The following is a 125,137-nucleotide window of genomic DNA, read 5'->3' as shown; positions in this document are numbered from 1 at the left end:
ACTATTTTTGTTGTTGTCGGAATTCATGACTCATGGCAACCACAGTGCCATTACTAATAACTAGACATCCCTTCCAGATTTATGAAAAAACGAGAACAAAACTAGTCAGGGAGTCCTATCTTTTAAATGTGTCTGTGGTATGGTGGCAAGACCATTTAAAAAAAAAAAACATTTAAAATCTGCCAAGTGCACATGAGAAAGTGTGTCACAGTCTGATAAAGACCAAGGATGAATTTTCAGCCGTAATTCCAAAAGGTATGTTTGTAGGTGGGTCGCGGGTCATCACCTAGACTTATTTTGAATGTTTGTTTTGGTTTTTTTAATCTTACAGTAATTTGGCATTGCTTTGCATTTGAATTTTCTTTGAAGTTTCTTGGACTAGTAATAGATACAAAACTATCCTGGAAGCCACACATAGATAACATAATAAAAAAAATATCCAAAACTATCGGGATACTCCACAAAACGAAGGATGTGTTGAGTAAGAGTTCCTTGTATACATTATATTACTCATTATTACTCCCATATATGACCTACTGTGTAGAAATATGGGGAAAAGCTTGTAAAACAAACACACTCCCTGTTTTAAAACTACCAAAAAAAACCAATCAGAATAATCAATAGGTCTAAATATATAGAACCCACAAATCCAATATTCATCAAATTAAACACAATGAAATTCTACGACTTGGTTGACTTCAAGATTACCCAATTAATGTATAAAGTACATAACAATCTCCTCTGCCAAAATATCCAGCAGCTTTTTGAAATTAGAGAGAGCTGTTATCATCTAAGGGGTACAAATCAATACAAAAAATCCAGAACAAGAACAAACATCAAACAAAGGTGTGTATCAGTAATAGGTGTCAACCTGTGGAACAAGCTTGAAACGGACCTGAAAATGAGCAAATCGTTGGAGGAGTTCAAAAACCAATTCAAAAGATTAGTACAAAAAAACTACATGAATCAGAATTAAAAAGATAAATTTGATATACTTATAAAATATAGTAAGACAACCGTTTGTTCTTGTTTTGGATTTGATCAACTTATCAATTGTATTCAAGAAATGAAAATTATAATGAATATCAGAAAATTGAAATACAAAAGGAGAAAGAATAACTATATATATACAAACCAAAAGGTGTATAAATAGAATAGTATAGTATACATAAGGGTAAAAGCATTTGATGATATGTAGATTTTTCTTTTCTTCTTTGTTTTGAAAAATTATCAAATCAAATTGCCACAAAATAAGGGGTAGGACTAGATAAGTTACTTACTTCTTCCTACTCCCTTGAGCATACAACCGTGATGATGTGTGTTTTCTTCTTTTATCTACTTTCTAATTTTCCTTACATAATTTTTGTCTGACTTTTGTCAACCTGTTATTGTGTATACTATCCATCCATCCATCCATCCATTTTCCGAACCGCTTAATCTTCACTAGGGTCGCGGGGATGCTGGAGCCTATCCCAGCTGTCTTCGGGCAGTAGGCGGGGGACACCCTGAATCGGTTGCCAGCCAATCGCAGGGCACACAGAGACAAACAACCATCCACGCTCACATTCACACCTAGGGACAATTTAGAGCGTCCAATCAGCCTGCCATGCATGTTTTTGGAATGTGGGAGGAAACCGGAGTACCCGGAGAAAACCCACGCAGGCCCGGGGAGAACATGCAAACTCCACACAGGGAGGCCGGAGCTGGAATTGAACCCGGTACCTCTGCACTGTGAAGTCGACGTGCTAACCACCGGACTACCGGGCCGCCCTTGTGTATACTATATATGCTCAATAAACAATAAACAATTCAAAGGCCAATTATCTATTCCATTTTAAGAGTTAATAGAAAGTAATGAATATTCATGCCCAGTGGTTAGCACTTTATTCGAGAACAAAAAAATAAATTAAAAAAATAAAAAAGCATGTTCCCCGAGGTCAAACGCGCCCCCTTGACGGGGGCAGGGGGGGGGGGTGTCGCCCCACTATTTGAGAACCATTCTCCCATTAGGGCCTAATGGGAGAGATGGCTCTGAGCGCGAGAACATAACCTTCAGGCTTCTGCTGGAAATAATAATAAAAAAATTATGGACCCACTTGTGAGTGGGTGTGCACACTTGTGCAACCACATTACCTCAGGAGTTGATTTGTACTTCCCCTTTTAAAAAGATTTATTTTTCCCTAATTGCGTTTTGTGTGTTCCAGGTGAAATTAACAGTGAAAGAAAGATCGGCATGCTTGACCTTGATCTAAAAATGTTTTCTTTGTATCACAACAAATCTAGCATTTGAACAGCGGACTTTATATCCCCTGCACCTTGGTTTTAAATTCACAGTTCAGTTTACATTCTCTACAGCAACTGAACAAAATGCAAAAAAATAAAACTGGCACATTCATCGATATTCCAAATATTGCATGAATACCTTAAAAATACTGGTATACAGTATATTTTTTTCAGAGCAGTTTGAACAGAAATCAATGAAAGATTGTGGCAAGCCTTAGCAGGCTACATGAAATGACATGTGGGGTTCGGAGCTGGCCCTTTGACCGCAGATGAGACCCCATCATGTAGGCAAAGGAACCTTGAAATATGGTAACGGCTGAGTTCATTACCTAATATATTTTGCGCGCTTGCAGTGTCACTTTATATTCAGCAGATGGCGACAAGGTACGATCGAGTACAACCGATGGGGATGTGATGCAAATGTCTACAGTTCTATAAATGGATAATATGGGCACATACTGTATGTAAACCATATCCATCTGCCATATGCCTTCAAGTGAAGCCGGCAATTATGAATTATCCGAAGCACCCATATTTGATTTATCTGGATGAACATCTTCAAAGTTATTACACGAGCTATGGTGCTCATATGGGTCATTATGAGGCACTATGCCTCTGGGTTTCAGAGAGAATTAGCCAATCTTTTTATTGCATCCTAAGCACCACTGAAATTGTCTTTCCTTTTAAAGCTCATCAATGTTTGCTCTGAGGCATTTAAATATTTTATTAAGCTGGGCGCCGACAGGAATGGCAGCCTCGGTCACACGCTCCCTAGTATTATCCCTGTTTTTGTCATTTTCGTTAGTTTTTGGCGACCCTGAGCGGCTTACTTACACGAGGGAAAAGTTGCTGCGCATTGGGGAGTCTACGCTCGGTCTTTTTTCACCAGCACGCGAAAACCCACAAGGTTTTTCGGAGCTAATCGCGAGCGGAGCGGCTGCGCTGTACGGAGCATGGAAACGCCGCCGGAGGAGGGGGAAGAGAGCCGGCGTGCTCGTCAAGCTCCGGCAGCGCGGATTTCGAACCCCGCTCCCATCGATCCATCTTGCTAATCTACGATCTCTGCCAAACAAGATGGATGAACTTCTTCTCCTCACAAAGACCAACAAAAACTTTGCACGTTCTGCTGCGCTCTGCTTCACTGAAACCTGGCTCAGTGACCGCCACCCGGATTCCGCGCTACATCTACCCGGCTTCCGCCTTCTCCGAGCCGACCGCGACACGGAGCTATCAGGGAAATCGAAAGGTGGCGGGATTTGCTTCTATATCAACGAAGAATGGTGCACTGATGTCACGAAGCTCGACGCACACTGCAGCCCGGACCTGGAGTCGCTGTCTTTAAACTGCAAGCCATTCTACTCGCCACGTGAGTTCACCTCCTTTTTACTAATCGGTGTTTACATTGCGCCACAAGCTAACGCTAACACGGCGATACAAACGCTAGCCGAACAAGTAAACAACCTCGAACTAAAATACCCAGAGTCACCCCTGATAATTTTGGGCGATTTTAATAGAGCACATCTTAACCGTGAACTTCCCAGATATAAGCAGCACATCGACTGTTTCACCAGAGAAGGCAACATTCTAGACCACTGCTATACAACAATCAAAAATTCATACCGATCGGTCGCCCGTGCAGCATTGGGTCTTTCTGACCACAATTTAATCCACTTAATACCTACATACAGACAGAAACTCAAATGTGCTAAACCGGTTGTTAAGACTGTGAAAAAATGGACAGATGAAGCAAAGCTAGCTCTACAAGAATGCTTAGACTGCACTGATTGGGGCGTCTTTGAAACTTCAACGGGCACACTGGATGAATACACAGACACTGTAACATCATACATCAGTTTCTGTGAGGACATGTGTGTACCAATGAAGTCCTTCCGCTCCTTCAACAATAACAAACCATGGTTTACTCCCAAACTCAGGCAACTCAGGAAAGAGAAAGAGGCCGCATTTAGAAGTGGAGATCGGGCACTGTACAAACACGCCCGAAACCAATTGACAAAGGAAATTAACATCGCTAAGAGAAGCTATGCAGAGAGGCTGAAAAACCAGTTCTCTGCTAACGACTCTGCATCTGTATGGAATGGCCTGAAAGCAATCACTAACTATAGAATGCCATCCCCCCAAACAGTGAACAATAAGGGTCTTGCTAATGAACTAAACATGTTTTTCTGCCGATTTGAAAAGGACACCCCCATTTCCCACACACACCCACCTCTGCCAGAAACTACTCTATCTACCCCCCCCACCCTCTTTTTCTCCACTACAGATCCACGAACAGGACGTGAGACGGCTCTTCAAGCAGCAGAAGATCAAGAAAGCTGCGGGGCCCGACAAAGTGTCCCCCTCCTGCCTGAAAGTCTGCGCTGACCAGCTGGCTCCGGTCTTCACACAAATCTTCAACAGATCCCTGGAGCTGTGTGAGGTCCCATCCTGCTTCAAACAGTCTACCATCATCCCAGTTCCCAAGAAATCGGCAACATCGGAACTGAACGACTATAGGCCTGTCGCCCTGACGTCTGTGGTCATGAAGTCCTTTGAACGCCTTGTGCTGAACCACCTAAAGAACGTCACCGGACCCCTGCTGGACCCTCTCCAGTTTGCCTACCGGGCAAACAGGTCTGTGGAAGACGCGGTCAACATAGGTCTGCACTACATCCTCGAGCACCTCGACAGCACAGGGACCTATGCAAGGATTCTGTTTGTGGATTTCAGCTCTGCGTTCAACACCATCATCCCGGAACTCCTCACCCCCAAACTTCTCCACCTCGGTGTGTCCCCTACGATCTGCCAGTGGATCCTCAGCTTCCTGACGGGACGGACACAACAGGTGAGACTGGGAGCAACAACATCATCAATACGCACCACCAGCACTGGAGCCCCACAGGGATGTGTCCTCTCTCCACTGCTCTTCTCTCTCTACACAAACGATTGCACCTCAACAGATCCAGCTGTCAAACTCATAAAGTTCGCTGACGACACCACGGTCATCGGTCTCATCAAAGACGGCGACGAGTCTGCGTACCGCCAACAAGTGGAGCAGCTGGAGCTCTGGTGCAGCCGACACAACCTCGGGCTGAACACGCTCAAGACTGTAGAGATGATCGTGGACTTCAGGAAACATTCTTCTCCACAGTTGCCCCTCACACTATCCAACTGCCCCGTGTCAACCGTCGAGACCTTCAAGTTCCTGGGAATCACAGTCTCCCAGGACATGAAGTGGGAAGTCAACACCATCTCCATCCTGAAAAGGGCGCGGCAGAGGATGTACTTCCTGAGGCTGCTGAGGAAGCATGGCCTGCCACAGGAGGTGCTACGACAGTTCTACACGGCAGTCATCGAATCAATCCTGTGTTCTTCCATCACGGTTTGGTTTGGGGCCGCCACAAAAAAGGACAAAATCCGACTTCAACGGACAGTTAGGACGGCGGAAAAAATCGTTGGCACCGCCCTACCCACTCTTGAGGACTTGCACACTGCAAGAATCAAGACAAGGGCACGGAAAATCCTCCTGGATCCCCCGCACCCTGCCCACCACCTTTTCCAGCTACTCCCCTCAGGCAGACGCTACAGATCCATGCGCACCAAATCCAGTAGACACTTAAACAGCTTCTTCCCTCTAGCCATTAACTCCTTAAACAGTCACTGACCTAGTCACTCTTCTTGTACTACAAATACTGCTACTGGTTACTCTAAAATGGTTCAATGATTTGTTGTTTACGATGATACTAATGCAGCGTGTTATACCGGAGACAAATTCCTTGTGTGTTCTACATACTTGGCCAATAAAGATGATTCTGATTCTGATTCTGATTCTGATGACTCCACCCTCTCATCCCTTCATTGTAATCCTCAACTGCAGACGAGAGGAGAAGAGCCCTCTGGCCAGATGTGCGCAGATTATTAAATTAGATCAAGCCTTCCTGTGACCGCAGGTCAAATTATAATGTTTGTATACATCAGACAAGGTGTTTTAATACAATACAAAAAACAGCACATGCTGACCACAATTTGTATGAACAATGTCTTAAAATAAATTGGAATGTTTATTCTGCTGAGGACATTTGTCAGCCCATGTGTGTGAGGTTTCAGAAGATTTTATTTTGGACATTGTCACTTAATACTGTAACAGGTCTAACTGTTTCAATTCACGATTCATGCAAATAATAGGCCAGGGGAAGGGTCAAATGGTTGAAAGGTCTTTTATCCGACCTTGAAATTGCAGGGGGGAAATGCTGGTGTTGAAAAAGTGGTTTAAAAAAATATTTATACAATTGGCCACATAGCACAATTGCCTAAAAAACACTACAAAAATGATCATAATTCAACTAGCAAACAAGTTCAAGTTCTGACGGATGTGATGAATCATCTTCACACAGACAATAACCTTCACTTTGGCTTGCGGCCATTTTAAATGGCTTCACAACAACATCACTGTATTATTCAAATTGGATCTTGTAACTTGAAGTCCACCACTAGTTTTTCATCAACACTGGGCTCCACTGTGTTCATCATGTCAATATACAGTTCCAAAATTATTGATCATAGTTGATGTATACCGAATAGTATCCTGGGCATCAATGTTTCATGATCAATCTGCCCAACAAACGTTTGTTGGAGCGGTGGCAGCTCACATTCACAAGTCCTTGAGTCATGCAGTGTCCTTCACTCCGACATCTCTTCTGAATGCATTTCTATTGCGCGCGGATGTCCGAAGCTGAACGTGCACATACAGACACAATGGTTGGCAATGTTGCTTAAAACCACAAGATTATGAATTTTGCCACATATATGAGTTATAGTGAGGATAAAAAGCATACGAGTACACAGACCTCGAGAAAAATACGAAAAATATGGAATTTATGCTCAAAAGGCTTTCAGTACTGTTAGGGCACATTGAGTGTTTGTGCATGTGTGTAAACAGAAGTCATTTATAATGCTGAAACGTCTTTGACAAAACATGTTTTCTGAAAGAATTTAATATATGTCACTTGTGGAACCCACCGATGCTGGGACTAAAAATAAGATCCCTGCAGCTCTGAGACATGTTTGGAGTGTACATTTACCATTTTCCCACGCACACCCACTGTACCTATCTGTGGCCCAGCTTTGCTGTCATCCTCCACCGCTGCTTCCTGTGTGTCGTGACAGCTCCGCGGTTGATCCTCAGCTGTGTCGCCACCCTCTGCTCACCAGGAATTTCAATACTTCATTCTCCTGCTCCATTTATCCCTCCGCCTCCCACATCCCCAGCATTCAGCTATGCGCAGGAGAACTGCTCACTGGTGTGCCACCTCAGTTTTGTGGATGGATGCTTTGGATAAAAGCCCATGTTTGACTTAATCTCCTTCACAACAATACACTGAGCTGTAGTCCAGTGTGGATGTTGTTTTGGTAAGTGTGAACGGAACAGACAAAATACCAGTGGTGTGCCTTCTCTGCTGGCCTTGACATCATCAAAAGGACTGACCTGTATATATATTTTTTAAATAATAAATAACCTGTACATGAATAAAATGAGGCGGCCCGGTAGTCCAGTGGTTAGCACGTCGACTTCACAGTGCAGAGGTACCGGGTTCAATTCCAGCTCCGGCCTCCCTGTGTGGAGTTTGCATGTTCTCCCCGGGCCTGCGTGGGTTTTCTCCGGGTACTCTGGTTTCCTCCCACATTCCAAAAACATGCGTGGCAGGCTGATTGAACACTCTAAATTGTCCCTAGGTGTGAATGTGAGCGTGGATGGTTGTTCGTCTCTGTGTGCCCTGCGATTGGCTGGCAACCGGTTCAGGGTGTCCCCCGCCTACTGCCCGGAGACGGCTGGGATAGGCTCCGGCACCCCCCGCGACCTTAATGAGGATCAAGCGGTTTGGAAAATGGATGGATGGATGAATAAAATCAGTTCAGATTGTCTTGCGTCTTTGGCACATTACATTTACAAATTTGTAGTTGTAATAAGCCCAATGGAATGCTGACAGTAGACTTGGCAGTCCTCGTGCCTGCCTTGTTTTCGCCATTGCAACAAGATGGAGCGCAAATTGTAAAAATCCTATTTCAACAAAACCTCTAGAGAATTTCACTTCCAGCCGACTTGGGAAATTTGGTATTTTGTATTTCAAGATTTGCCTCTCAGAATATACCTTTGTCTTACCTAGTTGATGTATCAGTGGTGAAAAGCATGGATTTGAAAACAATATGAGATGTGCTTTTATGTATGTACACATTTATCTTTTACATACACTGTATAATAAATAAGAAAAAGAAACAATCAGTGAGTATTTGACGTTGAACACCTTACAGATGCCGAAGACAGATAGTGATACCCAAATAATCCTGCCCACACTGGAAATGTCATTGTAATTTATACAGTGTGTACATTAGATAGTGCTGGATAACCTCTCTTTCACTTAAACAGTCTTTGTGTTGTAAATTCGATGATAGTGTCGAGAACAAAAAAGTCATTCGTACCTTATTTTTTGAAGAAAAGAATACACCAAACCCTGACGGTTATCGAACAAGAATTCGTAGCTGCATTAATTAAGGTGACTTGCCGCATGCCTTTGGAATGTAATTCTCTGCCATCAGTATCACAGATAACGTACGCCTTGTTTATCACACATGGCCATCAGCATAAACAAACAACTACGTTGGAGGTTATTTCAGGATGACGTGATGCGCTCCGGGGACCTTGTTGTGTTGCAGAGAGGCGATGACTGTCCTGTCTCACCTTTCCTCTTTCTTCTGGCTCTTGCAGCATGCGTGCATATGGTGAGCAGCAAAGCATGGTGGGATCTGGACGTGGAGCGTGTTGTGCCAGATAGCATGTGTGCATGGGGGGGGGGGGGTTGCAATGCCAGCACTGGTGTGGTTAGTTGTTTTGGTCGAAACCTAAAATCTGTCATTGTTTTCTTTGTAAGATTAAGCTTCCAGCTGCCATCCAAATGATATGAAAATAACCCTGTAATGTGTTGTTATGAAAGGTTTGTTCCAGCATTGCCATCTTCAAGTGCAGACATAAAAGAATACAACTCAAAACATGAAAACCAAAAACACTGTCTTTTAAACCTGTCTCATATTGCACACAAACTTAATGAACAGTGTTGTTAATTAAATAGTCTTGTATGCACTCACACACACACACACACACGCACACGCACACGCACACACGCACACACACACACACACACACACACACACACACACACACGCACACACGAATATTAGACCTTGCTTTATTCCTTCACAAAGTACAATGAAAAGTATTTTCTCATTCTTGAACCAATGAAACAAATAACCGGAAGACAAAACTCCAGAATGGACCAAACTTAATCTGCTGCTGGCAAAGAGTTCGACTTTGCAGCTGAAAAGAAGGCAGAAGTTAACCTCGATGGATTTCTTATGAATCACCTGACAAAAAGCTGTGTTATTTTGAACAATCATGTCATAATACAATTGCCAACGGTGATCCCCCGAGACCACCGCCTAATGAAAATAGTGACGCTGAAATAGCATGTGTTTTCTTTGGAACTAATTCAAATGCCTCATTTTATTAATGTAAAATTAATCATCTGTCATAGAGGCCTACCAAGGCCAAAATGCTCTCTCATTCATCCATTGATACACACAAATACATCACAACCACCACATCGTGAAGCTGGCTTTTGCTTATTTTCTCTGTCTGGAGGAACAACTTGATTCTTCATTATTTTTTGTCAACAAAAGATAACAATCACTTCTACTCTTTTTTTTCTGTTCGAAAAGACAGAGCAGGGTTTTAACACTGTAACTTTGCGGCCTAGTACAGGAGATTTTGTCATTGAATCCTCCTCTTTTTTAAGAACTTCATTTGGGGGTCACAGCACATCACCCACAGCACGCACAGACAACAAGGGGTTCCAGTCAAGGTGAATAATTACACAGCTGCCGGAGCAAAAAAGAAAAAGTCCACTTTACATCCACTCCATTTTAAATGGAGCCTATTGCATTCATCAACTTCCTGACGTTTGGGGCAGAATCAGGATAGAGACTGGCAGTGACAGCAACAGCAGAGTCGAGCAAGTGAGAGGGCTGCTCCCTGACACCAACATCAGATGGGCCAGTGTCATTGGCACGCACGGCTGCGTCTGATCTCTATGGTTATCACCACAGTGGAGCTTCGATCCACGTTTCATCCGTTTTTGGTTAACAGTTTGTATTCTTGTGTGGCAAGAGATACTGCTATCGCGTTTAACACTAGGAGTGGATGACAAGAAAGACACAGTGGTATCGTGACCCAAAAAAAGAAAAAATCTCATAAAAAGACAGTACAAGGAGGAAGTGGGTGGACATCAAATACATTTAAGGGTCAGAGGAATGAGAGCGGGTCAAGTGGGCATCACTGTTTGACAAGGGGTGAAATTTAGGAGTACAGGATTTCAAAGAGGCCTGAGAACAAAGAGGTGACACACACTGTCTGCAGTCCGCGACTGCAGCTCGAGAGCAGGGGATGTGTGCTGAGGGCACGGGGAGCAGAGCCGGCTCGCTCCCTCAGGCCTTGAGTGCATGCCACTGGGCCACGGCAGTGCGTGGATGACCCATCATGTCTTTCCAATGTTTTACCTCCGCGGGGCCACTCTTCCATGAGAGATAAATCTGCGAGGAGAAGAGACAATGTTAGCTCACGTACTGTGTTATCAAAAGAGAATTGGCTTTTTAAGAAGAGCCTGGCAAAGCAGTAAATACAGACAGTATAAAAGTCACGCTGAGTCTTCCGCTGCGCCCGGCTTTTAACACAAATCCAAATCAGACATCAACGAATCTGCTGATGGATGAAACAACTTGTGTCGACAAACCACAATAAAAGTGCACTCTATTAACCACGATAATAAAGTTGGATCTTACGTTTTTTGGGCCTATCTATGATGTGGGTTTTTTTGGGCAAATGTACAAGTGGTAATCCACTGGATTCAGTGGTTAGACGGTGAACAAACAGCAATCGCCGATTTGAGGTACAAGTTTATCCCCGAGTGAACAACCATCATTTTTTGCAACATTGCATGATGATTTGTCTTCTTTAAGACGTTTTCATAATTCTCTATTTTGTTTTAAATGACATCCTTGCTGTTGGAACCATGATCCATGTCAGTCCACTTGGTGCAACAGCTCTCCAAGGTTTTACAACAGGATAATGAGCAGGTCTAATCTGATGAAGGTGTTCATTTTGAGAATGGAAATTTACAGGGTGATCCCATATTTGTTTCCCCACAATACAGTGATTCCATCGCTTTTTCACTCTGCTTGGTCTAAAAATATTTTTGTTACTGACGACCATGTTTTTTTCTTTCACTCTTTGTGTTTCTTAAAGCCACAAATGACACAGGCCACCAGAGCCGGCCTGTGACAAAATTGAACTAAGCTGCTTAGGGCGTCGTGTTTCTGAGAGGCAACACAAATATCAAAACCCTAGAAACAAGTTTAATACAGTACACTTGTATGGATATCAGTCAAGCAAAGGTCCCACCATGGTTTGAGAGTGGGGCCCCCAAATGAAATTCTGCTTAGGACCTCTTACAGGCTCGGGCCAGCACTCGCAAAATGAGTTGAAGCAATATTGTCACTAAGCTAATGGACACATACGGTGTGAACATGACTGGAGGAATAATTTACATATTTTAGAATGCACATTTTTAAGTCCTTTATGCTGAGCGAGGGTGGAAAATGGTTAGCACGTGGGCCTCACAGTGCAGAGGTGCAGGGTTCGATTCCGGCTTCCTTTGTGGAGTTTGCATGTTCTCCCCGTGCTTGCGTGGGTTTTCTACGGGTACTCTGGTTTCCTCCCACATTCCAAAAACATGCATGGCAGGTTGATTGGGCACTCCAAATTCTCCCTCGGTGTGATTGTGAGGGCGGATGGTTGGTTGTCTATGTGTATCCTGAGATTGGCTGTCAATTAGTTCAGGGTGTACCCTGGCTACTGCCCCAAGACAGCGGGGATAGGCTCCAGCACGCCCGCGACCCGAGTGAGGATAAGTGGATGAGAAAATGGATGGATGGATCAGCTGAGAGGTTGCATGACATCAACCAGCAGGGGTCAGTAGAGACTAGCTGGGTAATTAAATGAAGCTGGCCTGTCATGGAGTCAAAAATACACACAGGAAGAGGAAGAGGCAGGAAGATGCAAAGAAGAGGCAAGGAGATACCTTTCCAATGACATCATTGCGACTAAGCCTGTCCTTGTCCATGACAGTGATAATTATGGTGGTCTCCCTCAGCACGTGGGCAGGCACGTCGAAGGGAAAGGACTCGTTGAAAACAGGGTTTAGACAACGCTTCATTACCACCGTCTTTTTCTTCTCCACACGTTTGTCCTTGTTCATCAACCACACCTTCACATAGGGGTCTGGGAAGAGGAGTATGAACTGTTAGCCTTGTACTCCGCTGGATGTGTGTGATGTAATGGATTTAATTCCTCTCTAGAGTCGTTAATATTTCAATGTATTCCAAGTGCACACAACAAGGACGCGCAAAGGAACCAATTAAAGGAGCGTGTGTACCAGAAGTGCCTCCAATGTCCATGGCTTTGAGGTTGCGGGCTTTGACAATGCTCACAGTGATAGTGTTGGCCGTGGGGTTGTAGCACAGAGACACCAACAGATCCCCTCGACTTCCCTGGAGAAATGACACACAACAGCGACTCGTTTTTTCTTAATGCTCTTTCCCATCGTCCTCCCTTTTTCTTACTGTATTTTCCTCCAGCGGTCTGTGATCAACCCACCAACCTGTCAGACACTCAGTATCCACTTCTATCCTCTCCCACCGGCCCACTCCCACTTCTCCCCCGGGACTGTCACAGCAGCCAGCAATGACATCACCCATTCCATTCTGTGCCATCTCCCCTCCTCCCATTTTATCCCTTCTGCCACCTCTTTTTTCCCCTTTACTCACACTGCCATCGCTACATGGCTTCAATTCCTTCCAGAAAGTCTGCATGTTGGCCAGATCCAATTTGTTGAGGGGGATGGACACCTCTCCGATGGGGTCATTCCTGCTGAAGCGGTCATAATCGAGAACCTGCAGGTATAGAGTTCTCTGGACCACTTTCTCAAATGGGAACCCTGAAATAGAAATGCACACAAGTACAGTATAATCCATACTCCGATGTCCAAATGATCAGCGGGAAATAGAAAAACTCATCGCAAAATGTCCTCACCGATAGAAACGGCAACAATATCTATTCTAATCAAGGTAATTTTAGTCAATGGAAACGAAAGAAATGACAAAAACCTGAAAAATGTAAACATTTTCAGTCATGCAATTCAGAAAACAACCAGGGAGTGATGGATGGAGAATTAATTGAAACTACTTACTTTTTTTACTTATGTAACTGTAATTACTGCAAAGCAAATTGTTTTCATCTTTGTCAATTCATTTCATAAACGAGCTTTTGGTTTTATTTGAAATGTCTTGACTTGAGCATTACTGTTTGACCGTAGAGCAAAAAGAAAGTTGAAGTGTAGTTTGAGATTTGTACTTTGTTACACAATATTAACTGACCTTTTTTTATTCATCTTGCACTCCACAAATACTCCATATATTAATAAAAATAACAACTAACAGTCATATTAAAACTAACAAACTCACTCTTAAAAATGAATTCAAACTTTCTGAATTTAAAAAAAAAACCAATAGTCAAACTGAAATAAAAATGAGCTAGAATGAAATATTCAAAACTAGGATAATTCCGACTGTAATGAGAGAACTGTTCATTTTTTATAGCACTCATTTGGGTGAGGTGTGAGCTGGAGCCTATTGCTTCAGACTTCGGGACAGATGGGCGGGGTGATAGTATCGAAAATTTTGCATCTTAAAAGAAATTAACACGGTAATAGAGCTAGTATTTGAAACAGGAACCTCAGAATTGTGAGGCCTACACACCATGCTGTGCTGTAAGAAATTCATCCATGCAAAAGAAAAACAAATCTCTGGCGGTATTACTGAAAGGAATCTATACAATGGCCATTATCAATTAAATAAGTTTGTCATTCAAACCTTCAAACAGAAATGTTTCATTCCAGTGTGGATTAAGATTCTTCCTCTTCACTTTGGTCTCCAGTTTGTGCTTCTTGTCAGGCAGCAGGTAAAGTTTGACAAAGGGGTCAGAAGTGCCGGAAAAATCCTTGGCTGGCAATTCCTGGCCCTTGAGGATTTTTACAGTGAGGGTGGAGTCCTGGAAGCTGTATCCCACGCTGAACTGAATGCGACCCAACTTCTCACACACGGGACCCTCATGTTCGTCTTCTTCCGAGCCTGGAGACAACTGGGAAAGGCGATGACAATTAATTTTCTAGCCTGAGTACATGAAAGGAAATACATGATGTTTGACATGTTTTCTGATTTGATAAATTATCCTTGTTCAAAAAGATTATCTTGGGCAGAGTAAAAGAGACAATACCAGAAAATTGTAAAGTAATGCTTAATTATACATTTGGAAACGGCACCTGAACAAACCTCCCTTTTTTTGTGGGGAACCATTAAGAATTAGAATAGCTTTGTCATTGAATGCAACAAATTGGAACAGACAAACCCCGTATAAGAGACACAGAAAAAATGACCAACAGGGAGATACAAAACAGAAGTCCGCATGGTCGCCTTTTACAGTGCCCTGTTTTTGCAGATGAAATGAAAAGACATAAGGGGGAGCAAGGGGGAAAAACAGCGATAGACTAAGCTCATTTAAGAGTAGAGCAGTATGGAGTTGAAAAATAGCTTCAGGAAACTGGCACACATTAATACATGTCACACAGACTAGCGCGTGTGGAGGTGGGGTGCGGAAGTGTCAAGGAGGGTTGGGCATTACAGCCCAGATGCAGTGAGCAGGCTTCACAAGCCATTAAGGAGCCTCCACGTCCCATATGCAGCTGCGCCATAATAGAGGAGAGGAGAATGTCTATCTACCTACCTACCTACCTACCTACCTACATGTACTGTATATGGTGTTCAGCCTGTTTTGGGATCATTTATGTACACTTCCCCTTTACATATCATACCACCACCACTATGTCAGGCACATTGGTCATGACCAATTTGTCAGTTTGGATCTGGAAGTCCCACAAGATCTTGGCCTGGTTGATCGCAACCACTTTTGGTGATGTCTGCCATCTTGACTCTGAGGACATCCAGTCGTCAATAATTTGGTACAGATATTTTAGTACACTGTTCCTGCAAATTGGTTATGCCGCTTTATATACCCTATGTCTTGTCTGCCAGATGTATACCTTGCTATATACAGGGCATACACACTTTTTCAAATTTGAACCGTACTGTTTAAAGCGAAGATTACTGTACACAAACTGAAGGCATGTCTTAACTCATATTCAAGGCAACAAGGGACAGTAATGATTGGAATTGAGTGTCCAATAAGCTTAGGGTAAAGGCCCAGCTCTTTAAAATGTCTCTATTGATTCAAAATGCAAAATAGCTTCGTGTTTTGTCACATGGCCACTGTGCTGAAGGGCAAGTGTGCATGGCTGCCGCGGGATGACAGACCGATTATCTGTTGGTTGACTGACCCTATGACTGACAGAGGTGCAGCCTGGAGGGAGAAATCCAGTTAAAATGTGCAATCTGTTGGGAAAAGAGCTAGGAGCATCACTCAACGAACAGTCCCACGTATTTAATATCTGATTCCATACTTTGCACACACACCTCATCCGTTGCTGCTCGATCTCTCTTCTGTGTCGAATGTGATCACTTATCATGATTCACTTTGACAATCTAAAAGTACTGTACCCCCAAATGCGTGAACGCAGATATTTTAGCATTACCTCTGCTCTTTTCCTCAGCATCAGTGCTTACTTTCTTTTCCCTAAGAAAGCCTGCCAAATGACAGAAAATTATTGTTCAACTATATGCAGTATCCCGTCAATTTCACCGGGTGACTGAAGTGAACTGTCACATTTTACATTTTTGTAACAATAACAAGAAAGCACCCCCCCCCTCCCAAAAGGAGTCTACAACCAAAGCAAAAATCGAAAAAATGTGTTTCGTTAAATCTTAATTCCATGCAAAGAGCAAGAGATGTTGTGACACAGCGTGGGACTGGGAGCTGTACACAAACATATCTATCTGTGTGCAGAAATCAAGGTCCAGGTTAGAGAATACATTTATACACTTTAAAAGCATTTGTCAGGAGACACAAGCCTCTACAAGATAACATGGGTTTGATTTTCCCCCGTGGCATCAGCACTATGCTAGCAAATTACTGTGAAACACATGTATGTGGCAGCAGACACATCACCAAAAACTGTGTCGACAACTTCACCGAGCAATAACATTCCGCTTATCAGAAATAAGAAATCTAAAACTATTTGTGCCTTCCATGTCATGCCGTGACGAGGCATTCCATCTTTGCACCCTCATATCACATAATGAATGGGTTCATTGACAGTGTGTTGCTCATTGATTTCTAAGTGCAGTGTGAAAAGGTTTCAAGACCTGAAATGTAGCATTCGCCTGGGGAATTGGACCATGCCCTGCTGCCAAGAGCGAAAATCCACAACTCATAACCCCCTAAATAGGTTGAGAAATGCCATAAAATGGTGACAAAGGACTTTCAATGAAATTCTTCAATTCACTTTGGCACCAAGATATCACAAGATAGCAACAAAGTCATGCAATAAAGTGTTTTTGCCTGAGTGCAAAAATAGCACGTTATTTAATGGAACAACAGAAGATAGGGGCCAAATTTGCAAGTGAATTTGCTAAGGGCTAATCACAAATATGTGGTGGTTCACTCATCCATTCATCCATTTTCGACTCCGCTTATCCTCACGAGGGTTGCAGGTGTGCTGGAGCCTATCCCAGCTGTCTCCGGGCAGTGGGCAGGGGACACCTTGAAGTGGTTGCCAGCCAATCGCAAGGCACACTTGGACAAAACAACCATCCGTGCTCACACCTAGGGACAATTTCGAGTATTCCATCAACCTGCCATGCATGTTTTTGGAATGTGGGAGGAAACCGGAGTACCCAGAAAAAGCCCACTCCACTCCAACTCCACACAGGAAGGCCGGAACCGGAGCCAAACCCTGCACCTCTGTACTGTGAGGTCGACGCGCTAACCAGTCGACCATTGGGTCACCTCCAACAAACTCAGTCACCAGATTTTGCACATTTGGATTCACATACTGCCTAAATGTCTTCATGAATACTGTGACAAATCTATCAAAACAACAACAACAGGAACAACAAAATTGCCTTCATTTAAAGACAAGAATTAGCATAAGAGAAATATTTTCATCGCAGTGGGGAAACAGTGTATCCTCTATACGTTGTTGTAATTGAAAAAGTTCAAGGAACACCTTATTTGGCAAACCGAGAAACCTTGCACGGCTACACGCGTCATCAAAATGGAAAGCATGACGGCAGCTTGGATTGGAAGAAAAGGCACACGGACCCCTCGCCGCTTGTTCAAAGTCTCTGTGTATGTTACAGATGGTTAATTTATAATACACTAACAAAGTGTAGTTGCGCAAAGGAATCCACCTGACCAGCAAATGGGAAAGGCGGAGCTCACTACTAATATGGTCGGCCGCATGTGATTGTGGGATATGTTACTATTTTCAGCGCAAAGGTCGGGGCTCTCTAAATTACGTCTCTCCGTGCAAAACGTGGCCATTACTGCTTTACTTTTAACCTTTCACCGTGAAACCACCCCAGGCCATGTGTTTGTGCACGCTGTGCTGGCTCGCTTCAGATTTGAAAGGGGGTGTGTCACTCTGTGTTCGTGGCTGAGGAGGAGGCGGAGGAGACAGGATTTGACAAAATCATAGAATTTCGTCTCGTCTATGTTCTATGTACACTAAAACGTCCATAGATTTTAGCCCTGTGTTTATATAGTGAATTACATTTTCGTTTCGTCTTCATTGGTCCACGAAAATGCACACAGTTTTAGTCCCAATTATGGTTTATTAATGGGTGGGTGGGTGGGGGGGGTGTATCATCCAGTCTTCTTTTCATCTGGTGAAAAATGTGCAATCACGAAAATATTTTCATTTAGTTTTCGTTGACAAAATACGCAGGTGACTTTAATGCATCGTTTGAAATGACATATATACCAAATTTTAAAGTAGTAATAATTTGATGTATGTACTTGAAAAGCCTTTTTTTTCAGCACAGGCACAGGAATTCCACCAAACATCGCCATGTTTGCACTATTTTGGGGAAATCCGCAATGACAAGTGGGTAAGAGACTTTGACTGAGGGGTCAAGGATGAGAGCTCGGTCGAAGTGTGGAACAAGGGCGCAAGGGGGCGGGGCATCATAGCACTTTGGAGAATTGGGACACCCTGCACACTTGCACCCTCAACACACAATTGAGGCACACAAGAGTGAGAGTGTGGGCCTTCATTAGATTGTGTGTGACAGCTCATTTCCTACCTCAGCCTGGTTCCTACTTCAAATTAGATTTGTGCTTGCACATTTAAGACTGCGGTCCTTAATTCCTTCATTTAAAAAAGTGCATTCCAGCAGCAAGTTTTTCCACATGAGATTGTACTTTGAAACTTGCAGCTATCTTTTAGTGTGGACGGAATAGGTGGCATCGATGGGGAAATGCCAATAATTTGAGAGTAATGGCTTGTTGTACTGAGCAAGTTCATTTCGAAAAGTTATGAAATGAATTTAGAACTCGTTAGCAGACGAAATGAACTATCCCAACACTCCCTGGATATGTGTACACATGCGCTCACTTAATGACAAAAACAAGTACTATATCATAATTAAGCAACACCAATTTGAATTCCTCAGGCACATCACGTAATGCATATTACAATATAAACAGCAGCCAATAGTTGCTACATTCCCATCGCAGCCACAGCACTGTGTGTTCTCTCACAACTAATTAGGGAACTCGGCTGAGTGCGGCACACTTCCCCTAATCTTCTCTGTGTCTCACTCGTGGGTGATTATACTCTAAATCCCGGTTTAGCCACAACTACCTGTGGTGCTCCACATCAGGATCAAAATGGGAAACTTCGAAGGAAAAAAAAACATGCTTTAAAAAAGCTTGTTTGTTTGGGATGAAAGTTATTACACTTTATGTCCCCATTAGATGTAAGAATGATAGATTTATGATTCACAAATATGTCTGATAAACAAACGCCGAAATAAATGTAAATACAAAGTGTGATACTCATCGTAAGACTTCAATAATATAAATCTTCAAAGAAATGTGATGCAACCTCCAAGAAGCCAAAGCACATATGCAATTTCACGAAACAATGACTGGACTGCCCTCAATTATTTAAAGTGCTTTTAATTTGGCCACTTGGGGGCAGTAGATAAAAGGTTGTAAGCGTAATACTGAAGTTAATAAATTGGAAAAAAAATAAAAACATGACTATTTATAGGTAATGCATGTTGAGCTGAAAACAAAGTGAATTGTGAGAATTTCCTTTCTTAAACCATTTGATGCCATTAGCGCCATTTTACCAGGAAATCACTCTCCTTGTATACATTCTTATGCTAACAAGTCCCAGGATTGAATGCCATAAACATTGACCAACCAAACAAGTGTCGCTAACCAAACAGATATCATTTTAAAGAGATATAGGAGATTTGTTCATGCAAGTGTGATGTGCAAGTATCCAAGACCGTATCAAACAAATGAATAGAAAATTGACCTTTTCTCGTGAATACATTTGTACGGCACCAAGAGCCTCACTACGCCTGCATAAGCTCTTTATGAGTGACTGCACTTGCAATTGATCGGGAGTGAATTAAGACAACAACAACAATAATAATATCCATCCATCCATCCATTTTCCGATCCGCTTATCCTCACAAGGGTCGCGGGGGGTGCTAGAGCCTATGCCAGCCGTCTTCGGGCAGTAGGCAGGGGACACCCTGAACTGGTTGCCAGCCAATCGCAGGGCACACACAGACGAACAACCACCCACGCTCACACTCACACCTCGGGACAATTTAGAGTGTTTAAACAGCTTGCCATGCATGTTTTTGGAATGTGGGAGGAAGCCGGAGTACCCGCAGAAAACCCATGCAGGCACGGGGAGAACATGCAAACTCCACACAGGAAGGCCGGAGCCGGGATCGAACCCCCGACCTCTGCATTGTGAGGTCGACGTGATTACCACTGGACCACCAGGCCGCCCAACAAGAATAATTTAAAAAAAATAATAATAATAATAATGAAAAGGAAAAGCGTGCAGAGGAAAATGCAGTAGAAGCAATTGTAAAAACAAAATTAATGAATAAAGCAGAATACAATAAGATGAGATGTTTTTCACTTTTAAACATGATTATAATATTGCCCATGTTTGTTAGAATAATATTGTTCTTGCATGTTGTTCATATTATAAATACAGTACTGCATTTTGGAGTTATTATACGTGGATAATGTATGGGAGAGTTATTATTGGGTTTCGTTCTGTTTTTGGATATTATGATGGCTCTGGAAAAAGCACATTTATATTTATGCTTTGTATTTACATTTGTGTTGCATGTGTGGCTTGATCGTAGTAATTAATTAGCTTGGAAAAATGTATAAGCTGAAAAATACAGCTCTATATTGATATATTACATTTTGTGGCAATTTACTGCTGGAAAACAGACATCCATTGGACAACGAGGAGAACAGAAATTTAAAAACAATGCAATAAAGCATAACAAAAATTTGCATGGGGTTGACCAGAAACAGCAAAAAAGGGGCACAGCGGCAAGTTATTCCGCAACTTTTTAAAAAAGTTGACTGAGACAAGTTTTGTCGACACCCCGGTGTGCACAACGACAGGCAGGAACACGCGTGTGCAGTGAACATTTGCAGGACAAGGAGGACTTTACAGTTAAGAGATGGGACATGCCACGCAGGTGACATTAAAAGACAATGCCATGTAGAGTATTTTTAACGAGTCAGAGATGGGGCTACGCTTATTTCTCTAAAGTGTATTTTGTACCATCAAGAGACCATCTGGTGTTGCATTATTTACATTAAAAGTGGAATCTCACTCGGTGGACCTATTTTATAGTATTGGCAGGAAATGAAATGGCTTTATAGTTTCAGGATTATCGATAGAGATGCATTCCATTCGGCATAGCTCTATGTTATATCATTGTGCCGTCAAATTCCAAGTTGGCACACGAGACGGTTATAGAATGATGTTTTTAATGAACTTGAAGGCCAGCTATTATATTCTTTTTGAAAATAGTTTTTAAGGTTATTGCGTCATTTTCCAGATCTGAATGTCGGTCATCGTCAGTTGTCATTATTTCAGGCTGGACCACTCAGTCACTCAGTCATTGTTATTTTTAATGCGCTTCCTTCATCACTAAATTACTTTCGTCACCGCTATTTCAGGACCATCAGTAAAAAAACAAAAGCACCCTAAAAAACTGTTTACAGGGGTAACAGCACACAATTTTATTCATTTGTAAACACTTTGGAACAATTTACACACAAAAATAGTATAAATTCTTCTCTACCTTTACTGCCTCTCCTACTTCTCGTCCCTACAAGGCCCCTCATATATATATATATATATATATATATATATATATTTTGCTCCTGTCAGCGCTTTTTCCATCTAAGGTTATCTTAGAAATGAACACGGCGTCTCCATCTTTCCTCATCATTCCTTCATGAGAACAATAATTGCCAGAAGTGTATCTTAATCGCCGCCATAATTACTTTTAGATTAGGTTTAGCTGCAATAGTGGCCAGCTGAAGCTCGTTGCTAGCTAGCTGGTGCGGCATAAATAGCACCAAGCTTTCCTCCACCTTCAACTATGTGACTTGCGTGTGTCCAACCCAGCGAAGCTTTTTGAGACTGTCTCGGTCGTTCACTTATCTGAATAACTTGAAACTGCTTTATTTCGAGCCTTGGGGAACAACAATCCTGCCATTTTGTCAAAGTCAAAAGGTAAGCAGAGCTGCATTGAGTCACTTTAAATGTACACAGTAGTGTTAGGTAAGAGTTAGCTGCAGATAACTTGCATTTACTTGAGTACTCGGTGAGGTAGTGTGCTTGAATTTATATCTGAGCTCAATTTATTTTATTGTCTTTATGGGTGCTCACTTTTCTACACATGATGACAAGCAGCCTGCAATGCAACATGGAAGAGATGGCAAACATCAGCTGACACATGCACACTCACAAGTGAGCTCCAGCCCATTGTTATGCTGACACTTTTTGCCAAGATAACGAATGACAGCTCATGAAGACTCTGTAATCGCAAAGTTCAGGCTTCTGCCCCCAGTTGTAATGGAAATTAAAGTTTGACTTGCCATTGGCCCAGCAGTATACGGGTTGAGAGGGACTGATATCAGCAAGTCAAAAAATAGGGCATGTGAGGGGTTCCTATATATACAGTATATATATTTTTTTTTAACCTTTGGGGAATTTTAACAAATGCATGTCACAGGCATATTATTCAGACACACGGAAAATGCAGAAGATGTCTTGTTTATATTGACTTTAATTTTATGTTATGTTCTCCCTGTAAAAGGTTGACAGCTGTTGTGCATTATTTTGACTGGCTGTAATATTTCTATATTCTTGTCAACCCACTTGCCCCACTTTTTGTCTCAAGGCTTGCATGTCACTTTCATACTGGATTAGAGGAGATGATGTAGAAGTGCCCTCTAATAGTATCACCAAAGCCATCTCATTCACTTCAATTTGCGAAGGCTTTGCTAACAACGGCCATCATGGGTGACTTGAGTTACAGTGAAACAAGAGAGCAGTGTATCAATCAATGTGTATAGCGTGTTACCATGAGCATTTCACTGGTGACCGAGTTGGCTAAATCGGAGACGGATGAGTTGGCATCGTGGCCCGAGCCCTGGCGGCGTCCACTCTCATCTGGGGTGTGGCCTCTGGGACTGCTGCCTGGTTTGTTACCCGGAGTCCTGGATGCAACAGATAGGAAAACACACATTGGGCATATGCACTTAACATGCAACATTAATGGAACACAACCGCTGCTTTCTGACGAGCTATAGCACTCAGCCAACAAATTTAATAATTTAGACCTGACCTCAGCATACTCAAGGACTGCGAACAACAAATGATTAACTCAAAAGGTGTGTTAAGCTCTTTCCTTGTCTTTTTGTGGCTTTATTGGTAAACCCTTTCCTAAAAGAAAGACTAACCTCAATAGGTAGTCTCGAATCAGAATCGAGAATCAGAATCATCTTTATTGGCCAAGTATGTAGAACAAACAAGTAATTTGTCTCCGGTAGTACAGGCTACACTAGTATCATCATAAACAAGGACATGGCAAATAAGTATGGAGAGACATTCCATCGAGAATAGGCAAACAAAAGAATAATAATCTGATTGATTAAGTACTTGAGACTCCACACAGGAATCGAACCCTGCACCTCTGCGGCGGATGTGCTACTCAGTCACCCACCGTGCCGCCTGCTTCTGAACCTTTGTGTGACCATTGGGCAGACCTCAACTGACCTAAAAAGAAACCATGACTAGTTTGCGCATAAAAATGAACACAAGCTAAAAGTTCTCAACTCCTAAGGTGGTAGCCACTGAGTGTGCCAAGCTGACAGATACTGTAACACTGTCGCACCATTTCAAGATGTGGGCGGCCGTGCCCGTGAGAGGAGCAAAGTGACCTGGCCCAATAGGTGACAGAGAGTGAGCCGCAGGACTTGAACAAGCACAGAGGATACTTCTCTGACATTCTTTTTGCTAAAATCTTCTTGAAATTCATTGCAATAAACATACTGAGGCCCAGTCCTCCATCAACATTACAGTCCAGGAAAACTGTAGGATAATAGTCTTAAGATTCATTCATCCTCCGAACCACTTGATCCTCACTAGGGTCGCGGGGGGTGCTGGAGCCAATCCCAGCTGTCTCCGGGCAGCAGGCGAGGGAAACCCTGAATCACACTCACACCTAGGGACAATTTAGAGCGTCCAATCAGCCTGCCACGCATGTTTTTGGAATGTGGGAGGAAACTGGAGCACCCGGAGAAAACCCACGCAGGCCCAGGGAGAACATGCAAACTCCACACAGGGAGGCCGGAGCTGGAATCGAACCCAGTACCTCAGCACTGTGAAGCCGACGTGCTAACCACTGGACTACCGGGCCGCCCTAGTCTGAAGATATTGAGTCGAAAGGCTTTGTGAATAGTAGAAGAGAGACCTAGGAGGGTTTCATTCTAAACCTGACAAGAGATGACACTACCCATGCATGATGAGTTTGCATTTCTGGATAAGAATGACCAAGGGGGAAAGTAAAGGAAAGTGCGTGTGCTTCATGGCCAACTCTGGTCACCATGGTATCAGAGTGCGTGCCCTGAATGCTAAGCTCTACCATAGCCCTACGAGTCAAAGTAAAGTGCATTATTTGGTAAATAGCAGTTGAGTTCTCGGATTTATTTTCTGACTGACTTATTATGTATTAATACCATAGAAGAAGAAATTATTTTATTTCAGTTGCTCACTTCATAAAGTGAAATTCATATTGCTGGCATTATGCTGAATCCTTGTAACCTCCAAAATCATATCTTTTCAGGAGATCCCAAATACAATATATATACAGTATATATATATATATATATATATATATATATATATATAGAATTAGAGAGTGCCAAATACACAGCCGCACAAGTAAATCACAATACGCACCTAAGAGGGAAAGAAATTTAGCGGTGATAGGATTCAGCATGAAAGCCCAGGGAACAAAACAGTCCAGATTTGCTTCAGCTGAAAAGTTAAACAGTGGGAAAAAAAGAAGCAAATTGCCATGTTATATTAGGCATGACAAATAGGAGAAAGCTGGAGAGCCCGTGGTGCGAGATGGACGGGGTTGTACCACAAGGAGACAAGTAAAAGCGAGTGCGGGCAAATCAGAGAAACAGAGAGGAGAGACGATGCTGACCCAGTGTCGAGGAGAAACAATTGATTTGTCACGCTGTGTTTCTTCACTGTGATCTCCAGGTCAGAGCAGCTACAATTCAGCTCAAAGTGAATCCAAAATGTATTACTGTCTCTTTGAGATACATGTCCAACACACAAATATACCAGCCAGCTGACACACTGGTCCACTGACTGCCTCCAGACCTTTGGCATATGCGTTGACAGACCACTTGTGCTTTATTATATGCATGGGGTAGCTTTGCGATAATTGAGTGGCACTTTTGAATACGGTGGGGATCAAATGCAGGTGTAAAATATGCATTCATGATCCACTACTAAAGGTAGATACAAGAATCTGCTTCCGGAAAGATGAGTACCCTGAAGATCCAAACACCCCAACATGTCCATCTGTTGTAAGCTCGTCCTTTAACTGTAATTGGGCGCCAACTGTCAGTTACATCAAACTTTTTTTTCACTACAGCCTCATATGCTTGGCCTGGTGGATTGCTGTCCCACTTTAGTGAAAATAATAAAGGCATTTATTGAAGGAAACAAAACAAAAATGCAGTAACCAACAAATGATAATCAAAGTAATTCTTGAATTATGTGATTTGCTGCCAAGTTAAAAATCTACACTTTTTTGAATTACACTGTCAGGATTAATTAATACAAAAACATCAAAAACAATGATTATTAATGTTATTGTGGTTTACGGTACTATATTATGCCTTTTTCATTCAGTGGTTCCCAACAATGGACCAGTGGGGTGTGAGTTTTGTATGGCACCCCCCTGCATCAGCAAAATAAGCAAACTGCAATGCTTTCAAAAGAAAGTGAGTAGCATGTTTTGACCATTGTCTTTCATTAACAAGAAAACCGCTTAAAAATGTGAAACATTCAAAATAGTGTACCGGTAATTAGTATTATTCAAAACACAAAAAATGAAAAAGCCTGAATATGCCTGAAAAACATAGGCTACTGCGCAATGTGGGTTTTTTTTCTGATCTGCAAATTTGAGTAGAAGTTTAAACCATTTAAAACTGTAACGAAACACACAAGACATAAAGTGCTTCACGTAGCACCCCCTAACGTGAAAACACCTTCCTGTCGAAACACTTTTGCTTAAGTCTAAGGGCTGGAAGGACCATTCACATCGAGGACATAGTATATGCCTGACAACTGGATCTGTAGTCCAAGAGTCAATAATTTCCTACTTGTAGGAGGGCTAAGATCAATGAGAAGTCACAAAACCCCATTAAATCAGCACCCAGCACACACACCAGAGACCACAAGGACAATCAAGCTTACATACACACACACACACACATTTTTTTCTTGTTTCAGTGGAGAGGTATATTTTCTTTTTTTTCCATTTGCCCATTCAGATGGGCACGTGCCTTCATGAAGGCAATCCTCCATTCAACTCTCTACTGTACCAGACCAGCTTTTCCCAACCTTTATTGAAAAATCTCACGGCACAACAGCACCAAACAAAAATGTCATGTATGAATATTGAAATAATAATGATCTCAACTCAATTAACTCATAAATTGTCTGGGAATTTCAAAAAACACCAAGCTGATATACAGTACTTGCAGCAAGCCAGGAGATGTGGTTTACCGTAAACACCTTCTGCCATATGAATTAATTCATTGTTCTGCATCTCACTATACAGTATGTGCTGTCATAAATAGATGAAGAAAGAGAAATACTGGACCTGGATCAGATTTTGAGAAATTTTCTTATGACGACCCTCATGATCTCTCAGGACACGTTAGGGACGACGATGTAAAGTGTTGACAAATTCACTCCATATCATTTTATGGAATGGAAGTCATCCCATTGACAATGTGAGGCCATCCATCCATCCATTTTCTGTTCCACTTTATCCTCACAAGGGTCGCGGGGGGTGCTGTAGCCTATCCCAGCCGTCTTCAGGCAGTAGGCGGGGGACACCCTGAACCGGTTGCCAGTCAATCGCAGGGCACACATAGACGAACAACCATCCGCACTCCCACTCACACCCAGGGACAATTTAGAATGTTCAAGAAGCCTGCCATGCATGTTTTTGGGAATGTGGGAGGAAACCGGAGTACCCGGAGAAAACCCACGCAGTACCCACATGTAAACTCCACATGCACTAACCACTGGACCACCGGGCCCCGCCCTCAATTTGAGGCCCCAACTGGCAAATGTAAATTACAATACAGCACATGGACAAACTATTAAACCACCTGTCCATTGTGCCTGCATCTCCGGCAAATGAAGAACAGTAAGATAAAAAAATATGAAATTGGTTCCTGGCGGAGGGCGGCCCGGTGGTCGACTGGTTAGCGCTTATCCTCACAGTGCAGAGGTGCAGGGTTCGATTCCGGATCCTGTCTGGGTTCTCTCCGGGTACTCCAATTTCCTCCCACATTCCAAAAACATGCATGGCAGGTTAATGGAACACTCTAAAGTGTGGATGTGAGCGCGGATAATTCCATGTCCATGTGTGCCCTGGCAACCCAGTTCAGGGTGCACCCTGCCTACTTCCTGGAGACAGCTGGAATAGGCTCCAGCACGCCTTGTGACGATAAGCGGAATGGACGGATGGATAGAAGTTGGTTCCTGTTGTAGCAGTTAGACTACATCCATAAGAAATGCGATCTTACAAAATGGCATACTGTATCACACTTTTTGGATTATTTTAATTAATTGTGCGTAGTTATTTCAATTTGCAGTGAAAAAGACACTGTACATATACAGTAGAAAAGTGACAAAAGTAAAACCCTCAAAGTCTCAAATCAGGTCGTTTAGTAAGTGTTGCCGGAAATATTTAAATAGCTATTGTTGGGGGAAGAGTGGCCTCCTCTTCCCCGCGTGTTCGTTGAATTTCGGACGAGGAGAATGTTGGTAAACCAAATAAAGGCTGGAGGCGATGAACAGTTCTTTCGAAGGGTTTACTTTATTTTTCTGCAGTTTACGAATCGATTCGGGCTCCTGAGGGGTCCAGATTTGAATCAGGAAGCGTAAAAGAAACACATTCATGAGATTATATAGAGACAATATGATAATGAGAGGCGGGGAGGTACGCCTCTCAACCAAATGCCAGAAACAAAGAAAGTAACATGTCATCTGACCTGGTGTGGCTGGAAGAAGTTGGGAGTGGTGAGGGGAGACTAGACCCCCACTACCCACCATTTGGTGTGATGGCAGGAACACTGATACTTGAGATAACAGTCCCTCTTTTGATGTTAAACATGTCCTATGGAGGGGGGCCCTAAAAGTGGTGGGGGTCGAGGGGCACTAAGGTGATTGTAAAAACAGTGAGCAGGAAATACCTTCAACAGCATTCTACATTGTTTCTTTCAAGTGTCTGAACAAACCCAACTAACAGAGAGGAATAACACCTCAACCATCAAATCTAACTAAGAAGAGAGGAATAATACAAGAGTATTCCAATTCTAGGTCATGATTTTTACAAGGACGCCAAGCTACGCTGTGGGCATGGGAAGGTTATACAGCATGACTAAATATGAGCAGAATACAGACTTCACTATCAAGAGGACAAACATTACCAAACCTAAACGTAGCTGCATAATGAGCAAAAAATATTCAAACAGAAGTAATCAACTCACAATGAAGTCACTAAGTGGCGTGGGATTTTGAGTCAGAGGTAGAGTCCATGTCACCCACAATGACACCGATAATAATAAAACATATTTCGGCATTCATTATAATTTTGTAAGGTAAGCCAAGGACAAGCGCGTTCGTTGATGTGGAAAAATCCATGTGGATTCTCACTCAACTCATCTTTATTTTCACTGTCGTGCTTTCACAACAGCTACAGTTGTCACAGTCATTCTGTGGGAGTAGAAGCTACCTATCCAAATACTCATTTTTTTCACCGCCCAACACATAATAGCACACTGCCTGCAAAATTACAATCAACTATTGGCCAATAAAGACAAATTTGATTGAATTAAGCATATATGTTTCATCACTGCGAATGTCAAATTGAAGAATTTGGTTACATTCAGTCAATCAACTGCACCTGATGTAATATTTGCTGTAAAAGAAAGAAGCGTCGTCGTACTTCAAACAGGATGTCACACATCTGCAGCTGTGTGTTGGCCCCTTTCTGCTTGCTTGTGACTATCTTGGTAAGGAAAAAAAACACTAGTTACATAATTCATCCTTAGAGGTTGTTGTAACCATGACAACTGAAATGTGCGCAGCAACTTATAGTTGTACCCACTACCATCATACATTTTACACAAGGTTGGCATAACCAGGGCGACCAGACCCATTAAAGGAAGGCAGGAAGAGACAAGTATGCTCAGCAGAGAGGCACAAGTCCACAGAGGAGACACCAAAAAAAAAAAAGATTTGTTTGACTCTACTCATACGTACACGTGAACTTCTGCTGACCTTGGAACGGGCAACACAGTGTATGTGCGTGCACGTGCGCGGTAATGGGTCGATCGTGGGAGGTTGGCTGATCGAAAAGTCGATCCTCGGGCCAAAACGTTTCGGGACCCCTGGGCTACACCATTGGTGGAAAAAGCTTGTGAGACTCTCTGAGAATAATTTCTCCAAGGGCTAATGGGGAACCAATTCAAGTCCAATCAATATTATGAGATGGGAAGTGTTGGTAAAAGCTGTCCTGCTCTCTATTGATTTCACACTTGTTTTCACTTTTGAAGAAGATCTGCTCCAAAAGAGCTCTCCAAATACCTGCCGATCTGAAACGGTCTCGTGAAGAGGAATGGCTCTCGCCACATTTCTTTCCTTATTGTTGTGCAGCTCTGGTCTGCAACTTAAGGGTACATGTGCTTGAGAGTAGAGCTGCCAAAGAAGCTCAAACACTTACTCAACACAAAGGTTCACATTCCTTTTTACATGTATGCAGTAAAAACATGAAAACATGTAATTGCATGTATGCTAATTAATTAAGAAAACTGTTTTTCTCGATTGAGTGACTTAGATGAAGACCACATTTTAACAATAATAATTATGACAAAAAGTTCCATGTCCCCCTTTTTCGAATTTGAGCATTCTGACCCTCCAAAGCTCTCCGCATGCCGCTGCTCCATATAATCGATCAAAAACAGAATATGGAACAGCTGTGACAAGAATGAAAGGCTGCATAACCTCTGTGTGTGGATGCAATGTTGCAAAATGCTCAAGCAATCGTTTTTATAAACATACGGTACTCTAAATTCAAGCCTGGTAACTGTCCACGGAGGAGTGTCGGTTTCTTTCTGAGAATGCAGCAATAGGGCAAATTCATCACTCTGGCAAAAGTGACAGTCATCTACGCTGACATGGGGAGTTGTGCTGTGAAAGCAACCCATCAAAAGCATCACCATCCTCAGCAAAGGGTAGAGTATGAATAAGAAGATAGATAAACATAATAAAAAAAAGAATGAAGGACACAGGCGAGCTGGCATAAGAATAACAAAAGTAGAATAAGAGGCCGGATCTACAGAAACTCTAAATACGACAGATTTAGTCAAGCTTGTTTGCTTTCTTAATATGCAAGTACCACCTTCATGTTTAAATGACAGTAAATTACTGCTTATCATTTAGGACGAGATAATAAAATGTGCACTTTGCACTGCGATGTCAGAATTCTCTTTGTGTAGATAAATGTTTTAAGAAAGGGTTTGGAGGAGGTCCAAGTCACTTAACTTTATGCATAATACATTCTCAAGTAAGAAAAAGGTCACTCCTATGGAAAGCTTCATAAAATCATTTTTTCTACAAATATATCCCTAATCAGGTTCAGGCTCACAGAGATGTTGGAGCCTATCCCAGATAACTTTTCAACCATGGACCGATCTCCTGTCAGTCACAAGACTGGCTCACATTCACAGCTTTGGACAATTTTGAACACTTAACACTTTTTGCACTGTTTGAAAACTCACACGTGCCACATACATACACACTGAAAGGTCACTGCATGTTTGTGCCTTCCTGCAAAATATTTGATGCCTGAATTTCCAAAAGGTTTGGTTGTGTTACTTCCCAAACAACCACTGAAAGAATATGATGCAATTTTCATGTAAAGGATTGTGAAACCTACCTGCAAAGTAAAAATATTGCATGTGAAGAATGAATTGAAAACATTCATTCTTGTAATAGCTTTGAATGCCAATTAATTTTTTTAATGAAATCTCATAAAAGAACAAAAATCTCAGCCACAGCCAAGAACAGAATAGGAAGTGCATTGTAAAGAGGATGGACATGAGGGAGCAAGGTTCCAGGAAGTCCCTTGTTGCAAAGTAGGTCTCCATATGCATGCAAAGGTCATGTTGATCATCTACTCGCCTCCGGGAGAACATGAACACAATAACAACCCCATGTCTCATGATGGATGAGGCCGATGCTCCCATGTCAGCTCACGCGGTCACTGTCGCCTCAATACGCAAGCTAATACAACTAATGGGCTCTTCTATAGCAGGGGTAGGGGTCCCCAACCCCCGGGCCACGGACCGGTACCGGTCCGTGGGTCATTTGGTACCGGGCCGCACAGAAAGAATAAATAACTTACATTACTTCTGTTTTATTCATTTCGGAATATGCAAGTTATTTTATTTCAAAAATTTACCGGATTCTCCATTAGATCCGTCGACAGTATGTCACTCTTGACGCAGGTCAAGGTGCGCTTCTTGGTCACGCGATAGGTTACTTCTGAAATGAAACCCGGGAGCTAGCAAAATGAGTCAAAAACAAACGTCTTTGGAAAGTTTTCCTTGGGAAAGGGAGAAGGCCCAGCCAGGAGAAGAGAGAGAGCTACATTTAATTGACAATATCTGGAGTCCTACTTAAAATACCCATTTATCTCAAAGGAAGATTCCCATGCACCAAGTCCACTCTGCATAATATACGGCGATGGTGAGTCGTATTTTTCATGCACTTTGTATCTTATTTTGAAGGCAGATTTAAACGTTACCATCGTAACCAGAGAGTGTTGCGGCCAGAGAGGACCTTCCTTTTGTCATGATTCATGTTTATTATTATGTTTCAAAAATACCATAGTTTTCCAGCAGGTCATATTATATTATTTTTTTGTATTTATCTGTCACACCTTCAAGGCCGGTCCCTGAAAATATTGTCTGACATTAAACCGGTCTGTGGGGCAAAAAAGGTTGGGGACCGCTGTTCTATTGTGTCTGACTGTCTCTTTGAAGAGCTTTGGTTGTTTATATTTGTTTGGCTATATTTTATAAGCTTTTGCATTAGGATGAAAATCAAACCTTTTAAGCAATTAAAGAAGAGTGCGTCTTTCCAACACTCTCATTGTTACACCTTGGTTGGATCCTTTGATTATTTCGCACTCATAGTCACAAATGGGGTAATGATGGAGGGCATTCAAAATTAGTTGGAAGATTCTTTTTTAAAAGATGCCTGCCCATATTTATTGCTGACCTACATCACTATTTTCTTTCGACAATCATCTCTCCTCTCATGCCACTGGTGAGCCTTGAGCACCGTTACGAGGCTTAACTTACTGTGATTGCTGGCTCAGATTTGGATATGCCCGCTGATGAAGGGGAGGAAACAACCTCCTGCTTGATTGATAATACACAGTGGCAACTCCGCTGGGACTGGAGAACATGATTTCCACGATGCTACCAACCAGTCACTTCTACATCAGCTCTTTTTATGGCATTGAAGACATGGTCCTTGATCGTATCCCATCCCTCCATCCATCCATTTTCTAATCCGCTTATCCTCACAAGGGCCACGGGGCATGCTGAAGCCTATCCCAGCTGTCTTCGGGCAGTAGGCGGGGGGACACACTGAACCGGTTGCCAGCTCATCAAAGGGCACACATAGACGAACGACCATTCGCACTCACATTCACAACGAGGGACAATTTAGAGTGTTCATTCAGCCTGCTATGCATGTTTTTGGAATGTGGGAGGAAAGCGGAGTACCCGGAGAAAAGCCACACAGTCAGGGAGAACATGCACACTTCACACATGAAGGCCGGAGTCGGAATCAAACCTTGCATCTCTGCACTGTGAGGCAGTTTTGTTCTCATGAAAAGAATAGTGGATAGATGTTTTTTCTCAACTGTTCAACCATGTCCTTATTGAGTGTTTCTTTCTTACTGGGGGCTATAGAACAACAAATAGAAAATCAAACAGATTTTCAGACTTGTGTGGAATGTTAAGAATTGAATGTATAAAATATTGTAGAAAATAAAATCAGGAACGTGAGAATCTTGTTATTATTGGTTATTATTTGACAGTGTCCCACAATAGGTATCGGGATAGTATACAATACACACCAGTCCATGCAAACACGCAGTTCTCTGCTTGTTTGAAACGGCATCTATTTGATTGTCACGTTTGACTGCTTTTACGAGTTGAGCTTGGACGCTGTCCAGGGCCAGTGCACTCTTTGAAACTTACTCATATTTATTTCCCAGTTGCGCTCTCTATGTGGTGGAGGTCTGAGCTCGCCGTGCAACAACAGCTCTCTGTGCTGATAATAAAATGAAAGTCAAACGGTGTCTGAGCTCCCATCATGTTGTTTCCATAGTCATTTTTTAACCATATTGAGCTATTTGGTTGCACAAAGACACTTGAAAGAATACCTGATAGTTTCAAAAAGATTAGTTGTGAAAGAAGGGGTGAGAAAAGATCAGATTAGATCATTGAACTCAGCTGCCACAATACCATTTATATTTTTTCAATCATTTTCAGGTGCAGCACATGCGCAGGAAAAAGAAGGTTTAAACAAAGAGTACTGGAAGAAATGAAAAGGATCATGAACAGTACTCATTTGTCTTGAGCCTCAACCATTCCAAAGTCAAAATCTTCATCACTCACAAAGGCTCGCCTCAAAGGGTCTGTGACCATACAAAGGGATGTTGCCACGGGTGCAGCCATGGTCCACACGGCTGTACTTATTTATTCTTGGATCTTTTTTTTTTTGTGTGTGGAGCATTAATGTATTAATTAATACAACAAAGAAATTGCGCATGTGGTAATGGTGTTCACAGCTACAAATGAATAGGGTCCCGAGTGTCACGAGGGTGGTGGTGGAGGACCCCAAAAAGCAGGCAAGACGCAAGGAGGAGCAGGGTGGAACTGACCAAGATGTATTCAACAAAAATACAAACAGGAGTACACTGTAAAATTACTAACAACCGATGCTCAAACAAAGGCCTGGAAATCACAAGGGGCCAAAGTAACAAAAGAAACCTGTGACAAAACGTGACAGGAACAGAGCACAAAGACACTCACATACTCTCAACTCACAATAACCCAACAAAGACTGGCAGAACTCTGGGAACTAAATACAAGCAAAGTGATGAGACAACGACAAACACCTGGACAAGTCACGAAGGGTTGAGGGAGCTGATTGTTTAAACACAAGGGACACTGATGACGAGAACAGGTGGCGACAAAAAGGGCACACGAGGAAACAAAACCAAACGTGACTTAAACCGAAACACAACACCGAGTTCATTAAGTGCTATGCCAATATAGTGGACTTGAGCTCCGGTTCCAACGGGCAAGATGGTCAAGATTGATAGTTATATTCAAGCTATTTAATTTTATAGGTGTAAAGGTACCACATCGGGATCAGAAATGTAATTGGACCACATTGAAATGTATTGCAACAAGCAGGCCAATTAAAAAAATTAAATACATACGGCAGGAGTCAGACGGATCTCATCTCCACAACTGTGGCTTTTACAGGAAAACAACAAAGAGGCTTGTTGAGCCATTAATGTTACATCAACAATGAGAGCAAGCCATTTTCAACACTTGAGATTGGTCGATAGTTCATAAAAATAACAGACCCACGTTGGACTGACCAGTAGTGTGGATTTGGGAAAAAATATTTGGTCAAAGCTGATATTTGGTCAAATGAGGTTTCTACCTGACAGAGACATTATGAGATATTTAAATTTGATATCAAAAGATGAATATATGTTAATAGAGAAAAGTCGATCTTTTATTTCCAGATATTTAATTCTATATCTGATATACAGATCGTCTTACGTTGTATTAGGACAGAACACTGAACTTTGGCAGAGAATTTTGAAGACTTGTGTCTGTCTTTTTGGACACATTACAGCCTTGAGAGGTAGCCCTGAAGATTTGGTCTTCTGTGTTCAATTGTGACAAATTCACTTCTGTCCCTTGGAGGTTATTGTTGATGATCTCATTGACTGTTTAGGATTTTTTTTTTGTTTTTTTACGCTCTTACGTGTCTGTCATAGCAGGAGCAGTAACATGGTTCTCTTCATTAACAGAACATTCCATGTGGTTGCATTGACTCTGACCAAGGTTTGTGATATGGCCAAGTAGTTTTGCCATCTTCTCTTACTTTTCCTGATTGATATGTTGATTTTTTTTTAAGGTGGTTAACACCGTGAACCTGTTGAAATGGAGTCTTCAAAAGTAAAAAAATAAAAAAATGAGCGGAGACATTAAGCACTTTATAGTCTAATGTATAATGCAGTATGTAGAAGGTCACAGATGTCAGTCACATGTTCCCATACTTTTGCTCACATCAAAAATGTATCACATCCAGACGTAAATACCTGGAAATAAAATCTGAAATGCTAATTTCTTGTCTCATATCGTTTTTTTTTTATATCAAACCCAGAGGTTTACAGTCTACTCTAAAAAGTACAGGAGTTGGCCTCAACTTTATGGTTATATTTTTTTAATGTGGATGACTACATTATTACACGTCAGCACCAAACCTTCTCAATAAAGAGTGTGGATCTGTGCTTTGCTCTGACAGTTACGGTTGTAGAACTCCAAGTATACATTTTTGTCCTTGCTACAGAACAGTGGATAAGTTCTACACCTTCACCACAGTTCTGAAGGGAGCAGGGAGTTTCCAGTACCAGTCCACTTGTACTTTGTCAATTTGGAGAAAGCGACTGACTGTGTCCTTCTAAGAGTCCTGTAGGGAGTACCGTACTCAGGGAGTGTTATATCGGACCTGTAATACAGGCTGCTTGGTCCCAGTCTGACCAGTGTCAGAATTTGGACCGCATTGCTAGCAGTTAGTCGGATTCTAGGTTTTCTCTGGGTTCTCCGGTTTCCTCCCACATTCCAAAAACATGCGTGGCAGGCTGATTGAACACTCAAAACTGTCCCTAGGTGTGAGCGCGGATGGTTGTTCGTCTCTGTGTGCCCTGCGATTGGCAGGCAACCGGTTCAGGGTGTCCCCCGCCTACTGCCCGAAGACAGCTGGGATAGGCTCCAGCAGCACGCCCCGTGACCCTTGTGAGGATAAATCGGTTCAGGGAATGGATGGATGGATGGATGGATGGATACGTCAGCATTTGTGTCGTTCATTTGTTGGCTATAACCAGATTAGGTATTAGTTTCTCAATTAGCCAGTCTGTTATATATATATATTTTGTAAGTACTCTGGTAAAACACAAAACGTCCAGCTGTATTATAAATATTTTTGCTGAGTGCTGCATTTGATTTCATAAATAAATAAAAAAGACCTGAGAGCATTTTTCATTGGAAAACATGAAATGATGCTCTTTGTTTTCTGTCACAGTGACTCAACTGACTGCGACTGTGTAGTCTTAATCGGGATCCCTTGTTTTCAGGGTACAGGCCACCACTAAAACTGCCAGCAGCAAGCTCCTGTAGCAGCCAGTAACAAGAAGCTGAGCTCATGCAGAGACCAAGAGATGAGAAAGAGGGCAGTGATGAAGATGGAGAGCAGTTATTACTTGTGGAAAGACATTAGACGACTTGGCCCACGCAACCCCTTCAGCTCGCGCTTTTTTGGCGGCCTGTGATTAGAGTTTGCTCCCTGACAGACCTTGAGTCAATGAAAGGGAAAGACAATGAGGAGGCAACAAGAAAGGATTTGGTGCTCCCCCTCCCATGACCTTTGGCCGTTTGAAGATATAAAAACAGGCATTAACCTACAGTTCAATATGGCTGAGAAATATTTTAATGGGAATAGATCCAACATTTACAGCTGTTTGAGAAACAGACCGTCATGCACTACTGAAGGACTGAGAGAAATCTGCAATAAATCCACTCAAAAAGTCCACTCAAAGTAAAAAAAAAAAACCCCCCAACAACAACAACAACTCTACACCCGCAATTTATGGTAAAAAAACAAATGTATTTCATTTTGTCTTTTTTTTTTTTTTTTTGGTCACAGAATTTGTCTTGCATAGTTAGGAAACCTACAAATATTCACCCTATTTCTTTTCTTACACAGGTCACAGTTATAATGAAGCTGGGCATCGGCATTCTTGTCAGCTATGATACAAGTGGGTATTCAACTGTTCCTGTTGACTGACTTCCTGATGTACTGCATGCTGTCCATTCGGGAGCAATATTTTGCTCTTGTAGAGGGATCCCCCCCCCCCCCCCCCCCCCCCCACACACACACATCAGATTAAAATGTGTCTGCTATGGTTCCCTTTGACATAGTCATCCCCAGGTTTGAGTCACATGTCCATGACTTGCCATTGTTCTCGAAAGGAAACTTAAACAATACAAAGCACGTTTCAGTTCAGACAGAGGTAAACTCAGAAACCTTCTTTATGAAATCATATAAAAATCCGAAATGCTTTTCAACGACATGGACCATAAGTGTTTATAGTTTTCTTGCGTTCACAAGACCCAAGACAACATCTGGTCTTGGGCAAAATTACCATTCTTACTTCTTACTGATTTTCTGAAAGGCCAAAATGAATTGTTAAATTTCATTCCTATGATCCCAAACTGGCAATGAGCTCTTGTGGTGCTTTGGAAAATCTCCTGTGGGATGAATCTTAAGAAAACTCAATACAAGTCAATTTTCTTGTTCAAGAATATCACAATTGAGGGGACTGGTTTTCAAACCCAGGAGTTTCACGGCTCAGACCGGCCCACTTTAGTTCACGTTATAATGAAGACACCCGGCATTACACTTACGATCGTATCATTATGAAATTGATTGCCATCCCCTCCAGCGATATTCAAATTGCATTTGATCAAAAATCCAATTTACAACAGAGTCTGCTGACAAGATCACGATCAGTGTTTGCTTGAACAAGTATGAGTACATAAATAGTTAAAATGGGCAAAGGGACAAAAAAAAATGTACAAGGTACAATGAACCTGTATCTTAACCTCTTGTCATTCATACAACAGAACAATAAAAGCTTTGACGTCAACTGGTCAAGATTTAACATTGAGTAAAGTACATTTCTGTATACATATGTTATTGGGGACAGTTTTGTTTGGTGGTTTATTCACAGAATTGCTGCTCTACTCTTGCTCTTGTGCAGAGGGAAGCTCGTGGAGTCACTTCATCAAAGGGTGATTGAACCAGGATAATAATTAAAAAATGAGAAGTGGCACTAATGAGGCAAGCCAAATAATGACTGAGTCAAAACCTAACAGATTAAAGCAATGTCAAATAAATGCATAATGGCCTTTGTCTGATGACATAAAAGACCAGTTTGTGGAAGGTACCTCTGATAGTTTCAGCACAAGATGAGCTAGCTCCCTGAGCTGAGTGAATATCAATTACGGCATGACCTCATTCAGTCTTTTATGACACACGGCCACCTCAACCACTCTTTAGGCCCACTGGATGACTTTCTAATTACGGTACGTTCCATTTACCTCTTCTCTGGTGTGGTTTCGTTCTCTTTGCTTGCTGGCGCTTCCTGTAGGTCAGGGAGGTTAGCGAAGTCATCTTGTTCAGCAAGTCCAATTGCTAGGGATAGAACAACCATCTTCCCCTCACTGGACACAGACGCCACATAAACCAACAACAAAAAAAAAACACACACCCAAATATCATTTTAGGGTACAGAAAGAGAGTGACAGAATGTTGTGAGACTCAATCTAATGTGTGCATTTTAGAGAACCTTCATCTCTGCATACTGTGGAAAAGTGACTGCAGGGAGCGTGAAGCAGTTTTGTTCCGAAGAAGAACACTGTCTTTATGAAGTAATTACCGGTAACGTTAACACTACAGTAATATCTTTGACTGCTATACATGCATATGCAAATGTCTGCATTTTCTTCCAAACAAAATACATATTTTGCTTTCCTGTGAAGATTGAATATTTAGTTGTATTAGCGTTGTTTACCTAGAATTACTTTTAAAATGTGTGTTGATGACGTCGACCAACTGTTCGAACTGTGGACTGCTATTGCATCTTAGGCGGATTGGATGACATTTCATAATTTCTTTTTATTTTTTGCCTATGTGAAGCCAAGCTATCGGGCAAGAAGGCCCTGTAAAATTGCATTCTTAAATTAACAACCACGCTCAAGGCATAATTTGTCGAAGATCGCAGTGGCCGGGTCAAAGGCGAAAATGGCTCAATATTTTGTGGACTGATGAAGGCAAGTTTGTTCTTTTTAGGTTGCAAGTCAGACGAGCCCCAACCTCTGAAAAATCACAGAGTCACTTGGAAGATACTGGAGCATGGTTGTGCAATGATGTGGGGACCCGTTTAATACCATGGTGTTATATATATACTGTATATCACGAGTGCCGGGCAGAATCTTCAAACCTCAAAAATCCTCACTGTAACCCCCAAAACAGCATATTTCTTCAACCATTAACATTGCATCGTCAAAGAGAGCAAGCCAGTATCAACACTTAATATTGGTTAATAATTTGTAAAAATCAACACCCACTCATGTGGACTGATCAATAGTAAAGATTTGTGAAAAAAAACGTATCAAATTGTGAAATTGGAGCTTTCGGAATTGGGGTTTGTATATCCAAGCGTGTTTGTGCGTGTGCGAGTGCGAGTGTGTGTGTGTGCGTGTGTGCATGCGGATTGATATGTTTTTTTTTTTTTTTGAAGGAATGTGATTCGTTAATTCTGAACACAGACACATCCCAGTCCTAAGAATTTGTGAGCAGGCATGCAATATTATTTTGGTTGTTTTTACTTGCCCACCCACTGATTCTATTTACACCACGTGGCAGTACATGATTGTGTCTTTAAAAAAAAGCTTGGAGTATTTTTACAGCCATGTTGACCAATTGGAGGAAACAGCAACACGCTTTCTGCCGCTATACACAAAACTATCACCACGTTGTAAACACCTTTGAAAAGATTGAGCTGACCTTTTCCCCAGTCAAACATAATGCCACACACTGTCAGATCATTTTCTTAACCACTTTGATGATACACAAGCTTTGTTTTTTAGAAACAAAAAACATAAAAGAAATACCATTCTTTTATGTTATGTTGTCAGCAACGTTTCACTGTATTGTAAATTACAAGACCAGTTTACTTGAAGTACAGTCTTTGTTTGTATTTGTACATTTTCCACCGATCATGCTTCTCCATGCATTATCACAGAGAAAACAGTATCTTAGTATAGTTTTTTTCATAAATTTGATTTTTTTTTGGGTTATTTCACATGTATTCATCCATCCATTATCAACATGACTTAGTCTGTTCTGGGTCGTGGCAGTGGATGGAATGTAATCCATATGATTGAAGAGCTGTTACATGAGTTTCTTTTGAAGAAGAACAGATGAAAAACTGCCATTTGTTTTCTTTTTTTTTTTACAAGAGCATTTTAGAGGGCGGCGCATCTTTTCTAAAACAGGACTCGCCTGTGAGCGAGCATGTCACATTCAGTCATGGATATCGAAACACACGACTGTTGTGTGTGCAATGATCCTGATAATGAGCTTGATAAAGCTTCTCCAGCAAACTGTACTATCGACCCATTTTCAGTTTGTAAACAAAGACAACATTATCAGGATGTACGTGCATTGTTGAAGCAGAAAGAACAGCGGGGTTCGTTAATATGTACACAAGCTGACTAACTGTAAAAGATGGCGCAAATGACTTTAAAACACTAATGTTGTCAGATAGAAAGCAACTTTCCGATGTTTATGGGATTACAGAGTGGGAGCAAGATGTTACAAAGTGGTCCCAAGTGCAGTGGGGAGATATTCATCTTTATTTAGTGGAGAAACCTCGGGTTTACACTTAGAGAGACAACTGCGAGCCAACAGGAAGGAGATTTTTCTCCTCACAGCTAACTATTTGCATGGCAGGGCGAGTAACGTAGCCAGCTCGTCCGCTAGTTCATTTTGTTGCTTGTTACATCATATAAAAGGGAACTGAGAATCGTGTTAACTGTTGTGACAACGATCTCAAGGGACCACATTGCAGGGCTACTTTTCCTGAAGTGTTCTGGGGTGGAAAAATGTTACTGCTTGCTCCGATTCGTACACTTGTATTCACAACTGCTAGGCATGTTGATATTTTTGGAAACACTGCCAGACCCAGAAGTTTTGGTGCTCCTTAATGTTGCCAGTGGTGTCTCTTTTTGGGACATTAGTCCAAAACTGACAACATTAACATCTCTGTACTTGCAAATTCCCGAGGATCCCGATCCACGGACGTTTGCTTTTGTCGGGTTTCAACAACCCTTCGAAAATGTCCAAGGCAAATATCAGCATAGTGAGCGATCGCCCGACTGGTGAACTCTTTTTCTGGGTGATTTACATTTACATAAAACTTTCGGAACACCTCATGGTCCGAGGGGCGAATGATGAAGACACCGCATGGCGCATAGAAACATCCAGTGTCTATCTATCTATACCGGTGGTTCTTAAACTGGGTTCGGTGAATCGGTCTCAGGGATTCGACAGAGCCTCTATCATGGACGTTAAGACACAGCCGACTCAACATGTCAATTAGTTATGTTAACATGCCCATTTGTCCATCACTGGCTGGCGATGATCACATTACATTGCTTGTCCAATCAGTGTTGCGGGAAATTTAGTTCACTCAGTAGTCAACGTGTGACTGTGGTGATAGTACGTCATAAAATGATTTTTTTTAAAAACGTATACTCATGCTTGAAATTTTATTTACTTTGTTTCTGTTTTTAATAAATGCATTATGTCTTGAATTGGTAAAAAATCTGATTTTTGTGTTTCACTAACTAAGGGTTCGATGAATGTGCATATGAACTAGTTGGGTTCGGTACCTCCAACAACAATATGAACCACTGATCTACACACATTGACACATACGGTAGAAGTCCCTCTTAGCCAGTGGGATGCCAGGTTGAAGCTTGGTAATAGCCAGAGCAGCTATAAGTATGTTGCATTCAGGAAACTCGGTGCTGTGAGTACCAAGCCACACTGTATTTTTACTTTTCGTTTCTTGAAATTTATTTCATATCAAGAGGCAATATTTTCCTGTTGAGATGTTTCGCAACCTCAAAATTTCGTATGAAGAGATGTCCGTAAGTAGAGGTACTACTTCCTGAAAATGGTTGGTGTGTGATCATAGGTGGAAGAACCAGGGGGCACTGAGGGCACACCTTCCACCGCAGTCCCCACTGAAGATTAAGAGTGGAGTGACAGAATATAAGAAAAGAGAGGACAGAGGGACAAAAAAACCTGGTGAAGACAGGACACCAGTTCTAGAGCAAATGAACAAAAGCATTTAAGGAATACTACAACGTCACATTGGAGTCAAGGGACAGTAGTGAGGCAGTGCATGTATGCTGCCACCTACGAATGAACAGTATCACCCTACAACAGCATGATTCATGTGGTAGAAGCAAGTATTTGGATGCCTGGTCATACATGAAAGAAAATAAGAGAAACGATGCTTCAAATGCTGTAAATGTAATTTTTGCGATTTGGCAGAAAACTGTAATGGTGCAGCACATTATTCATCCATTAACATGTTAAACCGTCATCGTTTATTTGAGTTCCTGAAAAACTAGTTTTAGTGGTTGAATGTTATACTTGATTAATTTCTGATTCCTCAGAGAAGCTCAGTGAGCCAGATCACATTTGAATATGAATAGATACATGAATAGATTGTACAGGTATTCAGTTTGAAGATCCTTATTCCTGCGAAAAATGGTGAAACTTCGAGAGCTCACTGAAATTCAAAGTATGCCTAAAGTAGGGTTGTCATTATAATGTGAACATTCTGCACATACCTTAGCGTGTGGACCGAACAGAATAAACGTCGATGGAACAGACTAAGAATAATAAACCTTGAACATTTTCTTTGCACCTGACTTACGCTATGCACATTTATCGACTTTGCTGTGTGCATACCAGCACAATAATGTAAGAACAGAATTGGGCCTTCCCTTAACTATTCCATAGGTTGAATAGAATATCATATTTATGTTTTGGTTGTGCTATTGTGAGGTTGGTTTTTGGGGTTGTTGTTTTTTTTGCATCATTTTGCATTTCCCCAGTCCATTTACACTATTCAAATTCCTTGCTAAACAGGAGGCATTTGTTTGATATACTGACAACGAGAAAACACATTAGCACTTGCGACACAGTGGCCCACTGGGGAGTTGTAAACAGTACCAGCACGCGGCTATCAATAAGGGAAATGGATCTGTACAGATCACCAGAAATGGCACGTGCACTCCAACCGGAGGTGCGGCAATCATTACCACAAAATCAATTCTATTGATTAAAAAAGAAATCGTGAGGCTCACTGTTGCATGGCAAACCTGGAGTCACTTGGTTATCCTGCCACATTTGGTTAGTCACACAATCCTGACTACGGTGGAACTTCCCAAAACCACGGTCTGCTCCTCGGGCTAAAACTGATGTGTTAGACCAAACGAGATTCAGGGACAAAGGGACGGGCCACCGCCATATACACTGAATATGTGGCCAGCATTATTTGAACAATGATTTACATAGGCAGGGAGATCACTGGCCTCAAGACACTGCTCATATAAGATGTTCAGGAGCTACAGCAGCACAGAGCCCATGTGCATGTTTATGCTTCTATTCATGGTTAGTGGAGGAATGTCATTTTTGTAACGCTGCATCGTGGAGCGTATCCTCCATAATCTGTCAATGTGAGGGAATGCAGAGGCTCGGTGCTGAGTATTCGGAACTCTCAGAAGCTTGGAAAACGTGTACAATAACAATGGTATTATATTTCCTGACTCTCGAGGTCTGGAGTTCAGGGTACTGTCACAACAGCACTTACAAGAATGACTTGACGTCCAGGCCTCTGTTGCGGATCTGTTCCATCATGTGGTCCCAGCTGCCTGGATTTGACCTGGAGTGGCCCGCCCCACCCCCTCTGTACCGGGAGGCTCCAGCCGTACTACCCCGGACCCCTCGAGGGCCACCACGGTGGCCCCCGGCACCTGGGCCTGTGTGCAGTTGGCCCAGGCTCTGTGAGGTGACTGGGGGGTCGTTCGGACCCGGAGGGGGCTGGTGGGTGAGGGGCTGTTGGAGGCTTTGTTGTCGGACTAGAGGTCGGGGGCGCGCCACAGCTGAGGATGGGATGTGCTCCAGTGTGGAGGTAGTTGAGAGGGAGGCGTCTCCAAAACTGAGCGGAAACACAAGAGACATATGATCAATAAAACAAGGTTGATTGAATTTGTGATGGTGCCAAAAAACAAAAGAAAACATGTTGAATAAAAATTAAAAAAGCAATGGTGAGTGACTGTTACTGTAGTAGTAATCGGTCACAGCTCAGCTCACATCTGTGTGAAATGATAACACTGCGACATTGTGTAGAAACTTCAGGGCTGTGCACGAATCGGTGGTGACTCAAATTGAGATGCAAATTGGTTATTATAAAAAAAAAAAAAAAAGAGCCAAATCAGAATTTTCAGATTCCGGTGAAAATTAATCATAGCATATTGTTGTGTGTACTGATGCCACAGGAATAACTGAATGGCTATGCAAGTGATGTTTGCTTGTGTACAGTTTACAGCTTACATACTTTGGGTCAAAGATGAGCGTTTCTGGCGACACTGTTCCATATATAGTCAATCCAATCCGTTTGAAGCAATCTGGTGTATATTCATCCCCGTGAACAAGCGCAAACTAGACATGCGGTGTGTGTTCCCACCAGTCATCAGTTAAACGGGAATCCGTCAGTGATGGACTGATGGACCTTCCGTCAGTACTGATGGAATGCCCGTCTCTGCTCACAACCATTCACAGTCCATCCATCCATTTTCCGAACCGCTTGATCCTCACTAGGGTCGCGGGGGGTGCTGGAGCCTATCCCAGCCGTCTTCGGGCAGTAGGCGGGGGACACCCTGAATCAGTCGCCAGCCAATCGCAGGGCACACAGAGACGAACAACCATCCACGCTCACATTCACACCTAGGGACAATTTAGAGTGTTCAATCAGCCTGCCATGCATGTCTTCGGAATGTGGGAGGAAACCGGAGTACCCGGAGAAAACCCATGCAGGCCCGGGGAGAACATGCAAACCCCACACAGGGAGGCCGGAGCTGGAACCGAACCCGGTACCTCTGCACTGTGAAGCCGACGTGCTAACCACTGGACTACTAGGCCGCCCACGGATTGACAGTTTAGAGTGTTAATGTTATGATCCGATTTCTCTACGTGTATATTTCTGCTGTAAGGGCAAATGGGTGGGTTCATTAGCACGACAGAAGCAGAAGGAAGATGGCAGATTATTGCATTACTTGCATTCATTTGCCATTCTACAAAGTAGTAACTTCACATGGCTGTTCAAAGTTCAGACTTTGGGGATTTTATTAATCCGCCTTTTGTTTCCCCGTCTTCATGAAAGTAAGCACTTCTGGTGTTTAGCTCTGTTAGGTTTCTAGTTTAGTATAACCTAGATTCTCTTTGCATATTTCTTCAACTGTGCCTTCCTTCCACTGTGACTCTCCATCTCTCTGAGTTGAAAGTATACTGCCACATGCCATCCATGCATTATCTCAGAGTGGTGCCAAAAGAAACTTAAATAACTGCAAACAAAGTGTTCAATGCACATCTAACATTTTTAATCTTTCTCTAATGAGACTTGACCTGCTCTCTGATTCTGTCTTTCCCTGCCACTTTGTTCACAACTTGACATTTTCAGTCCTTCCCTCCTTCAGACTGCTTGTGCTCAGCTCCCACTCTGTGAATTCATATTTTCGTCATTATTCGCCCTCTCCCCAGTATCACTCTTTTTGTCCTCCATTCTTTAAATTCCAACCAATTACCAGTTGATTACGCTTAAAATCATGGAAACGTACTTCTGCCGCTATCCTCGCCTCAATCACCGTTGTCTGCTGTTTATAAGTTTGTAACTCGTAAAGCGGTGTAAACAACCCTGTCTTGAGCTAATGCTGTGCAGATTTACCGCTTGAACTGTGTTTTTCAGTGCTTTGCAAGAATTAACTCTGCTTTAACTCTGTTGGAAAGGCAGGAGATGAACACACAGAGGAGAAAAGCATTGCTGGATCAACTCAGAGTGGACAACAACTTCATATACGATGCCTGCATTCATACAATGATGCTGGCTGAATATAGGCACCCAAACTTTTGGATTGCATTGAATGTGAGTGCAGGCCTTGATGACAGCATTATGTTTGACTTGAATAATGTCAATTTACAATTGCTGGGTTTCTATTGGTACGAATAATGTAAAGAGCTGTATAGAACTGACATTGGAAGTTAGGCCGATTGAATACAACTCAGAATGAACCTTTGCTTGTCGATATATCAAATTGTTTGGGAATTTGCATAAGATCTTTCACTAAGATCCTGAAATGAGGAATGTGACTGTGAAGTGCAAAAAAGTGCAACATTTTACAGGGAGAGTGTTGTTGGGTTGTTGAAGGAATTCAATAACTTTAAAGCATTATCTTGTGGACCTTTCTCTTTTATTGAGCACATTATTTCCTGATTCCATGATCTTCCTTCGCAACAATATTTGAAAAGAAGAAAAATATGAGCAATGAATTTACTGATTTTGAAAGTACAGTCGACCCCTGCTATTTGTTTGGGATAAGGACTGGACCGAATTGTGAAAATCAGCGTATAATTGACACCCATTGAAATGCATTGGATAAGAAAATAAATAAATAAAATTAAATCCTCCAATTTTTTCTCTTATATACTGTATGTATAAAAGTGAGAAGCAAAAAGTTCAAATCCCCAAATTCTTGCATTTACTGTACAATATATATAAAAATGAGAGGCAACACAGTGCCTCACAGTACAGAGGTCCCAGATTCAAATCCACTCTTCGGCCTTTCTGTTTGGAGTTTGCATGTTCTCCCCCCGTCCCTGCGTGGGTTTTCCTCTACCAGTTCAAGTTGTATCTCACCTACTGCCCAAAGACAGCTGGGATAGTCTCCAGTGTGCTTGTGAGGATGATAAAAGCTTAGAATGAGTCAACGACTTGCGTGGTCCTTTGTCCCAGGTCGTTCCCACAACCTTTGTGACGTTTTTAATGTCACGCAGAGTTGTACTGTTTTTTAAAAAAAATATTATTTTGCGGCCTGATGATGTTAATAAGAGGTGGATTAGGTCACATAAATACTCATTGAAGGCCAAACTTCGAAAGTCATCCCCCTTCACTGGTGTTTATTTTGACTTCCAGAACTGCTGCACGTTCAGCATAAATAAACCCAATTCTTTCTACTCCATCCACTTTATTCTTGCCTGAAAGTCAATTAGGTTAACTGTAAACCTTGAATGATTTTGTAATTAACGGAAACCGAAGAGTGTGAAAACCAGAAAGAGTGAAATATACAACAATGCAGAGGCAAATAGAGGAGAAGTGAGAGCCACTAAATAGAAACATGTCCTGGCTGAGTAAATAGAAATACTATAAAAAAATGAAGTTAATTATTTCTTGAGTTATCAGATTTAGTTTTTGTGTCATGGGCTGTTTGAACATTAGCAAATGATAGCTGACTGAGCCCATATCGATGCAGCTAAACTGGAATGAAATATGTTCTATGAGGGTCCTTTGACGTCCTGAGGACTTTGCTGCTTGACTTGGGAAAATCAGGCCAGTGAGGTACTTCTATAGGTCTTCTGAATATTACATTGGCAATACCTTGCCAGTGCAATATTGCTAATTGTATATTACAATATTGCTACTACTGCTAATTAGTTTGACATCAAACTAACAAAGGCGCAGCCTTTTTCTTGTCACGAAATTGCTCAAAATTTGATGCTGACAAGAAAAACAGTTTGTAGCTATTAAAACTGTTTGGTAATGTCTGGCCAAAGTCATTGCAACTGATTGCAAGTGTTTGCAACACTGAACGAACCGTGACCCTCACCACCCCAAAAAAAAACCTAACAAAAAAAAAAACCTTTTGTTAGGTGCGCTTACAAACCTTTGCCACTCAGGCTTAAATGTACATCAAACTATGATTCCAAAACACTTTAAAATTTCAGACTTACCTTACACTGGTGTGCACAGTATACATCACAACCCACAAAAACACCAATTGCTACTTTCCTATCAGCTGTTTTATTACGCTTTTGACTCTGACCTATGCACCTAATGTTGAGCTGCTTGTGAGCATTTTTCTGAATGGTAAATTGCAAATTGGTGGGGCTTCACTGTACTTTTATGGTGGGGGAAATCTGGGTTCTTGTGTAAGGCCAGCTTTAACTTTTGAGGATGCTTTAATATGTGAGGCATGATTGTAGAGTCCTGCACAATGAGCAATAAACATGTAGCCATTATTAGTCACGTTGTTGGGCATAGAATATTTACTGCTGTAATAATAGTGACCACGCTGTGGGATTCATACGAGTTATGTATTTGTGATGAGGGAAATTCTTCTAGCTTGGGCAGTTTCTGCTTCCATCTGAGTAAAAGCAAACACAAAAGTGTCAACATTAAAGAGCACCCGGCTATGAGTCTGAGTAAGATGGCTTCAATGACTTCGCATTTCGCCCAATTTCTCCAAATATAATTTAAACATGCAGGATAACACTCATCTGCACACATTGCCAATAAAATCTTTTTGATGTCTTCTGAATATACTGTAGTCAAATGCAGAAGAAAGACAAGATGATTGCTCTTAGCAAATAGAGTGGCTCTTATAAGACAAAATTGCGAGAAAAAATCCTGATAAACAGAGAAATTTGATTAAATCAGGCCGCATTCACCATGTTCAAGAAAAAGAGTTGCATTTGTGTAAATGAGCTAATAAAATATCTCCCCTGCCATTTTATGCAGCAGCCTACATGGAATTTAACAAAAATAAAAATGAGGGGATGAGCAATTTTGAAGATTTCCATTTCCATTTCATGGATTTCATTGATAGCCATGAAATTGTCACCGCCTAAAATTAGAGCCTGCAGAACAGTTTGACTGGGCTGGACAGACAGCATGTTTTACTTTCCACACTTCCAGTGGCTTTAACCAAACATCTACTGCAGCATCAGTGCCACACACTGCAAGACAGCTGGCTTCCTCCTAGCACTTTCCTTTTCACAAATTTAATTCACAAACATATTAGAAATGACAAATTTGTTGTATACATAAATTGTTCCCAGGAGGCATGAGTATTTGAACAATGGAAGAAGAAAGTTTGAACAGTTTCTTTGGAATTCGAGTTTACTTTGTAACAATAGTTGTGACCTTTTTTTTCTTTATCTTGCATTACTCAAATACTCCTTATAATTAAAAAAAAACTAATACTATCCATCCATCCATCCATCATCTACCGCTTATCCGGGGCTGGGTCGCGGGGGCAACAGCTTTAGCAGGGAAGCCCAGACTTCCCTCTCCCTAGCTACTTCTTCCAGCTCTCCCCGGGGGATCCCGAGACGTTCCCAGGCCAGCTGGGTGACTCTCTCCAGCGTGTCCTGGGTCTTCCTCGGGGTCTCCTCCCGGTGGGACATGCCCGGAACACCTCACCAGGGAGGCGCTCAGGGGGCAACCGAATCAGATGCCCAAGCCACCTCATCTGGCTCCTCTCGATGTGGAGGAGAAGCGGCTCGACTCTGAGCCCCTCCCGGATGACCGAGCTTCTCACCTTATCTCTAAGGGAGAGCCCGGACACCCTGCGGAGAAAACTCATTTCGGCCGCTTGTAACCGGGATCTCGTTCTTTCGGTCACGACCCATAGCTCGTGACCATAGATGAGGGTTGGAATGTAGATCGACCGGTAAATTGAGAGCTTCGCCCTTTGGCTCAGCTCCTTCTTCACCACGACAGACCGATACAACGTCCGCATCACAGCAGACGCTGCACCGATCCGCCTGTCGATCTCCCGCTCCCTCCTGCCCCCACTCGTGAACAAGACCCCAAGATACTTGAACTCCTCCACTTGGGGCAAGATCTCCTCCCCGACCCGGAGGGGACACTCCACCCTTTTCCGACTGAGGACCATGGTTTCAGATTTGGAGGTGCTGATCTTCATCCCAGCCGCTTCACACTCGGCTGCGAAACGCTCCAGTGAGAGTTGGAGAGACCCGTTTGAAGGAGCCAACAGCACCACATCATCTGCAAAAAGCAGGGATGCAATACTGAGGCCCCCAAAACTGACCCCCTCAACGCTTCGGCTGCGCCTAGAAATTCTGTCCATAAAGGTTATGAATAGAATCGGCGACAAAGGGCAGCCTTGGCGGAGTCCTACCCCCACTGGAAACGATTCCGACTTACTGCCGGCAATGCGAACCAAACTCTGACATCGGTGGTATAGTGACCGAACAGCCCGTATCAGGGGGTTCGGTACCCCATACCCACGAAGCACCCCCCACAGAACTCCCCGAGGGACACGGTCAAACGCCTTCTCCAAGTCCACAAAACACATGTAGACTGGTTGGGCGAATTCCCACATACCCTCGAGGACCCTGCTAAGGGTGTAGAGCTGGTCCACTGTTCCACGGCCGGGACGAAAACCACACTGCTCCTCCTCGATCTGAGGCTCGACTTCCTGACGGACCCTCCTCTCCAGCACCCCTGAATAGACCTTACCAGGGAGGCTGAGGAGTGTGATCCCTCTGTAGTTGGAACACACCCTCCGGTCCCCCTTTTTAAAAAGAGGGACTACCACCCCGGTCTGCCAATCCAGAGGCACTCTCCCTGTTGACCACGCGATGTTGCAGAGGCGTGTCAACCAGGACAGCCCCACAACATCCAGAGCCTTGAGGAACTCCGGGCGGATCTCATCCACCCCCGGGGCCTTACCACCGAGGAGCTTTTTAACCACATCGGTGACTTCAACCACAGAGATAGGAGAGCCCATCTCAGAGTCCCCAGGCTCTGCTTCCTCCAAGGAAGGCGTGTTGGTGGAGTTGAGGAGGTCTTCGAAGTACTCTGCCCACCGATTCACAACGCCCCGAGTCGAAGTCAGCAGCGCCCCATCCCCACTGTACACGGTGTTAGTGGTGCACTGCTTCCCCCTCCTGAGACGTCGGATGGTGGACCAGAATTTCCTCGAAGCCGTCCGGAAGTCGGCGTCCATGGCCTCACCGAACTCTTCCCACGCTCGGGTTTTTGCCTCGGCGACCACCGAAGCTGCCTTCCGCTTGGCCAGTCGATACCCGTCAGCTGCCTCTGGGGTCCCACAGGCCATAAAGGCTCGATAGGACTCCTTCTTCAGCTTGACGGCATCCCTTACTGCTGGTGTCCACCAGCGAGTACGGGGGTTGCCGCCACGACAGGCACCAACCACCTTACGGCCACAACTCAGATTGGCCGCCTCAACAATAGAGGCACGGAACATGGTCCACTCGGGCTCAATGTCCCCCGCCTCCCCCGGAACATGGGAAAAGCTCTGTCGGAGGTGGGAGTTGAAACTCCTTCTGACAGGGGATTCCGCCAGACGCTCCCAACAAACCCTCACAATACGTTTGGGTCTGCCAGGACGGACCGGCATCTTCCCCCACCATCGGAGCCTACTCACCACCAGGTGGTGATCAGTTGACAGCTCCGCCCCTCTCTTCACCCGAGTGTCCAGAACATGCGGCCGCAAATCCGATGATACAACTACAAAGTCGATCATCGAACTGCGGCCTAGGGTGTCCTGGTGCCAAGTGCACATATGGACACCCTTATGCTTGAACAAGGTGTTCGTTATGGACAATCCGTGGCGAGCACAGAAGTCCAATAACAAAACACCACTCGAGTTCTGATCGGGGGGGCCGTTCCTCCCAATCACGCCCCTCCAGGTCTCACTGTCATTGCCCACGTGAGCATTGAAGTCCCCCAGCAGAACAAGGTAGTCCCCAGCAGGAGTACTCTCCAGCACACCCTCCAAGGACTCCAAAAAGGGTGGGTATGCTGAGCTGCTGTTTGGTGCATATGCACAAACAACAGTCAGGACCCGTCCGCCCACCCGAAGGCGGAGGGAGGCAACCCTCTCGTCTACCGGTGTGAACCCCAATGTACAGGCACTGAGCCGGGGGGCAATGAGTATGCCCACACCTGCTCTGCGCCTCTCACCTTGAGCAACTCCAGAGTGGAAGAGAGTCCAACCCCTCTCGAGAGAACTGGTACCAGAACCCAGGCTGTGTGTGGAGGCAAGTCCGACTATATCCAGTCGGAAATTCTCTGCCTCACACACCAGCTCGGGCTCCTTCCCTGCCAGAGAGGTGACATTCCATGTCCCAAGAGCTAGCTTCTGCAGCCGAGGATCGGACCGCCAGGGTCCCCGCCTTTGGCTGCCGCCCAGCTCACATTGCACCCGACCCCTTTGGCCCCTCTCATGGGTGGTGAGCCCATGGGAAGGGGGACCCACGTTGCCTCTTCGGGCTGTGCCCGGCCGGGCCCCATGGGTGTAGGCCCGGCCACCAGGCGCTTGCCAACGAGCCCCACCTCCAGGCCTGGCTCCAGAGGGGGGCCCCGGTGACCCGCGTCCGGGCAAGGGAAACCTTGGTCCATATATTTTTGTCATCATAAGGGGTCTTTGAGCCGTGCTTTGTCTGGCCCCTCACCTAGAACCTGTTTGCCATGGGTGACCCTGCCAGGGGCATAAAGCCCCAGACAACTTAGCTCCTAGGATCATTGGGACACACAAACCCCTCCACCACGGTAAGGTGACGACTCACGGAGGGGAAAACTAATACTAAAACAAACAAAAACATAAACGCAGCATAAAAATACAAAAGACAATAAATAATAACAAAGAAACTCTACAGAAATATTATAACTGAATTTTATTTAAAAAACAAAACAAAACAAAACAATGTCAAAATAAAATCAAAAGTACCTTTCAGGAAAAATGCAAGGCTATTAGAGCCGAACACCCAAAAGATCCAGACATAACCATAACGCTATATATACAATTCCAAAAGCTCACAAGTTGAATCAATTCGTCATGCCCCCTTCAGTTTCCACTTCCACCATCACTCAGCGGGACTTACTTGCTAAAGCGCAGGCCTCCCGCGTGCATGTGGCTCTGGACCGTGTGCCAACGTCCAGCCCTGCTGCCCCCAGTCAGCATGCTTCGAATGCTGTCACTGCGACTGGGCCCTGCCCCAGCCCCAGAGCAAGCACCGACCCTGCTGTCACTGGCCCCCGGCGAGGGTCCAGCTCCGCCCTGCCCACTCTTATCCACAGCCCCACTGAGACGGACAAACACGAGGGAAGGATCAAGAGAGGATATGAACGAAGACAAAATACGGACGAACGGCATAAGGACAAAGTTGGAGAGCAGTAAGTGTTATGTCTGCGATTGTCCAAGGCAAAATACAACTACAACTGTTCAACCGGCAGCTGATTAGCCACTTTCTTCGATGGGCACTTAGAAGTAGTCCCAATGATGGTGGCAAAAAAATGATTGGCAATGGTTGCATCTTTTCATTGTTGACAATTCATCAAGAAAATTTATAGCGGTGTCAAAGGGCCTACTAAACCTAATCCATTTTATTAGCGTGGATGCATTTTGAGGGCACCGAGGAAGAACAGTCGTTTCCCGTCAACACCACGAATCATGATTAAAAAAAAAACCCAACTCATTTTGCAAGAGTAGAATGTTTTCTGGAATAAAAGTCCTACGACGAGCAGTGCCCTCGCACCAAAGTTGAGCCACAAATTTAAGGAGACAGAACATCAGCACAGGGACCTTCCACAAAGTGAAGACATACCACAAGACTAAACCAGGACATCCTTTGTGACAACATTAAGACAACAAGTGAAGACTGAGGGTAAAATAAACAAACTGCAGGTATTCTCTACTGTGTAATTTTTAGTGTCGTAAAATGCCAGCAGATTTTTCCCAACTGTGTGCTGGGTCAACATCCTAAAATGCTGCTAATATTAAAATAATTGTATCAATAAAGCATGTTCTCGTGAGGATTGCACAGCAATTGCGCTGGAAAAAAAAAGAAGAAAAAAAGCATTTTTATCATCAGTATGGCTGCCGTGTTTGTGGATTATGGGATGTCGCTTCAGTACTTTGCAATCATTGGTAGTTATTTTTTTTTACCATTGCTTTAACAAATGTACCTTCAAGTGCTTTAATGCTTTTACCGTTTTGAACAGCAACGGCAAATTCAGACCATTGGACTTCTCTGGGAAGTCAGGAATTAATGTCGTATGGATTTCAGCCACGGAAAGTGTCAGGGTCCAGAAGGTTCCGGACAGAAGTGGACTCTACAAACGTAGACTCAGATAAGATGTAAAAAACAATATTTACAGGAAAAAGTGGTGTGAAGTCGACACAGAGAGAAACAAAAAGTGCCTGCAAAAGGCAAAGAAAGTACAAAAGGAAATCGCTTGCCTCAAAAGGACGAGAACCGAATCCCGACAACTACCAACCGAGAATAATTTACCAAACAAAATGACTACTGACAAGAAAACGGAGAGCAATAAACGAGAACAATGGAGCAAAATCTGGAATGTCGAGAACAGGGGGAGGGAACTCCAGTTCCTCGAGAGCTTGTTTTGATTTTCTTGTTGATTGGCTTTTCCTTGTCTTTTCTTGACAAGTGATTTTGCGTTATACGTTTCCCTTGCCGTTCGCAAGTGCTTTTGCTTAGTCTCTTGTTCTTATTCTGGTTATTTGTTACCAGCCTTTTTTGTTGTACTTTGTCGGTCTTGACCTTATTTTGTCAATAAACCATTTTCGTATTCAATCTTCTCTTGGTCTGCGTTTGTGTGATCCACTCCTGTTCTGAACTGGACCGGAAACAACAATTTTATACTGGTGAGATGTACAGTATAAGGTGCATCTAACCGATTATGATGCGCATGCCTTTGACAGTCAAGCTAAGAGTTTGTTTTACATTAAACAATGGCTCAACTACTGTATCCCCTTGATAGTTTAAATGGTCTTTAAAGTGCAAGAATAGTTAATAACATTCTAAGGATGGCAGGTAATACCCATTATTTGTTGTTGTTGTTGTTTTTTTTTCAAATTTGATTGTGTTCTACTTTGGAGGTTTCACTGCATACTGTATATGGAGTGACAGGAACAGGGCAAAGAAATGGCTCAGGCGAGGTTTATGTTTCCTAAAAGGACCAACAGTTCTGGGTGTTGACAGTATGAGTTCTGACAAATAGTGAGCAAAGACAGAGGGGGATGAAGAAGGTGCGAGAAGGGTAAGATTGGACATGATGCTACTCAACCGCAAAACAACAACTCTGACAAAAGTACCACCCCATGCATAATAACACTGAAAGGTTCATTCAGAAGTACAGTAAATAACAGACAGTCCAACACAGGCATTCAAAAACACTGAATGACTGCAGAGTTAAACAATTGGCGCAGTTGCTAAAAAGGTTGGGTTTTATTCGTTGAGGGACCCCACGTAACGCTTCGCACAGACTGCAGATGAAAGATGATGCAGGTCTAATGAGACAAGTGCAGCAACCTTGTATGCAAAAGTTCATTCCGAGACGTGATGGCCACTCTCAAACAATGGAATATTGACATCAATATGAAGTTTAGATAATGTACACCCTTGTTTCATTTTTTACCTTTACCTGAAAAAATAAAGCACAATCTTCAGGCATAATTTGCACAGCGGTTGTAATTTCTACCCACATCAGTGCGGTTCTGAAATTCAAAGCAATATTGAAGGGAAGAAGCCAGTGCACGTCTTTATCAGGAGCCGCATGGCCGGCAGTGCATACTAAACACCACCACACTGTGGACATGCATGAATGAAAAACATGAGGATTACCAGGGATGAGGGGAGACATGGTAAAATATAGGATGTGCGCCAGCATGAATACAAGTCAAGATGTTCTATCCTATTTCTTCGGCAGTCAGATATGGTCTTTTCATATATGTTAATCGCTGAAAAGCCTTGGATTCCGAGTACATTGGTGCTAAGCTTCAATCAACTATCAACACAAAGGTGTTTACTTGCCCCCTTCCATCCAGCTCCAACATGATAGAGACATCTTGTACCTCAATTGCACTGACTGAGACTCACTTGGATGTGAGGCGAGGGTCTCCATAGGGGGCGTAGGGAGACATGTTTAAGAGAAACTCCTTAGGTGGGTAGGAGCTCCACCTCTGTTGCACATTGCTGCTGTCATTGTTATTCCAAAAGTCTCTGTCAAGATCGCTGCAGTCAGAGAGAGTGTTAGAGACAGTTAAACAATGCAAGACATGCCACATAAGCACATCAACGTACACAGTCAGATCTTACTGCAATACAATCCACTATTCACAATTTTTCCATAAGCCTTGTATGCATTTGAAAAAAAAATACAGGTTTGCTGTACCAGTCAGCATGCTCAAATATTAGCATTTTACTCAGAAACCCTGTGCGACACACAGTGCCATAAATCATTTCCATGTGTCCCCCCATCTACAAATTTCCCATCACCTACTTGATGGCTTTATTTTCCCCTCGACCTCTCACAGACTCTGGAGAATTGGCAGCTTCCACTCCAGCCTTATTCCTCTTCCCCTGTGCACAGACAAGGTAGCGAGTGATGAGGGATGGTTTGGATGATATATTACATGTACAGTTACTGTTCTAGGCGGCCCGGTAGTCCAGTGGTTAGCACGTCGACTTCACAGTGCAGAGGTACCGGGTTCGATTCCAGCTCCGGCCTCCCTGTGTGGAGTTTGCATGTTCTCCCCGGGCCTGCGTGGGTTTTCTCCGGGTGCTCCGGTTTCCTCCCACATTCCAAAAACATGCATGGCAGGCTGATTGAACACTCTAAATTGTCCCTAGGTGTGAGTGCGGGCGTGCATGGTTGTTTGTCTCTGTGTGCCCTGTGATTGGCTGGCAACCAATTCGGGGTGTCCCCCGCCTACTGCCCGAAGACAGCTGGGATAGGCTCCAGCACCCCCCGCGACCCTAATGAGGATGAAGCGGTTCGGAAGATGAATGAATGAATGAGTTACTGTTCTGTCAAAGGGTCACTTGTTTTCATTGAATAGTTTTGTTCAGTAAAAACATTCTTTGGGTCATTTACATGGAATAAATGTAAATTAATTCCAGCAGCTCACAGGTTCTTCAGGCGAAATCCTTGGGTAGCTCACCATCAATGTCATTTCTAGTAATAGGGCCTTGGCCTTCGTGAGCTTGGACCAATTGTAAATAGTACATCTATCAATTCATTTTCAGAACCACTTTGTCCTCACAAGGGTCACGGGGGGTGCTGGAGCCTATCCGAGCTGTCTTCGGGCAGTAGGTCGGTACACCCTGAACCGGTTGCCAACCAATCGCAGGGAACACAGAGACGAACAACCATCTACGCTCACACTCACATCTAGGGACAATTTAGAGTGTTCAATCAGCCTGCCATGCATTTTTTGTAATGTGGGAGGAAACCAGAGTACCTGGAGAAAACCCATGCAGGCCTGGGGAGAACATGCAAAGCCAGGATCGAACCCATGACCTCTGCACTGTGAGGTAGACGCGCTAACAAATGGACTACTGGGCCGCCCTAAATAGTACATTAATAGTTAAATAATACTTAGAAATATGATTTAAATAAAATAATAGCGTGCACACGTTCAAAGCTCAGATACTACTCTCAAGGATATGCCATAATCATTCTTCAAGTTTTGCACTGTAAGTCATAATGCAAAATACCATCACTACTATGTATACATTCATCAAATGCTAATTAGCAGGTATATATCATATGTCTGATAATGTTCGAGCTTACTCGATTTGAACTTCTTTAGGCAAGATTTAAGTCTGACCACTCCACTGACACTTCCCCTGCAAAAGTGACGACTGATCTCTACTTGTTTGGACTCTGACACCTCATCAATCGTATTATTACTTTCTCTTGGTGCTGCCTTTGATACCATTGATGATAATACGCAACATGTAATTTACAGCAATGTGACATCCGAGCTTTGTAATGTCACATGTGGAGTCCTGCAGGGATCAGTATTTGGCCCTCTATTGTTTAACATCAACATGTTCCACTTGGTGATGTTATACAAAAATATAACATTAGTTTTCACTGTTATGCTGATGATATTCAATTATATATGCCATTAGACATAACAAATCAGCATAATTACTGCAATCTAATCATCAAACTGGAACTACAACTACTTCCTGCTTCCACGTCTCACAATAATGGGAAATGTAGCCCTGCTAGCCTATTTCTGTGGGCAGACCAAAGCAAGCTGACTGTTTATGGCTGCATGTTTACAATGTTACAATGTCCGGTCTGAATCTAGCATAATAATATTAAATCAACAAACAAATAAACATACGGTACAATTAGAATAAATTTTTCACAATGCTTCACAATAATGTGCTTTATAACTCACTGTATTGAAAATGTTTTTAACAAGACCTGTTCTTTGATCCTCAGTTCAATTCAAAACACTTTATTTGTCCCTGGAGGGGGTAAATCAAAAGGCATAAGGAGCAGCATTAAAAAACAACCAACAAACATAAAGGCATACATAAAGTGCTGCAGTTTAAAATATTCCAGCTACTGTCCAATAATGTGCTGTGTGCTAGATGCTAAAGTGCTATGTGTATTGGAGGATTTTTCACTCCTGTCTGATTGCACTCCACAGGAAAAAAAAAACCTGTCCCATCCCGCCCCAGTCCCATACTATAGTAAAAAAAAGAACAATAATAAAATAAAATTTTGCACTGCACGCTTTCCCGGTTAAAACAGCTCCCACTTCCATCCTGCTCCTGTTCAGAATGACTACCACTCCTGCACCGCACCCATTTTGGAGGTCAGCTACATCAAAAATGGCTGCGCATCTGTCTGATGTTTTCTTTTGCCTACTGTAAAATGAAAGGTAAATTTGACTCCCAGCCCGTGGGAATCCCTCATGATTCCCATGACCAGAAGGATTCATGAAAGAAATGTAATAAAATCAAAATCTCATATGAAAGTTAGTCAGTTGCAGTTGGGACAGGGAGGGGTCATTGTTCAAGAGCTTGACTTATTTGGGGACAAAAGTGGCCCTCTTCCGCTGTGTTTCAAAATGTGGATGTCGGCACCTTCGACGTGATGGGAGCCACTCGAACATTGAATGTAGTGTATGTGAGGGGTCATGTTGCATCCAGTGAGAGGAGTGGAAAAAGTTTCAGGGTCGCAAAAAGCAGACAGACTCCAAAACAGTGTTCATTCATTTTTGAGAAGACCTTGGTAACACTAAGTAGGCGAGTGATATTGCTCCTAGCGGTTTGTAAAATACGATACACGTGACTTCTGTGTCTTTTCCATCTTTCTTTAGGGGACCAGAATAGTTGTCGTACAGTGAACGTGGTATCAAGTTTATTATATGCACATATTAAAAACTGAAAATTTAGTGACAAAAATACCGTAATCAGATCGGTATTGGCTGAGTCTTGAGGCTGCAGTATTGATATCTGTATTGGATGTGAAAAAGTGGCATCAAGCCATCTCTACTCATAATGCCCTGAGTAAACTTCTTACTCATCTGTCCTGGTGATATGTGATTTTTTTTTTTCATCCAGTGTCATCAAGGGGAACCCATTTTGATTACATCGAGAACATCAAGATGACCATGACAATGGGGTTGCACAGAATCCTGTTCAAAATCTTCCAGGAGTGTTTGAAGATGTGGGCAACAAGGCTGGGAAAGTACTTTGGTTCTCAGGGGATAATTTTTAAAATGACAATTTGTAGTTTTTAATTTGGATTAGAAGTACCGGTATTTATTTCGAGACACCATTTCTGGCAGAATATGGTATGAATTGATTGATTGATGCCGTAAAGTCAGTAATGTTGTGCCTAGTGACCATTTGCCACTGAATTTTTTTTTCCTAAAGACGGGCTTAATCACACAACAAAGAAGACTATCTTGTCCAGGGAGCCTTCTCTCCCGAGCAGTCGGGCGCTCCCTTTTTTATACTCTTCTTGGGAGGCGCTAAAGTGCAGATCATGCAGCACAGTCAGCACCTTGGACGGCGTCTTCTTCAGATAAAAGAATGAAGTCTGGCGCGTGAGCAACTTTGCTTATCTGCAAATAACATGGTCAGCATTTACAATGGTACAAACAGTTAGTTATAAGATATATTTTGACACTTTTAGATGTCAAATTCCCATTACAAGACTTTTAGTAATGTTTAAAAGGTTAAAGTCCCATGATATTTAAGGGCTTAGGGGTTGTACAGTAGCTTGTGGAGTTTGTGAGAATTTTCAATGCATACAGTACATCTGTATTCTAATACAGTATAATGCTTACGCTCCATTCTTTATCCACTTCATGGTTATGGATTCAGTGGTTACTGCTATTGACCTGGAATTTTATCAACCTATATACAGTAATCCCTCGTTTATCGCGGTTAATGGGGACCAAAACCACCCGCGATAAACGAAAATCCGCGAAGTACATGTCTATATAGGTACATGTACTGTACATAATATTTATAAGGCCAAATTTAATGGTATACATGCATGTAGAAGTAAATTGTGAAGTAATTAACATGACTTAATGCTGTATACTAATAGATTTAAACGTATAAATTAGGTTAGTTTATGAATAACAAAATACAGTAAACATATACTGTACATGTGGTACTGTATATGTTGCTCTATGTGACTCGCTGTTGTTTTGCTGACTTTCGCTGCTTCTCACAAATCGTTTGCGGACTTTTTTCGGACTTCTTTTTTTTAAATGAATGTTTGAAAAAATCCGCGATGAACTGAAGCCGCGATAAACGAACCGCGAAATACCGAGGGATCACTGTAGTTGACTTTGAGGGGGGTGAATGCAATGCTCTTCTTAGCTGAGTTACAAAGACTTTCTGTTCTTACATAATCATTCTGAACTCAGCATGGTCAAAGAGCATGAAGAGCATGATATAAAAATTTTTTTGTAAATAATGTATATATATATATATATATATATATATATATATATATACTGTACAAAGGTCGTTTAGGTAATGACATATACAGTAAATATTCCCATCCCCGGAATTCTATGGAAAGGAATATCCTTCACCCGGAATAAAAACCTATGCATTAACATTTTGACTACGATATTACGTGTTACCGGAACTTGCGTAAGCGGAAATTCCACTACCCGTAACCCGGATGGAGGTGTAATGCCGCAGGAGCTTAAATACACGCAACGCCCACCCGATGCGACGGAAAAGACACGACGCTGAAACAAGTTTTCGCTTCGCGTTTTTCGATCATCAGATTCTAAACGACGACGTGCAAGTGAGTTTTTATTGCCGTGCGTTTTGCTGTAATTGTGAATGATTTTAACTTTATTCACTTACGTCCTGGAGAACACGGCACTATCTTAAAAGCAGCACCCACTCGACACGACCGAAGAAACGTGTTCGCTTCGCCGTTTTCATTCATCAGATTCGAAACGAAGACGTGTAAGCGACTTTTTATTGGCGTGCGTTTTACTGTAATTGCGAAAGATTTTAACTTTATTCACTTACGTCATGTAGATCATCGCATCGAAACGTAGAAGAACTGTAACAACTGGAGCGGAGCGAGTGAAATGCATCCGTTTGAGCGAGGCTGGACACAAAGTTAAAAAGATCCAGCAGACACTTGGAGTCGGAAAGACGCAAATCTACGAAACTTTAAAAAACAAGGCATCGATTCAACTCCTGATGACAAGCCACCATCCAGCAAGGAAGCAATGCAAATGGCAACAAAAATCCTTCAGTATGCACAAGAATTACCAGACATCGGTGATCAACGGGACAGTTACTTGCAACTAGCAAGAAAACTGTATGACACGCAGGCAAACATTGTCATAAACCAAAGAATGCGTCCAACAAAACAATCCAAAATACAATTTTTTTTCCCAAGACAGAAAAAAATAAACATTAAAATACTGTATGTATTTTACTGTTGTGATTTTTTGGGGAAACACCTGTATTGCAGTTTTTGTTATATAAACAGTTTTTGGACAGTATATTTTTGTATTTTATTGATTGTGTTGTTACACATGCATTTTGTCAACATACTTGCAGGTTCATAAAGGACATGTACCATGCTCATTTCCCAAATGAGGAATTTCTGTTATCAGGACAAATTGGACAGCGCAAACACGAGTCCGTACTAGAGAATATTTACTGTACTCTCAAACTCAGATGCAGCTACAGCATCGCTATTTTATGCCTTAGAAGCTGACAAGGGAGTGGATTTTCACTCCTGTCGCATCCCACTCCCACAGAAAAAGATCCCGTCCTGTATCTATCCCAGACCATAGGGGAAAAAAATCCTGTCCCGTGCCTTCTCTGTGAAAATGACACTCATTCTGTCCTGCTCCCATTCAAAATGACTTTCACCCATGCTGCTCACATTTTGGAGGACAGCTACATTTAAATTCCCGCTCCCATCTGCTTCTGTGAATTTTTTATCCTATACCAATATAATAATATACTAATCCAGTGATGAAAGCTAAACTTCACTCTCATCCCAAGAAAATGTTTGTCTATGTAAAGCTATAAAAAGAGTAAAAAGAAGAACTTACACTAACTTTTAAATTAATCTCAATTAATGTTTCTCCACAGCCACTAAACTATAAGTGTGAAAACATCCCACACAACAGGAGATCGTCTCTCAGAACATCACGTTTAATTGGATATTCTTTTCAATCCAACTTTACCAAAATAACACCCACATGGACCTAATTAGATTTTTCTGTGTTTAGCATTTCACTGAGAAATGTTGACTCCTACGTTTCCAGTTGTAATATTACTTTTCTTTTCTCTAAAAATACAGATCCCTTCCTGCAACGGTTTGATGACTTTCTTTAGGGAGCTTACAACCTAAAACATGTCACCAACCACCAGACTATTCCTAATTTTCTTTTTTTTTTTTAATCAGGCCAAGCATCTTACCCGCACTACATATGTCTCTGACCAGTCAAACCTCACATTTGTTCATCCTGGAGCAATAATAATAAAGAACATTTCATGCAAACACACCAAAATCGACTTTTGTAAAATATATTTTGCGCTTGGTCCGCAGCGTGTCGCAGAACGATAAACCAAATTCCCAAACGACTGCATTGAGGCTAGTGTCGACGCAAAAATCTCGCCTATTGTGTTGTATCTTTTTTTTTTTTAATATTTCGATGAGGACATATAACTTCTGCACAACAATTTCTCGCTATTGTTGTGGCAAGTCGACGAGGCTTTCCTCTTCAGCACATATTTCCACGAATACAATATTATGTGAAGTAAAACAATCAACTCGTACACAAAGCATCAGGAGTAAGCGACATGTATCAGAATATACAGCCTTCTGGCGCCACATATGTTTCTATTTGAGCATTCATTTCAGTTACATCTCGCTACTGTACAGTGCTATCCGTTACAGCACATCTACAAAGCTTTCCAACAGAGAATGGGACATTTGTGGCTGCAACAATGTCACAGAGTTGAAAGTGGGTAAACATGCAGGTAGCTTTGATTCAGGGTTGAAATATAGTTCTAGAAGTCAGGGCCGTACGATTTCGTGCAGGTCATCCATCATTAAATAATCATAAAATTGTCAGAAAAAGCTGAGGAAATGTGGACAAAGTTCAATGCTGAGGACATGTGAGAGGACATGACAAACGGGAGCTCGGGCAAAAACAAACACATGATAAAAGTGATGTTGCATAACACCACTGGATTGAATCAAAATCTACATAAATAACAGTCATAAATAAAATCAAGGATGCAGTATGAGCTGCACTCGTGAGATTGACTGGGGCCCCGCATCTGTGAAGTATTCTCCTAAGGGGCCTGCTGCCATCATGCTTGTCACACAACTGACTGTTTGTGATAACAGCATTAGCCTTGCGTTGAGAAATATGTAAATTCTCTGTCCCAGCAGCTTAACTGCAGACAGAATTTGACATAAAAACTAGTCACAATCTCTATTGTCCTTTCTAATCCTAAAATGGATGCAATATCATTGAATTATGTATAAATTAAGAAATTATTAGGACAATCATGCACAAAATAGATTTAGAGGTAGCGATGGAGCCTTGCTGCGAATAGCAAAATAAAAAAAAAATACTACTAATAAAATAAAATGAGAAGCGGCACGGTCAAAGACTGGTTAGAACGTCCACCTCACAGTGCAGAGGTCGTGGGTTCGAATCCGGCCCGAGCCTTTCTTTGTGTTTGTGATCTGTGAGTTTGCATGTTCTGCCCGTGCCTGCGTGGGTTTTCTACGGGTACTCTGGTTTCCTCCCGCATTCCAAAAACATGCATGGCAGGTAAACTGAACACTTTAGTCTAAATTGTCCCTCGGCGTGACTGTAAGTGAAAATGGTTGTTTGTCTATGTGTGCCCTGTGAGTGGCTGGCTCAGATAATGGATGGATGGAAAATCAAATAAAAAATAGCACTGTAAATCAGGGGTGTCAAACTCATTTTTGTCACGGGCCACGTTTGAGTTACGTCTTCCCTCGGAGAGCCGTTATGACAGTGAAATGACAAAAATGTTTCATCGCATTATCACATTATTACTTTTATGGGTAAAAAAATATTGCAAAATCTTAATGTCATTTATTATACAAAACAATTTGACATTACGGTACATTTTTTAGCAAGGATCATGCGAGTTGACACACATGATTTTCTTTTCGGGGTGCCACACAAAATGATGATCGGGCCCCCGGGCCTTCGGTTTGACACCTGTGCTGTAAATAGTTACACCCTTACAGGCCTTTTTATCCCAAAATATAATCTCAAAATGGTTTAATATCTTTTCAAACTCGTTTTACAACTGTGTTCCTAAAAATACATAGTTTACAGATAGTTTGATTTTGAAAACTATAACTGCACGTGTATGTGCACATGGGTTGAAGAGTCTCTCTTAAAGGAACTGCAGCTCCTCCCCGACATACTAACCTTATCTTCTCTCATTTTTGTCGTAATGATTAAAACCGTCATTATGAAGTGCATGATAAATATGATCAGCGAAAACATTCAGCCTTGTGCCTCCTTAGATTTTGTTAAACAACAAGCAATCAGAGTGAGAAGGTGGAATTTATGAGGTATCAATCAATCGTCACACACATTCAAAGTGGGCACACCCCCATAGCCTTGCGATGGCTTGTAACCTTAGGCTTCAGGAAGTTTGCCGAAACTATTTGAGAATATCTTATCTACCTGTGAAAAAGAAAAAAAAAGCCTATTTCAAGTTTGCCAACATCTGGGCGTACAAATAGCAAACAGAAGCAATCAAAAGAAGCAATCAGATCCTACAGATGAAACAAGAGTGAATACACTGTATTTATTTCCTTTTGAGGTGGAGGGAGCTCGGGCAGGTGACAGGATTCAGAAGTGATGCAGAATGAGCCACATTTCGGCGTGGCTGTTTATCGCCTCTTTTTGAGTTTCACTTGAACATGCATTTCAAAAATTCTAACTTCAAACGCTAAATTAGATGTGTTGGAGTAGGGAGGGATTTAAAACAGGCAGGATATGGCTCTCGAGGAACCGGAGTTCCCTACCCCTGTTTAATAGCGACACCATGATGTATGCGGGAGATGCAAACGAACATGCAAATGCTTCAGAGTACGTGTTTGGCTGAGACTGAAACCCAAGAACCCCGGTACTTTAACACAGACCTACTGCCCTTGAATAAATCAAACAAGTTTCAACACATAATTATAGTTATGATAATAATGTCTGTAATCTGTGATTTTTATTTGGACAAAACCATTCTTTAGTTGTTTGTATATTTTACCATCGGCGGGGAAATAAATTGAAAAGGCAAAACAAGACAAATGGAACTGCTTAGGCGTTGGAAGCACTTGAAGATAGACCGAAATTGGTGACCCTTTGACAAGGACATGGAGATAAAGTGATAATCGGACAAATGCAAATAAGACTATTTCGAATAAAAGGAGATAGACAAATGAGCACTGACAAATATAACATCAGGATAAAGTACCGGTAAGCAATGAGTTTTGATAGTTGAAGTTAAGGAGTACGAGGTTGCATGGTATGTTATATTTACAGCGGAAATAAAAATGTTCACAGCCGCAGGGCCGAGTTTTTGCGATCCATATGTGAACAGCCTTTGAAGCTCATAACTTGACTTCATTACATTAGTTAATCTTTTTGATGAGAGTCTATGGCTCATCTTGCCTTTGCCCGCTTTTCCTTGCAAAAGTGGACCCAAATGGGTCAGATCGCCATCACTTGTTTATAGCCCTCCTCAGGTCATTGGTCACCAAACAGAGTTTGGACTCTGGGTATGTTGTTAACATTGCATTTGTTTTTGCACTAAACGGGGACATTTTCAAGGTAAGGTAACCTTAGTCTTGTTTTCATCAAATTCTGCTAAGAAATGTGTTTAAAATATACGAAAGGACTTCTGTATGGTGACCAAAGCGCATGGCTACAATACAGATTTCAAATCTGTGATTTGAATACAATATTGACATCTATCCCACATTTTCTACACTTGCTAATGATGTTCTTTAAAGCAAACCCTGACGCATCCATCCAGCTCATTTCAGATTGATTTAAGGTCAACACACAAGCAATTTTAGAAGCTTTCCCCCCCCCAAACTATGATTACCACAATACACAGTCAAATTGCCTTCCACAGAAAGTCGAAGTGAACAATTTACCGCTTATTGCTCGCACTGTGAAGAAAAGACCAATTTACAACTATGAGTTGACCGCTCTCACAGCACTATTGAGTTGGTGTTCCAACCCGTTCTTTCATTTCTTTGTGGCAGAAATGCTCTATTTAAACGGTTTCCAACTTTAAACGAAATGATGAAGACAACTGAACAGACAATTGAACAAAATAAGCTTAACTAATGGGCAGACCGGAGGAGTACTCCCAATCTTCATTTGTGGAGTTTGTATGTCATCCCTGTGCTTAGATTAACTCAACAATGTTAAGTAGACCATTGTAGAGAATGTGGGCGTGAATGCGTGCTCATTTATATGTTCCCTGTGACTGGCTGGCGACTAGTAGTCCAAGATGTGTAGAGCCTCTCGCCAAAGTCAACTGAGATTGTTCCTGTCACACAAGTGTAAAAAGAAGTGAGCCAGTGTTTAAAAAACACAAATATCTAAATCCAACCATTGGAGTTTTACTGCTTTCAGTTCGATTAGCTTCAATTCTCAAGTCTTTTTCTCACACAGCCCTTGTTGAGGCCGGTCCTGTTTTTGTAATAAAGATGAAGAGTGGGGAAAAAAAGGTCTTGCACAATACATTTTAGTCTCACATGATGTCATGTACGCTATGACAGCAATTAAATTCCTGAGTTTTTGTGATTTTAGAGGCACATTCTTACAAATTCAAATGTTGTTTTTGTAGGATATTATAAAAAAATAAATAAAATATTATAAAAATTCCCCCAAATCATTGTTATCATGAATGTATATCATAAATATCTAGACTTTGATAGCAGTATATAGACGTTCAGAATCCCAGGTTTATACTGCCACACAAAGCGTACATGATGTGAGGTGGCTTGAACTTTACAGGTAGAATCAGAATTTGCTCCAGCAGCAGAGCCAAATGCTCCGAGTGATTCTTATTAGCATATGAATCATTAGTATGGTGCTGGAGGCATGAGGCAGCCAGCCACTATACACAAAGCTTGTGGCCCACAAAGCCATGATTACAGAGCGCAGTAAAGTTTCTGAATATGCAAACCTTTCTTTGGCTCCAGCGCCTTGTTCTCTGCATGAACAACATGAAGTAAACATTCACTGAACACATTGTGTCCAAGGTCACCGAATTATGAAAAGCAAAGTGTGACTGCCCACGTGAGTGCAGTTCACTTTCAACGGCCAAACGATTCAGGCTACAACATGGCCGGCCGACAAAATGTGAAATGTTTTCGTCAAGAAAGCCATCTTACGGTTCTATACATTAATAGATGTCATGCTGTACTTTTAAACTTTCCCACCAAACACCGTTATATTAAAAAAATGAATGTGAGAAGAATTTGAGTCCATGCGGGAACAGAAATGGGTTGAGTAAGCTGGTGTGCACTCGGGTTTACCAAGCTTTTTGAAACCGAGAGCTCCTTCTTGGATACGAATTAATACAAAGGGCAACCAGTGTGTGACACGCTTCTGAAATAAATTCACTGAAATTCCCTTAGACTACGTTATTCCATCCATCCAACTTCAATACGGCTTATCATCATAAGAGTTGCTGGTGTGCAACAGACGATTCAAGCTGTCTTCAGGCAACGTCATGGACTGGTTGTCAGACACTCGATAGGCACATAGATCATCTGCTCTGTTTTTAGAGTTTTCACTTATGTTGATAATTTATCACAACAGTTATCAAACAATGTAGGCTAATTAATTCTTTCATTCCACAAGACGTACTTGTACGTCTTTTTAAAATTAGGCCCCGCCTACCAAGGACGTACTTGTACGTCTAAGTCATTTTTTGCGTCAAAGAGAGGAGGAGGGTCTGATGCAATCTGTGAATGAGAATAAGCCGTTTGCATTGTCCATCCATCCATTTTCCGAACCGCTTGATCCTCACTAGGGTCGCGGGGGGTGCTGGAGCCTAAGCCGTCTTCGGGCAGTAGGCGGGGGACACCCTGAACCGGTTGCCAGCCAATCGCAGGGCACACAGAGACGAACAACCATCCACGCCCACACTCAGACCTAGGGACAATTTAGAGCATCCAATCAGCCTGCCATGCATGTTTTTTTGGAATGTGGGAGGAAACCGGAGCACCCGGAGAAAACCCACACAGGCCCGGGGAGAACATGCAAACTCCACACAGGGAGGCCGGAGCTGGAATCGAACCCGGTACCTCTGCACTGTGAAGCCGACGTGCTAACCACTGGACTACCGGGCCGCCGTTTGCATTGTAAATCATGTAAAAGAAGCGACCAGTAGGTGGCAGTGGTGCTTCACGTGATCGAAATGCATGTTTTTACAAAAAGCTTTTTTTCTCCGTTTTTTGCCCAGGAATCGCCATTTCCATGAAACGTAGCCATTTTGTAATGCCGATCGCTGAAGAATGGAAAAAGATAAACACAATTTTTTTCTGCTGAAAGAAGAGCGTCCAAACTTTATTTTGGTAGGCTCCATGTTTATATAACATTAAAACCAAATATTCTTGGGCCTTGCAAGATCAGTCAAAATCCAGTAAAATGCTGGGATTGAAGGGGCTGCTCCAGTGAAAATGGCTGGGATTGAATGAGTTAATTATACATATGCAACTCTTTATTTCCATACATTTATGTAGGTGGGGATGGGGATTATTACATGAAGTTATTTTCCATTTTAGTTCTGTTTCGTACTTCAGAGTGATTTTCTTTTTCCATGCAAAAATGTCAATGATTTAATCATTAAAATACAGAGCTGAATTTGTGTATTTCCTGTTTAAATACATGGATGAGAAGCAAACAGCAGCATTGCTCCTCCCCATTGTGGCAATTACGCACACATTGCTCCAGAGGAGACTGCTGTTTGTGTTTCTATCGCCAATATTGTTATTATGGCTTATCACACCTGTACTGCACATGTGAACAATGTTCAACAGTCTGTCTAACAGTGGTGGGCATTTTGTCAGTAATGATCGAAGGTCTGTCAATTCACTGACAGACGGCCATTTTGTTGACGAATGACAGGAAAAAAACGGACGTGACGTTTGTCTCGTGTGTGTTTGCGGGGGCTAATATACACCGCAGTTGCTTCGAGCGGACTGCATTGACAACGGGCCTGTGCCTCGGTCCTCGCTCCTTTGTTGACATGCTAGCACCTTCCGCCAGAAATTCCATCGAGGGGGGAGGAGGTGGAAATGTTTGAACGTACATCTTAAGCCAGTGAGAGCGGTCACGTCGGCACGAGTAGTTGCAGCTGTATGAAGCCATCAATGTGCAGAGGTCCACCCTTCAAACACCCCAGTGAGCATCTGATGTCAATTCAACACCAATATGACATCGACTGATTGATTTTTTGAACCTTTATTTTGTGACTAACCAAAGGTAAATAAACGGCCCAGCAAAAATAACAGTCTCCTTTATTTTTGACGGAGACACATAACATAAATGCTACTGTCTGCATGTCAGAATTATCACTAGAAATGTCCACTTTATGCTTTATGTTTCAAATGGTATCAAATTAAAGTCAAACATCAACACTTTTATACATCACAGCTTTTCAGACGCGCCCGGGGTCATGCTACCTTCAGGTGGTTGCTATGACAACAGACATCTACAATCTTTGTTTGAGTTGCATATAAACCTTTCTGGTTATGGTTTTCCGTTAAATCTTGGCCAAGTGATCTATTTGGAGAACACTTAGCGAACGATTACTCCCAGTTTGGGTCACGTATGCTGAATGTTATCAGACAAATAGAGAGAGATTGCTGGAGAGAGATGAGAATGATATGTCGTGTGATGGACTTTTTGTCACATTTTGCATGATGGTAGTTGGAGGACCCCAAAAAGCAGGAGGGCAGGGAGGAGCAGGGTGGAGTGAGAAATATGTATTTAACAAAACAAAAAACAAAAAAACAAACAGGAGTACACTGGAAACAACTCATTGAAGTACTCGAACAAATTCCTGAAAATCACAAAAAACCAAAGGAGCAAAAAAAAAAAAAAAAAAACTATGACAGAAAACAAAACATGACAGGAGGACACAGACACTCACAATGATCCAACAAAGACTGACAGGACCCAGGGAACTAAATACAAGCAAAGTGACGATGCAACGAGAAACACCTGGACAAGACACAAAGGGTTGAGGGAGCTGATTGGTGAAACACAGGGGACACGGATGACGAGAACAGGTGCAGGCAAAAAGGTCACATCAGGGAACAAAACAAAAACATAACACTTTTATTATGCTGGATTGACCTATCATGATTTCCCGACTACAAAACATACCTGATTAAAAACCGCAACAGCTAGATTTACATAAAAACTAATTTGGACATATATTGGCCACTTTGTTACGTGCTGGGGAGAAGCAAAGGATTACATAATATGTCGGTCACACCTGGGCTTGTTGTCCTGCTGTCTATTGCCAGCAATGGCGGGAGACGGTCGCAAAACAAAAAACAGACGGGGGTGGCATTGCAGAGATGGATGCATTTATGGCACTGGTTCCCTGTGCTCAAGAAACGCACCTGTCCATGCTTATTATTGCTCAACTAATTACAAAATGTATTCTCGTAAACCAAATTTTTTGCACTGTTTCCATCCAAGCTGGATTTGCCCCTTTCAACGAACTTTCTTTCACACTTTGTATTTTGTAATATAAACTTATTATTTATTTTATTTATATCATATTAATAAAATGTTAGACCTTTACTTATTTTTGGTCCATCCTCATTGGCTCACTTGTTTGAATTCATGATGCTGTTTTGTTATTTTGTCAAATATATTGAAACATATATTGAAACAAACACACACACTAAAATACCAAAAAAGTGGTTTCTGTTGAGTACTGTCATCAATTCCCAGGCACCAGGAATCGGAACCAAAACAACTCAAATGTGGAAGAGAGCCATCACCAGGATTATGCATTATGTATGTCAATAGATAGTTGGTGCAAAAAATAGACAGTCGACAACCATTGCTCTCCAGAGTTGGGATATGACGGTAAGATGCAGACCCATATTCTTAAATCATGAGTCATTTATGTGCCACCCCTTGCTAATGCTGTCATTGCTATGGATCAGTTGCACAAAGCAATTAGCAGTCAACAGAGGTCATATCCTGATGCTGCGCACATTATAGCTGGGAATTTCAATCATGCTGATTTAAAATCACCCACTTTTCATCATATTAAATGTGCAAAAGGACAGCTACAAATATACACTGGAGAAAGCCTATGGAATGACACCAAAGGGCTGTTCGATCATCCAACCACACCTGGATTTGTCAGACTACATATACCACTTTCTCTTTTTCTTTCTTTCTTTCTTTCTTTCTTTCTTTCTTTCTTTCTGTGAGAGGCAATGTGCACTGGTACAGTACCAGCATATGTGAAATGGACACTGTCAGGCAGGGAGAATGCGGAAAAGAAGGCAAGCGGCGGCAGTTTGGGCAAGTGTGTGGAGCAGGTGTGCTCAGTTACCAGCGCGACTGCCAACTGCTTGCTGCTGAAATGGGATGGAATGAAGCCACAGTTGAATAAGCAAGCAATACGACGTCCCGTTTATTTGTCTGTGTTTTACCGCTGTGGTTGAAGTCACTGGATGGAGAGTTGAGTTACGTTCCCCGGTTGAACAATCCAAATACAACTGCAGTGGGTTTGGCCGCCCTTCATTAAGGTTCGAAGTAGAGGATGGTGATGACACATGATAAAGGTAGCACTGCGCAAACCTCGCACGTACACATTTTAATGTATAATACAGGTGTTGGTCGCAGATCTCAAAGCTCATATGGACACAGAAAACCCCCCAAAATCTGTATGATGATAGAGTTCACCAGCAAAGTTGACTGAGTTCCTTAATTTTTCGACCTGGGAACACAGGATGGAGAAGAAAACAATGACAAAGGACTAAAGTGACATGTTTTTCTTTGCTAAATTAATATCCTTGTGAGACTACTGTTTTATAATTTACGTTATTATTCTGAAAAGATGGTAAGAAATATTTTGTTAAAGCTCGATTTACTACAGAAGAGGTATTTGGAACATTGTCAATTTAAGTATGTCCCCAAAAGAGAGCTGCTATTATGTTTTTGTTTTATTTTCTAGCTGCAGAATATATTGAAAAAATAATGCCATTATAATAATGGCACATGCTGTACAGAATGGAGAATGCCAAAGATGTGCAATGGATTCATGTAGAATTGTATGCTTTAATGTAACTTTGACCAATGAGATGCGATCTTAAATGCGCATCGCCATCCAACAGGAGAACAGTATTTCCGGGCATTACTAACACTAAAGCACTTCATTACGAAGAAGAAGAATACATTCAGATTTTTACGCATGAAAAAAATTATTTAGTTCATTAGATAATAAAGATGACATTTTTTAGGTACATGTTAAATTTCGCAATAATATTGATTTTGTAATATGCAAGACCCATATCGCATACTGCATGTGTTTCCAAAATGGCATCTTTGAGTATCATTGCAGTATCTCTAGGCCAGGCCAAATGTCCTTTTTTATAAAAATCCAAATATGGTGAGGGCATGCTAGATACACACACACACACACACACACACACACACTCACACACACAAACATACACACGCACACACACACACACACACACACACACGCGCGCGCGCATTGATCATCTTGTTCTGTTATGGCATCTTCAAAGTATTTTGATCACTAGCCAGCTGATAGAATACTAAATACCACCAGAAATGTATTCCTTGTGGAGGAATACACACTATCCACACTTTGCCGGCCTAGAAGGCTTGGCCAAGTGTGTCTAATGTTGACAACATGCACTGCGACACACCGCCAGTTTACAAATCACTGCAGGATTACATCTATTCCGTTAGCGGATGGATACAGAGTGGCAGCATGGTGGGTGACTGGTGAGCACGCCTGGTTAGCACATCTGCCTCACAGTACAGAGGTCCAGAGTTCAAATCCGGGCTTCCTGTATTGAGTTTGCATGTTCTCCACGTGCCTGCGTGGGTTTTCTCTGAGTATGCCGCCGGTAGGTTAATGGAACACTCTAAACTGTCCCTTGGTGTGGTCATGAGTGTGAATGGTTGTTTGTCTATGCCAGTGATGGATAATGGGTTTAGTGGGTTTGGTGGATGGATGATGGATGGGGCCTTCAGTGAATATTTGGTGATCTAATGCAGTGTTTTTTAAACCCTGTGCCGTGGCACACCAGATATTGTCAGGTGTGCCATGGGAAATTATACAATATGTATGCCTGTGCGGTCGATCGCCTGGAAGAGTAATCATGTAGTACTCTTCCATACCGGTAGGGAGCAGCAGCAGCTGGGAAATTGCCTTATGCTTCGAGACAAGCGAAGTTTCCGACGCGAGGTAATACAATGAAAGGTACAGTATCTTTCATTTAGATTTACGTTCACCAGAGATGCAATGGCACCAATGTTCCCTCGAAGCTGCGCAACTGCGCACTGGTCGCACACTCTCAGCACACAAGAAAACCTATCCAGCCCAGTGAACGCACTGCAAATTAATTTGATGTCACTTTTTTTCTGTATCTTTTTTTTCTGTGTAATTCCGTGAGTGACAGGTGTCCAGCTAATCACACGATACGATCCAATGACGCTATGCAGCCTATCATGAAAAGAACCAGCTGTTTGTCACATAGAAAACAATCTGACCCTGAGCAAATTAAAGTTCTAATTGACTACTGGTATATTTCACTTGCCATTAAAATGAATGTACCAAATATTAGATTGATTAGGAATCAAATCAACATCAATGTGTTATAATATTGTGTTCATTTTCAATGTTAAAAAAAGCGCTTACAGTAACATAACACTTAATTGTTAAAATTAAGTGTTTCACATTTTCAGGTAGTCGTGTGCCGCGGGATTTTTTTTCAATGAAAGAAATGTGCCTTGGCTCGAAGAAGATTGAAAAACACTCATCTAATGCTCCATTTAATAACACCATAATGTCACAATACGCAAAATATACATATATATATATACAAAAACACTTAAATAACAAAAAATAAAGAGATCCCACCAAGAACTTTGGGGAAGCCAATTACTGCATAAATGTTTTGTTTGATTTTACTTGTCTTGAGGATGCGGCAATTGGATCCACAAGTACAGTACTGTATGTGCCCATCCTGTTTAACCTTGCATTTAAACCTTGGTTTTAATCGCGCAGGGTATTCATTAAGAGACAGCCAATTTGCTGATTTGGTAAAGGAGGGAAAACGCTCCAACTTGTGTACCGTGCATCAACATGGACTGTGTGTGAGCGTGATACTTTTTGGAATTGTTGCTGATCTTTAAGTGCAGAAAGAAGTTTGCTGTCCATCATACCTTTACTTGAACCGTTTCCCAACCTGCGCCTCAATCACATGTATTATTATGAAACTTCTGGGAAATGGCTCTGGGAGAGGTACCAAATGTTACAATGCTCCGAAATGACCCAGACGCATGGAAATCCAGAGTTGAAATGACTTTTTTTTCCCCCCATAGGTGACATGCCATGACTCCTTCTTGTGACTGGATCAAAGTCAGCTTTTAGATTGTTCAGAATTATTGACACAATTTTTATTGACATTTGTATACAGAAGCGGAAACGTTTTCTTATTAACGGTATGCATGCTCTCTTAGCAGTTTTTGGATTGATTGACTGACACAAATAAATTATGTTACTTACCAGTTTACGCTGACACCATGTGCAAACACCACATAGAGCAACCAGCCAAAGGGCACATACTAGGAATGCCAAAGACACCAGGAATACACTGAGAGACACTGAACCTACGTGAGGGAGACAGAGGAAAGGGGGGGGGGGGGAGGCACAAAAAAGAGAACATTAGTTGAGGTTTCAGTTAAAACATCCTTGCTTTGTGTCCTGGCTCTTGTGGTCTTTGTGCTGAATTGACAAACTAACAGAAGTGTGACTGAAGTCCATATTATAAGAACGCATCGGCGCAATTGGGAATAAAGCCCAATGATGTTCTGGCCTGGTTTTCTTCTCTTATTCATCATCATCTGATAGTTGTTATCAGCAAGACTGAGAAGTGTTGAAAAGGAAGAGAACTGTTTCATGCTTGTGCTCTGTGTATAAATAGATGATGTGCACATGTCAGGAAGAGATCATATCAAGGGCCACAAGCCATGCAATTACTCGCTTCCGTTTTGTCTCGCAGCTACTCTATGTCATGGATCCTTTCAGCAACTTGGTTTCCGTCATGATAGATGAAAACTTCTTTTCTGTAATTCTTTCAATTCGAGACACTGGCAAACAAGGAGCTGACAAGTGCCAAGTTCTTTCCACTTGTAAAATTAATCAAACTACTAAATCACTCTTTTATCCCCTCTGAATCTTTTTTTTCCTCATCCCGGTTGTTCATCAGGAACACTCTTGAATGTTTTAAGCCAAATAGAGAGAGTGCATTTAGGCAAATACAGTATATTTTTCACAAAATTAAAGCTCACCCTTCGCTCTTTTCTCACAAACCTTTCATCTCCACGCTTTAGTTGCATGAAACATGCCCATGGTGATGGGTGTACACGCACATAAGAAGCAGCTGGCATTTGAATGAGGAAACACTGAATTACTTCAAGCAACTTTAATTGTGCCTTACTGACACCATCTTAATTTAGATGACTCACTTGCCGGTACTTATAAAGAAGATAATGTTGTGTCAGGGCGGCCCGGTAGTCCAGTGGTTAGCACGTCGACTTCACAGTGCAGAGGTACCAGGTTCAATTCCAGCTCCGGCCTCCCTGTGTGGAGTTTGCATGTTCTCCCCGGGCCTGCGTGGGTTTTCTCCGGGGACTCCGGTTTCCTCCCACGTTCCAAAAACATGCATGGCGGGCTGATTGAACACACTAAATTGTCCCTCGGTGTGAGTGTGAGTGTTCATGGTTGTTCGTCTCTGTGTGCCCTGCGATTGGCTGGCAACCGGTTCAGGGTGTCCCCCGCCTACTGCCCGGAGACGGCTGGGATAGGCTCCAGCACCCCCCGCGACCCTAGTGAGGATTAAGCGGTTCGGAAAATGGATGGATGGATGTTGTGTCATTGTCTTTGCCACAGAAATCCCAACCATATACACACACCCATACATTTTATTACATTGTGGGTGTACCAGCATTCCTTTTCCATTTAAACGGTTGACAAGTAATAGTACAGGTTGCAGGTGACCAGAATGGATCCCAGCCAGGAAATCCCTATGGATTGTCAAAGTCATTTGAAAACATAAATTGATATGGATAAACATTTCAAGTGTATTTGAGTGATTTGGTGGAAATTCACAAGAAAAAGTAAGTTACAGTTTCAGCAACCTTTGACAAATAGCATGCCGTCATACATTTTTGAAACCCTTCCATCCATCCATTTTCTGATCCACTTATCCTCACAAGGGTTGTCGGGTGTGCTGGAACCTATCCCAACTGTCTTCGGGCAGTAGGCGGGGGACACCCTGAACCGGTTGCCAGCCAATCGAAGAAATTTGTTAAAGCATTAAATATTTTTTTTTCGTATCATTAGTATTTAAGTATTGTTAATGTTGTCAATTACTCTCCAAGAGTGTTCTTTTTACGTGGTGTATTTCCCTTTGATGACTCAGCCACAGAATTTTCCTTCTTGCATTGCTGCTAATGGTGGATCACAAGAAATTTGACTTCTAGGCCTTGATCAGGGTTATATGCCATTTTTATTTTGGTTTGCTTTTTAAAAAAAATATATGCCTCTTGCAGTATTATACAACAGTGAATCCCATTGCAGCCTACAAGGTGTTAAAGGTTAATCTCATCATCTGATCGTCTGTACATCCATCAATTTTCTATTGCGCTTGTCTTCATTCGGGTCACAAATAGGCAGGAGTTTATCCCATCTGACTTTGGGTAACAGCTGCTGTATACCCTGGACCAGTCACCAGGCAATCGCAGGGCACACAATACCTTTGGATTACATGGAGAAAGCCATGAAAACTCCACATATATACCAGAGTCAAAATTCAAACCCTTAACCTCAGAACTGTGAGATAGGTGTACTAACCACTAGTCCAGTGGCCTGCTGCCCTTATAATGCATGCACTAAATAAATTCAGAGCCTTTTGAATAGTAATTTGCGATATTGTGTATTTATATATATATATATATAAAATCATATGTGTGTGTGTGTGTGTGTGTGAGTGAATGCTGGCACATAATAATCAGTGTGCCATGGCTGTGAAATATTTATTGTGGATTACTTGAAGATGAAGCACCTGCTGCGTTGTGTTCGGTATCACACTGGTCCCTCCTGTGGCTTCAAGTGTAAACAAGAGGCTTTTGCAGTTAAGCTGCAACAGCTCAAATGCTCTCATTCACACTCACTGTGCCTTTTATAGCCACTACTGATGACAAATCACTAAAGATCATTCAGTTGATAATCTTTGAATACGATGCAATGATTTTTCATTTGAAGCAGAAGTGGTGCATATTGCCCCCCCCCTCCCCCCTCGTGTGTTCTCTCATTGTTATTCTTGTCTCCCTGCTTGCAGCTACTGTTGTCTGGGCAATATTTTCATTTGTGGTAATGACATGATTTATGAAACAAATGAACTCCTTACTTGAAAATAATAGTCTTGTCTCCCTCTCTGCCATCACCAACGACATACTTGCGTTATTTGTTTCGAAATGTGTGGAAATTCACAGCTCGAGCGCCACGGTGTGCACCATGGAGAGCAAATGAGGAAACTGAGAGCAAGTGGGCCATGATATTTCTCCGTCTAAGTGGCACAGCAGTAATGATGGGCTAAAAATACAAACAGAATATCTGCAGTTTCTGTCTTTGCCAGAATGCCCACATCAATATTGATGTTTTGACAGAATCTAGTAGCTTTGCCTGTGAAGTCAGCATGGATCAGGCAAAGGTGAGTGCCCAGCAGGCTCAACTTCCATCCTCGCCTGACCGTCAGATTTCTCCACACTGTCCCTCCTGATATGTGTCCATGCTTTTCCTCAATCTCCTTCTGACTGCTGTGCTCATGAGCTTGTGCTCGGTTCATTCAAACCGCTGTAGGAGTTTCGTGCAACTGATAGAATATGCACACTCAATCATATACAACCTCTCTTGCTATAGGTCAGCTTAGTGTGCAGGGGGGCAAGCACAACGGGAGGTGACTGGTGTGTCATTCGACAGGAGTGTTGAGGAGAAGGCATTTTAAGGATTACAGGCATTTTACAAGAATTCACTCTCATGGTATACACACTGGATGTGCAGGACAGAAGTAGCTCCTGTGCCTTTCTTTGCAAACTTCGATCCATCAATCCATCCATTTTCCAATCTGCTTTTTCCTCACAAGGGTCACAAGGGGTGCTGGAGCCTCTCCCAGCTGTCTTCAGGCAGTAGGCAGGGAACACCCTGATCCGATTGCCAGCCAATCGCACGGCACGTAGAGACGAACAACCATCCCTGCCCACACTTACACCTAGGGACAATTTAGAGTGTTCAGTCAGCTTGGCATGCATGTTTTTGGAATGTGGGAGGAAATCTGAGTACCCGGAGAAAACCCACGCAGTACCCACATGTAAACTCCACACAGGGAGGCCGGAGCTGGAATTGAACCCGGTACCTCTGCACTGTGAGGTCGACGTGCTAACCACTGGACCACCAAACAAACAAACAAAAAGAATCCATATTCTGCGGTAAGGAAGCTGGTGGTAGTTTTTTTTTATTATTATTGAGAAAGCCTACATTAAGATTCATACGCCTTTTCTTGATTTTTAATTCTACACAACTGCTTGTGGATGAAGCACCAATATACCCTCGAGTAGAGTAGAGTAGAGTCGAGTAATACAGAGATTGAACATCTGGTTTTAACTCTACATATCTACTTTTTGAGTAGCATCTGGGTATTCCGTCTCCATCTTAGTCCGCAATGTTCTCATTTTATTTGAACATGGCAGTTATATTAAGGTGTCATAATTGAAATTTCTTTGACAAACACACTATTTTTGAGGGCCAAACGTTTTTGGCACGGATTAAGAACATTTGTCTAAAGCAAGTGAAGTCACATCACCACAAAATTACAGTTGACTCAAACCGAAATTCGAGTCACAGAATCTTACTCACTGTGACATATAGAGTGAGTGATAATGAAATATTTTGTCACTTGTCAGCACCAAAAAAGGACATTTATAACTCTAAAACCTAAATGAATACACAAGCATCTATGTCACTGAAGTTGTTTAATTTTTAGAGTATGAAATATGCACGCATTTAATATTGAGACGACTGCATGTTATTTTGGAATGTTTACAAGAGGGTTTGAGCTTATTTAACACCGTTACAGTGATGATAAACATACATTCTAATCATTGCTCTCCTCAATAGGAGCTCAAGTTAAATATGTGTTACATGATGAGTATCGACTGACACATTTGTTCCAACATAGCGATTTCCATTGAGTTGTAATCTTTCAAACATACGCAAGATGCATCAAGCAGATTTCTTATTTGTCCATTTTATGCATGTATGCTGGTCTGTTATGCGAGTCATCAAAGGCACTTGAAACAGGTTCTGATCTGGTGCCGTTTGCCGGTCTCCAAGTTCCTGACAGGTGTACCAAATGTTCAAAGAACCAATAAAACATAAACAAGCAAGAATTTAGTAACAAAAGAGCAACGAGTATCCCCTACAAACATGCTATTATCATATTAACTCTAAACTGAGAGTGGGAGCACAGCAGCCTTTCTTTGAATTTACATATGAAATTACTCAATTACACAACACTCCCCTGCCACTCATCCCTTGCCTGTCCTGCTTGTCACTCAGCTGCTGATTCCTGAGCAGTGGTGGGCACGTCAGTCCGTCAGTCATCATTCCGTTATTATTTGAGGCTAGCCCATTCTGTCCGTCGTTGTCGGCAACAGCCAATTCGCGTTGAGAACGTACAGCATGCAGTACAAGAGGAATTGAATTCATTTTTATTTTTTAATTTTTAACTGTGTTGGATAGCTCTCTGTCGCACAGACAGCAATGACATTGTGCCATATTGATTTTATTTCCCCAAGAACCATGCTGTGTGTATGCGTGTGTGTTTGTGTGTGTGTGTGTGTATTTTTTTTTTTAGGATTTTTTTTTGCGTGAGTGTGACATAGTACGTATGACAACCCCACGTTTGGGTCCTCCACCTCTTGCCTCTGTCCACCACACCACACCACACCACACAAACCCAGGTTTCATATATGCATGTTTGCTGCCGAGAACAATACGCCATTTTGCTCAAGTCACGACTGACCAGATTCTAAACGATGCTCACAATAATAAGTATAGCTTCTCTGTAAAAGTGACACCCAAAGGATAAAAAATATATATACATGTAAATATCCACAATATACCCCCATTTGACGATACCGTTTGCTTCACAAGAGATGGTCAAACAATACAGCTCTTATTATAATGCAGTGAAGCGCACCTCTTTTAACAACCGCAACAATAAACAGCAATTTTCAATTCACAAAAATGACTGTATCTCTTGTATTGGATCCCTCAGATTCCACAAGTGTACGTATGATTGTCTGGTTGTACCTACTGGAGTGTCCGGTGAGTGTGTGCCTCCTTGACTCCTCATCAAAATGATACACGCACCTTTGTTTCCCGTTCCTGCCCGAGCCAAGCGCTTCAAGAGATGGCCCTGGACATTAATGACAAGTTCTCAGTAAATGATGTGAGTTCAGCAAGTGAGACGGATGATTTGTATCACCTGATGCATCTTTGGCAAAACACAGATGTTCACGTGTTTTGGTTGAGTACACCTGTAGCGCTGCAAACAGTGTGTGGTTTTGTGATACAGTCTCATAAGCTAATATACTTGAGCGACAGGTGTGTTTTTTACAGTCTGCAAGCAGCGCTGTAAGATGTGCTTCTGGGAGGGCTGTGATCTGTTGCTGATAATGAGGAGGATCTCGAGGTTTACTCCGTGTGACAAGGCAGGCTACGGGTGAGCGGAATTCTGAAAGATCATGATGACTCACACACATATGTTGAGGAGCAGCACAGATGAAAACCTTCCTCGGGCAAGGTTTCAAACTTGGATGACGTGACACACAGCTGTCTGACTTTTTTGTTCTTCTTCTTGTGATGTAATAAGGTAAATGTTGGCTGTGGCATCTCCGTTTCCGGGCAAGTGGCTTAACTCCATCTGCTAAGACAGAATGTGTCATGCTCATGAAAGGTCAAATGGAGCAGCTCCTCTTGAGCAACTGGATGGTGAGATTGTTCTGGCAACTGCTTTTGTTGCTCTGAGCACATTTTCAGCCTCAAGTACGTTTGAAAATAAATGCATGTCTTATTTGTGCTATAAATGACACAAATGAAGACGAGGACGATAGCACATAAATCGATGGAAAGTTTCGTAGCCGATACCTGTGTACAGTATATTTGAATCACATGTAGTGGTCTCTCTTATTGCAGTTATTGGAGAACAAAGACTTTGGTAAGATCATAAAACACTGTGCAGGGAACTGTTTCAATGGGTGCTGCTGGTTTTTTTTCTAGTTCATATTGGCTCACAAGTTGGTGTCTAAACAAACAACAGCATGTATTTACAAAAGTTAATATAATAATAGAGCCAGGGGCGGGGTTGCCATTGAGAATTTCTATAAACTGTGTAAATGAGCGTCTCAGTGTATCTCCAGGCTGGTCCTGGCCATCAAGGCCACTATCAGCCATAACTGACACACAAACAAACAAACTGGAGTACCCGGAGAAAATCCACGCAGGCACGAGGATTACATGCAAACTCCACACAGGAAGGCCAGAGCCGGAATCGAACCCTGCACCTCTACACTGTGAGGCGGATTACCGTGTCACCTTCATATATATACAGTATATGTTTGAAATATATATATACAGTATATACAGGTATATGTTTGTGCATTTATTGTGTGCACTTTGTTTTTTCTTCTTTCTACCCCCCCCCCCCCCCCAATTTTGCTGCTGTAGACTGTAAATTTCCCCAGTGTGGGACAATAAAGGATATCTCTTATATATATATGCAATCTGTGAATGAGAATAAGCCGTTTGCATTGTCCATCCATCCATTTTCCGAACCGCTTGATCCTCACTAGGGTCGCGGGGGGTCCTGGAGCCTATCCCAGCCGTCTTCGGGCAGTAGGCGGGGGACACCCTGAATCAGTTGCCAGCCAATCGCAGGGCACACAGAGACGAACAACCATCCACGCGTCCAATCAGCCTGCCATGCATGTTTTTGGAATGTGGGAGGAAACCAGAGCACCCGGAGAAAACCCACGCAGGCCCGGGGAGAACATGCAAACTCCACACAGGGAGGCCGCAGCTGGAATCGAACCCGGTACCTCTGCACTGTGAAGCCGATGTGCTAACCACTGGACTACCGGGCCGCCTATATATATAAAAAATATATATAATATATATATATATATATATATATAATAAACTAATAAAAAACTAATATATATATATATATAAAAAATATATATATATATATATATATATATATATATATATATAAAATATATATAAAATATATGTATATATGTAAAATATATATAATATATATATATATATATATATATATAATAAACTAATAAAAAAATAATATATATATATATATATATATAATATATATATTATATATATATATATATATATATATATATATAAAACTAATCAATTGTGCTGTAGCAATCATGCTTCAAGTGGGAAAGGATCAATGCCCCTCAATATCTGATACTTCCTCAACAATGCTCTGAGTCCGGAGCAATTAATAAACATTCTTGAGAAGGTTAAACATGAGTCTCTGCCGATAAAAGCGAACAAGTAGACAGATCTAAAACAATATCATCACCCCATTTCGGAATAGTCTTATCATTAGACTTCCGTGAATGTTACATTCAACTCACTCGTCATGCATACAATTTTTGTTCGACTTAGCTGCTGGGTGGGGGTGGCAAATAGGCTTGCATCAACCAGCACATCATATGTTTGTAACCCTAAGTGCTGAGTGGCGGTCTCCACACATCACAACTTCAGTCACACTGCGTCCTGTCTGTTTGACAAAAAAAGTTCTCTCTGACAAAAAGAGTGACACTGTCATCATACACTCTGGTGCGCACCCATTAATGAGATTTAGACGGCATCAAGGTCATATTCAGAGACGCGACCCAGAGCACACGATCTTTTGACCCTTGGAAATGATTGATGTCATAGATTTAAGAAGGTGACTCTCTTTAACCTTTGTCACAGCCAAGCTCTGTGTTTACAAGAAGGATTGTGAGCATCTGGAAGACAGACAACACAACTTTTGGTGTGCTGAACTCAAAAGAGTGGTACCACACTCTGGTTAATCTCTGGTCAAACTTTGATGTGGTCATTTTACAAAAAAAAAAAATCATGTTGAGATCATTTATATTTGAAATAATTCATCCCAGAGTCCAAACTGGCATCAGAAAACCTGCTTTAACTTTAGAGGCAATGTTTTCTAATACGTTTAACATTCTGTAAAAAACCCAAAACAAAAAAAAACCTACTCTTTTAAAACTGTGTTAATTTGATTGACAAATGAACATTTTGTCCCAGATGCATTTCACATGCTTCTTTTAAAGCCCTATGCCACACTTTTTACTTATTGATTTCTTTTTATACAATACAATACAATACATCCTGATTTATCTTTGATGTCCTTCTGTCATATTAGCAAATTGATCTGGGTTGGTCTTAAACACCTGCCGTCCTACACGGTTGAATTTCTTATTAACATACAATATCAATATCTTCATGAGCTTTGTTCTAAATGGCTCACAGTTTCCCTTATTTTTAATAAGGGAAATAGCTTCCCTCTGACTAGGAATTGCCGATAGCTTGGCTTGTCTTGTGGTGGCCGTGTCTGCTCTTATTATCATTGTGAAGCCGAATTCAACAAGCTTCAGCTACTCACACCCACGCATTACACGATTTGATGTATGGATGCCTTGAATGCTTTGCTTGTCGAGGCATTTGAGGCAGCGCATGCGGTATATTGCACTTTATCCTAATTAGTAAACCATAAAAAGATAGCGTAACCATCAAGTAATAAGAAGCAGCTAGCTACAGAGAGATGACACAGGCCAAAATAAAAAAGGAGGGGAACTGTGCCTGTTCTAGTTCCTCCAGTTGGCTTCTCATCTGAGCTGAGAGGCCAACTGTCGTCTTACTGATTTGAAAACAACAAAGCTAATGTGGACGCTCACATCATGTAGCAGCACTTGAGAAGCGTACAATAAAACAAGATCACAGAGAAGCACCGGCGATTACTTTCCTTGGCTCTGATTGGCCTCATACGGATGCGGCATGGACGACGTGGATCCAGTCACCTTCTACGTTGATGCAATCGGCGTTTCTGCCTTTATTGAAACAAGCCAGGGCTTTCAGCGCATGTTATTAGGAAGTTGCTGTTTGCCGTGTTCAACATGTTCTGTTTCGCAAAAGCTCTGCGGTAGAAGCAGTCATCACTACAGCAGCTTCCTCAATACGCAATGTGATGAAAGCCGAGACAACAAATGAAAGACAATTGTAGAACGCTAGTAAATGGAGCAGCTGGCCTGGGCTTGCTCTATTTTATTGTGTGTTGTAAATATTGCACAGGGAAATAAGGTTGTAAGTCTGGACAGATGAATTTAGTAGGTGGTGAGAGGAATACAGAGACCTAAAAAAAAAGAGGGTTCCTAATTTGTAGGTGGTAATGTTTTGTCAAGGCTGTGGAATAGAGTGAAGAAACCACACTTGTGCCAATGTTAATGATGAAGCTATCCGCAAGAATAACCTCAGATTTTTCTCAACCGTGTCACAATTAAAATGCGCATGAGCACAAAGTTTGTCAAGAATCTGATCATTCCTAAGAGGCAAAAAGTGTGACACATTCCAAATTCTGATGGATGTGGCTTGACTGCCATATATCACCGAAATTGATGTACGAATTTGAACACTCATTTGTGTGTGTGTGTGTGTGTGTGTGTGTGTGTGTAGGTTTGTATCTATGCATCAAAAGTAGCCTCTGAATGCTGCATCATGTTTGTATAACATTTTTTTTTTGTATCTGAAGGGTTCCTGACCTTCTATATTTTTAGAAACCAGTAGGCGTCTGTGGTTCATAACTGTATTTGCAACTGGTCTTGGAAAGAGCATCCTAAGGCATGTACTGACTTCAAGTTTAGTTTTATCTCATTTCAACAGAGCTGCCCTCAGTCCAACAGTATCACCCTTTTCTCAACTGCCAAACTCTCCTCCTACCACAATCTGTTTTTATACATGTGTTATATTGTCGTCGGCCTGTAGCTTGAAAAATGCTGTCTGGATGTGTGAGCAGGGTGGGGTCATTTCATCTAGAGTAGTGGCCTTTCTAACATAACCGAATGGTAAATAACTGAAAATTGTACACACCTATATGAAAAACGTGTTTCTAAATTTTTGGTGCGCTCCCAAATTTCAACTGGCAGTTTAAGTCCTGATGGCTCTGTGTGGGACAATTTGGAATTCATCTGAAAAAAATTCAAGCAAAATGTGGGCCAAAACCTGGAGGAACAAACCACAGACTATGATATGAACACCATGAAATCAGAATAATTGTATTTGAGCTGTAGGTGTCGTGCTTTTCTTGCACAGAGCATCCACGCTGTCCGTTGCAGTTTTCTGCTGGGCACGCTGCAAGCATTTGTTCAGCACCACAATTCATTGGCCTCACTACTGGATGACTTATTGTATCTCTCACGGACCTTCTGCTTCTGAAAATGTTCTATTTATGTATATTTAGGAGCGGAGTACTCCTGACAAACCACTCACAATATTATCCACCAGTTCCTTGTCATCTCCTCTCATACATCTTATGCTCTATGTTAAACCTGAGCTTGCACAAAACGCGCACCATTTTGCAGAACTGAAATTAATTGTTAACCTTGTGCACTGAAACATATATATCCCTTTCAAGATGCCTGAACAGGAACATTAATTAAGTAAATGCTGAAGTTTAAGAGACATCGGTGACTGCGGTGGTTACCTCTAATTAATTAGCTTGACAGCGTGTAATTTAGCCAACCAAGCATCAGTAATATGTCTGCTCCTGTTTTTCTACGGGAATTAAAATATACCTTTCTAATCCCAAGACACATTTGAATCATTAATTTCCTATCCTATTATGTATTGCTCTCTGTGATAAATTACATGCGAGCCTCACACTCACACACCTTTCAGTGTGGCTTTTTCTGGAATAAATTTCAATCATTCACCTGACTGCAACATTTATAACGGGTAGGGTGTCAGGTAAACAGTGTCAGCAGTTGTTAGCAATGTCACCTTACGTTTTTGTATTGTGCCAGCTTTCAAATTGTACCATCATATTTTATTAACTATTCTCTAAAAATGAATCAGTGGGCCTCATTTTTCAGGAGCACATATTTTTAACCCAGTTAAAAATCATTTGATTTGACTTTTTTTTTCAATCAGTGATTACCATAAGTAGATCCATCCATCCCTTTTCCGATCTGCTTTATCCTCACAAGAGTCATGGGGGATGCTGGAGCCGATCCAAGCTGTCTTTGGGCAGTAGACGGGGGACACCCTGAACCGGTCGCCAGCCAATCGCAGGGCACACAGAGACGAACAACCATGCATGCTCACACTCACACCTAGGGACAATTTTAGAGTGTTCAATCAGCCTGTCATGCATGTTTTTGGAATGTGGGAGGAAACCGGAGTACCCGGAGAAAACCCATGCAGGCACGGGGAGAACATGCAAACTCCACACAGGTAGGCCAAAGCTGAAATCAAATTGAACCCGGTACCTCTGCACTGTGAGGTCACCACTGGTCCACCGGTCCGCGAATCTATTTCAATTTCAACTATTATATGGCCACAAACCTCCAAGGTACAGTAGGTCACAAATAGATAATTGTGGAGATCCAAGTGGAGGAAATGTACTGTATAAGACCGGAACTAACTGTAGGTCATGCCAAATGTTTGCACTGCCACTTTTTGCTAAGCAGATTTCATAAAGGATCAATCGTAACTCCCCCAGAGTCCGATAAAGCTTCTTTGAACGATTCTGTATTAAATATAATGGGACACTGTCCTCGAGGGCAATTCAACTGGCGGCCCATGGGCCAGAACCAGCCCATCAATCAACTTCATACCAGTTAGTGGCCCACATAGTCACATATTGGGGCTCCAGATTGCTCTGAACTGCACCAAATGTATGCACCCCCCAAAAAAAAATGTTTGAAGACAATCGCATGTCCTGGATATGATACAACATCAGCTCAGTGAATCCACAATCCTCTCCCATTCCTGTTTTTGTTTTTTTGCACGAATGCTACTACAGCAGGCAATCGTCCCTCTATGACAAATGAGCATCTGCATCATTTGTGGATTTCACTCACAACATATGAACCTCCATTTTCTGTCCCACGTCAGTCAAGAAAGTGGAATTTTCCTCATTAGCAGACCAGTAATTCCAAACCAGGGCGCTGTGGCATCCGAATGTGCCACAAGACATCATCAGAGTTGCGGAGGAAATATCCAATTTTATGTCATTTAGCCTAAAATTATTATTTAGCATTGTAAATATATCTTTTTTCATCTATCTATGCCGGCGAGACAATTCAGTATCCAGTGTGATCCACCTGTTAACATTCATTCACCAGAATAAGTTAGGACTTTCTGAAAGTACATAATATTATATATATATATATATATATATATATATGTGTATAGAGAGAGAGCGAGAGAGAGAGAGAGAGAGAGAGTGCTGAATGTGACAGACACGTGAGCAATTGTGACATTTCTCAACGACGTAACTTCAAATAGAAGTCTAACGTGTGTAAATTATTTGGTGACATGCGAGTTTAGCTTGTTCCCCACTGAGCGCATTCAACGAGGTCATAAATCAATTGTGTTGTTTGTAGATGAGTCATGCACGTACCCACTCAGGACATCGCTGCGTAGCCATTTGTAAATGTATTGTTTGCCAAAGGACGAATCAAAAGCAGTCAACCAGAGGATTCCCTCATTCTGCGGTCAAACTAATTCCACCAACTTGGTGCCATTTGCGTCTGCAGGAAATGTATTCATGCACTGTACAATTGAATGAAAATGCTGTATACAGTATTTTTATATAACACCCTGCACATTGACATGTATTGTGCTTAATGTCAACATTCTATTCACATAAATGCATGGCGATAGCTCCTGTATTTGCTAGTTTTACTCACGGCACACTTCCTCTTGTACAGCGTAACATTGAGCATAATTTCCCAGGGTAAAATCAGATTTGGTCGACCTAAGACTGGGTAACAAGGTTTCGTCGCTCGCAAGGTTTTAGGTAGGGCATGATGTTGAGAACATTGTGTGATAAGAAGCAGAGTTATGAGGAAGGGGCAAAACCAGTCTTTTGTGAATTCATCCTGCAGCACTGCCGTAAATAATGTGTTATTATTAAAAGTACAGCTGTACTGGGATCCCTTGTCCCGATTAATTTAATGCTCTCGAGTAATATGTCATTTCTAATTCATAAGAGAAGTCAAATTCTGCTCACTGAGCTCTCTTTTACATCAGTCCAGGGACATGACAATGATAAAAGCATGTGCCTTGTCATTAAGTGAATGAAGCCACTGGATTCTATTTTTAGATCATCGGGCATGGTCGTATTGATGACCTATCCACTGTATACCATAAACTGAGCACTTTATGGTATAGTATAATCAGAGTTTACGGATTGCTCGTATTTTGTTTGGGAAAAATCATTGAACGCAAACTCATAATACTGATTGTTATGGATATTTTCAAAAATCTTGGGTGATACGATTGAATAATTGACAGATTGAAAACTAGTAAAACGCGTTCACAGATAAATGCGACCGACAGTATGTTTAACAATAGGCCAATCGCAGACAGAGCATCATTCCGTCAGTAGGCTCCAGTGACGGGTGCTCACTCATTCGTAGCGGAAGCGAGCAGACGAGTTCGACATTAGCCAAAAGCTAACGATTTGGGGCTCATCCCAATCGCCGCTGACTAGATTCACACCAGCTGTGAGGAACAAGGGCAGCAACTCAATATGAAGCATCGTTGCCAGATTATTATGTTTGATGATGTTCAGACAACCATCCTGTAGGAACGAAAACTGAATTGACTCATAGAATAACCGTCGCCATCACACTTTACAGCACCTGTGTCTTGACTGTGGTGATACTTTTCGATTGATATCACCTTGTTGAAGCGTAGATATTGATGAGTGATCACATTTTCAATCGTTTATTTTTATTTGTTTCAATGACGGTCTTTGAAAATATGTCTCCATGGTTGGTGGCATGAAAAAGTTTGGAGACCGCTGCCTTTATTAAACAAATGAACAACAACAACAACAAACAAAACAAAATGTATGAGTGTGTGTGTGTGTGTGTGTGTGTGTGTGTGTGTGTGTGTGTGTGTGTGTGTGTGTGTGTGTGTGTGTAAATTGTCGGATGTCAAGGTTAATTTTGTTTGAGAAATAGTAATGCCTTGATTTTGTGGGGTAAGTACTTGCACAGTCACACCCATGAATGCAATTTAGTACAGTAAATATTCTCTAGTACGGACTCGTGTTTGCGCTGTCCAATTTGTCCTGATAACAGAAATTCCTCATTTGGGAAATGAGCATGGTACATGTCCTTTATGAACCTGCAAGTATGTTGACAAAATGCACGTGTAACAACACAATCAATAAAATACAAAAATATACTGTCCAAAAACTGTTTATATAACAAAAACTGCAATACAGGTGTATCCCAAAAAAATCACAACAGTAAAATACGTACAGTATTTTAATGTTTATTTTTTTCTGTCTTGGGGAAAAAAATGTGTATTTTGGATTGTTTTGTTGGATGCATTCTTTGGTTTATGACAATGTTTGCCTGCGTGTCATACAGTTTTCTTGCTAGTTGCAAGTAACTGTCCCGTTGATCACCGATGTCTGGTAATTCTTGTGCATACTGAAGGATTTTTGTTGCCATTTGCATTGCTTCCTTGCTGGATGGTGGCTTGTCATCAGGAGTTGAATCGATGCCTTGTTGTTTAAAGTTTCGTAGATTTGCGTCTTTCCGACTCCAAGTGTCTGCTGGATCTTTTTAACTTTGTGTCCAGCCTCGCTCAAACGGACGCATTTCACTCGCTCCGCTCCAGTCGTTACAGTTCTTCTACGTTTTCGATGCGATCTACACGACGTAAGTGAATAAAGTTAAAATCATTCACAATTACAGGAAAACGCACGACAATAAAAACTCACTTACACGTCGTCGTTTAGAATCTGATGATCGAAAAACGCGAAATGAAAACTTGTTTCAGCGTCAGTCTTTTCCGTCGCATCGGGTGGGCGTTGCGTGTATTTAAGCTCCCGCGGCATTACACCTCCATCCGGGTTACGGGTAGTGGAATTTCCGCTTACGCAACTTCCGGTAACACGTAATATCGTAGTCAAAATGTTAATGCATAGGTTTTTATTCCGGGTGAAGGATATTCCTTTCCATAGAATTCCGGGGATGGGAATATTTACTGTATACAAGTTCTGTGTGTGCACGTGCGTGTGTGTGTGTATGTGTGTAGTGTGTGTGTGTGTGTGCGTGTATGTATGTGTGTGTTGCCATTTTAGCACACACATGCAGATTTAATGACAGCTGAAACAAGGAATGAAATAGAGCGTTTGTTTTGGGATCACAGCTACACACACACACACACACACACACACGCACACACGCACAATGCGATAACCGTCCTCGTCCCATTGTAATGTTCTTGACAGAATTTTTAAAATATTTCTATTGGTCGGCAGCTCTGTGTACGTATTTTTTATATGCTTGTGCATACAGTGTATGTTTGTATATTTTTACAACATTTCGTATTCTGTTTAATAGAAAGTAAGTGGATAGGGTGTGCATTGCAGTGAATACATTTATAAAAGGTCAATTGTATTTCAAAACAACAACAGAAAAGTCTATACATACAGCTTGGAAGCTTGTCCTGTTGCTCGTTCCATGCATTGACATCGGCACTAATATAGAGAAAACCAAGCTGCTGTTTATCTATTGCCATTGTTTGGAGTTATTCATTACCCAATGCCTTAAAGGGGCTGTAATTTTTTATTGTGATTCAGCTCAGGTCACAATTGTCAGCCAAGCTGTCTAACGTGTCTTGAATGCAAGCCAATCAAACACTTAAGATTGGTGCCATAAAAAATGTGGTATGTGTTGCAGTCCTCACATTATTATTTTTTCTCAAGAAAAAAAAACCTTCAGCTATTTTTCCCCAAAAAGATCTATGACCTATGGATGTTTATTAACACTGATTCTTGACTTATAGTACACATTGAATGAAGTAATTGAGTCAGTTTTCCGTCCCAGCCACCTGGCAAATCAGCTTAATTTGCTCCCAGCTTGAGTCCTCCAGAGATCACCTTGATCAGTGATTTATAATCCATTAACTGTGCAACATTTTAGATGCTTTGCTGCTGGAACGCATCTGATTGACATTAAATCTTAAGAGTGGTCGTCTCCCACCGCTGAGTCTGGGGATTCAATCCCCAGCCTTTGTGAACATGTCGAAATGTCCTTGAGCAAGATACTGAACCCCCTGATGCTGCATCATCAGTAGGTAAATGAGCTAACAGTGTGGTACAGTGTGAGCTAACAGTACCAAAGGCAGGAAAGCTACAAGTGACAGCCCATTTAACATTTGAACCCCAAGCAATGTTGAGTACAAATACCAGATTCTTTTGGTTCAACAATAATATCATTGTAGCCAAGCGCACAGTGCGTAGGTGCAGGGTTTGATTCCGGCTGGGGCCTTCCTGTGTGCAGTTTGCATGTTCTCCCTGTGCCTGCGTGGGTTTTCTCCGGGTACTCCAGTTTCCTCCCACATTCCAAAAACATGCATGGTAGGTTAATAGAACACTCCTAATTGTCCCTAAGTGTGATTGTGAGCGTGAATGGTTGTTTTTCTTTGTCACTTGTGATTGGTTGGCAAGCAGGTCAAGGTGTTCCCTGCCTGTTACCCGCGACCCTAATGAGGATAAAGCGGTTCAGATAATGGATGGATGGATGGTCATAAAGGCCAATGAGTAACAATTAAAAAAAAAAAAAGTAACTTCAACGTAGACAGATAATTGAACCATACTTTTGTCACCTGTGCAAATGTGTGCATTTGTGAGTACTGTGCTGCTAAAGCACAGGCGTCAAACTCCAATCCTCGAGCGCCACGATCCTGCATGTTTTAAGATCTTTCCCTTCTCAAACACACCTGGTTCAAATGATCAAGTCAAGTCAAGTCAAGTCAACTGTATTTATAGAGCACTTTCAAACAGCCATCGCTGCATACAAAGTGCTGTACATGGAGCAATTTAACATGCACAATAAACAGTAAGACAAATCGGTAATAAAGGCGGTAGAAAGCACCAAACAGTAAAACCAAGAACAAATCTAAGTCATGCTGAGTCGAATGCCAAAGAATACAAGTGAGTTTTGAGGAGGGTTTTGAAGATGGGCACCGAGGAGGCTTGCCGAATGTTCAGTGGGAGGTCATTCCAGAGAGAGGGACCAGCAACGGAAAAGGCTCGATCCCCTCTGAGCCTCAATTTAGTTCTTGGTACTTGTAACTGGCGCCAAGACTGAGTTGTTGGTTGCCATGACAACGAAAATACAATTTATTTTAGGCTTGTTGTTTTGCAAAAGTATTTTGTATTTCTATGTGAACTTTCATATTTGTTTTTTCTTTAAATCCTCTTAATATGTTATTTGGAATATTTGTTAAGAATCATTTCCGGGTCATGTGCCATGGATAGCGAGGAATTAGAGAGAAAGTTCGAGAAGACAACTGGAGAGAGAGAGAGAAAGAGACAGAGATAGAACTACGATACCGTGTGGTCTACGTGATTTACTGTAATTTGATCTACTTTCGGTTTACCAAGGTGCACACGGTATGTCATTTTGTGTTTATTTATTTAATGTCCTGTTCAAGATATTGTAATTTTGATTGTTGTTTGAAATATGTTTTAGTTTTCACGGTGTTCCACGATTAAACGTTTTTGGACATCAGTACGAGGCGTCATCCTTGACCGGGGTAGATACAGTGAAAACGTGTCCTCATCCATCCTTCTGGAGGCTTCGGCGCGCAGGTGCTTCCCCCCACGGCAAGCTATCGGCTTCGGCGCACATCACGTAGCAAGCTACTAGCTAGTACGTCGTCGCACTCGACCCGCGTGCCACGCAGCTATCCACGAGCTACTTCGAACGTCGTCGCACTCAACCCGCAGCAAGCTACAGGCCTCGGCATGCATCGTCACTCCTCAACCGGCAGTAAGGCAAGATTTCAACGCGCGACGTTGCTTCTCATCCTGTAGCAGCTAAAGGTTTCGGTGGACATTAACCAGAGTTGGCAAAGGCCTATACAGCTTCCAGTAGCTCACAAAGTAGATGGATAGAACATAGGCGAAGATTATCATAAATGAGAACTAATGAATGTGAGTTCTTGAATGTGTGAAAATATCTGTTGAATGTTTGACAAGCGCATCAATGTTATTATTGCTCTGTAAAACTCAGGTTCTGAAGTTTTGAAAGCTCCAAAAATGTCTCAAAATAGCGACAGTCAGTGTGATAAGATGCAAGAGCATGAAAATGTGGAAAAGGAGCCTGAGGCAAAAATAAGAAAATCCTCTCGTTTAAGACATTTGACACCTAAAATGCAGGAACTAAAAGAGAAAGAGTTCATTCAAAAGGAAGGCAAGTTGAATGTAACTTATGAGAAATGGAAAAGTCATGTTAGAGAAACCCGAAGAAAGTTAAAACAATGGTGCCCTGAGCAAGACATGTACGACATGATGGATGAAGTTGAGAAGCTTGAGGGTGAGATAAAAGAAATATACGACAGTGTCCGAAGCCAGACAACACCAAGTCAAGAATTATGGCGAAAAGTTGATGCATGTGTAGCGGCAACAGCAGACTTACTGCAAGTAATGAGAATCCATCTAACAGAAGATGAAGATGATTTTGATGCTGTGGCAGAAAACGCAAAATTACACATGCTGCTAGATAATGAATATGCCAGGTTCATATATGGTTCCACCGCCTCCATAGTTAGAGCACCCAGTGCCAAGCCTTCCGGGCACCCGTCCGAATCACCAAGCATTTCGGTTAAGCGGGCCGAAATGGCTGCTCTACTGGCTGCGAAGGAAGCTGTTTTTTGTTATTGTAAAGTGTCCTTGGGTGTCTTGAAAGGCGCTTATAAATAAAATCTATTATTATTATTATTATTATTATTAACATGAAAGAGGCTATTGAAGCTCAACGTCAGCAGTTGAAAAAACTTGAAAATCAGAGAGACATGGAAGTAATTAAGGCACAGTTAAGTGTATATGAGGAAGAGGAAATCAAGTAAAGGAATGGGACAAGCAGCCCCGTACACACCAAAGAGAATGTTGCATTTCCTTCTTCTCACCATGCCCCACGTCACGAACAGCAAACTGTACAAAATGAGACAACCTTGGTTCAGACATTACAGGAATCATTAGCACTCAGTCGCCTTCCAAACTCAGAGCCTACAGTATTCTCAGGTGATCCTCTGAACTTTATAGAGTGGAGTACAAGCTTCAAAGCTCTGATAGAGAGGCGATGCTCAAACCCTGCAGATAGGTTGTCTTATTTACAAAGGTACATAGCAGGGGAGGCAAAATCTTCTCTTGAAGGCAGTTTTTATAGAAGAGATGAAGAAGCCTATCAGCAAGCATGGGATCGACTCAACACCAGATATGGTAATTCCTTCATTGTGCAGAGGGCTTTCAGAGAAAAACTCAACGGATGGCCCAAGATTGGTGGGAAGGAATATATCAAATTGAGAGAATTCAGCGATTTTCTCCAAACTTGTAGCAATGCTATGCCTTACATAAAGGGTCTGCAAGTTTTGAATGACTGTGAGGAGAAACAGAAAATGCTGGTGAAACTACCAGATTGGGTGACATCCAGGTGGAACCGTCATGTCACAGAGCAGCTAGATGAAGGTAAAGATTATCCACGTTTCCATAACTTTGCGTCATTTATATCGAAAGAGGCACGCATAGCTTGCAATCCAGTGTCATCGCTATACGCCTTAAGACAAGCTACCGAGATGACAGTAAAGGGAGGTAGGCACCCAAAAGCAAACACATTTGCTACAAAGGTGAGGATCCCAGATTCGCAAATCTCTACAGCCGATCAAGACCCCAATGAAAACAATTTACGAGATGCCGAAAATCCAGGCATATGTATATGCTGTGGAGGAGAACACTCTCTACATAAATGTAAGAGGCTTATGGAAATGACTTCAGAGGAAAAACGAAAATACATCTATGAAAACAAGCTATGTTTTGCATGCTTGAGAACAGGTCACAATTCTAAGGAATGTAGAAATCGAGCCACGTGTGGAGTATGTCAAAAGAGTCATCCAACCGCATTACATGAAGATCGTTCTCCAACGGAGACACCCTCAGCACAAAACACCACGGAAGAAAGTACATGCTCACTATCTTGTTGTGTCAATGGAAGTGATAGTAGGAGTACATCAATGATTGTGCCCGTTTGGATCTCAGCACCTAATGCAACTGATACGGAGGTCCTAGCATATGCATTCTTGGACACACAAAGCAACCACACGTTTGTCGATCAAGAATTATGTGCAAAGCTTAAGGTAGACATGGACTCAGTTAAACTGAAACTCTCCACGATGATAGGAAAAGACTCAGTGATAAAGAGCCAAAGAGTTTGTGGACTTAAAGTAAGAGGATTCTCCTCAAAAATTTCCATTGACCTACCTCCAGCCTACACAAGAGACTTCATTCCCTTTGACCGCAAACATATTCCTACCCGCAAAACAGCCACTTCATGGAAACATCTGGTTGATATAACCCAAGAGATACACCCACCGATGGATTGTAGTGTTGGACTATTGATCGGTTATGACTGCTCCAGAGCCTTGATTCCAAGAGAGGTCATTACTGGAGGTGACTATGAGCCTTATGCTGTCAGAACTGATCTCGGCTGGAGTATTGTAGGAAGAGCAGCCCAATGTGTAAATGCAGGAGATGTGACAAGTCTTTGTCTTCGAGTATCTGTCAGCCAATTTTTCGAGCACAAACCTTTAGTAAATCAGGCCCTTACCGTTCTGTATTTTGTGAAACAATTCAATCATGTCCGGAAGGCAGGATTTACAAATGACAACATGAGAATGTAGTTGGCTGAAACACAAAACCAAATGAAAGCATGAACAGAGTGAAAACACTGAAATACTGATCAATGGATTCCCCCAAGTCACAGATAGGTTATAGTGCAGTACATGCATCAGAACAAAGTCACATGAGGACGGAGAAGCTGTGATTATTGATCGCATGGCTCAAGTTCACAAGGGAGTCTGCGAATATTTTGCCATTTACATAGCCATCTGTTTGTCTTGCTGGCTTGCAGAAGGTTAAACTAATTTCATGAAGCTGTTGCAGGAGCGGCTCATGAACCAAGGAAGACGCCATTGAAATTTGGGAAGTATCCAGACATGTCCATTTATTTCTCCGAAAATGTTATTTTGCCGCTGGCTCCTCCACGGCGCTACGAGCTGTTAGAGACCGCATCTAAGTACATTACTGAAGGGCAACACAGGTGGAAGACTGAGGCCTCTATGGTTGTAGAGGGTACAGTGTGAAAATTATGGCAGTTTGATTTTCATTTTGATGCAAGCCTTGTTTGACTATTTGGGAATTTAACAGACCACTTTGTGCCATTGTGGGCATTCTGGCTTACCGAGGGCGTTCATGTTAACATGCACCAAGCACAACTGAGAATTTGATGGTTGAAAGTCAGATCAGGCAGACAGATTCTGAGCTGTTTGTGGTGGATGTCATCATATCTCATTCAAAAATACCACCATTTAGATTTAGAGTCTAAAATTCAGGGGTGCCCATTACGTCGATCCTGATCTACCGGTAGATCTAAGGCAGGTCCCAAGTAGATCCGAGGAGTGTCGAGGAGAAAACAAACAAACAACCATTTGCGTGTCTTTGTGCATGTTAGTAATATATACTTTTTTGTGTTAATGTACGCTGCACCCTAATCATCCTATCAGTCTCATTTTCACAAAAAAAGTACTTAAAAAATAAAATAAAATAAAGCAGGTAAATTTTGCATTTACGGTGGTGCGTGATTACGTTACCGGAAGTTGTTAGCGCTCAGCAGACTGCAATTGCAGCTTGTGATCAGAGCTGTTGCGCAATATCTTTTATTGTTATCATTATTCTCATTCAGAGTTTGCTTCGTGTACAATTCACAGAGGGCACGGGCAAAGAATAGGAATCTAGGAGGGCCCAGGGAAGCACTTTAAAACGGTACGTGTGAGCTATGATAGTTAACGGGCTGCAAAAGTGCATTGCATGCCTCAGTTTCAGGCTGTTTCTCATCATGGTGTGTGTGTGCGCGCGCGCGCGTGCCGGTAAGGGTAGATCCCGGGAGATTAGTTGATCGAAAAGTAGATCTTCGGTCCAAAAGGTTTGGGCACCCCAAGTCTAAATCATTGTAGAATTCAATTCATTGAGCAGATTATTATTAGTATCGTCATTATTATGTTTTTGAAATCGTGGATATAAACAATTGGACTAAAAGGCAGTTATCAAGTGCCCACTTTGCAGTTCTGCGATGTCCCTGGCTTTGCCCTTCTGCGTGGACTCCAGCAAATCAGTTTCTTCTTCCACCATGTCAAAGACTGCGCCTCTCGTGCGTTGATTTTAATGGGAATGACAGGAGCCGCTTCGATTGGCGGGGACTGAAGTTGGCCGTGTTCATGCCGACAAAGGCACGAAATACCAAGCTGCGCGTGTCTGCAAAAATGCCAAAATCCAGTCCAGCCCACCCCTGCGCAGATTTCGACTGTGCCTCATGCTCGACATTCACTGGACATGAAAATCGAGCCCTGAGAGTTATGCGGTGATCAAATACTGCATGTGTGCAGCTGTGAGTCTCAGTCTCAGAATTATAACTGCTTCATTTCACGGCCTCTGGGTGCAGTGAAGATGTCGAATAAATTGATAACTTAGTGTGCTCTCCTACTGTTTCACAGTCATAAGTGTAGGCGCACACATTCAATGTTCACCTCTGGTGCCTGCTAGTTACTGACTTTTGTACTTTATTAGGACACAGAGCCTTTATTGAGTCATGTCCGGCCAATTTCTGATCATACCGGCCACATCTGTAAATGTTTCAAGAGAATGACGGTTGTGTCACACCATTTTGTCAGGCAAGGGCAATCGTGAATACATCTCGTCCTGCCTCCAGAAAGTTCTGAACTGCACCAGAAGCTGTCATGAATGACACTGGAACTTTTCATACGCACATTGAATTTCACAAAGCTCCTTGAGAATCGGCATAGCGCCTTCAAATCATTTCTCGTATTCAACGGTGAACAGGTTCTCATTTATACACGCAACATGGATAAAAAAATGTCTTCCTGGCTGGTAATCCTTTTTGTTGCCTTTCATATACAAGCTTGTTAAATACATCATGTCTGTATCTAACCCGGATTGGTGCAAAAAATAAAAATCCTCAGCAGATCCTCGTAGTAATCACAGAATATGTATTATTTTATATGCAGTCCTTTGCTCACAAAATGCATCAGATTTAATCCTGTGCTACTCGACATACAGTCACATTTGCAGAGGTGAAAGGATGTTTAAGAATGCAAAGCACACAGTGAGTAAATAGAATTAGGAGAACAGCTATAGAGTAAGTGGCTCTGTTCGCGTGAGCTGCTCCCTTGCCAAATGTATTCATCCAATTCCGGCTTGTATCTCTCTCTCTCTCTCACACACACACACACACACAGATGTGTAACATTGGGAGGGGGGGCATTTAATTTTTGGGGAAATTCATAAGATTTGGAATTGACTTTTTTTTTCATCCAATTCAATAACTTTGATCGAGAAGTTACTGATGGATTATCAAAGGAAATCATCTTCTCCTAATGTGATATTGTCAATATTAAGGATTCGGTATAGTTACAACTTTGTAAAGGCTTTCTCCAGGAAAATAATAAAGAAACAAATTTAACAATACATATACAACTATATACTGTATGTACCGGTAATCAAATTAGAATTACTGACACAGTAAATGATGAGTTTCTCATTTTATGTAAAGTGTTGCACTTCGAACATTGACAGACCTGGATTTGTTTTGTATAGGGCTACCGTTTATTTTAATGCTGTTAATACATCAGTTACCGGAACATGTGAGTAAGTGGCACAAGTGAAAATTTCTCCATGTTTGATTTTTCTTCTCATGTGGCTTCTCACCCATCACCATAAATAAAAATAATAAATAAAAAAACTCCCACGAGTACTCGTTTGTATTTGAATTGTGCGTGAGCATGCCTGCGGTAGTGTATAATTACTCAGACATGCAAGGTGACTCACCAAAGAGCCGCGAGAGAGAGGAAAAGAAGTGAGCTGAAGAAACAGACAGAAGGTTGAGTGGACAAAGTGAGGAAGAATTTGAAAGCAAAATGAATTTATGATGACCGACAAGTACGTAAAACATAAGAATGGCAAGGTATTGTCCTTATACGGTTTGAAATGCCCCAAAAAAACCTCCATAGGTTGAAAATACTTTTAAAAAATGCAGCCAACATAATCTCATTATAAACACACACACATACATGTATATATGTAATATATACACACATATATAATGTGTGAATACTGTATATATGTATATGCATATGTACAGTACACAATATATGATGTCCATGTAAATATACTGTATGTTCATATTTGAAAATAGCACACAACAACGATAATAAGAAGACATCAAAACATATTCAACTTGTTTGAGGAGAAATACAAATACATGTCTACTCACTGAAGCAATTTAACAAGCCAGTGAATATGTGAGCGACACACTACATAGTGTATTCTTTCCAGCAGTATCAGAGGCAACATGGGTGAATGCTTCTCCACGCTGACTGTAATGGAAAACAGAAAAAGAAGCGTGAAGCCCATGGCTTTTTCTCCCCGACAAAAAGAATGTCACAACAACAACAAAAATTAAATTGAATGCCCCAAAAGTGTAACATTTGAGAGTTCAGACAAATATACAAAACATATATACTGGTACAATTAATTCCAACAGTACATATTAACTGTTACATTGGTTTTATCAAATACTGCACTGTTTTGTTTTGTTTTTCGCAAACAAACCATGACTTGAGTTCTGTGTAAAATAGGGACATCCAGGTAAATTCCTGCTTTGCATTAAGCCTATAATATTATCTGTTTACAGAGAAAAAATGTTTTAAACCATGCATGCTTCTTAATTTCTGAAAGGACGACCGCAAGAGGGAGCTGAGTATCCAATACTTTGAAATAGGGCTGGTAATAGCCCAATACCAATAACTGGTATTGATACACGTCCATCCCAATTTTTTAGTAATATTTATGAATTAAAGATGAGGTTCAGCAACAGGTGGATTTTTTGTCTGATATGTCATAGCTACAAATGACAACGCATTTTAAAATCAGAAATGCGCAAGCCTTTCTAGGTAAAAAAAAAAAAAAGAGGAAATATCTCAAAAACCTGACGTGCTCATCAAAAACTAAAGACATTTTTGAAATCAGTGTCCAAAATACTTTAGGGGCGCATAAAACCATCTCTAATTAAAAATTGCTGTTGACCAATGTAATTTATTGAAATAATAATAATAATTACAAGAAGCTGGATGGATTTTTGCACATTGACACACATTCAATTACTAGTTACATAAAAGCACATAGATGACAAAGATTAACATCCTTATTACTTCATCAATGAAATTTATTGTCCCACGCAATGCATTCTGGGAACCGAGTACATTTTCCATCATTACCATCGAGTCTCTGGCGACGTTTGCCATAAGGTTTATGATGGAGAAACTTTGAGCATGGCACAAATTTAATTACATTACATAACATGGAAAAATACATTTCCACGACGTAAAACTGTTTTCATGGTGTTTGTTTGGACTGGCAAAAGGAATACACCACCCTGTGATTCTGGATGAAATTCCATTCATATTTGGCCTTTTTATTCTGATTGTGGTGTTTATATGGAGCATGTTCATTCCATTTGGTCATTCAGGTTTATTCTAATGAGATTATAAAACTCCACGTTAACCCAGCTACTGGTACAATGAAGATAGAGGGCAAAAATAATCTCATCGCACAATTTAGGGACAGCATCAATGGACTTCTGCTAAATACACATTCACATCCGGAAATGTTCTTAGAGTTTAAGTCTGAACAACAGCACACAGACTCCAAATAAATTCCAACCCACTTTATGAAAATATTTCATTTTGCCTCTTCACCTGTTGTTTCACATCTGCAGTGTCCCATTTGCCTTTTATCATCACAAAACACACGCACACACGCACGCACACGTACACGCACGCACACACATATACACACACGCACACATATACACGCTGTTGAGCCTTTTGCACAAGAGACAGAAGCTCCTTCACATAAATGCTCTCTCTACCTTTGGCTCTGTTTTTTTCTGCTATTCATCTCTGCCTCTATGTGTTTGATTCCTGCGATCCAAGAACATTGTCAGTGTTTTAATTTCGGACGGCGAAAGTGCAGGACAATAGAGGTGTTCACACGGCACACATTTGCTCCGGCGCTGCACCGATGTATTTTGTTGCGATATATTTTGCACCGCAGTAAATTGTGTGGAGCGTTCACACGTACAAAGCCGCTATCACAAGGAGTGGACTCGGAAATATTGCCATATAATGATACGTAGACAGAGAAAAAAGAACAATGATGGAATTGCAGATTCAAGTTATAGCTCATTATTTATTTTATTTTACATTATTTTAGTCAGTTTTAAGAGTTTAAGAATCGGTTACGTGTGCTATTTCTGTATTTAACATACACACAGGATGCATTGTATTATTGGACGCAAGCATGGTGAAAACTATGTTAGCTTCAAAAATGCATGCACGCGAGCGTATCTAGCATACGTTTTTAATAAGGCAACGGGAGCAAAACTGAGTTCCGTTGCATTTTTTCCAAAGATTTAACAATTATTTTTTGTCAAATCCTCATCCTCATATCCATCAAAGTCCGACTCTTCAGTATCCAAAATGAACAGTTTGGATACTCACGTCATTGTAGGAGTCAGTCTCGTTGCCGTGCGGCTCCTCAGAAATGATGCTTGCTTTTGTGTAAGCTCGAACAACAGTACAAGCAGACACGTAAGCACAAGAATCCACAATCCGTTCACAAATGGCGACGTAACTCGACCGGCATTTATGGAACGTGGGAGGAAACCGGAGTACCCGGAGAAAACCCATGTAGGCACAGGAAGAGCATACAAACTCCACACAGGAAGGTCGGATCTGGAATCGAAACCTCCACCTCTGCACTGTGAGGTTGACGTGCTAAGCAGTCGACCAACATGCCACTGCAAGGGTTTTATTAAACAATAAAAATATTAACAAGGTGATTGAATGCCGGGATGTAGCTATTGAATATTCTGTATTCAAGCGATTGGTTTCCTTTTTTGTATAATCAACACATCTAATTTACCAGAGGTGGGCATTCCGTCAGTTTTATTTCTATCCATCCATTACCTGATCTGCTTATCCTCATAAGGGTCAAGTTCACATCACATCACACATACGCCCGCGACCCTGGTGAAGATAAAAGCAATTCGGATAATGGATTAATGGATGTGAATGTATAATATATATATATATATATATATATATATATATATATATATATATATATAGCGGCCCGGTAGTCCAGTGGTTAGCACGTCGACTTCACAGTGCAGAGGTACCGGGTTCAATTCCAGCTCCGGCCTCTCTGTGTGGAGTTTGCATGTTCTCCCCGGACCTGCGTGGGTTTTCTCCGGGTGCTCCGGTTTCCTCCCACATTCCAAAAACATGCATGGCAGGCTGATTGATCACTCTAAATTGTCCCTAGGTGTGAATGTGAGCGTGGATGGTTGTTCGTCTCTGTGTGCCCTGCGATTGGCTGGCAACCGATTCAGGGTGTCCCCCGCCTACTGCCCGAAGACAGCTGGGATAGGCTCCAGCACCCCCCGCGACCCTAGTGAGGATCAAGCGGTTCGGAAAATGGATGGATGGAGATATATATATATATATAAAGCAGCTGGATAGCTCAGTTGGTAAGGCATATGGGAGACGGTGGTTCGAATCCCGCTTGGGGCAAAAATGAGCACATAACACCATCCAGTGTGGGTCCTTGGGCAAGATCCTTCACGCTAATGCCTACCTCATACAATGATGAGAGACAATAAAACGAACGAATGACATGCCGGCTCAGACGTCGCCCGGCCAAACAAGGTCTGCGCCAGGTGCTGGAGAACCAGAGCACCTTGATGAAAAATGGGCTACTGGAACAAAGTGGAGATGGGCGAGATGCGATAACATGGCTCTGTTGGAATGCTACTACTCAAGCAACCCTAGTCAGAGGGGTTACATGCACAGAATGTGGGCTAAATGGTTACTTCGAAACCCACAGTCACGGTTGACCACGAAACAACTAGTAGATCAGTGTTCCAACATCCACAAACGGCAACTGCTGTCACAACTTGAGATTGATGAGGTACAACGCAGGTTCCATGGTGAAGGGCCCCAGGCTGCCAGATCAGAGGAGGAGGTCATACCAGAGATTGGGAGGCAAGCCCAAATGAATGCAGATGATGAGATTGGGAGGCCAGCCCCAATGAATGAAATGCTGAGCGAGGCAGCAACTGACCTGAAAGCTAAGATCATGGCGAGAACGAAAGCTGGGCAACCTAGAAACCGATTACAACGGCTATGTGAAGTACCACCTGAAAGCCTCATGGAAAGTGTGAATGCAGCACTGAGGGCAATCCCTACTGTAACGATCACGGAAACCAATGAGCTGATATACGCTTCAGCATCAGTGATCCTAGAGATGCTTGGCTATAAGAGCAACCATGGAAGCCATGAGATACGTTATCCACCATGGAAAAGACGGTTGGAGGCTAAGATCAAGGCGGCTCGGAAAGATGTGAGTCAATTGACGGAGGCCCAGAGAGGTGTGATGAAAAGGCCGACAGCCGAGAGGTACATCCAGATGACCATACCTGAAGCACTCGAAACTGCCAAACAAAGGCTCCAAGCCTTGTCCAGCCGCCTAAAGCGGTACACGAAAGAGAATGAGGCCAGACGAATAAACAGGCTGTTCGCAACACAACCTGCGAAAGTGTACGCTCAGTGGCAGGGTCCTAACAACAGAGCTGACGCACCAAGACTGGAAACTGATAGGTACTGGAAAGGCATTTGGGAGAAGGAGGTTGCACCTAACAACAGTGCACAATGGCTGGTGACCCTGAGAGAGGAGCACAGACACCTCCCTGAACAGAACCCAGTTACCATAACAGTGGCAGACATACAGGAAAGAGTCTCAGATATGAAGAACTGGACAGCACCAGGCCCGGACATGGTCCACACCTACTGGCTAAAGAAACTCACAGCACTCCATGAGCGCCTAGCAGCACAAATGAACCAGCTGCTGAGGGATGGGACTCACCCAGGATGGCTAACGGAAGGGCGAACGATCCTGATCATGAAGGATCCCTCAAAGGGTGCAGTCCCATCCAACTATCGGCCAATAACCTGTCTATCCACAACATGGACGCTCATGTCAGGCATCATTGCGGCTAAGATAAGTGGACACATGGATCAATACATGAGCGAAGCACAGAAGGGCATTGGTAGAGATACCAGAGGAGCCAAACATCAGCTCCTGGTTGACAGAACAGTCGCACAAGACTGCAGGTCCCGACATACCAACCTGTGCACAGCCTGGATTGATTACAAGAAAGCCTATGACTCGATGCCACATGCATGGATCACTGAATGTTTGGAGTTGTATAAGGTGAACAGGACCCTAAGAGCCTTCGTTGCGAACTCGATGAGGATGTGGAAAACCACACTTGAAGCCACTTACCCAAGTGTTCATCAAATGTGGCATATATCAAGGTGATGCACTCTCCCCACTGCCCCCTAAGCCAAGTAATCACCAAGACAGGCTATGGGTACCGCCTCAGAAATGGAGCTACGATCAGTCACCTCCTCTACATGGATGACATAAAGCTGTATGCTAAAAGCGAAAGGGACATAGATTCCCTGATCCACACAACCAGGATCTACAGCAGCGACATCGGGATGTCATTCGGGCTTGAGAAATGTAGTCGGATGGTGACTAAGAGAGGAAAGGTAGTCCGCACTGAAGGGGTCTCACTCCCTGAAGGAACAATCGCAGACATTGCGGACAGCTACAAGTACCTCGGTATACCACAAGCCAATGGCAACCTCGAACTGGCAACAAGGAAAGCGGCTACGGCCAAATACCTCCGGCGAGTGAGGCAAGTCCTAAGAAGTCAGCTCAATGTCAAGAATAAGACCCAGGCAATAAACAGCTATGCCATGCCAGTGATCAGATACCCTGCAGGAATAATAAGGTGGCCAAAGGAAGAGATTCCGACCACGGACATTAAGACCCGAAAGCTCCTAACCATGCATGGAGGGTTCCATCCCAAATCCAGCACCCTGAGACTGTACGCAAGCCGAAAGGAAGGAGGCCGGGGACTAGTGAGTGTGAGAGCCACTGTCCAGGATGAAACATCCAAGCTCCATGAATACCTCAAGGAGAAGGCTCCAATGGATGACGTACTCAGAGAATGTCTCAGACAATGGGGAACAGAGGATGAGGCGCTGGAAGAGGGACCATCATGGGAGGACAAGCCCCTACACGGGATGTGCCACTGGACCATAACTGAAGTGGCTGATCTCAAGAAGTCCTATCAGTGGCTAGAGAGGGCTGGCCTGAAGGATAGCACAGAGGCACTCATCCTGGCTGCTCAGGAGCAGGCCCTGAGCACCAGAGCCATTGAGGCCAGATATACCACACCAGACAAGACCCAAGGTGTAGGTTGTGCAAAGAGGCACCTGAGACAATCCAACACATAACTGCAGGGTGTAAGATGCTGGCAGGGAAAGCCTACATGGAACGCCATAACCAGGTGGCTGGCATAGTCTACCGAAACATCTGTGCGGAGTATGGACTGGAAACCCCAAGGTCAAAATGGGAAACACCTCCGAAGGTGGTGGAGAATGACAGAGCGAAGATCCTGTGGGACTTCCAGATCCAGACTGACAAGATGGTAATGGCGAACCAACCAGATATCGTGATCATAGATAAAGGGCAGAGGAAAGCCGTTGTAGTGGATGTAGCGGTCCCAAGTGATGGAAACATCAGAAAGAAGGAACACGAGAAACTCGAGAAATACCAAGGGCTCAGAGAGGAGGTGGAGAGAGCCTGGAAGGTAAAGGTGACAGTCGTGCCTGTGGTGGTCGGATCACTCGGGGCAGTGACCCCCAAACTAGATGAGTGGTTGCAACAGATCCCGGGAACAACATCGGACATCCCAGTCCAGAAATGTGCAGTGCTGGGAACAGCAAGGATACTGCGCAGAACCCTCAAGCTTCCTGGCCTCTGGTAGAGGACCCGAGCTGAATGAGGGACGGACACCACCCGAGGGGTGAGACGAGGATTTTATTTATTTATTTGTTTCTATATATATATGTATACACAATGTTAACATTGGTTCATCTGAGATGGGGCCAAATAGCTTGATTTGGTCTCAACGTTGGATGACGAAAGAGCTATTTGTATTTGAGCGTTCTTGCCAAGCCATAAATCCAATTTCCTCAATCCATCTTTTCTTACTCTTTGGATCACCTTGGTTTTGCCTGTCTCCTAAATCATATCACTGTTGCACTCTATCCCCTCCCCCTTTCTTCCTGCCCTCACTATTCTTGGCCTCTTTTCATCATCATAATTTCTGCATTTTAAAAGCGATGGTGCTGTTGCTCAATCAAGAAAAATAAAACAATCTATTTGAAATCAGAGGGAAGGAAAATGAATGGGGAATACATGCAAGTCACACTTGTGCGGTATAATGACTAGCTGACATTGTTACAGAGATGGATGCAGATGTTGTCATGCCTCATTGCAAACAAAGATGTGTGCATGAGCAAGCATCCTCATTTGTGTGATGGGACCCTCCATTAGGCTAACCTGTAAACAAACAGGCGCCGTCATATTTCTCCATTTCAATTCCCCAGAGAGAAGACACTCTAGATGGCCGATAACCAAGACATCATAATAGCAATCACCAGCGGTCGTGTGCTGGCTGAGGCAGACTTGCGATTGTAGATGATATAATTTCTTCATATTGTTGTGAGTTTTCCAAGCTTTGAAAAAAAAACACTTTTTGTTCACATTTTCATCGAGCACGATATTGTTGTTTCACTCTGCTTATTGCCAACACTCAAGAGATCCACTGAATCCACAGAAAAACTCCTGTCTTACTATCCGGGCCAAAACGGGCCAGCCAGTAAGAGCTATATTTCAGGAGTGAGTGAAATACAGATGAATGAAAGGGAGCTATATACTATTTTGTTCAATCGTCGTAGGCGACAGCCAACCGGTGTTAGGAACATATTAACTCACTCGCAGGCGGAGCACAAGCAGGCTCAAGTTAGAAAAAAAATAAAATAGTGCTGTGTTGCGCACACATATACAAACTACTCTTCACAACCACACTCAAAGCTAGGGACAATTTAAAATGTTACATTAACCTGCTATGCATGTTTTGGGAATGTGGGAGGAAATTGGAGTACTTGGAAAAAACCCACGTTGGCATTAGGGGAACATGCAAATTCCACATAGGAGTGGTAAGACTGCTATACAGACAATCCGTGAATCTGCAAAGTTGTTTTTAGTAAACGTTTCATGACATGCTCTGCAGTGTGAACATAGCCATGGTAACAGAGGTTATTTTGAGACATGATGGTCTTATTAAGAGGTGGCTTAAGTCACTAAATATCCACTGAAAGACCAGGTCCAAAGTTCATCGCCCGTCACTCTTTAATAGATATTTTTGGATTATTTTATTATTAGCGGTTTCTGACTTTATTCAAACTGAAGTGAATGATTGCTTTTTGGAGCAGATTTTTACTAATTCCAAAGGAGGATATTTTATGTTAACAATTATTTGGATGTGCACAAATATTTATTTACAATTACTTCTATCTTTTTTTTTTTTTGTTAAAAATTTTTGTAATTTTGTCTCCAAATAGTTCTACAGATACCACTCCAAATGGAGTTCCAGACCTTGATAGCACAACAATATTTATAGCTACCCAGCAAGATATAGATCGATCGACTGACTGACCGACCCATCGATCAATCCAAAGATACATTTGTATGAAAATGTAAGGAATAGAAGTAAAAAGGAGGACAAAAATGAAACCCTGCAGTAAAGTATAGATGACGAAAATTTCAATTTGAATAAATAATTGTACGTTGTTAGTTGACACCTCTGTTGAGCTGCACTTTTTAGTCATCTTTCAGATGCACTGTCGTAGCACTCCAGAAAGATATAGTGGCTCTAAGGTGGAGGCAGAATGAGGTCTAGAGAGAAACATAACAGAGAAAACTGTCAAAATAAATAAATAAATGAATAAATAAGCAAATAAAGAAGTGTGAGTGCAAATGAAAAAGGTGACAGTGACAGCAAGGCAATGTCTTGCACTCCCTATGAGAAGTGCAGGGCTGCTTTCGAATGTGTTTGTAGTTTGTGTCTGCCTTGTCTGTATTGGCAGGAAGATCCTGTCTACGTGTAGCTCTGCCTCACCATCTGTTCCTGGCTAGACTGCTGATATCTATTCTTATAACGTCCTATCTAGAGTCCCCGCTTCTCGTATATGGACTTCCTTGTACCTTTTATCATCTAGTCAGCCAAACAGCATCTAGCCACTTAACATCCCCACTTTGAAAACACATATTTTTGTAACCTGTTCAATAATGTGGGGCGAAGCCAAGTGGCCCTCTTCCTTTCAATGTGACACTACACACAGCCTCTCCAGCCTCACCTGGGGGGGAAAAAAAGGGGTACAAATAGCCTCACTCTGAGAGCGCTTTTCTGACAAGACCATTGTTGGACAAAACATCCATTCATCCATCCATGCTGTAGTACATAGAGTTACAGGTGAGGTGGACCCCATCCAAGCGGTTGTTGGACAAGGGCGAGGTGAACCTTGGACAGGTCACCAGCCAATCGCAGGACTGGACAAAATATCTGTCCTCACAATTCTACCAATTAAGCTAATGTACCTGCTCAACAATGGGGAAACTAACAACATGTTAATTGATGATTCATCATTATTAAATACATGGGAGAACCCCTCTCTGAATACCGTATTTTCACGACCATAAGGCACACTGTTAAGTTTTAAATTTACTCCAAAATGGACGGGGCGCCTAATAATGCGGGGTGTGTGTGCATCGAGTTCCAAAATCTATGAATGTTGTTGTGTGACTTTGATGAGTGAATGTTGTGCCGACACACTCATTATAGAGAGGAATACAGAATATGAGGACTTTGAGGGATTTGTGGATAAGGATTAATCAAATAAGAATGTGAATACATTGTTAAATGCTTCAATAAAGTACAACCGAACTCAGTTTTGCTCTTGCTGTCTTTTTAAAAGACAAACGCAAGCGTGCATGCATGCAACTGTATTTTTTAAGCTAACATACATTTTACTATGCCTGCGTCCAATAATAAAGTTCGCCTTATGTACGTGTTGAATACAGAAATAGCACCCGTAACCGTACATCTTTTCATACCGTACACCGTATGATAGTGAAAATATGGTAATTTGAACCTCTTTTTTGGGGGTATTTGTGAATGTCGCTCAACTTGGTGGAGTTGATGTTGTCACGCTTTACACCACAAATTACTTCAAAGTCTATTAACTCATTTACACCCTTTGACGTATAAATACGTCAATTAGTGCATAGCCGTTCCCTCCCCATGACGTATTAATACGTCAATCACGTGTTTTCATGGGGGAGGGTGCAAGAGAGTCTGATGCAACTTCTCACCACAGGATTAGGCTTGACGGCAATGTTAAATAGCAAAAAAATGGCCATTGGGTGGCAGTGGTGCAAAAATCAACTAGGATCACGCCGCAGAAGTAGTAGAAAGGGCGTACAGTGAAGGAGGGGCGTATGTGGATAGTGGATTGGAACATTAGCAACTAGCAACGATGGAGAAAAGGAAATAACTAACTAAAAATGATCTTTTTTTTCGGTATAAAAGCGTCCTCGAAACAAAACAACAAAGGAGATGGTGTTTGTGTGGAAGAGAAAATGATGCTTCGGTCACGTAATCGAAAGCGGCACCCGTCAAACGAACGTCGGCCTGCACAAACATGGCGTGCTACACGAAGCCCGCATAGCTCACGCCGAGTTTCGAGTTCATCTGATGAAGATGAACTTGCTCCACGTCAGCGATCATCGCTTGGCAGAGCATTTTGTGCCTCCCGATGCCCCACATCGCCCACAAATCGTCTCCCCGGCGACTTCCAGCGATGACGGCAAAGAGGCTGCATTGCTTCGCACGGCCGACGCCGGGCACACGTCAGCGATTCGTTGGAATCGTCTCGTAGACGACGGCGAAAACGATGAATTGGAGAGCGATTTGGATCGCGATATGTCGGACGAATGTGTGCCTTCGGACATAACGGAAAGCAGCTGAGAGTCATCGCCAGAGCCGCTGGAACGAGGAGGTAACTGCTGACTAGCTTGCAAGTTCCCATTCAAAACCTCATCACTTCTTATGCCTCCTCAGTCACTTTTATGCACCGCTACATTCCCCGCTATACTATGAAGTTGCCAGTAACACTAATCATTTATGTACGGTTGATGCGTCTCGTAGATGTGGATGAAAATATGCGCCGTAAATGTGCTGACTTGCATGTCGCCATAGGTTTAAAAAAAAACAGGACACATTTGGTCCGCTCAGCTCTGCTAAAGCCACGAGTGTTAAATTCATATTCCATTTCATTTCAAATTGGATGCTGAGCAACGTGGAATCAATGGTGTAAATAGCAGTGTGCGAGCATGTATGTGTGTGTGCGAGAGATGTTGAAATGTAAGTGGAAAGCAACCATAAAAAAAATAGAAAAATAAAAGTGTGGTAATTGTACATACTTCAATAAATTACAGATTGTCCAACCAGAAGCCAAAAGATGACGACTCCTCGCTTTGGTGGTGGAAAGAAAGGTAAATAAAATTATTCTACCTCACTCTGCAGCAAGATATATTTGCAACTTTTTATGTTTCTATAATTTATAGGTCGTGCATCTGGACGTGGTGGGATGAATCGATGTGGTGACAAACTGGATGGAAGCCAAAAACCATCTTCTCCACAGCTGCACTTTTGTTCATAGTTCACTAGTTTTGTTGTGTGCAAATAAATTATTTTGCTACAAAAACATTATTTGTAATGTTCTTTTGTAGGAGGAACACATTATTGAGGTATTTGAGCTGCCACAAAAGCAAAAAATAGTGTAAAACTTGAAATGATGCTTGAAATGCATGCTTTTACAAAAAGCTCTTTTTCTCTGGATTTCTGCAGAAAATCGGCCTTTTCCATCAAACTTAGCAGTTTTCTAATGCTGATTGCCAACGAACGGAGAAAGCTAGAAACAAACTTTTTTTTCTGCTGAAAGAAGAGAGTCTCACCTTTCTTTTGACAGGTTGCATGTATATATAGCCATAGAACAGAAAATTCTGTGGGCCTTGCAAATCAGTCAAAATTCAGTAAAATGTGAGGCATTGAGGGGGTTGCTCCAGTGAAAAGGGGTGGTATTCAATGAGTTAAAAGCCCCAAGTGATGAATTCCATGTTCCCTGAATTTCTGCACACTCCAAGTAAATCATAAATTCGACACATTTGACAGATTCTTTATGACCAATGAATCTTGATTCCGTATAATGCCTATGACCACTACCACCTGGCCAAAACAAAAAGAGCACCACTAATTTTGTTGTTGTTGTTCCAGACTGTCAGCAATTTCAATAGTCCTTTGTTTTACAGGAGATAATTAAATAGTTCAAATGTGACAATTCTGAGTTACTGGTAATGTAGTGGTACACATAGATCTTTGTCATGCAAATGTCTATGCAGCCAGTGTACACTGAGAAAATTGTTTTGACTATTGTTTGATCATCCTCATTTTGACAAAGTACAGACCATATCTGTTGGTCCACAAATCTTGAGATTAGGGTTCCTCTTCGAAGGCACTTGACAGCCTTCACTATATACTGTATATATACTGTATATATATATATCTCTCTCTACCGAAACATCTGTGCGGAGTATGGACTGGAAACCCCAAGGTCAAAATGGGAAACACCTCCGAAGGTGGTGGAGAATGACAGAGCGAAGATCCTGTGGGACTTCCAGATCCAGACTGACAAGATGGTAATGGCGAACCAACCAGATATCGTGATCATAGATAAAGGGCAGAGGAAAGCCGTTGTAGTGGATGTAGCGGTCCCAAGTGATGGAAACATCAGAAAGAAGGAACACGAGAAACTCGAGAAATACCAAGGGCTCAGAGAGGAGGTGGAGAGAGCCTGGAAGGTAAAGGTGACAGTCGTGCCTGTGGTGGTCGGAGCACTCGGGGCAGTGACCCCTAAACTAGATGAGTGGTTGCAACAGATCCCGGGAACAACATCAGACATCTCAGTCCAGAAATGTGCAGTGCTGGGAACAGCAAGGATACTGCGCAGAACCCTCAAGCTTCCTGGCCTCTGGTAGAGGACCCGAGCTGAATGAGGGACGGACACCACCCGAGGGGGGTTGAGACGAGGAATTGTATTTTATGTGTGTATGTATATATATATATATATATATATATATATATATATATATATATAATATAGACAAAAAATTGTGCAAATTCTTCCCTTGTGACATGACAGATTTGTCCATTGAAGTTACCGTATTTTCCACACTAAAAGGCGCACTGGATTATGAGGCACACCTTCAATGAATGGCCTATTTTGTAATTTTTTTGATATACTGGACGCAACTCATTATAAGACGCAATCTACAATGTATCCACTAGACGGAGCTACACTCATGAAAATACCAACAGAAAGATCAGATGTCAGTAAAACTTTTTTAAAAAAGCAGTGACACAGTTCACTTAACCAACAGCAAGTTCTAACATTGACTCGTTCACGTTGAACTCTCTTGCCGCTGCTCTTGTTAAGGTATTTATTCCTTCCTGTGATTTTATTCAGCCCCTCTCTGTTGTTGGTTCTGTTCAAACACTTAAAACAAAAAATGTAGTGTTAAACTTACATCCTGTCCCCCTTGAGTGATTAACAGCCCCCACGTGTCTTCTTTCGCACCCCCATCTCTGCAAGGTCCCTGAAAGCTGTCAAGTCTCCCTAAGGAGGAACTCGTATCTTGAGATTTATGCATAGCGGGGGAAGTCTGGACTTTGTCATCATGCCAAGATCGAATTGCATCAACCTTTCTTTGTTTCCGGGATTTGCATGGAGGCGTAACTCCCTGCCTCTCATTATCATATTGTCTCTGTATAATCTCATGACTGTGTTTTTTCCACACTTCCTGACTGAAATCTGAAACCGCCAGGAGCCCGAATCGATTCGTAAACTGCAAGAAAATAAAATAAACCCTTCGAAGGTACTGTTCAACCACTCCAGCCTGTATTTGGATAACCAACATCCTCACCGTCCGAAATTCAACGAACACGCGGGGGAAGAGAAAGGCCGCTCACTCCCCCCAACACTCTATTTCCGTGTTCAACTGTGTAACCGTCAGTTTGAGTTTGAACTCTGCGTTGTAAGCATGTCTCTAGCAAGGAGCCATCTTGGGATCAACATATTACCGTAATGACCATACACAAGGCACATCGGATTTTAAGGCGCATTGTGAGCTTTTAGAAAATGGAAAGTTTTTAGGTGCGCCTTTTAGTGCGGAAAATACGGTATATGTTATGAGACAGATTTCATTCATAATGGTTCGACAGGCCACTGAAGAAAATTCTGAACTGCAAATCACACTAACGGAATGGTAAACATTAAATTCAGAATGGATACACTGCTCTATACTGATAATGAAAATATACTCTACTAATTGATTGAAAATATAAACTACATGCAGTATTGGAACGAAAACCAGCTGCCACATTTGAGACATGAACATAACACCAGGCTCTAGTTTCGTGTCCAGTGCAAGTCTAGCCAAGGTGTGGTCTAAATCTGTGCAGATCAAGTTTTGGCATTTTCAAAGAAAACACGCCGCTTGGCACAGTTGAAAATGGGCTTTTTGCACCGTTGTGAGTATCAACATGACTTCACTTGTTGCCAATCGAAGTGGCTCTCTTACTCCCTTCAAAAAATCAGTATGTAAGAGGCGCACCGTACTTGACATGGCGCAAGGAGAAACTGACAAGACAAAGTGCGTTAAAAAGAAACTGCAAGCAGACCTCCACGGGCAGATGATGTAAAATCGGACAGGGAGATCACTTATCTGTGAAGAGGGCACATGGTTCATGACTGTGACTGTGGGTTGTGTGTTGAACATCGTCCTTCCGGTCACGTTAACTCTTATTTATGTTGTTACCTGGCGTCTTGGCAGTTGTGTCACGATTGCACACACTTAGCGATGTGGATAATCTTGATTTTAGTCCCCTGCAGTGTGGTGTTCATCATGCACATTAATTACACTTCAATGAGGAAGAAAGACTTTGCTTTATCGCTCTTGTGAAAGCACGTTTCAGTTACCGGTAAATTGAGCAAGAAAAAAATCATCAAAAAATATCACTACATATTTTATTTTAGGTCATATGGCGATAGCAATGAGTATACAATCACTTATTTTCAAGAGCTATTTCCTATATAACAGAATGTCTTGCTTGTAATTGGCAAATTACAGAATTTTTGGCACACTTTTCTAGTTTTAAGACCTCTTACTGTCTGACAGGGGCTAGCTTTATGAGAGAGGAAGTCAAGACCAGTAAATTTTGATTACCCAATTGGTAGATTAATTTTTATCTTAAAATAAAACATATCTGACCAATTTTGAAGAAATGTTGCTTATTTCCGGTCGAGGATTTTGTTGCAGGTCCGCAGGGCACATGTCAAGGCAAATACCGTCGGCATGCCAGAAAACCCATCATGGCAAAGAGGGCTCTGCCTAAATCCCAAACAAGCAAATCGTGCCTTGAGTGCAGCTGCATAGAGCCCTTGGTCTACATTTCTGCAGAATGTTCCCATTTTCAAACATTCAGTCGTAGAAATAAAGGGCAACCCGCTTGTAGTTGTATCCTTTCTTGCCTTTGTCTCATCATCACTGTCTCTGCGCAGTGTCTGGAGACCAGTGTTGCTTCAATGAGTTCACAAATTAAAAGGCAGAGTGTGTGTCTCCTTCCCCCTCTTGCCTCTTCTTCAAAAGCACTTACTTTCAGGAGCTGTTACAAAGTTCTTCTCTCAAAATCGAGAGTCTGCCTCTCTTCTTCTCTCTGCCTCAGTCTCCAGTTGTCTATTTCTGTCCACCAGCTCCCAATATTTGTCAGTACCACTTTCATCCCACACTCTAAGTGGGCTACTTCCTTGATGCACATCCAGATTATGAAACCTTCTCATCCCTGGCACTCTGTTATTGTTTTAGTTTTTTTGTGACCACTTATCAATAATTGCAAAGCAAAAAGTACAACCAGACACGCTGCCAAATGGGGTCAAGTGAGAGGAGGCACAACAAAGACAAGAGACAATGATGCAGGTTCTGTCTTGAGCACGACGGTGCTGTTGTTAACAGAGTTACACAAGAGGCATTTCCATAGAATTCCATTTGCACTGCATCTAGTGATGCCATGTGTCCACATATGCAATCTGACGCCAATCATTATTCAAGTTTGGAGTTGATACGCTCATCCTTCCCTTCTTGTCATCGCCTCAAAATGATGAGCCACAGATGGGGGGACATTTCAAAAGGCAAACAATAATAATGTAACGTGGGGTATTTTTTACTCATTTTGGAGGAGTTAAATAGTCTTTTATCCAGTCTTAAAATGTGTGTTGAGTTTACTCTGTCTCTATGTGCCTGTCCTATGACTAATCTGTCCAGGGCGTACCCCTTATACAGTATGATGAAATGGTGTGTACCACGTGATTGGTTTACACCATTTTATTGATTCTATTCTTTTAATTGCAAATACATCCATCCATCCATTTTCCGATCCACTTTATCCTCACAAGGGTCACGGGGCGTGCTGGAGCCCATCCCAGCTGTCTTCAGGCAGTAGGCGGGGGACACCCTGAACCGGTTGCCAGCCAATCGCAGGGCACACGGACACGAACAACCATCCGTGCACACACTCACACCTAGGGACAATTTGAAGTGTTCAATCAGCCTGTCATGCATTTTTTTTTGGAATGTGGGAGGAAACCGGAGTACCCGGAGAAGACCCACGCAGGCACGGGGAGAACATGCAGTGGACCACCGGGCCGCCGATGGAAAATACATCCAAAGATAATTATTTGGGCTTCATCATTGAACAGCCTAGATTTTGGTGACTGCAAATGGCAGCCTGTCTACATGTCAGCCCTGTGATTGACTCGCGATCAGCCTGGTGTGGAAGTTAGCTAGACGCAGGGCTCCACGACCTTGCACAATATAAGCAGTGTTGATAAAACATGGATGACTTCTACACCAGTAAAAGTCAAGCTGCTGACGGGAAGCAATGTTTTTTGAGCGTGCATCATGGGTGGGTCAAGAATGGGTTGTGATTATATCCCTACATCTCTTAACATGATTGTGCTTTTCGTTTCAACCATTTCACACCAATATGTTACATACAATCGTCATCTTTTGCTCTGTTGAAGAAAATGGATTGCACTTGCCCTCTTGCGCGATGTTCCCAACATTTCTCTTTGCTGGCACCAGCATATTTACAGCCACTCTGCCACGTCCTACTGCTTCAAAGAAGGTATGCTGTGCTGCTTTATCAATTTTGTTTGCCCTTTTTGAGTTTCAGGACTAAGGCATCCAGCTTGCATAAGCGGATCATTTTGATCTTGCGTGCTTGATCGTGTTCTCACTCGAATACATACTCATTATCTAGTGAGCAGACTAATGGCTCTTTCGACCCAAGGGGTACATTGAGGTCTGTTTTTAATGCCTGTTGTTATTGCAATACAAATATGAATAAGAAATGAAATGCTCCCTCTCTGCCTTTATTTTTGTTCATGTGTTGTAAATAAGGAGGGCGGTAGTAAAATTGCACTTCTTTCACACAGATAAGATGACACGTAAAAGGATGGTAATGACCATTCTCTTCATTTTATTTTCAACAAACGGACAGGCAATGTCTGAAGCTGAGAAAGAAAATTGTTTTGGGTTAATCCTAAATTCGGATGTTACTTTTCATACACCTCAGAGTGCCATTGTCTTTTTATAGCCTCCATCTTTGCTGACTTTTCTACTCTGGCCATGATTTTGATGTGATGTTTTTCATCATATTGCTCTTCTGTTGTAAAATGCACACCTAACAGCAGAACAAAATGGTATTTCATCTCACATACCATACATCTATAAATCTCAGGGTCTTGCCCGCTAATGCAGTGGCTCAGGGTCATAGCGATCCCCCCCCCCCCTCCCTCCCTCCATATCGTTAATTATAGCTTGGCCTTCCGTCACAATTTGTTTGAAATTTGAGATTCCAGGACCAGTACACAATAATCTATGACAGTCATTACCAACTACAGGACTGGGGACCGGTAAATTTGGTTTTTGCTTTCAAAGCGGAGCTCATACATTACAATCGTGAATATATAAGAGCAGCTCTCCATCTCACCCTCTATTTGGCAATTAGTTAAGGATAAAGGATGTAGGTCGGAATTTAAGGTGTAATTGTAATTACAGTGTAATTCCCATTCCTCCTCAATTGAGCCGGGATCAAGTCAAGTCTTGTCACACAACCTCAATTCTAGTTCATCATAAAAGTGTTTTGGCGGGGTTGAAGACAGGGATATCTATGGGTAAGGCATATTCTTCTGCAGTGAACTCATCCATTCATGCCAAACCTTGCTTTGTGCACTGAGGCACAGTCATGCTGGGGCAGAATGGTGCCTTCCCCAAACTGCTGGACGGACACAATTGTGTTAAAGGACTTCAAGTGCTTTTTCTAAACACTATACATTGAAACAGTTCCCGTGTATCTTGACCTTTGAAATTCTTCCAACAAAATATACAATGGATAAAGAGTGGGAGCTCACTTAATATCCTCTTCTTACATTCTAGTTGAAACCACTTTTTAAAAATTCATGTATCATATTTTCCTCACTATAAGGCGCACCTAAAGGCATTCAATTTTCTCAAAACCCGACAGTACGCCTTATAATCTGATGTGCCTTCTACATGGATCAATATTCAGATTTCTTGGATGTAGTATTTTAAATGTTCTGTAAAGCGCTTTGTTAGAGCTGCAGCGGTTGTGAAAGCTCTATATAAATAAAGCTGTATTGTATTGTATCGTATTCCTTTAGTGCAACTTCATTTAGCGGATGCATAACGAAACCGCAGCCACTATTGTAGCTTATAGTGTCTTATAATGCAGTGCGCCCTATATATGAAAACAGTTCTAAAATAGGCCATTCATTGAAGGTGCGCGCCTTATACTCCGAAGTGCCTTGTCGTGTGGGAAATACGGCATTTTATTATTTATTATTTCATGTATTATTTGGGGAGGGGGCGTTCTGATAACATGACTCGACCATTCCATGCTACATTATTAATAATTTTGCGTGGAGTTTTCTTGGCTCCTGGCAATGACAAAGAGATGACAACAACATTGATAAATACTGTCAAAAGACAAGTACTCCAAAAAAAAAAAAAAATACAGTTTGGTCTTTCCTCGCATTAATCCTGAATGTTTAATCAAAAGAATGTATTGTGTCTCTTGCTAAGAAATACAGAATGCAATATTTGAAATCATAGCAAAGCAGAAGCCAACCATGCGTAGCGTGGTCATTGTGTAAAAATGCCTCATAAACACCATGATGTGATGTCAGGAGCTATTACGGTGAGCTTTGGTAAATATAAGTGAAATACATAATCAGGCATCCAAGGTATGATGATCTAATGAAAGACCTGATAGCATCTTCTTTAAAACCACTTGGGCACGTTGATAAAAAATAATAATAATTTTAAATGAAATGAAAAGACCCATTGACTTTTAACTCCAATTCATTGGGAGATGAAAATACGTCTACTCGCTGAGTAATGGAAGGAGATTATGAATGCTGGTTAAAACTATACTAAACATATTTTGACTTTATGGAACAAGATTGGATTTGAGTTTTTGTTATTTACATGCATCACACGTGAATTAGTCCTTAAATACAGAGAGAAAATTGAAATATGGCTGTCATTTATCACAACTGTTTGACAATTAAAGCGCAGGTGTGAAATATTTGTCAGGAAATCAAGCCACTCTTTTGATTTCCGTTTTTACTGAGAAAATTGCGTTGCTTCTAATGGGGATATTTCAAGTGCAATTAACTGCCAGTTTAGCTATATGGAGTTTTATTAATCAGTCTTTCTATCATTAGTGTGTCAGGGTTCACTACATGGGAAAGTTGTCATCAAACAAGATATTAGCTCTCCTAAACCTTGGCAGCTTCAAATAAGTCCTAAAAAATGAGCAATCCCTTGCCAGAATCATCATATCATAATTAGCAAGATGTTTTTTTCCATTTATAGTTAGCGCACGCGCGCGCACACACACACACACACACACACATGCGTTTGGCCAATAATTACAGTCAGACAATGATATTTCCTGAATTTGTCATGGTGTTATTACTTCACAAGTGCCCTTGTTCCAAATTAATGAGTAAGCACAAAAAGTGGCAGCTATGTGTGGATTGACTGTAAATTGATTCTAGAAATATGCCAATTTTTTTTCTTTGACGCCAAACCCTTAAGTGCTCGGGGGACACACACTCTGACCTATATATGCCTTACCCCGACTGCAAGTCCATAAGATACTGATTGAGAATGTGTTTATGTTCAGCACCAACTGTATGTGCATTTTAAATCAAAGGTGCTTGGTCTTTTTCTTAAGACAACAATGAGCAGCGGGTGTTAGTGACCTTAACCCTACCATATCGTTTAAATCCCAGGAGGATGCACAGCAATCTATTTACTCTGTGATAACAAATCCGAATGGGAAGGTTTGTCTCACTCAACACCATAATTGTTCCATGATAGACCCACGTCCTTCCAGCGACACACACACACACACACACACACACACACACACAAACACGCACACACACAACAACATCAACACAGACGCACACACTTGGGAGACACACAAACATGCAGACAGCTCATTAATATGACCGAGTGGTTGACCTTGTGATGTTTTGCTTAGGCCACCTTTGGTGGACGCCACATTGAGCACAACAAGTGCTCCAGTGGCCGCCTCACTGACTTGACACCTCGGGTGTGTTGCAACATCCCATCTGACTGCGATGCACGTTTCGTGAGTGTGTTTTGGGGGGCGGGGGCAGACGAGCAATAGGAGATGGCAGTTGGCAGCTTGTTGCAATGACCCCCAGCATCACTGCCTGACATAAACGTGACACACTCAAGGGCATCCGCTAACAGAACGCAAGACCTCTGAACTATCTAAAATGGAAAATAGAATTCTTGACGAGAAATATAGAAATATCTTACTCACCACTGCTGTTATCTTCTTCTCTGTTGAGATGCATGACTCTTCTTAGTGTGTAATCATTGAGGCGGATTCTCGCAGCTAAAATGAGCTCTTCGCCCCAAAGAGTGTCTAAGCTAAACTCTCATTCCAGTTTTCGTTGTGTTGTTGTCCTTTTTATTGTCTAGCTCGGTTGGCACGCATGGACGCGCCTGCACTTGTGCGTCCTCCTCCCCTTGCTGAGCCGGAGCAGGTAGTCTAGGTGATGTGGGGTGTCTGCGTGTATTTTTGGCTCTCTCACTTTCCCTTTCCCCCTCCGTCTCTCTTTTCCCAGCTCCGAGTGGCTCTCGGGGATGATTCCGGGGGGTTGAGGGAGGATCCGACAGACAGACGGGCGGGCGGGATGACGTGAAGAAAGTCGGGAGGAGGTCGAGGCTGAGACGACGGGATCCGCGCGCCCTGCATATGTTGCTCATTTCATCTGCTTTGCTCCTCATCGCCGCATTCTCATTCGTGATCGCACGCGAGAAATAAAAATAAACCACTATAGACCAAAAATACAACATAATTTATATCCATTCAGCTTTTGTTGGACAAGCTGTGAGCTATTCAGCGCTCAGAATGTTGATTCCATAACATGTTGCTTCATTTTTTGGACACATTTTCTTTAGACGGAAAAAGAGTATTCTCTTCCGGATGCTATAATCTAATCGTGGATTTTTTGCGAGACAAGACGAAGAAGACGCCAGAATCATTGAATTTCTTCGTGTAGTCGGCAATTTCTACTCTGTTCATTAATAAAATACTTTTATAAAACAAGTGCCTTCATAACGGTTTGAATAATTGTGGTAAGGTGGCAAAGTGTGCGCGCAGAATGTTTTTTTACGCACAAAAACAACGCGTTCTGACCTGCGCGGTTTAAGTTCTCCGCTTGGCTCAGAAGAACCATCACGTTACACAAACGTGTTAGTCTCGCGAGCGATTCGCCGTGCTCTCTTTACAATCTTCATGTAAATTACAGCCAATATAGGCCTGTCCTGTCTATCTTATAGCACATCAACTCACTGTTCACGTCCACGACGAGTGTATGTCTTGACGCAGTTTATCGGCGGCATCTAGTGTCCAATCCAACACAGCGATCGACAGTCACCCAATATCAACGTTCTATCATGCAGCAACGTCATAGTAATTGCACTGACGTGATTCTAATGTTTGTAATTATTGTAGTTGGCCAGCAGACCCGCACCGCCGACTGTCTGGAGCGCATTGCATCACCAAATATTGAATGAGTTTCCTGAGATGCATTGCCAGAACTTTTACTGCAGGCGCATTCACTTGCTGTTTGTTTGTGAGTCTTACTGCCTTTATTTTTTGCTTTCACTTTGTGATGTTCTTTTCTGTTGAGATCATGTCACTTGACTTAGTCGATGGATAATGTAAAATTGGTCTTACTTGTGTTGGGTTGTTTTTTGTAGTTTGGTGTCATTAGTTATCTATCTATACAGTGAATACCCATCCTGTCAGTTGTAGCACATATGGCTGAATGTCAACTTCTGAACTCCCATCGGCAGTCACAGCCTTGATAAACAATAATTAGCCACTACCGCATATTATCAGCCACCCAATGTCATTCAGGATGCCATAAAATGCTGTTAGCACATTTGCTTGTCGTCAGGTTTTGTGTTTTGAATTTGAATAACTGAATTTTTGGTTTGTCTGTAGGCCCGCGCACACATGTATGTGTATGCGCACGCTATGGCTGTATTTATGGTCAATGGAACAACCATTTAATGGTGTTACACAAACTTTTCCACCAACTTGCATTTTAATACAGGTCATCGAATGAGTAACATTCGTTTGTTTTGTTTTTGTTTTTTGTCATTGTAATATACGGTGGAGGCCCGTGCATTTGGTACCTGAGTCTTCAGTGGGGATTTGCCATGCAGCCTTACTCCAATTCTCAAACTGGCCCCAAATGCATTACTCTGCTAAGGAAAATGACCATTGCCAGAACAGGGCTAACTTCTTGCTGCAAGGCTAATAAGGGAACATAACTGTTCTGTGGAAACAAATTCAAACAGATGCTGCAACTAACTAACAGTACCACTTTCCTGATAGAACATAGACTTGCCGCCATTTTTTGTTCTTTAGTTCATCCCTGAGGGTTTTTTTTCCCATTGATTTTTGAGTGCTCTCATTAATAAGATAGATTCAATTCATATAGAATTGTTTTGACATCTTTTCAACAAGCCTGCTAGTAAGGGGCTCTGCGACGCCAAATGGGTCATTGCAATGACCTTTTCAGAGTTGTGTCGTTGATACAGACCAGGATCGGTCCTAAAGGTATATCGAAGGTGGGGCGCACCTGCCAGCATTGCTTGACGCATATGAAATGGGGAAGAGAAGGCAGGACAGGGGAAGGTAGCGTCAATCGCTCACAAATTGCAAATTAATGAATGTAGCAAAACTGTTGCCGGCTGTTGCATATTAACTGAGCATTTTTTTCTTCCAGTCGTACTGGCCAGTTTAATGGCCGCTACTGATACTTGAGCACAGGCTTACAGCTCACTATCGGGCACGTCAAATCAATTTGACATCATTTTGATGTTGAATATTGGATTTTGATGACAGATACCCACATGAAATGCCCAAGATGGCCGCTTGTGCGCCAGAATGACCTCCCACTGAACATTCGGCAAGCCTCCTCGCTGCCCATCTTCAAAACCCTCCTCAAAACTCACTTGTATTCTTTGGCATTCGACTCAGCATGACTTAGATTTGTTCTTGGTTTTACTGTTTGGTGCTTTCTACCGCCTTTATTACCGATTTGTCTTACTGTTTATTGTGCATGTTAAATTGCTCCATGTACAGCACTTTGTATGCAGCGATGGCTGTTTGAAAGTGCTCTATAAATACTGTTGACTTGACTTGTTGACTTGACATGGGCACGTGCCCCATTAAAAGGGGTATGACAGCGCCCTTTGAAGATGAATTTGAAACAAAAGAAAGAAAATGAAGACGAAATTAGCATTTTGGTTAATTAAAAGTTCGTAATGTTTCGTCCAGCAGCGAGGGTCTTTCTGGCCCTGCTTGATACCACTACAGTATAAGCAATTGTGTGTGTGTGTGTGTGTGTGTGTGTGTGTGTGTGTGTGTGTGTGTGTGTGTGTGTGTGTGTGTGTGTGTGTGTGTGTGTGTGCGCGCGCGTGTGTTTTAGCAGTCTCCTGTAGCATTCCTTGACCGTAATGCTAAGATGTGTCCACGAGGTGGAAGTATTGATGTTTGAATGAAAAATTAAAGCCCCAGAAAATGTCGCCCATTTCCCACCTTCATGTCTATTATAATTTACTTTGAGGCCGAGGTTGAATTAATATAACAGGGAAGTCAAAGGTGTAATCTAAAACGGAACCCATTAACTTCAAAACTCAACTTATACCATTGCAGTATTTTTTAATATTTGTGTGGAAACAAACTTTTTGGAGACAAATTGCTTTTTAATATTTAAAATGTCATTTCAAAGCTGAGCCTTGCTGAGTTTGGGGAACACTTGAGGTGAGACTGTTACGGTATCCT

The 125,137-nt window shown here is 42.1% G+C and overlaps 1 protein-coding gene across 2 annotated transcripts; it reads right to left on the bottom strand.

The window, feature by feature from the left end:
* Nucleotides 1–9,507: 9,507 nt before the first annotated feature.
* syt7b (synaptotagmin VIIb) lies at nt 9,508–122,024 on the bottom strand. Of its 2 annotated transcripts, XM_086106943.1 has the most exons (13): nt 121,592–122,024; nt 75,525–75,628; nt 56,671–56,750; nt 56,268–56,402; nt 53,250–53,450; nt 44,134–44,481; nt 38,780–38,902; nt 23,053–23,188; nt 14,317–14,584; nt 13,213–13,382; nt 12,822–12,936; nt 12,468–12,667; nt 9,508–10,920 (listed from the first exon to the last, which is right to left on the bottom strand). In XM_086106943.1, the coding sequence occupies exons 1-13, from the start codon at nt 121,623–121,625 to the stop codon at nt 10,816–10,818; spliced, it is 2,019 nt and encodes a 672-aa protein (XP_085963069.1). In that variant the 5' UTR covers nt 121,626–122,024; the 3' UTR covers nt 9,508–10,815. The 2 variants fall into 2 exon arrangements, with proteins under 2 accessions (XP_085963069.1, XP_085963070.1); XM_086106944.1 differs by lacking the exon at nt 53,250–53,450 and having other exon boundaries at nt 121,592–122,022.
* Nucleotides 122,025–125,137: the final 3,113 nt, after the last annotated feature.

Source organism: Hippocampus guttulatus, chromosome 3 (genome assembly GCF_054856545.1).
Source record: "Hippocampus guttulatus isolate MCC_2025c chromosome 3, RoL_Hgut_1.0, whole genome shotgun sequence".
Classification (NCBI taxonomy): Eukaryota; Metazoa; Chordata; class Actinopteri; order Syngnathiformes; family Syngnathidae; genus Hippocampus; species Hippocampus guttulatus.
This window is presented reverse-complemented; position numbering and strand designations above follow the sequence as displayed.

Excerpts from the sequence above, each read along its gene's own strand:
- syt7b (XM_086106943.1), bottom strand. The coding sequence starts at position 121,625 with ATGCATCTCAACAGAGAAGAAGATAACAGCAGTG. Across the intron at positions 38,903-44,133 it reads CTGGACGTCAAGTCATTCTT|TGAGGGGAAGATGGTTGTTC; the intron begins GTAAGTGCTGTT and ends GTCTGTGTCCAG. Across the intron at positions 12,937-13,212 it reads AGCCATGTAGCGATGGCAGT|GGAAGTCGAGGGGATCTGTT; the intron begins GTGAGTAAAGGG and ends TCATTTCTCCAG.